At 40.6% G+C, this 117,500-nt stretch overlaps 8 protein-coding genes and 1 long non-coding RNA gene across 16 annotated transcripts in view; 5 read left to right on the top strand and 4 right to left on the bottom strand.

Moving 5' to 3' along the window:
- The window catches only part of hgh1 (HGH1 homolog (S. cerevisiae)), a 7,245-nt gene extending 4,785 nt beyond the window's left edge, over positions 1-2,460 (bottom strand). Inside the window, exons 1-3 of one of the 2 annotated variants that reach the window (XM_027166421.2) lie at positions 2,360-2,460; positions 520-1,122; positions 302-402 (exon numbers count right to left, since the gene is read on the bottom strand). In XM_027166421.2, the coding sequence (XP_027022222.1) occupies positions 302-402; positions 520-1,061 (643 nt within the window). In that variant the 5' untranslated portion in view covers positions 1,062-1,122; positions 2,360-2,460. Of the gene's footprint in view, positions 1-301; positions 403-519; positions 1,123-2,164; positions 2,323-2,359 lie in introns of those variants that run through there. The other variant, XM_047808269.1, reaches the window with a different exon arrangement.
- A 6,453-nt stretch (positions 2,461-8,913) lies between these two features.
- exosc7 (exosome component 7) lies at positions 8,914-16,597 on the top strand. The gene is made up of 8 exons (XM_027166535.2): positions 8,914-9,067; positions 9,516-9,617; positions 13,168-13,262; positions 13,529-13,694; positions 14,672-14,742; positions 15,227-15,350; positions 16,098-16,253; positions 16,436-16,597. Exons 1-8 carry the CDS (start codon positions 9,011-9,013, stop codon positions 16,538-16,540), a joined length of 876 nt encoding a protein of 291 aa, XP_027022336.2. The 5' UTR covers positions 8,914-9,010; the 3' UTR covers positions 16,541-16,597.
- Positions 16,598-16,775: 178 nt separating this feature from the next.
- cdcp1b (CUB domain containing protein 1b) lies at positions 16,776-31,105 on the bottom strand. The gene is made up of 9 exons (XM_047808111.1): positions 30,878-31,105; positions 28,738-28,938; positions 23,771-24,115; positions 21,604-21,960; positions 21,222-21,419; positions 19,061-19,441; positions 18,635-18,988; positions 18,419-18,506; positions 16,776-17,862 (listed from the first exon to the last, which is right to left on the bottom strand). The coding sequence occupies exons 1-9, from the start codon at positions 30,927-30,929 to the stop codon at positions 17,325-17,327; spliced, it is 2,514 nt and encodes an 837-aa protein (XP_047664067.1). The 5' UTR covers positions 30,930-31,105; the 3' UTR covers positions 16,776-17,324.
- A 15,587-nt stretch (positions 31,106-46,692) lies between these two features.
- LOC113655708 (cell adhesion molecule 4-like) lies at positions 46,693-50,785 on the top strand. 3 transcript variants are annotated; one of them, XM_047808201.1, is made up of 6 exons: positions 46,693-46,847; positions 47,694-47,954; positions 48,177-48,491; positions 49,074-49,304; positions 49,579-49,731; positions 50,368-50,785. In XM_047808201.1, exons 1-6 carry the CDS (start codon positions 46,787-46,789, stop codon positions 50,385-50,387), a joined length of 1,041 nt encoding a protein of 346 aa, XP_047664157.1. In that variant the 5' UTR covers positions 46,693-46,786; the 3' UTR covers positions 50,388-50,785. The 3 variants fall into 3 exon arrangements, with proteins under 3 accessions (XP_047664157.1, XP_047664156.1, XP_027022206.1); XM_047808200.1 differs by having other exon boundaries at positions 46,694-46,847; positions 49,579-50,785; XM_027166405.2 differs by lacking the exon at positions 46,693-46,847 and adding an exon at positions 46,868-47,344 and having other exon boundaries at positions 49,579-50,785.
- Positions 50,786-55,810: 5,025 nt separating this feature from the next.
- On the bottom strand, positions 55,811-58,824 carry LOC113655758 (cell adhesion molecule 4-like). Of its 2 annotated transcripts, XM_047807841.1 has the most exons (6): positions 58,444-58,736; positions 57,567-57,759; positions 57,054-57,320; positions 56,629-56,961; positions 56,289-56,534; positions 55,811-56,153 (listed from the first exon to the last, which is right to left on the bottom strand). In XM_047807841.1, the coding sequence occupies exons 3-6, from the start codon at positions 57,238-57,240 to the stop codon at positions 56,146-56,148; spliced, it is 774 nt and encodes a 257-aa protein (XP_047663797.1). In that variant the 5' UTR covers positions 57,241-57,320; positions 57,567-57,759; positions 58,444-58,736; the 3' UTR covers positions 55,811-56,145. The 2 variants fall into 2 exon arrangements, with proteins under 2 accessions (XP_047663797.1, XP_027022279.1); XM_027166478.2 differs by lacking the exon at positions 57,567-57,759 and having other exon boundaries at positions 58,444-58,824.
- Positions 58,825-61,406: 2,582 nt separating this feature from the next.
- On the bottom strand, positions 61,407-68,786 carry LOC113655759. 2 transcript variants are annotated; one of them, XR_003443793.2, is made up of 4 exons: positions 67,944-68,786; positions 67,788-67,859; positions 62,466-62,603; positions 61,407-61,574 (listed from the first exon to the last, which is right to left on the bottom strand). It is a non-coding gene; the product is annotated as an uncharacterized LOC113655759 (long non-coding RNA). The 2 variants fall into 2 exon arrangements; XR_003443794.2 differs by lacking the exon at positions 62,466-62,603.
- A 2,300-nt stretch (positions 68,787-71,086) lies between these two features.
- Positions 71,087-93,225, top strand: tyk2 (tyrosine kinase 2). The gene is made up of 24 exons (XM_027166477.2): positions 71,087-71,229; positions 82,815-83,017; positions 83,103-83,226; positions 83,312-83,444; positions 83,544-83,707; positions 83,844-84,222; positions 84,293-84,478; positions 84,831-84,988; positions 85,077-85,194; positions 86,039-86,222; positions 87,098-87,216; positions 87,314-87,481; positions 87,573-87,660; positions 87,890-88,017; positions 88,106-88,241; positions 88,576-88,727; positions 88,810-88,960; positions 89,102-89,196; positions 89,280-89,472; positions 89,587-89,705; positions 89,814-89,986; positions 91,967-92,084; positions 92,212-92,322; positions 92,411-93,225. Exons 2-24 carry the CDS (start codon positions 82,834-82,836, stop codon positions 92,543-92,545), a joined length of 3,516 nt encoding a protein of 1,171 aa, XP_027022278.2. The 5' UTR covers positions 71,087-71,229; positions 82,815-82,833; the 3' UTR covers positions 92,546-93,225.
- Positions 93,226-94,386: 1,161 nt separating this feature from the next.
- raver1 (ribonucleoprotein, PTB-binding 1) lies at positions 94,387-106,471 on the top strand. 3 transcript variants are annotated; one of them, XM_027166572.2, is made up of 15 exons: positions 94,387-94,687; positions 96,358-96,424; positions 96,732-97,201; positions 98,353-98,544; positions 98,661-98,781; positions 98,868-98,962; positions 99,088-99,159; positions 100,231-100,309; positions 100,438-100,628; positions 100,980-101,064; positions 101,152-101,273; positions 101,713-101,787; positions 104,266-104,388; positions 104,633-104,698; positions 104,800-106,471. In XM_027166572.2, the coding sequence occupies exons 1-15, from the start codon at positions 94,502-94,504 to the stop codon at positions 104,944-104,946; spliced, it is 2,091 nt and encodes a 696-aa protein (XP_027022373.2). In that variant the 5' UTR covers positions 94,387-94,501; the 3' UTR covers positions 104,947-106,471. The 3 variants fall into 3 exon arrangements, with proteins under 3 accessions (XP_027022373.2, XP_027022374.2, XP_027022375.2); XM_027166573.2 differs by lacking the exon at positions 99,088-99,159 and having other exon boundaries at positions 94,389-94,687; positions 100,228-100,309; XM_027166574.2 differs by lacking the exon at positions 99,088-99,159 and having other exon boundaries at positions 94,390-94,687.
- A 6,220-nt stretch (positions 106,472-112,691) lies between these two features.
- pde4a (phosphodiesterase 4A, cAMP-specific) overlaps positions 112,692-117,500 on the top strand; it is a 69,292-nt gene continuing 64,483 nt past the window's right edge. Inside the window, exon 1 of the mRNA XM_047807886.1 lies at positions 112,692-114,042. Coding sequence (XP_047663842.1) covers positions 113,756-114,042 — 287 coding nt within the window. The 5' untranslated portion in view covers positions 112,692-113,755. The remainder of the gene's footprint in view (positions 114,043-117,500) is intronic.

The raw sequence follows: 117,500 nt of genomic DNA, 5'->3' as shown, positions 1-117,500 counted from the left end.
CTGTTACAGGAACCCAGTCATATCATTACTGATTTTACATCTTCTTTTCTTTCATTTACTTATTTTGTTATATTTCCTTATTAAAGTGTTTGTAGAAGTTATTACTGAACATCTTTAACTAAACATGTTGAAATGTTGAGTGATGAGAAACATCTGAATGGCAGCGTTTATATTTTTATAGTTTTAGAGGAACTCTTTATCCATCATAAAAAAAAGCACTCGGAAAACACAGTAGATTTGCACAAACTCACTTACTCTGTAACTCAGACAATTACACAATATTTCAACAGCTCAACCTTACAGTGGTCAAAGCAGCAGTTCCTCAGCGTGCCCACGACTCCACCACGTCTGCTGACCGATGCCTCGTACTGCGTGTAGGGAAGAAGCCTCTGTATCACACACCTGCAGCAAGAAGACAAACACAAGGCTGGTGTTCGATTGTATCACAGTTCAGACAGTGTTCATCTTTGGAAAAAAATCTTCTGCTAAATTTGACCTGTTTCCCTGAACGAGACTGACCTGTCCCTGTCCAGGATGAAGTGCCTTGCCTCAGGTAACTGTGTGAGATTAGACAGCAACGGCCCGAGGTAATGAAGCGATGCTTTCTTATTAAAGCCCTCAGTGCAGAAGATTTCCACTATTTTGGCCATGCCGATATTCTGCTCCTGCAGCTCATGTAACACGTCCACACATGTCCTTTCATGCCTGGACAGGTTGGTGAGGATGGAGCAGATGCGGTCAGAGAATTCGTACTCTGGGTCGAGGAGGTGGTTCAGCAGCACAGGTAAGATACCTGCCTCCTTCACCAAGGGCTTGTGCAGTGTCTCGTCAGCCGACAGGTTGACCAGGGAATGGTAACAGTCCTTCGCAATGGCAATAGAGATATCTGCTGTGAGCTTGACCAGAGCCTTGAGGAAGTCAGGCTTGGTTTGCAGGTAGCGGCAGCCGTCTCGTGTTCCCGTCAGACCGAGGATGTACTCTGTAGCCTGGCCCTTAACGTCTGCCCTCGTGTCCAGTCGTAGGAAAGAGAGCAGCTCCTGCGCCTCACTGTCACTTAGCATTGTGTGGGCCAAAACTGTTGGTGGCTACAAGACCTTCAGTAAGCACTCTGAGTCTACAAACCTAAAGACACACAGATGATAACATTGGAACATCTAACTGACAGAGGAACAGCAGGAACTGTGGAGTCAGGGTGCAGTTTGGGGCAACATCATGTTTGCAACATACTACTCACTGCACCCAGTATTACATAGCTAGTGTAGACCCCTTTTATTTTATTTTATTACTTTATTAAAATAAAAAAAATATTAAAAATAACGGATGGAGTTTTTAGCAGATATTATTGATTTGTTAAATCTCTGAGAGAGGGATGACTGTGGTGTACTTGTGTGAACCAATACACAATGTCCAATCACTGATCAGTACTGAACCCAACATCCAATCACTGATCAGTACTGAACCCAACATCCAATCACTGATCAGTACTGAACCCAACATCCAATCACTGATCAGTACTGAACCCAACATCCAATCACTGATCTCTGTTGTTTTTTTCCCCTGCACACTTTTTTATTCTGTCAATTCTTTTACTTTTATTATTCGTTATTTCCTTTATCATTAATTATGTTTACCTTCTGTTTATGTTCTGTAAAGCTGCTTTGAGACAAAGTCTATTGTAAAAAGCGCTATACAAATAAACTTGTATTGAATTGAATTGTTGTACTTTAGTGTAAATTCTCGTCTCAGTGATATTCACAGCTAAATAAAAGAATGTTACTGCATCTGTACATCTTTTCATATTTCACTGGAGATTCACGGTCACTGCTTTAACCTCCTGTTAATGATAATATATGGGCTCATTTGTGCTGCCATGATCAAAGACTTCTTTTTTCTATAAGAATGTTTTTAGCTCCTATTTTCTACTCTGATAAAAAATTCTCTTCTGTTCCAAATGTCTTCAGAAAATCTTCCTTCGTCTAATGTTTTTATATTCAGATGATGATGATGATGATGATGACAACCAACTAATATGCAAATGACGTGTGACGTCATCTGACAACTAGCAGTAGATGTAGTAATGGTAACAGATCTTAGACACACAGCTCCCATAATGCACCGCGGTTATACAGTTTTATACTAGACTATATAAAAATATTAAACAAACCTCATTCTCATATAACCAGAATTATCAGCTTTGTTGTTGTTGAAGAAGAGATCAATGTCATACAGTAACGTTACCATCACACCAGAAGGTGGATCATATGATATATAACTAAAAGTAAGAGTGAGTAAAGAACAGGGAATGATCTGTGACCTGAAAACTGTCAACACAACTAACTAGTTTAACTAACACACTTACCTAGTGCAGGACCACGAAACACATGGCACTGTAGAGAAACACTTCTTTCCCTGATTTAGAGCTGAAGGTGTTTCACTGCCACCTACAGGACTGGAGTAAGGACTGAGGAGCTGAGTGTACAATAACAGCACCGTAACTATATTATAGTAACAACAATAATAAGGGATTTTATTCACATACACATTTTTATAATGTTCTCGTTCTGCTCCTGGAACTCTGGACCTCAGACAATTGGGTTTTTGTGATTTCTGGAGACAAAAAAATCAGAATAAAATCCAGTTCACTTGGAATAATAAAAAATGATCAAGCAGATTCAGTATAGACTTTTGTATTTTATCGAATGATTTAGCCAATTAAGTTGAAGAAACAAAAATAACCCCTAAATTAAATATAAGTCAAACTATTGGAAGCTTAATAATAAACATTTGAATGATAAATTGTACAAAAAGAAGCCATTAAAATAATTAATGAAAATTGGTAAATACTGAGAATACACTAAATGTCAGATGTATAATATGAAAATTAATTAGACTGATATTAAACTCTAAGAAAGATAGCTTACTATTAGAATTGGAGATCCATAACTTTAATCAATAATGATGCTAAGTTATTGGCTTATATATTTGCAGAAAGAATGAAGTTATGCTTGGACACAATTACAGATGATTTTCAGTCTGTTTTTATTCAGGAGAGACATATTGGTATTCATATCAGATTAATACTATTAATAGTAACATTTTATTCATAGATATATATAAAGCATTCAATGCTGTAGAAAACAATTTTTTATTTGATTTTTTGGCTTTGGTACATGTTTTTAAAGGGTGATAAAAATGTATACAATGACTGTAATAGTACCACTGAGAACTTTGAGAACATTGAGAACATTAAGAGTTTGCATCTCTAGAGGTATAAAACAGGGGGATCCTGTTGCTCCATTGTTGTTTCTGTTAGTAATGCAAGTGATGGCATTGCACATATACAGTATAAGGACCTCTTTGAGTGTATTCTGATTTTGGAACAAGAGATCACGTGTTATCAGCCTGCCAATGATACGTCTTTGTCCTTAACCCTTGTGCAGACCTGGGGTTTATTTGACTCATCTGGAAAGTTTAATGTGTCATAACTTGGGTTTTCTTCCACATATTTGCCTGAAATTGATCAGGATTGTTTCAAATTATGAACTTTAATTTTGTCTATTTTCGTTGAACTATGTGTTTGTAAAATAAATACTTTCCTCCTCAAGTCCTCCCGAGTCATTTAGTGGGGCAATAGGTCACACTTTTGCCCTTTTCAGCACAATGAACTTACATACAGACTCAAAAATGCACACATAAAATGTCCACTAACACACGCACCCAAGAAACACACTCGCACACCACACACACACATGCACACACACACACACACACACACACACACACACACACACACACACACACACACACACACACACACACACACACACACACACACACACAAATTGGGTAATGCATTTGTACATATGTACATACTTACCTGTTCACTTACCTCTTGTGTTAATGTTGGTCTTAACCAAAAGGGGCGGGGCTTGGCCTATAAGAAGGCGCCCCAGAGAATGATCTGGGTCAGTTTACCTGGCTAGCGAGCGTGTAAGTGTGTGCTGTGAGCAATTTAGATTTTTGTCTGTCTTAAAGTAGAGGACTTATATATATAAATACATTTATATATTTCTTTTCTTTTGTTTTTTCACAGTTTTGCTCCTTTATTACTTTTGTATATAGTGTTGGTTGGTATTCACCTCTTGGGCACTGTAAAATAAACAGCACTTTTACACTTACATCTTTGCGAGTATTGCCATCATTTTGGTTTTTTTAAAATATTTCACACCTTTGATATGCCTTTGCCTATAGCAGAGGACAGAATATGATCTACCGAAATGATGCTACACACACACACACACACACACACACACACACACACACACACACACACACACACACACACACACACACACACACACACACACACACACACACACACACACATACACACACAAGCATTGCAATTCATTAAGCCTCCAGAAAAAACAAAAGCTTCTCATTTATAAATATTTCTCACTTGTTATATGTATTTGTCCCGCTGGGTATATACTGTATATACTTCATTTTTTATAAGCAGTCAAAACAGACAAGGTCAAGTTGACTCGGTGCTCCTGTTTGCATAGGAATTCAGGAGGGCTAAAAAATGAAATGCAGGTAAAAAAGATTATAGACTGTCTAGATGCTTTTTCTAGAGTTTCATGACTATATCTCAATATTAAAAATATATACTTTTTCCTATTAAAGATGATGTCCATTTAACAGAATATCAAGGTGTTCTTATTACACATGAAGTCACATATTTGTGAATTAGAATTTGTAAAAACCATTCAGATAGAGTACGATCTAACTTCCAAACTATTATATCAAAAATGTAAAATACATTTGATATGTGACTCATGAGAGATTTATCACTCAAAGGAAGGGTCCTTCTTTCTAAGACTGAAGGTTTATCTCGATTAGTTTATCTTGCAATGCTATTGGATGTCTCCAAAATATTTACCAAAAAATAGATTATATCATGTTAAATTTTCTATGGAAATTTCTATTTTTTATTTACTATTTAAACAAAAATATTTTATGTAACTCTTATAATCAAGGGGAATTGAATGTACTTGATTTTCAGGCCTCTAATATAATGTTCAAATTGAACTGGATTAAACATTTCATAAAATATAGATATAAGATAAGATATGGTTTATAATTCCTAACCTTATTTTTGAAAAAAAAAAATCATTTCTTCTAAAATGTGACTTTAATGTAAATAAACTCCTTTTTCAGTTATTTTCATAAGCATGCTCTCTCATGGCTTCTTATCTACAAACATCATTGTTCTCCCACAGGCACTTCATTTGGAATAATCAATACGTTAAATAAAAAATAAATCAATATTTTACAATAAATGGGTTAAAAATAATATATTGTTTATTTCACAACTGCTAAATGATAAAGTTATTTTCTTACATATTCTGAGCTTCTTAAAAAATTAATAATCCAATTTCTCCATGAGAACATAGCATTTAATACAATTCCTGCTGGTTTTCTGAAATTATTGCAAATTAATGTGGACTCATAAGAAACCAACTTAAAAAAGGAAATCCTTTTGAATGATGTTAATATTAAAGACAGTAAATGTACTAATAAATCTCTTAGGGAGTTTCTTCACTGTCCTGCAGTGTTGGGAAGCAAACAATACTGGGACAGTGTTTTTGAGAATACTAACTGGAAATTGGTTTGGAAAATAATAAGTATTGCATTAACAATTAAATTATATATAAAAAAATAAAAATAAGTATATTTTAAAATTATACACCTAATTTATCACACAAATCAATTTCTACAGAGATTTAAAAATGATGTGTCAGATTCTTGTACATTCTGTAATATAAATGCAGAATCTGCACCTTGTTTTTGGCTGTATGTACACTTGGGTTTTTTATTGATGTTTTTGAATCATTATGTGGGACAAAAATGAATATACAGAAAAAAGATATGGTGAAATAAAATGGTGAAATGTTTATTTAATCAATCAATTTTATTTGGAAATTTCAATACCCATAAATGTAAGTGGTCTGAAAAGAAACCAAACATTTTACATTTTAAGATGGAAATGAAAATTTATTTTGAAAATATGAATATAAGACTGAAAATAAATCAAAACTATGGACTTTTACAATGCTGTTAAATCCTCTTTTTAAATTTTAATTGTATTGTTTCATATCCCTTCTTCCTATTTTTCTTTGTCATTGTATAATGTCATGTTATCATTTGTTATTGAAACAATCGTGAAAAAAAACGGTAGCACAGTGCATATGAACGAGTGTGTACACATTCGTTCAGCACTTGTTGATGACGAAATTAGTATTAGTTGCATTTTAATTGAGTGCACTACAATACTGTGGAATAACAGCTTGTGTTCACTACATAGTGCACTACAATACTGTAGAATAACAGCTTGTGTTCACTACATAGTGCACTACAATACTGTAGAATAACAGCTTGTGTTCACTACATAGTGCACTACAATACTGTAGAATAACAGAATAACAGCTTGTGTTCACTACATAGTGCACTACAATACTGTAGAATAACAGCTTGTGTTCACTACATAGTGCACTACAATACTGTAGAATAACAGCTTGTGTTCACTACATAGTGCACTACAATACTGTGGAATAACAGCTTGTGTTCACTACATAGTGCACTACAATACAGTAGAATAACAGCTTGTGTTCACTACATAGTGCACTACAATACTGTGGAATAACAGCTTGTGTTCACTACATAGTGCACTACAATACTGTGGAATAACAGCTTGTGTTCACTACATAGTGCACTACAATACTGTGGAATAACAGCTTGTGTTCACTACATAGTGCACTACAATACTGCGGAATAACAGCTTGTGTTCACTACATAGTGCACTACAATACTGCGGAATAACACCTTGTGTTCACTACATAGTGCACTACAATACTGTAGAATAACAGCTTGTGTTCACTACATAGTGCACTACAATACTGTAGAATAACAGCTTGTGTTCACTACATAGTGCACTACAATACTGTGGAATAACAGCTTGTGTTCACTACATAGTGCACTACAATACTGTGGAATAACAGCTTGTGTTCACTACATAGTGCACTGCAATACTGTGGAATAACAGCTTGTGTTCACTACATAGTGCACTACAATACTGTAGAATAACAGCTTGTGTTCACTACATAGTGCACTACAATACTGTAGAATAACAGCTTGTGTTCACTACATAGTGCACTACAATACTGTAGAATAACAGAATAACAGCTTGTGTTCACTACATAGTGCACTACAATACTGTAGAATAACAGCTTGTGTTCACTACATAGTGCACTACAATACTGTAGAATAACAGCTTGTGTTCACTACATAGTGCACTACAATACTGTGGAATAACAGCTTGTGTTCACTACATAGTGCACTACAATACTGTAGAATAACAGCTTGTGTTCACTACATAGTGCACTACAATACTGTGGAATAACAGCTTGTGTTCACTACATAGTGCACTACAATACTGTGGAATAACAGCTTGTGTTCACTACATAGTGCACTACAATACTGTAGAATAACAGCTTGTGTTCACTACATAGTGCACTACAATACTGCGGAATAACAGCTTGTGTTCACTACATAGTGCACTACAATACTGTAGAATAACAGCTTGTGTTCACTACATAGTGCACTACAATACTGTGGAATAACAGCTTGTGTTCACTACATAGTGCACTACAATACTGTAGAATAACAGCTTGTGTTCACTACATAGTGCACTACAATACTGTGGAATAACAGCTTGTGTTCACTACATAGTGCACTACAATACTGTGGAATAACAGCTTGTGTTCACTACATAGTGCACTACAATACTGTGGAATAACAGCTTGTGTTCACTACATAGTGCACTACAATACTGTAGAATAACAGCTTGTGTTCACTACATAGTGCACTACAATACTGTAGAATAACAGCTTGTGTTCACTACATAGTGCACTACAATACTGTAGAATAACAGAATAACAGCTTGTGTTCACTACATAGTGCACTACAATACTGTAGAATAACAGCTTGTGTTCACTACATAGTGCACTACAATACTGTAGAATAACAGCTCGTGTTCACTACATAGTGCACTACAATACTGTGGAATAACAGCTTGTGTTCACTACATAGTGCACTACAATACTGTGGAATAACAGCTTGTGTTCACTACATAGTGCACTACAATACTGTGGAATAACAGCTTGTGTTCACTACATAGTGCACTACAATACTGTGGAATAACAGCTTGTGTTCACTACATAGTGCACTACAATACTGTAGAATAACAGCTTGTGTTCACTACATAGTGCACTACAATACTGTAGAATAACAGCTTGTGTTCACTACATAGTGCACTACAATACTGTAGAATAACAGAATAACAGCTTGTGTTCACTACATAGTGCACTACAATACTGTAGAATAACAGCTTGTGTTCACTACATAGTGCACTACAATACTGTAGAATAACAGCTCGTGTTCACTACATAGTGCACTACAATACTGTGGAATAACAGCTTGTGTTCACTACATAGTGCACTACAATACTGTGGAATAACAGCTTGTGTTCACTACATAGTGCACTACAATACTGTGGAATAACAGCTTGTGTTCACTACATAGTGCACTACAATACTGTGGAATAACAGCTTGTGTTCACTACATAGTGCACTACAATACTGTGGAATAACAGCTTGTGTTCACTACATAGTGCACTACAATACTGTGGAATAACAGCTTATGTTCACTACATAGTGCACTACAATACTGTGGAATAACAGCTTGTGTTCACTACATAGTGCACTACAATACTGTGGAATAACAGCTTGTGTTCACTACATAGTGCACTACAATACTGTAGAATAACAGCTTGTGTTCACTACATAGTGCACTACAATACTGTAGAATAACAGCTTGTGTTCACTACATAGTGCACTACATGTGTCGTAGGGAGTCGTTTCCGCCTCCGAGTCTGTAGCATGTTTGAATCATGGCGACTATACAAGTGAGTGAAGCAGAGAAAGTGTACATCATGCATGGAGTCCGGGTAAGTGAACATATAACGACTTAAATTCACATTTAGGATATTTTTATTTCTCCTCAACTAAATATAAATGCTATATCGTTAGCATCCATCCACTTTTCTTACCGTAATGATCAGTATATTCTGTTAGCTAACGGATGCTAATTAGGCTTCCAGTGTGTGTGTGTGTGTGTGTGTGTGTGTGTGTGTGTGTGTGTGTGTGTGTGTGTGTGTGTGTGTGTGTGTGTGTGTGTGTGTGTGTGTGTGTGCGCGCGTATATATTTATATATATATGTGTGTGTGTGTGTGTGTGTGTGTGTGTGTGTGTGTGTGTGTGTGTGCGCGCGCGCGTATATATTTATATATATGTGTGTGTGTGTGTGTGTGTGTGTGTGTGTGTGTGTGTGTGTATATATATATATTTATATATATGTGTTTGTGTGTGTGTGTGTGTATGTGTGTGTTGGGACAGGATGATTTAAGAGTAGATGGTCGTGGATGTGAGGACTACAGACACATGGAGATTGAAACAGACGTGGTGTCCAATACAGATGGATCTGCTAAAGTCAGACTGGTAAACTTCTCTCCTATGTTAAGATGTACATGTGTTAAGGTCCACACACACACACACACACACACACACACACACACACACACACACACACACACTTTACAAACATCATACCTGAGTCATACAGACTGTCCTGTTTGGATTGCAGGATTGATGACTTTATTAGTTATGCTGTGTTTTAGTCCGGGTGAGTTTGTGCCCTCCTCCTGACAGGGATGCAATCAGACGTCATTATTTGTTGTTCTAACCCGTTTGTGTGTTCTGAGAGACTTCTCCTCTCATCCTGGTTGTTGTGAGTGATTATTACTGTAGTCTCCCTGTCAGCTCAAACCAGTCTGATCATCTGCCTCTGTTTCTCTTCATAAACATGGTGTGCTTTATTGCATGTTTTTTGTTTTTCCCACCATCCTGTGTAGACTGTTGTGTGTGTGATCAGCAGTTTCTGAAACACTCACTCGTGGTAGCAACAAAGTCACAGAGATCAGACTTTAACTCCATTCTGATATTTGATGTGAACATTAACTGAAGTTCTTGTATGAATTTCCACAGGATTGGATAAACTGCAGGAATCTGCATGTATAAATGTGTTCCTAATAAAGTGGACAATGAGTTTATCTACTAAGTTGTAACCTGAAGTGTCAGTTACTGAACGGAGCCCATTTGTATTATGAACACTGTTTTAAGTGTCCGTGAGTGAAGACCAAACCTCCTGCACTGCCACTTCCTCAACTAATACACTTTTATAACCACAAAATCCACCAACATGTCCGTGTCCCTCCTGGACTCAGATGGACAGTCGGTCACTGGATCTCTAGACAGTTGGTTTAGTTACATGTTTGATTCCTGCTGGTTTTACTGTGTTCAGTTACACACTGCCCTGTTTAGATTTTTACACATGTTGAGGGACACACACTTCCTGCTTCGGTTCGTCACTTTCTGCCTTGGTTCCTGATTCAGTTCCCAGTATAGTTTCCACTTCACTTCCTCCTTCACTTCCCAATTCAGATCACCAGTTCCTGCTTCACTTCCTGGTCCAGAGCCCTGTTTTCTGGTTCAGATCCTCAGTTTCCAGTTCAGCTTCTGCTTCAGTTCATCTGCACTTCCCAGTTCACTTCCTGCATCAATTCCAGCTTTACAGTTCAGTTCCCCACTTCCTGCTTAGGTAATCCATAGTGCTGCACAATTAATCATATCGCAATCGCGATATCAAGCCTGTGCCATTATATGACGCAAAATGCTGCGATTTTATGAAATAAATAAATAATAAATAAATGCATGTGTGGACATGACAACCCATTCTCTCTGAAAGCTGTTTGCCTATCACACACACTACACCGCTATCCGCTAATTATAAAAAAAAGATCAGTGCGTTTCAGTTTAGGCAGTGACACGTGTGGCGCGTGTGGTCATGTCGTGACTGTTTCCGGTGTGTAGCGTGGAACGGGTGAAGATGGATGCCGAGCAGATGGACACTGAACTGAAATGCTACCTCTGTTATATATAGTGTTAATTTCGTCAGACGAGACGAAATATGTTCGTCAACAACCTTTTTTTTCATGACTAAGAGACGATGACAAGCCTGCATCTGTCAAAAATGCTGACTAAGTCTAAATTAACATGCATTATTGTTGACGAAAAAAGATGAGACGAAAATGTTTTGTATGAAATAAAAACTAAGATAAAATCTCACTTAATTTTCATCTACAATATGTAATATAATATAATATATATATACTGTACACCTACAGTTTTGATCTCAGGCTTTTCATTAATCAGCATTAATGTGTTATTTTATATTTTAATTTGAAAACGTTTTGCATTTGTTTGTTGTTGCTAGTTTGAGTTCAGAAATACAAATTTCAGCATTATCAGTACTGTGTGTGCATTTTCCTTGAAAACCAAGCAAGTTGACTCATGATACCATTTGTTTATTATATCGCTATCATTGTGCGGCTTTTTCCCCATGTGACTGGTGTACTGTATTATTTACTGGCTATCAGACATAGACTAAGGATAGCGGAGCTAACAATGAGCAGCGCCTACAAAAGGAATGGCTAATGTTCATTCAGAGGGAGTCACCGATGTTAAAGTAACTAACAACGAGGACATTCCTGAACACACATGGCCATATATGACGGAGATGTTTGTAATAATCGGCGTCAAAAAGGATTCCTGGCGAATGCGTTGTGAATTGTGTCACCCAGGGGGGGTTCTAGCCCTTTATTAGGGTGGCTTCAGCCCCCTGTCTGTAATCTCAGCCACCCTAAAACTATAAGGAGCATTTTTACTTTCATAAATAAACAATAAAAATGACGTTAAAATGCAGGACGTGTCGTCGATGGGAAAAAAATTATTTATCAGTTTGATCCAAGAGCGATTTTTTTTACTTTGCTTTTACACGCGTGTGTTGTAGTGTTTCACACGTGCGTCTTCAGCTGTCTGCTTTATTAGAACGGAGACGCACAGGTACGCGCAGCGTGCACGCGCAGTCAGAGCTGGAGGCGTTTATCTATAACGTTAATCGGCGGAAAGACGCAAAGACGGCAACCAAAAGCAGTGAAATGTCACTATTCTTATTACCAGAGTTGTCATATAATATATAATATAGAACTCTTCTTGTTTTAAATTCTCACTGAGGGCCAAAACCCCCTAAAGATGAAACCCTAGAACTGCCCCTGGGGTCAACCCAAAAAACACGAAGTGCTTAATTTAATTAACATTAATTTTGTCATTTGTAAAACATCACAATAATTTTGAGTTGTTTTGAAGCACAGAGCTGGAATCTCCCTACAGTTTGGGATATGGCCTTGGTGATACACTTGGTATACATTATATTTCCAAAAGTATTGGGTCACCTGACCTTCCCTGCTATATGTGGTTGTTTTCTGATCGCATCCCTACTGAACACCTTTGGGATGAATGTGAACGCTGACTCCACCCTACATCACCTACATCAGTGCCTGCCTTTCGTAATAATCTTGTGGCTGATGAACACAAATATCCATCAGCAAACTCCAAAATTATATATACATATAAAACATGACGTCCAGTTCCCAGCATGACACTAAACAGTAGTAACGGTGACTTTTTACTTAAGTACATGTCAGAGCCCAAACTTCTTTACTTTAACTTGAGTAAAAGTTCTTATGAAAAAACTTCTACTTTTACTGGAGTCTTTTAAAAAATGAGTATCTGTACTTTTACTTGAGTAAAGGATGTGTGTACTTTTGCCACCTCTGGCTATCGCAATCACAGTATTGACCTCAATAATCGCAATATGAGATTTTCCCTCAATCGTGCAGCCCTAGTAATCCGTTCCTGCTTCAGTTCCACACTGATAGTTTGTGTGAACACTGAGGAACTTGTTCCCTCTGAGGGAAAGGTGCATCTCTCAGGACAGAGTGAACTGACTGACACACAGGGTACAGGGACTGATTTTGTCTCAGAATGTTCTTTACCTGTCAGCATTTTGCTTGTTATAATGTATGTGTATGTAATAAAGTCTGTTCTGAATGTTTGAGGAAGAGTCACAGTGAGGTCTGTGTTGTTCCAGGGACAGACCGACATCCTTGTGGGAGTAAAAGCTGAGATCGGCAGGCCGAGGCCCATGGTGCCAGACGAGGGTTATCTGGAGTTCTTTGTTGACTGGTAAGTGTAAAAGTGTCTCGAATTGTAAACGTACTACGTTAATGTCTTAATAATGTTTAAAACAGAATAAAACATTACACCTGCTGCCTCCAGTCAGAGATTGTATGATTTTTTTAAAGCACAAGGACAGGAAGGAGGTCTCGTCTGCTCAGTAACATAAAGAGTGATGATATTATGTCGTTATTTTGCTCAGCATTAGTTTCTCTGATTAATTTGTTCGGCTGATGCTGCTTTCGTTAGTGCCCTGGTTTCCTGCTCTGTTTCAGCTCGGCGAACGCCACGCCGGAGTTTGAGGGCCGTGGGGGTGAGGAGCTGGGAGTGGAGTTGAGCAACACTCTGTATAAGGTCTTTAATAACAGACACAGTGTGGACCTGCGCAGTCTCTCCATCTGCCCCGGAGAACACTGCTGGGTTCTGTACGTCGACGTGCTGGTGAGCTCTTACACTCAGCACTTCAGTAATGTGACCCTACAGTGGACATTATCTGATCTCAACACTGATCTCAGCTGAACCACTGACTGTGAGGAAAATCAGACGAACCTGATCTGAGATCTGAGAGAAAAAGGAGTTCAACATTTATACAGATCTAATAAATATCTAACAGCACTGAAGAGGTGTAGAACTCTCACTGTAGTGAAAGTGACATACGGCTAAGGACGGTGACCCAGACTCAGAATTCCTTCTCTGCATTTGACCCATCCAAAGTGCACACACACAGCAGTGAAAACACACACCCGGAGCAGTGGGCAGCCATTTATGCTGTGGCGCCCGGGGAGCAGTTGGGGGGTTTGGTGCCTTGCTCAAGGGCACCTCAGTCGTGGCCGGCCCGAGATTCGAACCCAAAACCTTTTTACAAGTCAGACTCTATAACCATTAGGCCACGACTTGCCCCCTGTAGAGGAGTGAGAGACATTCCATCCATTCATCCATCTATTCATCCATGTATCCACACATTAATCATGCATCATTCAAGTCATTCATTTATGTTTAGCAGCCTGTCATCCATCCATTCATCAATTATTCAAGACTCTCTTCTGTTCTGGCACCAAGATTGTGTAATAAACTTCCCCCAGGGGTCCTGACAGCTGGGTCACTGGCTATTTTCTAAATACTTCAACTAACACTTGTGTGTGAATTAAAAAAACACCCATTTCATGGTATCTTAAGTCTGTAACCCAGTGAACTAGAGTTAATGTATTCAATGATAAGCACTTTTGTATCTCGCTCTGGATAAGAGAGTGTCACATGCTGTAAATGTAAATATTCATTTATTCTTTACCTGTGTGTATAAAAACCAGTGTGTGTGTGTATTAAATAAATCGTGTGTGTATATTTGTGTGTATTTAAAAATCTGTGTGTATTTGTGTGTGTTTATAATCCTGACTTTTTTTCACATTGATGTCTTTCAGCTCCTTCAGTGTGATGGAAACCTGTTTGACACCATGTCCATCGCCATAAAAGCAGCTCTCTTTAACACACGGTATAAAACACCAGGCCGTGTCCAACGGTCTCACTTTGTCTCGTCCTGCAGGATCAGTTACAGAGCCTCCCTGTTCTACCTGGATGTGACGTTTTCTGTAACGATGACACTTTAGACACACGACACGTCAGAGCCTCGAGAGTGACGATGCTGAGTCTCTTCACTTTTTTTTTTATACAGATTTTATTTAGAACACCTGCCCCATGTTCTGTAGCTCGTGTTGATGTGAACCATGTTCAAGGCAAATGTTCCTTCATGTCAAACACCATCAGAAATCTCAGGGACACTAACATTTTTAATCAGAGTGAAATGGACATGTTTATACAGTGACTCGAACCACGTAATATCTTTTTAATATCCCAAAATAACAGTTTGAAGTAGGAGATAATGCTGCGCTACACACCCAGCTGCACACGCTCAGAATGTTTGTGTGTCTTCATGGCATCAGATAACAAACCCTGTGACTTGACGTGTGTCTCAACAGCATTCCCAAAGTTCACATATCGGAGGGTGAGGAAGGAGGGAAGGAGATCGAGTTGTCTGATGACCCATATGACTGCATGCGTCTCAGCGTGGAACACGTCCCCTGCATTGTGACCTTGAGCAAGGTACAAGTGTGTATGCACAACACTGTACTACACACTGGACACACAACCACTTACTCCTGCTGGGTTTGTACTGGGCAGCCCCACACTTCAGTGTTGTACAGGTGTATCTGTGTGTCATTCAGTTTGCTTAAAGACTCTGAATCACAAACTGTGTACTGTAAACACACACACACACACACACACACACACACAACCTGTAATGCTCATCTTTGCTGATGGGTTTTTTGTCAACTATGTCAGCTGTTCCATCGCTGCTTGTTAACACATAATTAATTAAGATCAAATTCCATCACACACACACAAAAGGAAATGTTGCTGCCATGTTGTTCTGATGTCAGAGGACTCGAGCTAGCTGGATGTTGCACAAGTTCCTGAATTCAGAGTTGAATGATGGCTCCATTACACTTTCTGTATAAGTGGATTTGGAAAGTATTCAAACCCTCTGCAGTTTTTATCTTTCTACAATTATTTTCACTTTGACATTGGGGGGGGGGGGGACGGGGGGACGGAGGACGGGGGGACGGACAGAGTGTAGATTACTGAGAGAAAAAGAATGAAATGATTGTAGTATGAAACAGGAACATAACAAGACTGAAATAAGTGAAGAGGTCTGAACACTTAGGTCCTAATCCTGTAACACTCCCCAGGCCGGTGTAGTAGCTGGTGTAACTAATCAGGCAGATACAAAAAACTGAAAAGAGAAGAGCAGGAGGTTTTTGACTGGGTGTCTGTGTGTGTGTGAGACAGATCGGACACAGGCACGTAGTGGACGCGACCCTGCAGGAGAAAGCCTGCTCAGTAGCCAGTCTGTTGATTTCAGTCACACACACAGGAACAGTGACGTGTGTACGGAAGATTGGAGGAGGAAGTCTGGACCCAGACAGTATATTTGAGATGACAGAGGTGTGTAAATTCTACACACAGTGAGAGAGGAGCAGCTTACACACATTAAACTGCTCATTATGTTTCATTTGGGAATCTTTCATCCCAGAACAGAGATACAGTTTAAAGCATGAAGATAAAAAAAAGAGTTAATTAATTACGTGTGTGTGTGTGTGTGTGTGTGTGTGTGTGTGTGTGTGTAGACAGGAAAGCGAGTGGGGAAGACGCTTCATGTACCTCTGATGGAGCTGCTGCAAAAAGAAGAGAGTCTTGGAAAAGAGAGAACAAAAGTTGGTTTCCTGGCATAGCATCTCTAATCTAGATTTATTTCTATTTTCAATTCACCAATAAATAGTTTTTTTTTACATTTTGAGGTGTTTTTCCTTCTTTACGGCTATAGAACAGCTCTGTTCTGTGTGCTTTATCGTTTCTCTACGCTGCTCGTGAGACCTGGCTTTCAGACTGTTATTACAGAGATGCAATTAATACATCAAGTCTAATAGAGAGGAAAGAAGCGAGAGGAAAAATGTGCCATCTGATGCGTCTGCTTTTAGAATTAAAATTTATTATGTAAAAATGTGAAAAGTAATAAAACAAACATGACAAAATAAATCAACATTTGCAAACTTGAATCCACAATAATGGACATTCTTCAGATGAAGCCTAAAGTATCAGACAAACAACTAGAAAATAAAACACTTTCCCCAAAACAGCAAGAATAAAATCCTGGTGCATCTCGTGCAGTTACACAGAAGAGAAGTTAGAACAAGCAGATAAAGTATCAGTGGGAGTTTTAGTCAGAAGACTTAATTTGAGGGGAAAAAAATACAAATAAAAACAGAAGCAGAAAGTGAAACTCTCTTTAAAAGGGGCACAGAGAACTGTGTGTGTGTGTGTGTGTGTGTGTGTGTGTGTGTGTACTGTTAGTTCTGTTGCTGTTCAGTACATGCAGGTAAATGCTGCTTGCTTTTCTAACCTTCAGGAGCAGAAGGTCAGACTTCTTTTATATCTAACCATCAGAAATCAAATGTACTGTCGGCTCCTAGATCAGATCTTTCAGCCCTTGAGTCACCTGGTTTAATTTTCCCTGCACTACATGGCCTCGTCATACTCTTGATCAAACTGCTCAGGCTCAGAGAAGTCCTCGGGCTCGGGCTTGGGCAGAAGCTCTGGTTCTACAGCAGAGAGGCGGATCGGATTCGCTTCACCTGGGGCTTTGAACGTATAGAGAACTTTATCCACCATCCTGCGGTCCTCATAGTCCAGTGAGTCGAGATGCCGCAGCGGAGTGTGAGGCCTGGGGATAAAGGATTCGGATGGAGGCAGGAAAGCCCGGAACGAATCCTTATCAGGTCCTCGCTCCACATTCTGCTCAAATCCAGGATCCTTAATGGTCTTGTCCATGGGGCCGGTGAAGGCGTGATAACCGTCCACTTGATGTCCATTGAAGTGTCCGGGGCCGCTTCCGTCCTGCTGCAGAAGATGCCCGTACATCATGGTCTCGTCGATGGAGGTGTACACGTGAGACTCGTTGTCGGCTCGCGTTTTTGGGAAAGTGGCGTCACCAGGAAGAGAAGCGACCCCTTTGGGAATGCAGATGGAGGACCGGTTGGATTTCCGTTTCTTTTTCCTGTTGATAAAACAGACAGCAGATCTGATGAGTGGTGAATCTGTACAAACACGAGTCAGGTGATACTGGAGCACAGAGAAAAAACACTGAGTTTTATATCCTTAATGCACAACCGTTTACTAGGATTTATTTTGTAAAAGGTTCCCATTAACACGAGAAATGTAATTCATTAAAACTTCCAGCATGTACTCGTGCTCCCGAGTGTGTCGTGTCACTAATGTAAACATTTACAGATTTCATTTTCTGATGCCTGCCATCATCGGCTCCCTACAGGGAACTGGGAAGGACGCACTAGTGTGAGAGAATAACGTGTTTTTGTTGAGCCTTTTCATGGCGTTCTGGACGCCACCAAACTCGAATCAGATGCGTGTGCACACACCTGCTAATATGCAGGTGATTAAGCTTTCATTGGACACGTGTGTATGAAGCAAATGATGCTTCCAAAATCAGACAGGCAGTATTTTTATTTTAAGTCTGAGAAATAAAGCCCAATGTTGTCTTGTACATCAACATTGTAAAAGAATGTATAGGAGAATGAAGAGCAGCTGTGACCTACCTTACTAACAGACAGACTACAGTAAGAAGGATGACGAGGAGAACCAGCAGAGCTCCAACCACACCCAAAATGATGTTGATCAGGTTTCCTAGAAGATAAACAAACAAACAAACAAACAAAGTGTTGATATGTACTGATGCTCATCAGCGTCAACCTCCACCAGCTTCATTCAGTAAATCTCAGACAGACAGGAAGATCTCAATTATAAAATCTTACCAGGCTTCTTCTGCAACGAGATCTTACTGAGAATGGCAAATTTGCCTTCCTCAGGTTCACAGTTGGACATGTTAAGGCTGAAGCTTCTAAGCATGTTGTGTTCAAGAACCAACTGCTTGTCCTCCCTGAAGCCGGTCTCCACAGTTGAGCCTTGTTCCTGGATTTTAATTTCAGCATGATTATTACGACACACTGGTAAGCTGACGTTGCTGAAGTACAACTGAGCACCGTACTCCTCTGGAACATTTACGATCCATGACATGGTGGAGTCGGGCTTCATCGCCCCGGGCCAGTTGGGTGTCATGAGGAAGGCAGGGGTTGAGATAAGTGGAGAGACGGTGTAGATAAAAGTGTCTGAGGAAAGAGTGAGGCATTATAAAGAGAGTAAATCAGATCAAACCAGAAGATCAGTGAGCTCAAGCCTACCTGTGACCTCTGAACTAAAGGACACATTGAGGATGGGAGCTTTCTCTTGTCTGAGGTCCTTATCTCCATCTGCAGAGGCAGTAACTGTGATGTTGGAGGAGATCTGAACTTTCTGAATGATGCCTTTGCTAACAGAGCAGAAACGGCCAAGGTCGGCACCGTCGGCTGCAGAGACCAGCGCAGACAGCAGGCCGTCACACTCCTGCACTCCAGGCACTGACTGATACAGGCTGCCCTGCGGTGAGCTCAGCTCCACACTGCCCTGCTCAGGAACATTCAAAACCCACCTGACCTGGCTGAGGGACGGAGACAGGCACGAGTCTAACACAGGGATGGTGAGGAGAGTCCCGGCTATTGGACATGAAGACAAACTCATGCACCCTGAAGATGAAAGGGGACAAGAGACAGTGTGAGGCAGGATTTAAACCTACATCATATAAACACATCACTGCAACATTCTGGGCCTTAATAATAACTTCACTTTAGTTTGATTGAAGATTTACTACATCCTTAAAACTGCATCAGTTACAGAGTTTTACACTCAAGTCTCCATAGTTGATCATTTCAACACAACAGACTTTAAACTAAAACAAATTCACAAATGGCTCTGATGCTCAGAATTGAATAAGTTCCTGCTTTCACAGCTTACATGTATAAATAACACTCTCCACTTTCACCCACGTGAGGACGAGGTTCCCTTTTGTCTCAGGTTTTCTTCCTCATATCTAAAAATCGGAATTTATAAACTGGACTTTAAGGCAAATTTCAAGTCAATGGTCACAAAACATTCATTCATTTTCTACCGCTTTATCCGAGCTACCTCGGGTCACGGGGAGCCTGTGCCTATCTCAGGTGTCATCGGGCATCGAGGCAGGATACACCCTGGACGGAGTGCCAACCCATCGTAGGGCACACACACACTCTCATTCACACACACACTACGGACAATTAAAAAAAAAAAAAAAAACCTCTCGAACCAGATAGTAAGACTTCCAAACGTTAACTGTCCTTTTAGACGATTAGCTAACATGTATTGATTTTATCTGGGTTTTAATTGTCTATATAACCTGTATATAATTAGGCATTGTGTGATCTCATGTTTATTAATTCTTAATTCTTTATTTTTTAGCTCTTTATTTCTATTTAATTTATTCCGTTCATTGAGAGGATACTAGGACAATGGAGTATCTTTAGTAGATAACATGGTGCTATAAATTCGAGGAGTACCATAACCTGGACAAGGACTTCAAATTATACTAATATGAAGCTGCAGTCAGATACTTTAAGAACTCATTCATTCATTCATTTTCTACCGCTTATCCGAACTACTCGGGTCACGGCGAGCCTGTGCCTATCTGTGCCAACCCATCGCAGGGCACACACACACACTCTCATTCACTCACGCAATCACACACACTAGGGGCAAATTTCCAGAGATGCCAATCAACCTACCATGCATGTCTTTGGACCGGGGGAGGAAACCCCCGAGGCACGGGGAGAACATGCAAACTCCACACACACAAGGCGGAGGTGGGAATCGAACCCCCGACCCTGGAGGTGTGAGGCGAACGTGCTAACCACTAAGCCACCGTGACCCAATGGTCACAAAGCAGCTGTACAGAAATATGTAATGTACATTGTGTTGGTTTGCTTTCTTTGTTTCATGTTTAATATTAATGCCATATTTAGAACAACATTTATATGAACCAAACATACTTCCCAAACACTAGGCATACAGAAACATAAATAAGTGATTTAAACTCAAGTAAATCCTGGATATAAAAGTGCAGTAATACGTGTAAATGATATGATTTGGAGTCGATAAGTTTGGGTTCACATTAAAGTCTTTACACATAAAACATTAAAACAGTTTTTTTTCGTTATATACCACTTTTTAGAATATGGAAAATAAATTAGCTTTGTAGAAATAAACTAAATCCTTTTTTTCTTGCAGCTTTCTTTTGTTTGTGTGAGAATCCATACATCAGGCTACATGTCATTAAATATGGCCCAAAAAGCCACTTGTGCTGGAGAATCTCTCAACAGAGCAGATAAAGCCCAGAACACATTTAAACATCTCATTCATCTCCTCGCTCATCTGGCTTGATCTCCAGCATCACTCACGTCTGGTTCAGCCAGATAAGAGGAGATTAATAGTTACCGATGGTCTTAGTGGCTGTGAGAAGAAGATTGTCCTTAGGGCAGTCCAGGAAGGTCAGGTTAGCTTTGGAGCCTGCTGGCACTACAATCTTCTCCTGCACCACTGCATTCACACCCATCTCACAGAAGTTATCCTGATTCTTCTTCTCTATTTGAAGACTCAGCCCTTCAGCACTCTGAAGATCCACCATGCACAAATCTGAACAGGTCAAAATGATAAAGAGCATTAATCACACAAACCTCGCTCAGGAAATCAGTGCATTTATATAGTAACGTGTTACATGAGCTTTCCAGGCGATGAGATACACAACCACTGGGGCTGAGATTCACTCTGAATAATGAAGTCAATTTTGACAAGTTAATTGTGAGAAGTATTTTCCTACCTGGAAATCCACTCCTGAACACAGACACGCTAAAATGGAGAAAGAGCTTAAGGGTAGCTCCACTCTTGGCATCACAGTTTCTCAGAGACAAGCTGAAGTTTCCCTGATAATTAGTGGGCTGTGGATCCGTCACTGGCTTTTCCACTGCAGCCATGTTGGTCTGCTGGTAGATCACTTTAACTTGTTTGCTTTGGCATTCTGGCTGGATGTATTTCACAAAATCAACTGTGAAGTTATGCTTGAGAGGTAACACAAAGTTCCATTTCACTGTATAATCTTTAGGGATGCCGCTAGCGCTGAGGAAATCTGTGCTCGACAGACCACGAGGAAGGACGGCATCTATAGCCACCGCCGAGTCTACAGAAAAGGAGTGATCACATTTAAATACAACAGTGATTCATTTATCTATTCATTCACTAATCAACTGGTGTCTATGTTAAGTGTTGAGTAATTAGGCAAATGTCTATAAATATACAGTGTCACTTGAATATGACCAAAACATCATTTTTCACACAAGTCCCAAGAGCAGACAAAGTGAACCCAATCAAACAAATCAGACAAATATATTATACTTGGAACATGTTCAGATATTATATTTCTGTGAGTGACAAAAGTATGTGAACCTCTAGGATTAATATTTAATTTGAAGGTCAAATTAGAGTCCATCTGATTTCAGTCAATGAGGTGACGATCAGTTTTCCACGTGTGTCCTATTTTATATAAAGAAACGGAGATGTATTAAAGTCTGACGTTCATGACGTGTGTTTGTGGAAGTGGATCGTGGCACGAACAAGGGAGATTTCAGAAAAAAGGACTTCAGAAACAGAGTTATTGTTGCTCACCGAGCTGGAAAAGGTTATAACATCATCTCTTAAGAGTTTAGACTCAAAGTCATATAGACTCTGTACAAACAGAGGAAATTTAAGACTGTTGGTACATTCCCAGAAGTTCAACCAACAAAGATCACTCCAAAAGCAAGACATGTATCAGTCTGTTGGGTAAGAAAGGAATACAGGGGAACTTCTAATCAACTAAAGGCCTCTTTTACTTTGGCTTATGTTAATGATCATGAGTCTGCTATCAGGTGAACACTGAACACCCTCGGTGTGCCGAGTCACGAGGAGAAATAGTCACAACATTGCCGCCCATGATGTTTGCTAAAGATCATGTTGGCAAGCCAGAGGACTATTGGAAAAATAATTTGTGGAGGAATAAAACCAAAATAAAACCTTCTGTCTTAAAATAAGAAGCATTCTTTTTAGAGAATCATAAGAACCTTAGAAATTCTGTGTAACATGGTGGTGGTAGTATCATGCTTTGGGCCTGTATTTCTGTATCTGGGCCAGAACAGTTTGCCATCATTACAATGAATTCAGAATTATAGCAGTGATATCTAAATAAAAATAACAAGACATCTGTCCATGAACTGAATCTCAAGAAAAAATTAGTCATGCACAAAGACAACAATCACAAGCACCCGTCTTTCTACCAAATAATGATTAAAGGGGAACAAAGATAATGTTTTAGAATGGCCATGTCAAAGTCCTGACTTTAATCCAAAAGAAAAATTGTGGAAGGACCTGACGCAAACATTTCATGTGAGGACACCCAACAAAATCTAGTGTTGAAGCTGTTCTCTATACTGTGGTTAAAATTCTTTTAAGCTGTTGTGCAGGACTGATCAAAAGTTACCAGAAACTTTACTCACAGTTATTGCTGCACAAGGGCTCATAACAGATACTGAAAGCAAAGGTTCACATATTCAACAAAGGTTACAAGTCACAGATCTGTAATGCTGGATCATATTTCTCAATAATTAAATGAAGAGGTATAATATTGTTAATATGCTCATTTGTGTTATTGTGTTCACTTTGTGTGCTTGTAGGACTTGTGTGAACATCTGACGATGATTTGGGTAACATTTATGCAGAAATGTAGGAATTTTTAAAGGATTCACAAACTTTCAAGCGACACTGTATATTACAGATCGGATACACCAATAAAACAGTTACATATCTTATCATATACACCGATAAAGGAGCCACTGCACTGTGAATATTCAAATGTTATCTGTTTCCGCCGCACACACGATATTCCCAGTATAGGTTTAGATCAGACCAGATAAAATGTACCAAGTGTGAGTGAATGAGTGCACTGCTGTTCTTACCAACAGCCTCAGAGTATTTGATGGCAAATGAGCTCGGGGTTGTTCCTTTGCCAACCTCAAGAGTCAAGCGCCCTTTCCAAACAACCTGCATGCGAGTGATTGTGCCGTTTTGACAGAATTTGCCGAGGTTCACTGGTCCGTCCCTCGAATACATTAAGAGTGAGTAAACTTGTTTGTCTGCACATTCTTCTGATGACTGGATCTGTCTCATTCCTGAAGCTGGAAACTCTAGCTGAAATGACTTGGAAGCTTCCACTTTCATGTCCCATGTAAAGATTCTGTTGAAGTCTTGGAAGGTGGACCAGTCTGCTTGTATGGAATCATAGCTGCATGTCTTTGAGCAATCTAAGAAGAACAAGATACACTTGGTGTTAGTTAATGATATATATATATATATATATATATATATATATATATATATATATATATATATATATATATATATATATATATATATAGTCTTTGATGAATTCTACACATTCTGAATTTATCTGCTCATGTACAACTCATTCACATAAAGAAACAGCCCAATCACCATACATGCTAAACAGCCCTGCTTTCATTTCACAGTTCCTTTAGCCACTTCCTGTTACAGAAAGCATGCAGCATGTCTGGAGGTCTCAGACGATGAACATCACTGATCAGGAGATATAGATAATGTGGCAGGAAATACAGTAATAAATAGTTTATTTGGTCACTTTTATGAGTGGTCAACTTAAATATAATTCCACACATGACACCATGTAAATATTCAAATGTCCCAATTTTTTTTCCTTTGCCAGAAAAGATCATTTATTTTACTTTCCGACTGTGCTGTCTTTTATTTAGCTGATATGATTTACAAAAATAAACATAATCATATCGATTTACCTGCGATTACATTTGTCTACCACTAGGAGCTCCCACATGTGCGTATGCCCAAGAAATCACATTCTCTGTGTAAAAACGGCTTACAAATAAATCTATGCCTCACTACATATTCATTCATCAGCTGTATTTGCCAAACATGGTCTTTTCTGAATGGCCACATTCTCAACATCCGTCCTCCCTGACTGCTGATGACTTCATCTTCTTTCATAATGAAAAAAATTCCATTTTTATGCCCCGAGTACTGCTAAACTACACATCCAGCATTCCCTTTCTCCTTCACTGCCATTATCTGCTGACTGGATCCAATCCCTTCCACTGTGCTCCAGACCATATGTCGGCTCCTAATATCTGGTCATATACCAACAGCCTTCAAGAGAGTAATTCAAGAGGGTTATTCCAACTCTGAAGAGATCTGTATCCCTCAGACATCAGCATCTACAGATAACTACATAATCACTTCTCTCTTTTCTTTCTAAAATCCTTGAATGCACTGTTTTACAAATCAACTGTTTATTTGTCTCTCACAACTCTTTCAGGAAATTCAAAACAAAAAATGGACCACCCTCTTTCCTCACACCACTGATCACACCTTGCACAAGCTCTCTCAGATCCTCCAGCACTGCCTTACACGTCCCACCATCTCTCATGATCAAGGAAGACCTGCAGCAAGTCTCTTATCTGTGCTGGTTCCCTGTCTTCAAATAATGTCTAAAGACCGACCTCTTCCTGAAGTGCCTTATTAGCAAGTGTTGTTCCCATCAGAGTATATACTGTAGACTCTTCTATAGTACACTATAGGCTGTGCTCTAGTGACCCAGTGTCAGGATATATTTATTGAAAGGGCCTTCAAAGTACATTGCAAGTTGTTCTGGATGACGGCATCTGCCAAATGCCATAAATGTAAATGTAAATGCAAATAATGAATCTCTGTAAAGTGTGGTGAGCAGTAGTATTGAGTCATGCTGGGGTAGGTGTTTGACTCATAAGCCTTGGAAGGCAACAGGGTGTTGAATCATTTGACTGCCTCAGGGAATAGCACAGCTGTGGTACTGCTACAGATGATCCTGTTGGTTCATTTGTGGAGGTGCTGCTGGGTCTCCACGGCTCCATACGTCGATTATCTTATCAGAATTAAGAGACTTACTCTTGTCTCTGAATCGCTCTGCGAGCTGCTCAACGTCCTCTCTGTTTGCTGACTCACTGATATCTGATGAGATTCACAGCTCGAGTGTCATCAGCCAACTTTGATATGATGATGATTGTTTTGAATGCTGAACTGAAGTCGAAATACTTCACAGAAGCTCAGGTCGCATTTATTACCCATGTGTATACATATATATTTTGTCACGAGCATTTACTTATGCATGTGGAGGTGTGCATGTTTTTATAACTATATGCAAGAACAGGGCTAGAAAAGGATCAATAAAACTGATTATGAGGAGAAATGACAGAATAATTAGGGACTGAAGACAGGTGAAAGACAAAACTTAACAAAGCACTCAATATTCATCTATGAACTGATTGATTCTAAAACTGATACAGTGCCTTGCAAAAGTATTCATACCCAATGAACTTTTCCACATTTTGACACGTTACGACCACAAACAAAATTGTATTTTATTGGGAATTAAGTGGCACAAAATTGTGAAGCAGAAGGAAAATGATAAATGGTGTCCAAATCTTTGTTTACAAATAAATATCTGAAAAGTGTGGCGTGCATTTGTATTCAGCCCCACTGAGGGCAATTACAGCTGCAAGTCTTTTGGGGTTTGTCTCTACCAGCTTTGCACATCTAGAGAGTGAAATTTTTGCCCATTCTTCTCTGCACAATAGCTCAAGCTCAGTCAGATTGGATGGCAGCGTCTGTGAACAGCGATTTAAGTCTCGCCTCAAATCAGATTTTCAAGTCTCAATTGGATTTAGGTCTGGACTTTGACTGGGCAGTTTTAACACATGAATGTGCTTTGATCTAAACCACTCCATTGTAGCTCTGGCTGTATGTTTAGGGTCATTGTCTTGCTGGAAGGTGAACCGTCACCTCAGTCTCAAGTCTTTTGCAGACTCTAACAGGTTTTCATCTAAGATTGCCCTGTATTTGGCTCCATCCATCATCCTATCAACTCTGACCAGCTTCCCTGTAACTGCTGAAGAAAAGCACCCCCACAACACGATGCTGCCACCACCATGTTTCACGGTGGGGATGGTGTGTTCAGGGTGATGTTCGGTGTTAGGTTTCCACCACACATAACATTTTGAATTTTGGCCAAAGAGTTCAATTTTGGTCTCATCTGACCAGAGCACCTTCTTCCACATGCTTGCTGTGTTCCCCACACGGCTTGCTGTGTCCCCCACGCGGCTTGCTGTGTCCCCCACGCGGCTTGCTGTGTCCCCCACGCGGCTTGCTGTGTCCCCCACACGGCTTGCTGTGTCCCCCACACGGCTTGCTGTGTCCCCCACACGGCTTGCCGCAAACGGGATTTCTTATGGTTTTCTTTCAACAATGGCTTTCTTCTTGCTACCCTTCCATAAAGAGCAGATTTGTGGAGTGCACGACTAATAGTCCCACCTGAGCTGTGGGATCTCTGCAGAGTTTACCATGGGCCTCCTTGCTATATCTTGGTAGGCTTGCAGTTGTGCCAGTTCTCTGTAAGATGTTGAAGGTTTGGGATATTAATTTATAACCTAACCCGGCTTTAAACTTCTGCACTTTATCCCTGACCTGTCTGGTGTGTTCTTTGGTCTTTATGATGCTGCTTGTTCACTAATGTTCTCTAACACACTTCTGAGGGCTTCACAGAACAGCTGTATTTATACTGAGATTAAATTACACACAGCTGCACTCTATTTACTAATGAAGTGACTTCTGAAGGCAGTTGGTTTCACTGGATTTTAGTTAGGGGTATCAGAATGAAGGAAGCTGAATACAAATGCACACCACACTTTTCAGATATTTATTTGTAAAATAAAATAAATAAATTTGGACACCATTTATAATTTTCATTCCACTTCCTTTCGGTCCATTTCATAAAATCCCAATAAAATACATTTTTCTTTGTGGTTGTAACGTGGAAAAGTTCAGCAGGTATGAATACTTTTGCAAGACACAGTAAGTGGCTCGTTAGTTGATACCATTTGCCCAGTGCATTTCAACTTGAGCTTTAGTTTAAGGATTTTAGCCACAGACACAGACAGAGTGGAGCCAGATTTAGCATTTCCTAACCAGCTATGACAGATAATATCACAGACATTAATGACCATTATTAAATGACCATTAATAATACAGCAGCAGAAAAGACAACAATAATGAGGATTTTTTTCTAAATATAATTGTGTTAATAGAAGTCACAAGTGCCCATATTTCTCTTAAAAACAAATATTATGTAAATGAGTGTTGCCATGTATTTACATTTACAGCATTAGACACTAGCAGAACCAAATGCAGTAAACGCCGAGCAGAACATTTTATACTGTATGCGATTTCTCAGCGTCCATAACATACAGCTCTATTTTACTGGATATGGATAAACATCATACGCTGCAACAATACAACAATTCTGCTAAATATGCATTTAGATTATTTCTACATAGCTAGTTAGATATTAACTGCCATTGTAGCCAAGTGCAACTGGATCAACAAGTAGGCCTGTCTGTCTGTCTGTCTGCCTGTCTGTGTGTCTGCCTGTCTGTCTATCTGTCTGTCTGTCTGTCTGCCTGTCTGTCTGTGTGTCTGCCTGTCTGTCTATCTGTCTGTCTGTCTATCTGTCTGCCTGTCTGTCTGTCTGCCTGACTGCCTGCCTGTCTGTCTGCCTGTCTGCCTGCCTGTCTGCCTGCCTGTCTGTCTGCCTGTCTGTCTGCCTGTCTGTCTGCCTGTCTGTCTGCCTGTCTGTCTGCCTGTCTACATTTTAGTATAATTAGGCAATGGTAAGCTTAATTTAATTAGCTTCATTACTGGGTCTCCCACCATTCAGACATTTACAGAAACAAAATGATTGATTACATACAAGTCCCTGAAATTAGACTGAACTTGATTTAACTATTTAAAATTAAAAGACTAAAAGAACTAGTACCACCAAAGAAGCCCCTTTGTTGTCACTTACCAAAGTCCCTATTAATCTCAATAGTGAAGATGTCCTGAGGTCTGCTGCAGGTGAAGTTCACCTGAGTGGTCTGAGATAAAGCGATGACTTGCTTTGTAGCACAGGTCTGGGAGGAACACACAGTACAGTTAGGACCCTCTGCTGGTCTGCTTATGGTCACCTTAGTGTAACTGTTAGTGGTCACAGTTACTGGATTTCCCTCTGGAAGAAAGAAATGACACATTTTAAACTTTAGTCCATTAAATTCTCAGAAGAAAACATCATCTGGAGTTTCTGATTAGGTGACTGTATAATTTGTACATTAACATGAACCACCTATTCCCTACTGATAAATATGGCAGATACTCTTCTGTACACTGTACACAGATGGCAGATGGTTAATAATTCATTTACAAAAGCCTAAAAATGAATAACTAATAAAGAACTTTCACTATTCCAGGAAAATGAGTTATTACTGCTAATCTCCCACTCCAGAGAAACAAGTTTGTTCACAAGTCTGGGCTTGAGAAATATTGATTGAATGAAAGCTGCATATGTGCTGGTGCACAGGGTAATAAAAGGTATAGATAAATATATGCATGTGTAAAGGGGCTTGGACAAGGAAATTAAATCACCTGGTTTGATGAAATACCAATGACTCAGTGACTGTTTACACACTTGTCCAAACGTTACACACAAACACACACACACACACACATTTTCCCAGTGAATAAAACTACATATTAAAGTATAGATAAACATGTCCTGAAGCAGTACTTTAAAGCTTTTCAAATCACGAGAACATACAACAAACATACCAGTCCTCGACACAGACAAACTATAGTACAATAAGCCCTGATTGTAGAAAGCCATACGGAGCAGCATGACATTCAATAGCACAAACCGCACAGTTGTAGTCAGACATTCCGGTCTGACAACTTCATGACACCATAAAGATTATTACACAAAGCTTAAACACAACATCAGAAACATTTACGCATTTGAGGTATTATTGTATAAACAAAATGTTTAATTACTGTTCATGCATTTATTTTGATAACACTGTAGCTGTACATGTAGAGACTATAATACGACTTTTCCTATATGAAGATGTTTGTGGTCAGTAGACTGTTCTCACCCCATCATCATTACTGTACCTGAGACACCACTGCAAAACCCTCACCATCTCAGTGCAGTGTTATTAATGACCAGGTCTCAGTGCAGTGTTATTAATGACCAGGTCTCAGTGCAGTGTTATTAATGACCAGGTCTCAGTGCAGTGTTATTAATGCAGTGTTATTAATGACCAGGTCATTGTGTAGGGTTATTAATGACCAGGTCATTGTGCAGTGTTATTAATGACCAGGTCTCAGTGCAGTGTTATTAATGCAGTGTTATTAATGACCAGGTCTCAGTGCAGTGTTATTAATGACCAGGTCTCAGTGCAGTGTTATTAATGACCAGGTCTCAGTGCAGTGTTATTAATGACCAGGTCTCAGTGTAGGGTTATTAATGACCAGGTCTCAGTGTAGGGTTATTAATGACCAGGTCTCAGTGCAGTGTTATTAATGACCAGGTCTCAGTGCAGTGTTATTAATGCAGTGTTATTAATGACCAGGTCTCAGTGCAGTGTTATTAATGACCAGGTCTCAGTGCAGTGTTATTAATGACCAGGTCTCAGTGCAGTGTTATTAATGACCAGGTCTCAGTGCAGTGTTATTAATGACCAGGTCTCAGTGCAGTGTTATTAATGACCAGGTCTCAGTGCAGTGTTATTATTGCAGTGTTATTAATGCAGTGTTATTAATGACCAGGTCTCAGTGCAGTGTTATTAATGACTCAGTCTGAACATATTTACACACCAGGTCTACTGATGAAGTTGTATAAACACGTTTTGCTTGTTTTTGGTGTTTATTTCTCTGCTAATTCCACCATGAATCGCCATAAAGAGCTGAATCTATCTGACACACACATGTCTCTGACTCTTATATAACAATCTTTTGGCTCGATAATTAAAAGGTTTTGAGGAGAATAAAAACTTGTGACACTCCACAATATTAAAGTCTTTAAAATATTAGTTATTAAATGCGCTGAAAGCATGTTTACGGTAGCAGTAAAATCCTGTGTCACTAGGGTTCGTTGTGTTTGTGCTGTTTCTCACCTGCAGTGTGTGCAGTCAGCACCAGGAGCAGTCCGAAAGGTAGCCAACACATGATGTCTAATCCACCATCCGACGGAGCGGTACACACTAATCCCCGTGTCACCGACACCTCTCAGCTCTCATGGTGATAAAAGCGCATTATTGTGATTGTTCACCTGCCCTCGAAGCTGAGTTGCTCGGCCACTTCCGGGTTGACTCACCTAGATGGGCGTGTCCTAGTTACCTGCCCTTGAGCCTGAGTTGCTCGGCCACTTCCGGGTTGACTCACCTGGATGGGTGTGGCCTAGTTACCTGCCCAAACTTGACATGGACGAGCGAGTTGAAGCACAAAGGTGACAACGTGACAAACCAACTCCCATTTTTACTCTCTGGCGAAACGTCATGCCAAAATAAACACACTTTAATATTTAAAAGCCTTTTTAAATATTGATGAATGCCAAGGCTATAAAGATCAGTCACGCGCATCAGACTGATCAGAGGTGATTATTATGGGATGGCTATGAGGTGAACAGACTGAGATTCTTTCTTTGTCTCCACAAGCCCGACATTCCTGGTACCTCAGAAATGAACCCTGTGGGACTTTAACAAACAAAACCCATTCCTGTAAACCTCTGAACACACACTGTTTAACACACTGTCTCTAAACTGGGAATACATACTTTTTATTTAAAGAATGCTGAACGTACAAAAAGAAATGTACGTTAAATTATTTATTATATCTCTAGATTTTAAAAAGTAGTTGGGGTTCAAACCATTTTAATTCTTTCACATATTATATTATTTTAAATTGAACCTACAGTTTTCACAACATACACAAACTAGGATGTAAATCAATGTCAGTAAAAACAGTCATAAACTTATAAATTAATATATTTAATAATACATTACAAATAAATAAAGTAAATGTTTAATGAACTTTGGCTCGTTTACTTAGTAACCTACGGCTGAATTGTCACAGTAATCATCACAGGAAATGCAACTTGCACACAACTTATTATGTATATAAAGTCAGCATGAATAAGGGCACGAGGCTTTACTAAGTGTGAAGGATGTGATTTAATAGGTGGAAATATATGTGTCCCCAAACTGATAAGACAGCAGTGAATGCAGCCTGCAGCAAAAAAACAAATAGGATGTGAGACAGTTTCTGCAAACGTCTTATCATAGTTTTGTTATCATAGTTTTGTGTCCAATTATTTAGCTTCACACTAAAATGAGCACCACATCTGATCCAGCAGACAGAGCTGTGCCAGCTCCTTTTGTTCAGGAAAACGCTGCACTCCACTGTGGCTTCCTACTCTTATATTCTCCTGTTTTCTCAACCTTTGCAGACTGATGCATCAGACAGACATGGGGTCCATGTCCCTGGCATGTCCTGAATGGTGGAGGGGAAGAGTGTCACATGTTGTACATCAGCCATAAGCGGTCTGTGTGACAGAGTAAGTACTAGTGGAAGCCAGTGTAGGAGAGCAGCAGTGGGCTGGTGTGGAGAACTTAGGCAGGTTAAAAACAAGTCGTGCAACTGTATTTTGGATAATTTCCAGAGGACCGGTTGCATTCAGAGGTAGACTTGACAGCAGTGAGCTGCAGTAGTCCAGTCTTGAAATGTATTTGAAAAAAGAAACCGTGCAGCAAGTTGGACAAAAATTTCTGAATCCATCTTATGTTGTAGAGAAGAAACCAAAATGGGCATGTCACATCAGCAACATGCAAGGAATGTCACATCATGTCACATCAGCAACATGCAAGGAAAAAGAAAGATTATTATCCATGTTTACACCAAGGTTGCAAGCTGTGACCGAAGGGGAGATCAGATTGTAGTGCAGGGATATTGCAAGATCCTGACCTGGGGATGAACAGCAGTTCAGTTTTGCTGGGATTGAGTTTCAACTGATGAGCCGTCATCCATGATAATATGTCTGCCAGACATGCTGAGATCCGAACAAAAACCATGTGAGGAAATAACTTTACTAAGAGAGTAAGTATACAGAGCGAAAAGGAGAAGACCAAGTACTGAGCCCTGTGGGACACCAGTGGAGTCTGCATAGAGTAGATGTCACTCCCCTTTATGTTACCTGATATGAGCGTCCTTCCAGGTAGTAAGCAATCCATTCCCATGCTGATCCACCAATTTCAAAAGGGTGGAAAAGAGTGTCTTGTGGTTGGCCAGATCAAACACAGCTGAAAGTCGAGGAGGATGAGGACATCTGACAGCTTGGCTAATCTAGCAGCATGTAGTTTCTCAGAACAGCCAAAGGGCAGTCTCTGGTGTATGTCCTGCTTTGAAGCCAGACTGGTTGGGATCTTGGAGGTTGTTCTGTGAGAGTTTGGCAGAGAGATGATTACACAAAGTGCATTTAAGAATTTTTGAAAGAAAAGAGAGAAGTGATACCAGTCTGTAGTTACTGATGTCTGATGGATCCAAAGCAGATTTCTTCAGGATGGGAATAACCATTGCTCTCTTGAAGGTAGAGGAGGGGCAGAAAGTCATGTGAGATGTCTGGAGCATATTGGAAAGGATTAGGTCCAGTGGGAGGTAGTAGGATTAGTAGACTGGATGAGTTGCAAGATCTCTTCTGCTGCTGAAAATGTAGGTGCAGTTGGGGCAGAAGTGAAGGTCTGGCAGATTTTCTCGATCTTCTCGGTGTCAAAAGAATCAAAGTCTTCAGCAGTCAGGGAGGATGAAGCAGGTGCAGTGTGCAGAAGCTTCAAGCTTGTCCTTGTAGAAGAAGGTCTTGGCAGAAGTCACATCTGAAGAGAACTTGGCCAGTAGCATATGGTAGGAGGAAAGATCTGTATTGAGTTGTGATTTCTTCCACTTTCTCTCTGCTGATCTTAGTTGATCTCCCTTTGATTGCTTTGCAACACATGAAGAACAAGAAATCTTCTTGGGTTTCTGGGGTTCTGTAAGGGGGTGCTGTCATAAGGGAAAGCAGTGTGTCCATTAATTCCAAGAAGTCTCCTAGGGGACCAGGAGGACAGTAGATGACAATAATGACAAGGATGATTGGAGAGGTAACTGAAATTGCATGAAATTTAAAAGAAGAGATGGTTAAATAAGACAAGAGGAGTGGTGTGAAATGTAATCTTCTTGACAACAGTAAACCTGTCCCACCATCCCTGCAGAGTGTAGAGCAGCTGGTGTAGCAGTGTTCTGTGTGTACGTCCAGTCTCAGTTAGAGCAAGAACATCGAAGAAGAAGTGGGAGGTTAAAGCCGAGATGAAATCAGCTTTCCTCACGGCAGACTGGCAAATCCAGAGCCCACTGTTTAAACTCAGACAACAGAATAGGGTAGAGGAGGTTACTGTAAATGGATGAGAGATGACTACAGAGATGGGTTTGAGGCACATGACTGCGGTTGACCAAAAGTAAGATTAAAATATGATTTGGGAAATAGAATAAGAACTGTACTAGACACTTATAAATATGTTAAATGTCTTAGGGAATACTTACAATCCACAGAGAACCTATACTTAGAAAGTCTATAAGTAAGTCTATGAGTAAGCCCTACCCATCATTCTCACCTTAAGGGAGACTGAAACTATTCTTGATTAATTATCTGAGAGAACTAATAAGCATAAACCAACCTTTCTAAGTATATACCAACACTATAGGATTAACAATGCTATACAATATGACAAAATTCAAATAACACAACTCTAGAACAAACTGAGTTAAGCAGATAGTACACAAAGGTCAGAATCCTAGCTAACTTACCCTACCTTATATTCAAAATAGAGTTAATACTGCTGTGTTCTGGACTAAATGGAGTGTGTTTATGCTCCTACTGGAACATCCAGACAGTAAAGCATCACAATAATCCAACATAGAGGTAACAGAAGCGTGACATAGTGTTACCGAGTGGTATTATTTGTGTGAGCTTCACATGAGAGACAGGAGTGCTGCATGTCATCAGCATAACAGTGGAACTATGGTTTGATATTGGCCTATAGATGAACAGGTGACAGGGGCTAAGGTCAAGTATTTTAATTAGAGTTTCTGTAGCTACTGGTAATATCTGTTTAAAGAAACATGTGGGTAAGGGATCCAGTATGAAGTTTGATCATTTTGAAGAAGAAAGAAAGAAGTCATTAATCAGTTTCTCAAAGAGGAGTAAAACAAGTGCTGATTATAAACAGTAATATTATTACCTTGAGCAATATCAATCAAATTGTTTGTTATTAAATTAATGGTCTGAATTTTCTGCCTGATATTAATTTTTCCATTGAAATAATTTATGAAGCTTTTGCTGGTACAAATAGATGGTGTGCACTTTCCAACAGTTGTTCTACAGTATTAAATACAATGTAGGATTATTTTTGTTATCTTCAATTGGGTTGGAGAGATACACTGATCTAGCAGCAACATTTTATTCCTTTCCCAATAACCTGGATCCATTAATGACCCATCAATGACCCCTTAATGACTTTGAATGTAGCACGAAAATCTGACAAAGTGCCTATTTCCCTAATGGTCTCCTATAGGTGAAGATTGATAACGGCCGATCAAAAGGATTTGGCTTTGTGCTCTTTGTGTCTTCTATGGATGCCATGAAGGCCAAAATGGAGACAGGATATGAGACAGGAATCTGGTGCACGGATGTGGTTCAGCATAAAGAGGAACACTAAGTTTAACTTTTTTATCAGAGCAATGGAATCTTCGCACCATCAACCTGTCATTTATCTCATTTACCCATCACATGTTTCATTGTGTAGACAGAAAACATCTACAAACACCTGTAATGGTACATAGAAATAATCCATCACCTTGATTTATTAACTTTTTAATTGCTTTAATTTTATAAACTGTGGTTTATTTTTATTGAAGATCAAACATTAAATGTCTGCAAGTAATATTTTACTATTTTAAAGTAATGTTTACATTAATTGTTTATTTTTCATTAACTGTTTTTTTTCTTTCTAAGCCAGTGGGGTCCAGAGTCTGTTATCTGTTATCTGACATCTGTGAACATGTTGCAGCATCTCCTTTTACCTGATGGTGGCAGCACAGAGCTCCAATTCATAAGCTAATTAATAAGCAGAATAATATGCTGTCATGGCTAAAGATGATGAGCAGGGGAGAAAAAGAGATTTCACCAGAGCTGGAAACCACTGAGCATGCAAAAACTTGAATTCTGAACTACAGTGGATTTGCAACCGAGTATTAATTCAAATCTAATCAATTTATTTGTATAGCACTTTAAACAATTCACATCATCTCAAAGCAGCTTTACAGAAGGATAGAAACAGAATAAAAAAAGGAAAAGTTTAAAATTAAGTTAATATTTATCTGTAACATCTGTCTATCTGTCTAACATCATGGTATCTTAAGTCTGTAACCTAGTGATCCAGCATTAATGTATTCAATGATAGAGATTTAAGCACTTATGTACGTCGCTCTGGATAAGGGGTCTGTCACATGCTGTAAATGTAAATGTAAATGTAAATGTCTATAATGATTAAGTCTGAGGTGATGGTGGTGAGGAAAAACATCCTGAGATATGAGGAAGAAACCTTGAGAGGAACCAGATTCAGAAGTGAACCTGGGTAACTTGTGGGACATTTTAAGGGTCATGTTATGGATCATGTTGGGGGTCATGTTATGGGTCATGTTGGGGGTCATGTTATGGTTCATAAAACTCTAACCAGAGGAGAGAAATATTAAGTATGCCTTTGATTGTTTAAGACATTTACAGCATTTGGCAGACTTCCTTATCCAGAGCAACTTAGATAAAATCTCGTTTATACAACTGAGGGTTAAGTGGCAACGGTGGCAGCTTGGTAGACCTGGGATCGAACTCACAACCTTCCGATTGGTAGACCAACACCTTATCCACTAGGCTACCACACGTCCACCAAGCTGAATGTTAACAGAATTATTTTTTAAACTATTTTTTAAACCAAACAATGCAGAAAAAAGTTTTATCTCACACACTAGCAAACCCCCCACACACCGCCAGTCGGTGCTGCAAAAAACAACTCATACTATAATTTTAAAATGTCTAAAAACATAGATAACAGTGATGATAGTTTTCAAAGAAATATATTCAATACTTCATTTATAGCATTTATGCGAAACACCTGTCAGATACAGTATACAATAGCTTATTTGCAGTCAACATTTTCTGCAGCGAACTATGCATTTGATGAAAATGTATGACATCAGAAATTTATCACCTGTTATGAGCACATGCACTTTTTATTCAGTACAGATATGTCTTTAGTCGTAAAGGTCCTAAGCTTCCTAATAGGGCTGTAGTTTGCATCCCTTTTTGAATTTTGTTTGTTTTGCAGTAATCTCCACTGGAGGGTGTGACATTCCTTGTTGTAACATATCCACATCTGGGTTTGTGACGAATGAACAATTGTATGTGTTACAACCCAGTCGAGGGTTGAGGTGCACAGATAGGTGATTTGATGCCTAATTATTTATTATTATTTATTTTCAGAAAGGAAATAAATAATATAACAACTGTACACTGGGGTCTCTTCAGGGTGGGCTCAAGCAAAAATAACAAACAAAAAAGTCTAATAGTTAAAGCCATCCTTAAAAATATTCTTGTTTGCTGTAACCCGACTGACCCTGTCAATTTAGGACCGACTCAATTAAAAAAAAAAACAAAAAAACAAAACAGAGAAGTGGGACATTGAATGGACTGAAGGAAGTAGACAGGATTACAAGGAATCACAGCACAGAGTGAAGAGGAAAGGCCAAACAGAAAGCAGAAGAGTGTCAGGAGTGTTGTGTGTGTGTGTGTGACAGAAGAGTGTCAGGAGTGTTGTGTGTGTGTGTGACAGAAGAGTGTCAGGAGTGTTGTGTGTGTGTGTGTGACAGAAGAGTGTCAGGAGTGTTGTGTGTGTGTGACAGAAGAGTGTCAGGAGTGTTGTGTGTGTGTGTGTGACAGAAGAGTGTCAGGAGTGTTGTGTGTGTGTGTGTGACAGAAGAGTGTCAGGAGTGTTGTGTGTGTGTGTGTGTGAGACAGAAGAGTGTCAGGAGTGTTGTGTGTGTGTGTGTGACAGAAGAGTGTCAGGAGTGTTGTGTGTGTGTGTGTGACAGAAGAGTGTCAGGAGTGTTGTGTGTGTGTGTGTGTGACAGAAGAGTGTCAGGAGTGTTGTGTGTGTGTGTGTGACAGAAGAGTGTCAGGAGTGTTGTCTGTGTGTGTGTGTGACAGAAGAGTGTCAGGAGTGTTGTGTGTGTGTGTGTGTGTGTGACAGAAGAGTGTCAGGAGTGTTGTGTGTGTGTGTGTGACAGAAGAGTGTCAGGAGTGTTGTGTGTGTGTGTGTGACAGAAGAGTGTCAGGAGTGTTGTGTGTGTGTGTGTGTGTGACAGAAGAGTGTCAGGAGTGTTGTGTGTGTGTGTGTGACAGAAGAGTGTCAGGAGTGTTGTCTGTGTGTGTGTGTGACAGAAGAGTGTCAGGAGTGTTGTGTGTGTGTGTGTGTGACAGAAGAGTGTCAGGAGTGTTGTGTGTGTGTGTGTGTGTGACAGAAGAGTGTCAGGAGTGTTGTCTGTGTGTGTGTGACAGAAGAGTGTCAGGAGTGTTGTGTGTGTGTGTGTGTGTGACAGAAGAGTGTCAGGAGTGTTGTGTGTGTGTGACAGAAGAGTGTCAGGAGTGTTGTGTGTGTGTGTGACAGAAGAGTGTCAGGAGTGTTGTGTGTGTGTGTGTGACAGAAGAGTGTCAGGAGTGTTGTGTGTGTGTGTGTGACAGAAGAGTGTCAGGAGTGTTGTCTGTGTGTGTGTGTGACAGAAGAGTGTCAGGAGTGTTGTCTGTGTGTGTGTGACAGAAGAGTGTCAGGAGTGTTGTCTGTGTGTGTGTGACAGAAGAGTGTCAGGAGTGTTGTGTGTGTGTGACAGAAGAGTGTCAGGAGTGTTGTGTGTGTGTGACAGAAGAGTGTCAGGAGTGTTGTGTGTGTGTGTGACAGGAGTGTTGTGTGTGTGTGTGTGTGTGTGTGTGACAGAAGAGTGTCAGGAGTGTTGTGTGTGTGTGTGTGTGTGTGACAGAAGAGTGTCAGGAGTGTTGTGTGTGTGTGTGACAGAAGAGTGTCAGGAGTGTTGTGTGTGTGTGTGTGACAGAAGAGTGTCAGGAGTGTTGTGTGTGTGTGTGTGACAGAAGAGTGTCAGGAGTGTTGTGTGTGTGTGTGTGACAGAAGAGTGTCAGGAGTGTTGTGTGTGTGTGTGTGTGTGTGACAGAAGAGTGTCAGGAGTGTTGTCTGTGTGTGTGTGTGACAGAAGAGTGTCAGGAGTGTTGTGTGTGTGTGTGTGTGACAGAAGAGTGTCAGGAGTGTTGTGTGTGTGTGTGTGTGACAGAAGAGTGTCAGGAGTGTTGTCTGTGTGTGTGTGACAGAAGAGTGTCAGGAGTGTTGTGTGTGTGTGACAGAAGAGTGTCAGGAGTGTTGTGTGTGTGTGACAGAAGAGTGTCAGGAGTGTTGTGTGTGTGTGTGTGTGTGACAGAAGAGTGTCAGGAGTGTTGTGTGTGTGTGTGACAGAAGAGTGTCAGGAGTGTTGTGTGTGTGTGTGTGACAGAAGAGTGTCAGGAGTGTTGTGTGTGTGTGTGTGTGTGACAGAAGAGTGTCAGGAGTGTTGTGTGTGTGTGTGTGACAGAAGAGTGTCAGGAGTGTTGTGTGTGTGTGACAGAAGAGTGTCAGGAGTGTTGTGTGTGTGTGACAGAAGAGTGTCAGGAGTGTTGTCTGTGTGTGTGTGACAGAAGAGTGTCAGGAGTGTTGTGTGTGTGTGACAGAAGAGTGTCAGGAGTGTTGTCTGTGTGTGTGTGACAAAAGAGTGTCAGGAGTGTTGTGTGTGTGTGACAGAAGAGTGTCAGGAGTGTTGTGTGTGTGTGACAGAAGAGTGTCAGGAGTGTTGTGTGTGTGTGTGACAGGAGTGTTGTGTGTGTGTGTGTGTGACAGAAGAGTGTCAGGAGTGTTGTGTGTGTGTGTGTGTGTGACAGAAGAGTGTCAGGAGTGTTGTGTGTGTGTGTGTGACAGAAGAGTGTCAGGAGTGTTGTGTGTGTGTGACAGAAGAGTGTCAGGAGTGTTGTGTGTGTGTGTGTGACAGAAGAGTGTCAGGAGTGTTGTGTGTGTGTGACAGAAGAGTGTCAGGGGTGTTGTGTGTGTGTGTGTGACAGAAGAGTGTCAGGAGTGTTGTCTGTGTGTGTGTGACAAAAGAGTGTCAGGAGTGTTGTGTGTGTGTGACAGAAGAGTGTCAGGAGTGTTGTGTGTGTGTGTGTGTGACAGAAGAGTGTCAGGAGTGTTGTGTGTGTGTGTGTGTGACAGAAGAGTGTCAGGAGTGTTGTGTGTGTGTGTGTGACAGAAGAGTGTCAGGAGTGTTGTGTGTGTGTGACAGAAGAGTGTCAAAGGAGGTGTAGAGGACAGTACTGAGCCCAGCTCTGCTGTATGGGTTAGAGACTGTAGCAGTGAGGAAAAGACATGAGGCAGAGATGGAGGTAGCAGAACGAGCACATCAGAGGGACAGCTCAGGTTGGCTGTTTTGAGGACAATGTCAAAGAGGAGAGATTGAGATGGTTTGGACATGTACAGAGGAGGGAGATGGTTATATTGGTATGTTAGAGACAGAGCTGCCAGGACAGAGGTCAAGAGAAAGGACAAAGTGTGTGTTATATATGGGTGTGTTAAATGGGGAAATGGGGTTACTGGTGTGAGAGTAGAGGATGATGAGGATAGAGTTAGGTGGAAACTGATGATTATCTGTTGTGACTCCTAATGGGAAAAGACAAAAGTAGAAGAAGATGACAACTAGAAAAGAACAAAGTTAAACTAAAAGTCCTTAACAGCTCCTTATTTGTCCTGCTGGGTAAATCTTTAATGTTTCACTACTTATCCCAACATCAGTGAGTAAACCCCTGAACTTTATTTCTAAGACTGCTCTCACACAGCCATATGACCAGGGTTAAACATGTTGCAGGGCTCTCAGGTTTTGAAGACAGTTTTGACATATTTTAAATATGACTAGACCTAGACCGGTGGTTTTCGGCGTGCGGCCCCCCTTGTATACAGCGCATCCCTACTTGCCCCCCCACAAAAGAAAATTTATGACATAAAACATTCCAAAACTTAATATTTGAATTAAACAAAACATATTAAATTATAAAGCCTGAGATAGGCACAGGCTCCCTGTGACCCGAGAAGTTCGGAGTAGAGAATGAATAAATGAATGAATATTAAATTATACAATGTAGTCCTGTTGGTTAATCTAGCCATGGGGGTCACAATCCAGTGACTTCTGTGCCGGTCCCAAGCCGGGATAAATAGAGAGGGTTGCGTCAGGAAGGGCATCTGGCGTAAAACAATGCCAAATCTAACCATGCGAATCGTCAGTACGAATTTCATACCAGATCGGTCGAGGCCCGGGTTAACAACGACCGCCATCGGCGCCGTTGACCTACAGGGCGCCGTTGGAAATTGGGCTACTGTTGGTCGAAGGAGTAGAGGAGGGAGGAGAGTGCACAGACAGAGAGAGAAGAGGAAAGGTAGGTATAACAAGGAAAGGTAGAGAGCTGGCTGATATGATGGAGAGAAGGAAGGTGGATATACTGTGTGTACAGGAGACCGAGTGGAAGGGTAGCAAGGCTCGTAGTATAGAAGCAGGATTCAAGCTGTTTTATTATGGTGTGGATAGTAAGAGAAGTGGGGTAGGTGTGGTCCTGAAGGAGGAGTTTGTGAGGAATGTTCTGGAGGTGAAGAGAGTGTCAGACAGGGTCATGAGTCTGAAGTTAGAGATTGAAGGGGTGATGTTGAATGTTGTTAGTGGTTATGCCCCACAGGTAGGTTGTGAGTTAGAGGAGAAAGAGAGATTCTGGTGTGAATTAGATGAGGTGATGGAGAGAATTCCCACGGGTGAGAGAGTGGTGATAGGAGCGGATTTTAATGGACATGTTGGTGAGTGGAACACAGGTGAGGAGGAGGTGAATGGCAAGTTTGGAGTTAAGGAAAGGAACCTTGACGGACAGAAGGTAGTGTACTTTGCTAAGAGGATGGACATGGCTGTGGTTAACACTTATTTTCAGAAGAGGGAGGAACATAGAGTGACTTATACTTTGTGGAGCTGATGAATGAGGAAAATGAGAGGGAAAAAAGAGTAGAAGGGGTGAACTCTGTGGAACAGTGAGTAGATAAGATTAGAAAGGATGAAGTCAGGAAGGCTTTGAAGAGGATGAAAAGTGGAAAGGCAGTTGGTCCTGATGACATCCCGGTAGAGGTCTGGAAGTGTCTAGGAGAGGCAGCAGTGGAATTTTTATCTAGTTTGTTCAACAGGGTTTTAGAAAGTGAGAGGATGCCTGAGGAATGGAGGAGGAGTGTGTTAATGCTGATCTTTAAGTATAAGGGTGACGTGCAGAGTTACAATAACTATAGGGGGATAAAGTTGATGAGCCATACAATGAAGCTGTGGGAAAGAGTAGTGGAAGCTAGGTTAAGGAAGGTGGTGGACATTTGTGAGCAGCAGTATGGCTTCATGCTAAGAAAAAGCACAACAGATTCAATTTTTGCTCTGAGAATATTGATGAAGTATAGGGATAGTCAGAGGGAGTTGTACTGTGTGTTTGTAGACTTGGAGAAAGCGTATGACAGAGTGCCAAGAGAAGAGCTGTGGCTCTGTATGAGGAAGTCAGGAGTAGCAGAGAAGTATGTCAGAGTGCTGCAGGACATGTATGAGAAGAGCAGGACAGTGGTGATGTGTGCTGTAGGTCAGACAGAGGAGTACAAAGTGGAGGTGGGACTGCATCAGGGATCGGCTCTGAGCCCCTTCCTGTTTGCTATAGTGATGGACCAGTTGTCAGAGGAGGTCAGACAGGAGTCTCCTTGGACGATGATGTTTGCAGATGACATTGTGATCTGTAGTGACAGCAGGGAGCAGGTGGAGGAAAACCTATAGAGATGGAGGTTTGTGCTTGAGAGAAGAGGAATGAAAGTCGGTCGTAGTAAGACTGAGTACATGTGTGTGAATGAAAGGGAGGGAAGTGGAACAGTAAGGTTACAGGGTGAAGAGGTGAAGAAGGTACAGGAGTTTAAGTACTTGGGGTCAACAGTCCAGAGTAATGGAGAGAGTGGGAAAGAAGTAAAGAATCAAGGGGAAGGTGTACAGGACAGTGGTGAGACCGGCCATGCTGTACGGTTTAGAGACAGTGTCACTGAAGAAGAGACAGGAGTCAGAGCTAGAGGTAGCCGAACTGAAGATGTTGAGGTTCTCTTTGGGAGTGACAAGATTGGACAGGATTAGGAACGAGTACATCAGAGGGACAGCCCATGTTGGACATTTGGGAGACAAAGTTAGTTAGGCCAGATTAAGATGGTTTGGACATGTATATTACTAGGAGAATGTTGGACATGGAGCTGCCTGGCAGGAGGCAAAGAGGAAGGCCAAAGAGGAGGTATATGTATGTAATTAATGAAGATTTGAAGCTAGTGGGTGCAAGTGTTGGGAATGCAGAAGATAGGGATAGGTGGAGAGAGATGATTCGCTGTGGAGACCCCTGAAGGGAAAAGCCGAAAGAAGAAGAAGAAGTGCTGTTGGTTAGTAGTCTCATTTTTCTGAGATTTAATTACACAGAATTTCTGATAAATTCATTATTTTATAAAATGTCCCTGGCACCATCTCAGGGCCCCCAGTTTGAGAACCACTGACAGACACTCATGAAAAACTCCTGCTGATTATCTGGGAAACGTCTCTAACAGCAGTCACAATGTCATTGTGTCAAACAAGTTGTGACTTTGTTTTAACATTAAAACAGGAGATCATGACTTACTCTGTGCTCAAAGTGATGCTCGTAGCTCCAGTGCTTTTCTCTGTGGGTGAACAAGGAAGATGCTGAACAATTCCAGGATCTGCTTTTTTTCATTGGTTGTTGCGTTAAATCTTACCCAGAGGTGGGAAGTAACGGAGTAAAAATACTTCGTTACTTTACTTAAGTACATTTTTCTGGTATCAGTTTTTACTCCACTATTTATTTTTCGGACAACTTTTGACTTTTCCTCATTACATTTGTACACAAATATCTGTACTTTTTACTTCTTACATTTCCCAAACAGACTCGTTACTTTTAGTATTATTCCTTCTCATTGGACGCTGTTTCCAGCCTATCATCCTATCATTGTGCGGCTTTTTCCCCATGTGACTGGTGTACTGTATTATTTACTGGCTATCAGACATAGACTAAGGATAGCGGAGCTAACAATGAGCAGCGCCTACAAAAGGAATGGCTAATGTTCATTCAGAGGGAGTCACCGATGTTAAAGTAACTAACAACGAGGACATTCCTGAACACACATGGTCATATATGAGGGAGATGTTTGTAATAATCGGCGTCAAAAAGGATTCCTGGCGAATGCGTTGTGAATTGTGTCACCCAGGGGGGGTTCTAGCCCTTTATTAGGGTGGCTTCAGCCCCCTGTCTGTAATCTCAGCCACCCTAAAACTATAAGGAGCATTTTTACTTTCATAAATAAACAATAAAAATGACGTTAAAATGCAGGACGTGTCGTCGATGGGAAAGAAAATTATTTATCAGTTTGATCCAAGAGCGATTTTTTTACTTTGCTTTTACACGCGTGTGTTGTAGTGTTTCACACGTGCGTCTTCAGCTGTCTGCTTTATTAGAACGGAGAAGCACAGGTACGCGCAGCGTGCACGCGCAGTCAGAGCTGGAGGCGTTTATCTATAACGTTAATCGGCGGAAAGACGCAAAGACGGCAACCAAAAGCAGTGAAATGTCACTATTCTTATTACCAGAGTTGTCATATAATATATAATATAGAACTCTTCTTGTTTTAAATTCTCACTGAGGGCCAAAACCCCCTAAAGATGAAACCCTAGAACTGCCCCTGGGGTCAACCCAAAAAACACCAAGTGCTTAATTTAATTAACATAAATTTTGTCATTTGTAAAACATCACAATAATTTTGAGTTGTTTTGAAGCACAGAGCTGGAATCTCCCTACAGTTTGGGATATGGCCTTGGTGATACACTTGGTATACATTATATTTCCAAAAGTATTGGGTCACCTGACCTTCCCTGCTATATGTGGTTGTTTTCTGATCGCATCCCTACTGAACACCTTTGGGATGAATGTGAACGCTGACTCCACCCTACATCACCTACATCAGTGCCTGCCTTTCGTAACACTCTTGTGGCTGATGAACACAAATATCCATCAGCACACTCCAAAATTATATATTCATATACATACACACACACACACACACACACACACACACACACACACACACACACACACACACACACACACACATATATATATATATAAAACACACACATATATAAGCATGACGTCCAGTTACAAGCATGACACTAAACAGGTAGTAGTAATGACGACTTTTTACTTAAGTACATGTCAGAGCCCAAACTTCTTTACTTTACCTCTGATCTTACCCAGATACAATAGTGCTATTTTCTGATTGGCTGTTGTGTAGCCTCTTTTTTGATTGGCTGATAAGTGTCAGGCTCTACTAAGAACTGAGACTTTTTAAATATATGATAAAATAGTCAAAAAGTTTTTCTGTGTGAGAAATACAACGTGTGGCGGAGAGCGTGAGAAAAGACCGACATGAGCTCTGACTGTAAAAGACTGTAAAAGGGAGATTACAGGCGACATCTTGTGGAAATCTTTGAATTCCTGATAAAAATTCTTAAAACAAAAGTCATGCTTAATTTTTGATTCCATAAATAAAATCTGTTCTACCAGCACCAATTTCGATTATAGAAACATGTGTTTTTAAACGATTTTGTATGTTTAAATATAAAAAGTCACTTGAAACCAATGACTTCTGGACAGTCCGACATGGTTAACGTTTTATTATTGTGAAGAATTTTCAGACGGTCCCTTAAGCCGCCTTCACACTGCACACGACAAACGGACACGACTGTCGCATTTCGCCCCTAGTGGCAGTCGCAAGGAATGTGCAATATGATCGTGTAGACGTCAACATTCTCGTGACACCCGAAAATAACCACTCTCGCCGAGACCTTGTCTCCGAGTTAGGTAGTGTTTTATCCACACTGATTTGCAAGGGGGGGCTTAGTGGTTAGCACTAAGCCACGTTCACCTCACACCTCCTAGGCCGGGGTTCGATTCCCGCCTCCGCCTTGTGTGTGTGGAGTTTGCATGTTCTCCCCGTGCCTCGGGGGTTTCCTCCCCCGACATGCATGGTAGGTTGATTGGTATCTCTGGAAAATTGTCCGTAGTGTGTGTGAGTGTGTGTGAGTGTGTGTGAGTGTGTGTGAGTGTGTGTGAGTGTGTGTGAGTGTGTGTGAGTGTGTGTGAGTGCCCTGTGATGGGTTGGCACTCCGTCCAGGGTGTATCCTGCCTCGATGCCTGATGACGCCTGAGATAGGCACAGGCTCCCCGTGACCAGAGAAGTTCGGATAAGCGGTAGGAAATGAGTGAATGAATGAATGAGTGAGTGATTTGCAATATTTTCTTTTGCGTCTCCAGTAAAGGAGAGCAAAAGCAAGAGCCTGTATTCTCCCTCCATATATCATGGTGAATGAATGAATTAATTAATGAAGGTAAATACAAACAATCAATGCAACAATAAATCCAGAAAGACAGCGAATAATGTTTGAGGAAACATTGACAACATTAAAAATAATACAATATTAATATTAATAATTTATAACTTTATCAATAACAATGTATTTAAAACAAATATATTGTTTTTGATACAGTTTAAAAATGACTAAAGTTAATATTAACACTTTTTAATCATTCTTATCACCTCGCGCACACGAACCGGATTGGACAACATTGGAATACATCACATCCGGTCGGCATATCGGATGCGGTGTGTCGCACAAGTTCAATAAAAAAATGGATCCAACGCGCAAAACGGGTCGGAAAATGACGCATCCGCAGATGATCAGCGACTCTCCATAGGAAATGAATGACTTCCGGTTTATCGGCGGTCGTTTGGCGTGTGCAGTGTGAAGGCGGCTTTAAGCACAGTAATATAATATAGTATCTTTGGTCTGATTCTATAAATAAAATCTGTTCTACCAGCAGCAATAGAAAATAAAATCTGACCTTAAACACTATGTCTGACTCCTAGATAAACACTAAACCGTCTGGACAGTGAAACACACACCGTATTATTATAAAGGAAGGAAAATCACATCATGAGCTTAATGCAAACTTCCCATGGCAGAAACGTGTGTTTTTAAACGATTTTATAAGTTTAAATATAAAGAGTCAATTGAAACCAATGTCTTTTGGACAATCGGACATGTTTAACGTCTTCGGATTTGGAGTTTTCAGACGGTCCCTACAGAGGGATGTGTGTTCTCTTAGAGGAATATAGTTTCATTCGTTTGAACACTCGGTTCGGAGTCGTTTTGAGCTCTTATTCAGGGATTGTGTTTATAAACTATTACACTGTTGTTCATCATGGTAGCTGTCGGATTCTTTCGGATCGTGTGTCTGTTAGTGTGTTTTACTCTCACAGGTAAGATCTGAGAGCTTTTATTTCTCCTGAATGCTGTGTAAGGCATCTACTGTAACCTACACTGTAGCCTGCTGTATACTGTAGTGGGTTAGAGAGACTGAGATCGTTAATTAAACACTCTTATAATAAACAAACTTTGATTAAAGGTTTATGTCTCTCAGACCTTCAGTGTGAGATTAAACCAAATAACCACTAAGATTTTTTTTCTTACACAGGTTTTTACCCAAGGGTGCCAATAATTCTGGAGCTGATTCTATACAATTTTATTTTATGTTTATTCAGTTCTTGAAGAAACTTGTCCATAATGATCCAAACTATCATTCCACATCTGTTCTTCATTGTGTTCCAGCTGCTGATGGACCCTTGGTGATCACACCCTCAAAGCTGGTGGTGGAATATGGAGCTAAAGCCTCAGCTAACTGCTCCACTAACAACACCCATAATGGAATGGGCTGGGAAGCCACACAAGGAGTGATAGATATGAAAAAAGATGTCAGTTTTCTCACCTGGACAGTGGAGAGGCTTACAACGTGGGATATAAAGCCAATATGCTTCATTAACTTGATTGGAAATGAACAAAAAATGGAGTCACTCAGTGTTACTATTTACAGTAAGTTACTGTTTTTTCCCCAGTTGTATCTCTTTAGCATTGTTGCCTTTGAAATGCCTTTGCTCTAATTTGCATTGTATGTCACGGACTCCATGGAGCTCGTCTGCTCTGTCTAGTCTTTATAAAGGGGCTGTTCATTCAAATAATGGCTCAAAAGTGGCCACCAGTGAATGGACAGCTTTGTTTAATTGTTTTGTACTAAGATAAATTTCTACTCCACAGAGCTTCCAAATTCATTGTTGGTTAACGGTCCTCCAATGCCTGTAATGGAGGGGGGAACTTGTTCACTTCGTTGTGACGTTAAAGATGTTGCTCCAGTTCAAAACCTTACAGTCACGTGGTACAAACAACACATTATTGTGAACAGTACCACCTTTAAAGAATCCATCAACACTCCAGTGAACAAATCTATTGAACTCATTATCGAGCCCCGCAGAGAGGATGATGGAGTCATGTACTGGTGTGAGGCGAAGCTGGAACTGGGACCAGATGGACCACCTACTATGATGTCAATTCCTTTCCGTATTGAAGTACACTGTAAGATACTATATTCTGTAATCCAAACTGTACACACACACACACACACACACACACACACACACACACACACACACACACACACACAAAATAAATGATTAATTCTGAGTTTAGCACATGCAGTTTCAATGATGATTAAACATTGTTTTAAGTTACTTGAAGCCAGTAGAACCATTGTGACTATTAATGATTAATTTTTTGCTTCACCTGCCTTCTAAAAATATAGAATCGGTTAATTTTCATGAAGGTCACGTAGTAGCTAGTAATCACATGTGTAGTATTAGTCACAAGTGCTTCAGGCAACACAGATATATAAAAAGTTGACTTTCAGGAAACAGATAAAAGGTTTCTTTTCAGGAAGTCACCCAAAGTGTGAGAACCTTATTATAACCTCTCTAACTGCTCTTTCTCATGCTTATGCCTTAGATATTCACATTAAGTCTAACAGAGTTTAATGCATGCTGAGTCTGTAAGCCTTGTGACCTTTCACTTTCTCCTTAACTTCTATTTCCTTTTTCCATTTGTTGACTAGATCCTTATTGTAGAGTAACTCTGAAAAGCCTTATCTTTTTTTTTATTCAGACAAACCAATGTTCTCAGAAGACAAAGAAACTATAGAAGATGTAGATGAGAAAATTACGTTAAACTGTTCTAACTCAGCAAAACCTCCTTCTCAACACATCTGGGAGGGACCACATCTGGAAAAGAAAGAGGGATCATCCTCATTGTCTGTTTCTTCTCCTGGAAACTACATATGCACTGCCTCAAACAGATATGGCCAAGCAAAGAAACTGTTCATTGTCAGATTTAGAAGTGAGTATTAAAGATTTCTCATTTCAAAAAAATGTTCATTTAGTGCTCGATCCATTCGTTTATTAATTTATTTTATAAAATGTCTCAACAAAACAAAAGTCTCAACTGAAAACAAAAAGATCCATGTTGCAACATGGATCTTTTTGTTTTCAGTTGAGACTTTTGTTTGTGAATGACTGATTAGAACCTTCAATAACTCATAACATTAACAATTTCTAATTTTTTTTTCTCAGTTGGTGTAACACTGAGTTTGAACTTTCTTATTTTCTTACAGATCATGGCTACACCACTTTGGCTATTGTTGTGGGATCTGGATTACTTTTAGCTGTTGTTCTGATTATAACTTGTATTAAATTGAGGAAAAACCGCTCTGGAGCCTCTGCTAATCACAATATGACGCCCTCTTCATCAGCTCAGAAAGACGAAGGTGAAGAGTTGGTTTCAGTCACAAAATGAGTTCAAGGGCGGTGTTGCACTGTTTTAACACTTCTAATTCTGGTGCAGCAACCAGTGAAGAAGAGAATTCTTGTCTGTTATTAACATGATGTGACTGACAGAAGAGAGAAACACTGCTATTGACACTGTGGAGTTAATGTGAACATGAAGACTTCACTTTCATTTCTATTGTCTTTTATTTTTTAGCTATTTCCCTTGTTCAACTCTGTCATTGGATTTCAACAAAAAATGTATAATTTTACATTTCTAAGAAATTTTTAGACACAAACAGTATTGTCACATATATGAAAGAAAGCATGAACTGTTGCCATGGTATCACCCAACTTACTATGGGCTTGACAGAACTGACAGCCCATAATAAGTGTAGCGCTCCTATGCAGTAAGATGAACAAAGCGGTACCCTGGATGGTAGAAAATAGCCTTATGTTTTATATTTCTATGTCTTGTGTATTATTTTTTTATGCACAATATTCATTGCCACGCCCACTTCCTGTCCCATCATGTTTTCTCCAGCATGTTCTGTCTGACTTGGAAAATGAATGTTCAGTAAGTTTAACTGTCTAAACATTGACCTAAAACACATCTGTATTCTGTCTGTGTGCTTCAGAAATGTTAACGACTTGCTGAGGGCTGCTTTAAAAGGGAAGAGTTGGAGCTGGTACATCTGCATGTACATCTGAGTAGCTCTTGTATTACTCTGCTCTGTTTTTAGGGGAACTTGTGACAAAAATGTATGTGCATGGGATCATTATAAGGAATACCATGAATATATCACTTGTTTGCATTCAACACAGGGACTAAGTGACTACATAAGAAAAAACAAATGATTTCCGTAACACCTAAAAATGAACTCATTTTTTTTTCTTTCCAAAATATGTTTCAGGTTTAAAAAGATGCAAAAAAAGAGAGACAACGTTTATTTTTCACAGGCAACAGCTGAAAGTTTCTTACAATTTTACAATACAATAAAACTCTCTAATATCTCTCCTGAACAGTGGTGTAAATAAAGTATTTTGTGAATTTGATGTACTTTGCTTGACCACTTACATGATATTTCTATGCTGCACAGAAGGATTGTTATAAAGTGAACTACCAAGAAGTTAAGCTTTATCATAACAATAATAATGCAGTACTATAACAACACAACCATGTAGCGATTTTGGCTCGTGAAGCTACATAAATATTTATAAGTAACTATAATGTGTTATAGTGACTCCTAAATATTTTAACCTAAGTTGAAATTAACGGTAATGGAATTAACGTTACACTTATTTGGTCTGTTCGTCCGGCGAACAGGCCGTGTAACCTTTATTAATTCTATGAAGGCGGTATCTTCCCGGGAGAGAAAGATTCACTTCCCTTTTACTTTACTTTTACTTTACTTTTTCTTTAAAGAAATTAAAATTGGGGAAAGGGAGGAAGAGACTGGAAAGAAGAAAATAAAAAAGGAAGGAAAGGACTGGCAAGCTTAAACTTCAAAATTAATCACACCCTAACTGGGAAATCGTCACAGAAACTTGTGTTTGTCTCAAACTGTTGTGTTTGTCTCATTCATTAAATGCCATATTTTTGTGCCAAATAAGTGATTGTCTCTGAGTATCGCTCACAAATTAAGGTACCTGCAACATCTGGTCTGAACTACATGCTCTATTAAGTTAATTTAATTTAAATTACGGTATAAAGTAAAAGAAGTGAATCTTTCTCGGCCGGGAAGATACCGCCTTCATAGAATTAATAAAGGTTACACGGACTGTTCGCCAGACGAACAGACCAAATAAGTGTAACGTTAATTCCATTACTGTTAATTTTAACTTAGGTTAAAATATTTAGAAGTCACTATAACACATTATAATTACTCATAAATATTTACCTTGCTTCACGAGCCAAAATCGCTACATATAATGGTGGAGAATGCAGTCGTGTTGTTCAAACTTTGCTTTGTGAGCTAACTCAGTGTCAATTTACTGGTGTTGATAGCACATTTTAATATTATCAAGATCAGCCGTGGGGACGAAGAAATCTCCCCATAGTTCGATTAAAGATCGATTTGAGCGTGTTCCTCTTATCATGTTTTAAGGCCTTGTATTTGTATCGCTGTTGAAGTCATTGCGTGTTCCAAATTCGTTCAACTAGACGATAGCACTCCTTTAGGTTTATCCATCAGAGTAGCTAACTGATACGTGCCTAATGCAGATCCAATCATAAAGATACTGCTGACCAGTTGTTGAGTGATATGTAAAAGGAGGAAATCCTGTTCTTTTGTTTATCTATTTATTTGGGGGGCAGCGAAGGAAACCTGACCTACCCACTGTGTGCCGTTAAGTGGCACAAACTGTTGAATTTGTGGAAAGGAGAAACCTTTCCTCAGTTGTTAAACTGGGATTTGAGAAGTGTAACTCTTATCAGCAAACTCTTAAGACCTAATCTTACATATCAACAGTGAAGGAACCCTGTTGACTATATAAACTTCTATTTTACCTTTATTATTAAGTTTCGTCCTCTCAGTCTTACAATTTTATAGAGGTAGTGAATAAAGACTGCTTCCTTAATTTGAACCGGTCGAAATAAGGTCGCATGACACGTATATAACTTCAGGGTGTGTGAACTATCTCTCTCTCTCTCTCTCTCTCTCTCTCTCTCTCTCTCTCTCTTGCACCATCTCGCTCTCTCTCTCTCTCTCTCTCTCTCTCTCTCTCTCTCTCTCTCTCTCTCTCTCTCTCTTGCACCATCTCGCTCTCTCTCTCTCTCTCTCTCTCTCTCTCTCTCTCTCTCTCTCTCTCTCTCACCTGGCTTTTGTGGTTTGTCCCTTCAATGTTATTTCATTTTTATTTTTGTATCTTCGTTTATTATTGTTTTGTTATTCTTAATTTATTGTTTCCCTTTTTATTATGATCAATTTTGGTTGCTTTTTGTTGTTGTTTGGTCATGTTTTGTTTTATTATTATTAGTAATAATTTTTTTACTGAATTTCGATTTTGACATTTTGTTATCTGCTTTTATTTTTTTTATTATTATCAATATTTGCATCTCTCTCTTTTCTCCCTTCTCATTTATTTCCTTCCCACTTCCCCTCACTTATTTTTAATTAAACTTTAAACAGAGGGTGAAGCCAAATTTAAAATTCAGTTTCAGTTATTTGGTTTCAACTTTATAACTCTTCCCCGTCCAGGCCTCGTCCTGCTCTATCACTTTTGTGTTGTGAGTTACTTAATTTCCTGACAAGGGTGTATTTTATTCATGTGTCAGAAAACAACATTGTATTTAACATCAGTTATACTCTAATTACTGATGGCATGTTAATGTATACCTGTTCTAATGCTGTATGCCCCTTTAAGGTCTGATGTCAGAATGTATACGAAGCTATCGTTTTCTTTTTACTTCCCTAATGAAAGTGCATCTTGTTTTATGTTTCATTTTTGTTTCTTTGCCTTTATACTGTAAGAACACAATATCGTATTAACCTCAGTTACCCTTCGATTACTGATCTGTGTATGTAATGTACCGCTGCCTTTATACGATACCTCCTTCATAGAATTAATAAAGGTTACACGGCCTGTTCGCCGGACGAACAGACCAAATAATTGATATCCACATCCATGTGCCATTAATGTGGTATGGCCAAACTTAAGTATGACGTATTACTGTATAATTAATGGTGCTTGCAAAGCAACATTCTTGTTATCTTGCATACGGATTATTCTTCTTCCAGACACCTTTTCGGTGTGTAACTTGTCCCACAGCTTTTGTCGTAGACCCATGAATAAGGTGTCAAAACGACCGGCTCATTGAGGAGAGGTGTGCTATGACTTTTATAAGCAATTCAACCAACAATGTTCGCACAGTGGACGAAAAAATGACCAAAAAAGACTTGAATGGGAAATTCCTAAAATTCCTCTAATCTCTCTCACATACACACACACACTCACACACACACACACACACACACACACACACACACACACACACACACACACACACACACACACACAGCGTGCGCAGAGCTCAGGCACGGCTTCTCTCCTGTGTTCTCTGTAGATGTAAAGGAGACTCTCAATACATGTAACTATCAACTCCATATTAGCAATCCAATGATTCCAAAAGTATTGGCACCCTAGCTTTCTGTCCACCTGCCTCCGACAGTAACACCCAAAACACCCTAACAACCGAGTGCCGGGATTTGCCACGTGCAAGCACCATTCACATTTTCTTCAGGAAATGTATATTCTAGTTATATATTACTGTGCTAGTGCAAATCATATGGCTGAAAAAACAAAAGTATTTTGCTTGAAATCCCCCGTAACTCAGATTTCAACTCTAAAGCAGTGTGATCTCCTTCCCCAAGCTCACATACTGTCTGTACTGGTGTGTGGAAGCTTGTTATTCCACAATGAATAAGAGATAAATAAATAAATACCAGAGAACAGACCTGGAACGTGTCTAGAGTGAAAGTGTATTTAAACAGTGTATTCATGTATGCATTTATTTCTTTATTATTTAACAGCAGCTCTTATTTTTTTATTGTTCATGTTCATTTAAATGCAACAGATTTGTTCATGTCTTGCACCTTAAATCTGACCAGTGACAGGAAGATTTTAATTCTCCACGTCTTCCACTAAATCCCTCTGCAAAATTAAATTTGATCAAACACACAAAAGTACAAAAGTGTTTTATATCATTTGGACTTTTCAACCCGTCCATAAAGGGTGCCATTAAATTTACAAATGTGTATGTAAAGGTAAAGAGATAAACATAACAATCTATTCTTTTTTGGTGATATCATATGCTGAAGTTTTTATTCCTCATGTACCGACAGTTAAAACTTTAAAATTATTAATTATAATTTACTAACAAACATAACGTCACATTTTAAACCACTTACACGTTTCTGTTAGTGTGTCAGCCACATCCACAGTCTCCGAGCAGATCTGAGTCCTTTTATTGGTCTCTGGGAGCTTTGACTTTTATAGCAGTTTGTCAGCAATATTTGGAAGCTGCACTACAGTCAGAGCTGCAGTTACACCAAATTAATCCACACCTTCTGACAAAACAGTTTAGCACATGAGCTCATTTAATCTACACCTCATTCCACAATATTCATCCAACCACATAATCCAGCCACAGTATATCAAATCTGTATATTACATCTTTGTGATTTTTAGAGATGTCAATCAATCAATCAATCAATCAATCAATCAATCAATCAAATGTTATTTATAGAGCACCTTACAACAGCCAAATGGAGCACAAGGTGCTTTCTAGTAAAACAACAATAAAAAATAAATTCAATAAAATCAATAAGAACACAATGACACAAAATAGCAGTTGAAACCGGGTCTACGTGTTAAAAGCTTGTATGAATAAATGCGTTTTCAACTGCAATTTAAAAACACTCAGCACAGTGATGGATCGTATGTGTGCCTGAAGTGCGTTCCACAGCTTTGGTCCCTTGATGGCAAATGTCCGGCCTCCAAACATCTCATATTTGTATTTGGGAATGACCAGAGAGGTTTGTCCAGAGGAGCGGAGAGATCTGGCTGGTTGCTAGACCTTTATTAATTCTGTGAGGTAGGCCGGGGCCAGACCATTGATGGCCTTGAACACACAGAGAAGGACCTTATACTCCACCCTAGACCGCACAAAAATACTTTATGTCCAAAAGTTTGTGCACCCCTGTCCACGACACCCAAATCTTCTACTTCTTAAATTGAAACACAGAGTTCTCTAGAAAATCTCTGTACGCTGTAGCTTTACAGTTTCCCTTCACTGGATCTCAGGGACTCGACCCCTGTCCCATCATAACAATGTCCCCGTACACAAAGCACAGAGCTCCATGAAGACATGGTGTGTGAAGGTTGGAGTAGAAGATCTCGAGTGTCCTGCACTGAGCCCTGACTCTGACTCAACCCCACTGAACACCGACTGAACCCCAGACCTCCTCACTCTTACACCATCAGTGTCTGATCTCACTAATGCTCTTGTAGCGGAATGAAACGTTTGTTCTTAGTGTATAAACTTTTAGCCAGCTCCTACCAGATAAAATACACAAAGACTGGTGGTCATGTGCTCATTTTATTTTAAAAATAGGTTTTAAAATGTTAAAAATAGAGACATTAAATCATCTATCATAGACACCATGTTAGAGATATTCAGGGATGTGATCATCACAGGGGAAACTGGAAGATTTATATGTGGGAAAATAATTACAGGCTCTGGGAGGTTTGGACGTCAGACGTCTTCACACCCGAAAGGACGGAGTGTCAGTAGAGCAGCTCAGACACACTGCAGTGTCAATCTTCTACTGGAAAAGTGTAATGCTTTTAAAAGGCAGAGACACACATACCATCTGTAACTCCATCCAGTTTAAAGACGATGAAGACGAGTGAAACTAAACACCTGCAGAAAGGAAAAGACACGTCAATATATTAATGTACTTATGTATTAAAAACACACAAATCTTTTTTATCGTTGCATGTAAAGGTGAATAGTCTCGTCTGTTGTACCATATTGTGTGTGTCCTGAGCCTCGTACCTTTGGATTTGAGTTTGATGATGAACTCCTTGCTGGATTTGCCCAGTAAATTGTACGCAGTACAGGTGTAAGAGCCTGAGGAGGAAGCCGTGAAGAGCGCCTGATTATCGTCAGTCTCCTGCAGGTGAAGTGAGCTCCAGCTGTACAGAGGTGGTGGATTTCCTCCTACTGAGCAATTCAGAGTGATCTTATCGCCGTCCTCAAGCTCGACAAACTCCTGCTGTGGTTCGAACGAGTCCGGAGGGTCTGAGGAGAAATAATCATGATCATTCTCACCTAATCTTCTCACAGAACAACGATACTGACAGTGTTGTAAACACTGCTGCTGTGGGGCTCTTACAGTGAACGTTAATGTTGAGAGGCTCTGATTTCACTCTGGGAGATGGTTGAGGTCCTTCCAGTCCCAGTTCCAGTGCCGCCTCACAGCTGTATGGAGCTCCATCCTCTGCTTTGCTTGGTGTGATCAGTAGGGTAGAAGACACTTGGACTGGGGTGGCAGGTGACAGCTCAGAGAAGGTGTTATTATAAACTTCAGTCTGTCCTCTGTACCATCTGAGCGTGAGGTACTGAACTGGTGCGATGTTCTGTATCTCACACAGCAGCTGATACTCTCTGCCTTCCACCATGGCTCCGGTGTGGTTCACTAAGCTGATGGAGATGCTGTCTGGAGTTTCTGGTGAATCAAAACGTAACATGGTCACTTATATGTATAGATAAAGTCAAGTGATCAAAGCAATAATACATGTTTGTGGTGTTTGATCATACTGTATAGAACAAGGTTGAGCTTCTCTTCACACTGTCTGGGTGCAGTGAAGAAAACCCCGTAGCAGATCGGCTCCTCGATCCAGTCGATCAAGCTGTCCACCTGCCACTGGACTGAAAGGTCACGCTGAGTGTACGACGCTCCGATGGCTGATTCCCATCCTAACACACGCACAGGCCGGGACGCCATACAGATGACCGACACCGCTTCTCCAAACCTCACCACCGCTCTCGAGGGGGTAATCTCCAGAGAGCAGTCATCACCTGATACTGAGGACGGTGTGAGATTGTCACAGACATCTACTGCAATGAACCAGTTTTCATGTACTGTATATACTAACTACTGTATGAGCAGACTTTCTCTTCTGATAGAGACTGACTGAAATTGACTGTTTTTTTTTAGAGCTATTTCTCATCAGGAAATCATGTTCTAAACATGCTCTGATATCGTGATCAACCTCCATGAAAGAAGGTGAATCTTCACTTAGGTAAACCCAAAACAAAAGTGTTTCTCACAGATAAAACAGTTCCCGTGGTGATGAGGAACTCAGCCCGTAGTGTATGTAGTCAGAGGTTTCACGCTGCTCCTACGTTCCTCAGGGTTAACACTGAATCCTGGCTCTTTATCATCTGACCTTGTTTCACATTGCACGTTCCTGCCCCCTGCTGCAACCTTCTTTTCATTTGCATTTTTGCAGCATCAACAGCCCTGAGTGAATAAATCCAGTGTCCCATATATGTTGTTGTTGTTCAGTGTCGCCTCAGCAGTTCATTTGATCCGTATATATGAATTTGTCACAGTTTTTACGTCAGATTCGTAAAAAAGCACATTGGTCAGTGCAAAAAAAGTATTTGTCCTGCACTGTTTACACCAGGTTACACAGATGCACTTTATGTATCCAGGACTAACTTACTAAGTCCTTAAGCTCTGTCTTTGTTTTATGTAACACCATGATCCGTGTACTTCTTGACTTGACTTATCTGGGATTGGGACTGGTACTGATAGTTAACCCCTCAGCCACAATAACTCAGGATTAATGCAGTATGAAACACTATAATAACTCCATCTGAATTCTACAGTAACTTTAGTACATATACACTATCTAAGAGTAAACCACCATTTCACTGAATTACTGGTTAAGCGAGATGCCAGGAGCCTCGTTTTTTTTGGTTCCTTTACTTCCCTTTTACATACAGTAAGGCTATATAATATTTTATTTTGTAATGTTGTTTGTTTGATGACTTGTTTATGTATTCAGTTTGATTACTTGCCACATATAACATTATAAATAAATCTTTTAAGAAATTCTTGTTCTAATATAAAGAATGTTCATGTTCATTCTAAACTAAACATCATTTCTCCTTCACTTTACTGCCGTCTGTGTTAACATACCTGTTTGGAGGATGAAGAGGACGAAACATTTCAGCATAATCTGCAGCATGTTTGAGATTTAGTTGAAATCAACACAGTCCTGATGCAGAGGTGAAAGGAATTGCGACTCGATCCTCCCTGGCAACCCAAAAACTGAGCTGTGACTTCTAACAAAAGCTCTGCTTTGCATCGCTGCTCTTGTCCATGCCATAGTTCGACTGAAGGGGGACCAGAAGGGACTGGGGCCCCAGTAAAGCCTTCTTTATACTGAAAACAATCATTGTAAGCACCCCCTCCTCGCTTCTAATGACGTCGCAGTGGGTTCCAGGGAAGTGTGCAATCCTTGAATTCAAATCAGGGGAAGTAGTTAAAGAGGAAGTTCTGATTAATGTTCTTAGTTTCTTATTTCGTTTTCAATCGAGAACCCAGTGATCTGCTTAAATATACATACATACAGTACATACATACACACATACATTCACACATACATACATACATACATACATACATACATACATACACACACACATTCACACATACAATACATACATACATACACACATACATACATACACACATTCACACATACAGTACATACATACCGTCATACATACATACATACATACATACATACAGTACATACATACATACATACATACATACATACATACATACATACATACATACATACATACATACAGAACAGACATACAGTACATACATACATACACACATACATACACACATACAGTACATACATACACACATACATACATACACACATACAGTACATACATACACACATACATACATACAGTACATACATACATACATTCACACATACAGTACATACATACCGTCATACATACATACATACATACATACATACATACATACATACATACATACACACATACATACATACATACATACAGAACAGACATACAGTACATACATACAGTACATACATACATACACACATACATACACACATAGACATACAGTACATACATACACACATACACACATACATACACACATACATACATACAGTACATACATACATACACACATACACACATACATACATACATACACACATACACACATACATACAGCTAAATGAGCGGTGCTGTAATTTAATGGCTCTTATGTAGAGAGAGAAATGATCTACCTCTTTGCTTTGTTAGAGTTTTGGGGCAGAACAACACACTCAGAGCATTTCAGCAGCAGTGCCTCTGGACTTTCAGTACAGTGAATTTGATGCATTGCAGCTGTAGGAAACTCACTGGACTGACTGTCTAAATAAACAGAACAGGAAATACCTCATTCTGTGAGACTGAGAACCAAATAAAGCCAATACTAATATTTTCTACAGCATCTATATAATGATACCTGATTCTTTGTGACGTGATGTTGTCTTTATTAACTGGGATAATGTGATTTGGCATGGAGTTTCCAAATGGCACCAGCACAGCCAAGTCGCTATGGCAACACACTCTACACAAACACTCCAACACAAATGGATTTTGGCAGGAACAACTTTAAACAGAGGCCTTTTTTATGGAAGCTACCAGAGGGACGGACTTGTTTCTGCCACACACTGAAGTTACATGGGTGTGAATATGAGATGATGGATCAGAATTTCATCTTGCATGTACTGATATTTACATCTAGGCGTGTTTAACTACATAGAACATGGCACCTTTTTATTTGAACAGTATTGGAACATGTGACTAACAGGTGTTTCTTGTTGCCTGGATGTGTTCTGTTGGATCTCTGAATGTCTACTCTTGGTTTGATTCCTGGGATTCACCTGTTGAAAGAAAAAGGATAAACCAACATGAAGAGCAGAGAGATGTCTACAAAAGAAATGCAAACTATTTTGAAGCTGATGGAACAATCTGTACCAACACCTTACATGAAACAGGTCAAGCAGCTGACAACAGGAACCTTTGTTAGAACTGTGTAGAAAAACCTCAAAATAAAAGTCAGTGACATCACATTCTTGTCCCAAGCTGACCATGAAAAAGCTATACATACCTTCATCAGCTCGATGACTGACTACTCTAATGCTCTCTACACTGGACTTAATCAATCACTTCTCAATCGGCTCCAAATGGTACAAAACCTGGCAGCACGTCTTCTCTCTAACACCTCCAAATGCTCACCTCGCCTAATTAATAAAGGTCTAGCAACCAGCCAGATCTCTCCGCTCCTCTGGACAAACCTCTCTGGTCACTCCCAAGTACAATATAGAAAGTTTGGAGGCTGGTCATTTGCCGTTCAGGGACCAAAGCTGTGGAACGCACTTTAGGCACACATACGATGCATCACTGTGCCGAGTGTTTTTAAATCGCAGTTGAAAACGCATTTAATCGTACAAGCTTTTAACATGAAGCCCCTGATTCAACTGCTATTTCATGTTCATTGTGTTCTTATATTTTATTGTCTATTGTTGTTTTACTGGAAAGCACCTTGTGCTCATTTTGGTTGTTGTAAGGTGCTCTATAAATAAAATTTGATTGATTGATTGATTGACATCACCACCAACCTCCAAAGGACAGTGGTGAAGGTCTCCTAATCCACCTTTTGTAGAAGACTTGAACAGCAAAAATCTAGACACAGCAGGACTGATTTTATAAACAGAAACTTCTCAGATAGCTCTCATTTTCTTTTTGCAGAACTCCTTGCTGTGGTTCTATTGCCCCTCGCTCTGGTTTTGATCATTGCAAATGATCCAAAAAGCAGATGCGTGACTTGTTTTATCTGCCCAATGTCCACTCCATGCCATTGCTGCACTTCCACAACTGGCTTCTGTCAGCTGCACACATCAGATTCAAAACTCTGACATCTGATGTGGTTAAAAATAATAATAAAAGAGACATTTTTAATCTTTTAAAAAGGAATCTTTCTGACTCCAATCACCAGATTAATAAGCGCACTAAACTAAAAGAAATTAAAAGTCCATTCTTTAGACTGGATGAAAGCAGAGATGAGGTTTATTGTAGTCAGCACTGTGTACATGTTAATAAATGCTCACAAAGAACATTCTATCAACTCCACAAACTACTGCTAACAAACACCGTCCTTCTGTTTCTTTTCCTTATCTTACATGAAGACTTCATCCTGATTTCCCCGACGCTCTCCACCTGCACATACAATTACATTCATTCATTTATTTATTCACTCACTCATTTCCTACCGCTTATCCGAACTTCTCGGGTCACGGGGAGCCTGTGCGTCTCAGGCATCATCGGGCATTGAGGCAGGATACACCCTGGATGGAGTGCCAACCCATCACAGGGCACACACACACTCTCATTCACTCACTCACACACACACACACACACACACACACACACTATGGACAATTTTCCAGAGATGCCAATCAACCTACCATGCATGTCTTTGGACCGGGGGAGGAAACCGGAGTACCCGGAGGAAACCCCCGAGGCACGGGGAGAACATGCACACAAGGCGGAGGCGGGAATCGAACCCCTGACCCTGGAGGTGTGAGGCGAACGTGCTAACGTTCTCCCTACTATGCCAACGTGCCCCCTACATACAATTTAAAATTTTAAACTTTTAAATTTTACATTTTCTATTATTATTATACTTTAATATAATCTTATATAAAATTGTCTTATCCCCATCATTATGAGTTTTTATTTGCACTGTGAAATATCCTATACAACATGGGTCACCATCCCTCCTCCATGTGAATTATTCTAAACTCAGCTAATTTATGACAGTTTAGATTGGACCTGGGGTGAACCTTATGTTCTGTAAACCTTTAGCAATGAGTGGATTCTCTCAGATTTCAGCTGCTTTTTTACTACAAACTGTGTCGTATGAATGGTATATATGGTTGAAATGCCAAAAAAATTAAGCTTCTTGACGTCTTGACTCTTTTAATCCTTTGTGTGTCTTTGTAAGAATTGAGCAGGAGTCAGTCCAAGGCTTCATTTATTCAGCTGTGTTTCTTTTCTTCAGTGATGCTGTGTGTTTCATTTATGGACATGTCTTTTGTGGATAATTACCTCATAAAGTTCCTGTTTTTTCCACCAGTGTGTGTTTTCTGGACCCAGGTGTATGTTTTGTGCCTTCACTGTTCTCAGATCTGTCTTGTGACATAACATGATGACATCACTCACAGCTCAGCTGCTCCACGGTTTCTGCTGTAGAAATGTGTTATAGAGATTACTCATAGTCTCTCTTTATGTGTGTGTGTGTGTGTGTGTGTGTGTCTGCGTGTGTGTGTGTGTATGTGTGTATGCGCGCGTGTGTGTGTATGCGCGTGTGTGTGTCTGTGTGTCTCTCTGTGTGTATGTGTGTGTGTGTCTGTGTCTCTGTGTGTGTGCGTGTGTGTCTGTGTGTGTGTGAGTGTGCGTGTGTGTATGTACGTGTGTGTGTGTGTGTGTATGTACGTGTGTGTCTGTGTGTGTGTGTGTGTCTGTGTGTGTGTGTGTGTGTGTGTCTTATTTATTTATTTATTTGGAACCCCATTAGCTTCCACGAGTGGTCGCTAATCTTCCTGGGGTCCATTTTACAATATCAACATATTATACACAATCACACATATACACAATCACATTACACTTTTTACAATGTTATCAAAAGAATAAATACACTTCAATTTGAGTCATTACACTTAGTTTTCATTACAGATCAGACATTTTTTTACCATCTTTTTAAAACAAGATATATTGCTTATTTGTCTTATACACACATCTAAATAGTACAGTTCTCCTCATACAATTTGACCTTGCAAAAGGAACAACTACATCACCAGAGCTGACCTGCCGAGTAATATGTAGGTGGCAATACCCTCTGTAAACCAATTTATCCACAAAAAATCTGGGGTTGTTTTTACAGATGGCATCATGCATGTAGGACAGAAGACTTATCTTTAATTTATCCTGTACCTTCAACCATACTAATATAGTGTGTATCTCATTCACACCGGTCCTGTACGAACAGCCAAGAGCAACTCTGACAGCTCTATTCTGTGCAAGTTGAAGTTTTTTAAGTGCTCCTGTGTAGCACTGGACCACATAACTGAGCAGTACTCCAGATGTGACAAGACCAAAGACTGGACTACTGTTCTCATGACTGAAGGTGGACAAAACGGCACACACTTCCTAGCTAAAGCAATGCCTCTACCCATCCTAGACACAATATGATTTATCTGGTCAGTCCATGAGAGCTGATTATCCAGCTTGACACCCAATAGTTTAGTTGTAGTAACCTGCTCAACCAAAGTTGTATCAATAGTCAAATTTAGGTTACAAGGTTTTTTTAACAAATGTTTAGTATCAAAAACAATACATTTGGTTTTGGAAATATTTAGTACTAATTTGTTCAAATTAACCCATTTGATAATCAAATTTAATTGGTTTTGAAGGTTCATACTTAGATCGGTTATTGAAGGAGATGCACAAAATAAACTTGCATCATCTGCATACAGTACAACTTCTGCATTTCTAACAACATGGGGCAAATCATTCACAAAAATGTAAAATAAGAGTGGACCCAGACAGCTGCCCTGTGGAATACCGCATGATATACATTTACTATCAGAAAAACTACCATTAAAAAATACTTGCTGAGTTCTGCCATAGAGATAACTCCTTATCAGTGAAGCAGACAATTGTGAGAATCCATAATACTTGAGCTTTGACAACAGAATATCAACTGATCGACCATATGCACTAATGCAGTGTTAGTTGAGTGGCCTGGTCTATAGGCATGCTGTGAACTCGTTAGCAATTCATTTAATGTAAAGTACTCTAGCATTTGATTAAAAAGTAACCTTTCAAATACTTTGCTTAATACAGGAAGAATATGAATTAGTCTGCAATTAGAAGGAGTAAACCCTGCCTTTTCATCTTTAAGTAAAGGCACAATTTTAGACTGTTTGCATAGCTTAGTGGGTAGCACGTTTGCCTCACACCTCCGGGGTCGGGGTTCGATTCCCGCCTCCGCCTTGTGTGTGCGGAGTTTGAATGTTCTCCCCGTGCCTCGGGGGTTTCCTCCGGGTACTCAGGTTTCCTCCCCCGGTCCAAAGACATGCATGGTAGGTTGATTGGCATCTCTGGAAAATTGTCTGTAGTGTGTGTGAGTGTATGTGTGAATGAGTGTGTGTGTGTGTGCCCTGTGATGGGTTGGCACTCCGTCCAGGGTGTATCCTGCCTCGATGCCCGATGACGCCTGAGATAGACACAGGCTCCCCGTGACCCGAGAAGTTCGGATAAGCGGTAGAAAATGAGTGAGTGAGTGACATATTGGTTTGCACAAAATATTTGCAACAATTTAAAAAATTTTGCCATCAAGATGATCATTACCAGGTGTTTTCTCATCAGATAAGGAGAGAAGCAACTTCTTAACGTTGTCCTCACTACAAGTATTAAATGACAGGGAGCAAGTTTTCCCTCTCAAAATAAATCTAACATTGTCACAAGGAGATTCAATATCTTGCATTGTCATACATGATCTTAATTGTTCTACTTTGCATATAAAAAAATCAATCAAATGATTGGCAATATGACAAGGTTTACCAATAATGTCACCATCGTTGGTCTCCATGTACATATTCAAATTATTTGACTTTTTACACATCAATTCCTTTAATACTTTCCACAATTGTTTGCTATCACTCATAGAATTGGAGATTTTTTGTCCATAATATGCTTTCTTTTTTATGTTATTTAATTTTGTAGCTTTGTTTCTCAACTTGCGATAATGTACTCTGTCTTCATCACATCACATTTTGATTTGAAGGCCATATCTTTGGCATTGTCCCTTTGCTTCATGAGGGACATTAGCTATTCATCTAACCATGGAGCACTTGATTTTTATAGATCTTTTCCGGAGAGGTGAATATTTATCAACTCTTTTACTAAAAGTGTCCATAAAAATGTTAACATAAATGTTAAAATGTTTACATCCCACTCCTGAAGAACTGCAGACCTTGAGTTATTGACCTCATCAACAAACAATCTGGGATTAAAGTTTTTATATGATCTACGATACATGATCCTTCCACCAGATTTAGGAATTTATCATTATTGAAATTGCTATCAGGTTATAATAATAATAATAATAATAATAATAATAATAATAATAATAATAATAATAATAATAATAAATTTTCTTTAAAGGCACCTTTCTGAACACTCAAGGTCACCGTACAAAAGAAGAAGAAAAACAACAAAAAATAGTTATAAAATACTTACATAGAAATACAAATTGGACCAACATTACAAATCATGATGTAGAATATGCTAAACTAAACAGATGAGTTTTAAGCTGAGATTTAAATGATGAAAGAGAATCAATATTACGGAGCTCAGATGGAAGTGAGTTCCAGAGCTGAGGTGCAGAGTAACTGAAAGCTCTGTTCCCCATCGTTACAAGACGGACAGAGGGAACAATGAAATGAGTGGAAGAAGAAGACCTAAGAGTGCGAGTAGGTTTTGGAGTATGAAGAAGATCAAGAAGATATGAAGGTGCAAGATTGTGGATAGCTTTAAATGTTAGAAGAAGAATTTTATACTTGATACGAAAATTAATGGGAAGCCAGTGTAGCTGTTCCAGAAGAGGTGTAATATGATGGATGGAGGGAGTACGAGTGATAATACGGGCAGAAGAGTTTTGAACGAGTTGCAGCTTATGAAGGGTTTTGTGAGGAAGCCCAATAAGAAGAGAATTACAGTCGTCAAGCCGGGAGGTTACTAGACTGTGAATAAGAGTGGTGGTAGATTGAGTGGTGAGAAAGGAACGAAGCCTAGTGATATTTCGAAGGTGAAAGTTTGCAGCCCGAGTAACATTATTTACATGTGAGGTAAAAGAAAGGGTACTATCAAAGATGACACCAAGACTCTTAACCTGAGATGAGGGAGCTGTGAGAGATTCATCAATGGAAATAAGAAAATTCGAAAATTTGTTAAGCACAGTTTTTGTGCCTATAATGAGAAATTCTGTTTTATTGCTATTTAGTTTAAGAAAATTTGCTGAAAACCATGATTTTATGTCAATGAGACAATCAGAAAAAGCAGATGGAGGGAGTTTGGAATGTGGTTTTGTGGAAAGGTAGAGCTGGGTGTCATCCGCATAGCAATGAAACTTAACCTGATGTTTATGAAAAATATGACCAAGGGGTAAAAGGTAAGTAATAAATAACAAAGGGCCAAGAACAGAGCCCTGGGGAACACCAGAGGTAACGGAAACTACAGAAGAGGTGAATGATTTTAGTTGAACAATCTGTGTGCGATCAGAGAGATATGAATGAAACCATTTCAGAGGCGTGTTGGTGATGCCAATAGTGGAAAGCCTGTCTAAAAGAATATCGTGGGAAATTGTATCAAAAGCTGCACTCAGATCAAGGAGAAGGAGGATGGATAGTAAACCAGAATCAGCTGCTATAAGCAAATCATTTGTAACTTTTAATAGAGCTGTTTCAGTGCTATGAAATGGGCGAAAACCAGATTGGAATTGTTCATATAGATTATTGCCAGACAAGTGGATATGAAGTTGAGCAGAAACAACTTTTTCCAAAATTTTAGAAATAAAAGGAAGATTAGAAATAGGATGAAAATGATTAAGGTTGTGATCACTGCATCCTACCCCCACAGAAACAGCTTGTGAACATAAATCAGGAACATTAGTATAAATATGATCTATGCATGTTGATTTAGATGTATTATCCATAGCAATTCTCGTGGGTTGTGTCACCACTTGTTTGAGATTACATACAGTAGCCATTGTAAACAACTTTTTGTGCAATGAGCACTTTTTTGAAAACCAATCAATATTAAAATCCCCAAGCAGAAAGATATCCTTATTTTGATCTGAAACCATGTCCATATTTTCACATATTTTTTGTACATACTCTACATTTGAGTTTGGACGTCTATAACAGCAACCAACCAAAAATGGCTTATTGAATGGAAGATTAATCTGTAACCATATTATTTCAATATCTTTGCACATTAAATCTGATTTAATTGTAGCAACAATATTCTCCTTTATATAAAACGCAACTCCCCCACCATTTTGATTTCTATCTCTTCTATATAATTTGTACTTATCAACAGTAAGCTGTCGTCTAGATGTGTTTCAGATAAAGCTAAAACATGAATCTTTTCTGTTGAACAGATTCTTGCGATTTCATGAATCTTGTGTCTAAGACTGCATATGTTTAAATGAGCTAAAAGTAATCCTTTCTTTGCCAAGTTTACAAATAAAGATGAGATGTTTACAAAAGATTGAAAACATCAATGAAACACACTTTGAGTTGGATAGTAAACAAAGTCAGTTATTCTCTTTGTCCAATGGCAGGCCAAATAATAAGTGTGCCATACCTTAGACTGGCTCTTTCACCTTCGTCTCTGGCTGCAATTCCCTTCTCCTTTGCTGCACCACATCTGAAAAGTCTTCATTGATGTAAATATTTGTGCCCTTTAATTTCTTCACAGAAAAAATGATGCGCTGGCGAACTTTAAATCTCAGAAACTAACCAACAATTTTCCTCTGCTTTCTTCCTTCCTGGAACTGACCCATCCGATGTGCTCGCTCAATCTCAATGTTTGTACCATCGAGACCCAAATTCTCAGATAGCACTTGTTGAATCTTGATTTCTAGACCACTTGCAGTTTCTCCTTTTTCTTCTGCAATCCCATCAATTAGAAGATTGGATCTCCTGGACTGATTATCAATGTAGTCCAACTTATTAAATAACTCATCCATTTCCTGCCTTGACTTTGCAATACTGATTTCAAATGATTTGATTTTTACATCAATGTCTATATATCCTTTTTTCATATCTTCCATGATGCCTTGAGTGAATTGTAGACTTGTTTTCAACTCCTGGACATCTCTGATAACACCATCCAACCTTTTTGTGTTTCCATCCATGATTATTTGAATGAAACTCTTAAAGTTTTCTTGTTGCTGTTGTAGCATGTCCTTGTAGAATTCTTTCTGCTGATCCAGTAACTGGGTCAGTTTACTCATGGTCACAACAGCATCATCATCAGACATTGCTTTAGATTCAGAAGGCATGATTACTCACTCTTACCACGATGTACCAAGTTAGATGTTAATGTGAGGATAACTCTTCAGGCCTAACAAGGCCTCCAAAGCGTGGTACAAACTGTTGCAAATTACAAAGTTCTATACAACTCGATGCTCTCAAAATCCACTGTATGTGATCAAAGTACATATATTAAGCAAATCTCAAACTTTATTTAATAGTCCTTAATGCGATTAAGTAGATTTTTAATAGATTGTAAGCAGCCAAGAACTCAGAGAAAAGGCATGGCAGCCATCTTGCGACTTCACAAGCATGAAATTGTGTGTGTGTGTGTGTGTGTGTGTGTGTGTGTGTGTGTGTGTGTGTGTGTGTGTGTGTGTGTGTGTGTGTGTGTGTGTGTGTGTGTGTGTGTGTGTGTGTGTGTGAAGTCTTAGTACTTGGTTTGGATTGTTGGACCAGTTACTAACATTTTTTTCATTTAATATATGTAATTTAATTGACATATTTCCAGATTCATAATAATGTTATTTTCACTTTATCTTGTATTTAAAAACCGTTTGACATTTTGGATTGAAACTGTGCTGGAATATATGAATAAAGAATGTTATTGTTTAGAGACAAGAGACAGCAGATTTATAATAATGAGATTAATATAGATTATAGAGATTAATTCATTATATTCTCCATGGTTAAGGACAATGACACCTGACATATATTCAGCTCTCTAAACACGTTTGTGTGACATTTTCATGTAGTGTGGACTTTCATGTTGGCTTTGTGGAAGCCAACATTCTGTTATGCTACTGGAGTTATTTTTCTCAGCCAACTTCTTATTAATTGCTACTCCTCCTAGAGCTTTCCAGCCACATTCCACCTTTTCTGACTTTTCAAAGTGGCCTTATTTCCCATAGACTCCCATTATAAACTCTGGAGGTTTATAACTCAGCAAGCTTTCGAATTATCTACACCAAACTCGGCCAGCTCCTTTAGGGTCATACCCTGATCAAACTTTTAAATGAGTGTACCGACTGGCCTTCCGGTTGTGCCGCAGATTGTGACATATCCCTCAGAACAATGGGGAACTTCCTCACGGGTATTCTGGTCACATCATGTGATGTCATGTGAAAATACAATATTAGCACAACATGGACATGTGACATATCAAAACACTCAGCCCAATGTGGGGAACTTCCTCAGGAGTATTTGGATGACATCACATGCTCGTCTCCACTTACCTCTAAATGTTTTGTCACCCTACCTTTCTGTCCACTTGCCTCCAAAAGTAACACTAACCCTTATGTCCATTTGCCTCCAAAAAGCACCAGCCTTTGCGAATACTTCGTCAAAGCCAACATCAAAGTTTGTCGTGACGAACTTTACAAATCTTGTTAATATTATTATTAAATTTATCAAGAGTAACTCCTCCTAGGGCTTTTAAGCCACATGCAACAAATTCAGATATGTTGTAGAGCCTGGTCTGAAGTCTGTTGATGAAGGAAACTTCCTCAATGGTATTCTGATGATGTCACGTGACGTCACATGAAAACAAAAAAATTAGCACAACATGGATATGTGGCATATCAAAACACTCAGCCCAAGGAGGGGAATTGCGTCACAGGTTTTCGGATGACGTCACATGCTCATCTCCACTTGCCTTTAAATGTTTTGGCACCCTAGTGCTCCACTAGATTTCACACGTTTTATGTCCACTTGCCTGACCCTTATGTCCACTTGCCTCCAAAAGTAACACTGACCCTTATGTCCACTTGCCTCCAAAAGTAACACTGACCCTTATGTCCACTTGCCTCCAAAAGTAACACTGACCCTTATGTCCACTTGCCTCCAAAAGTAACACTGACCCTTATGTCCACTTGCCTCCAAAAAGCAACGGCCTTTGCGAATACTTGGCTTATCAAAGCCAACATCAAAGTTTGTGGCGACGAACTTTACAAATCTGGTTTCTGTTTGTTTTCCTACAGTTTAGACCCATTTTAAAGTGGAGTGAATAAAATGCGTAAAATCAGGACACTACGCTTTGGAGACGTTACCAACATATATCGTATAATGTGACTGTAACATTGCATTATATTTTACTACAGACTCAATGTCTGACCTTGTCTTTGTGGATTGGACAGAACAGTTTTAATAAATCAATAAAACTAAAAATTAAAACTTGCCTCTTGAAACTCGAGGAATTTCATTAATAGTGAAAAAGACTCACTGGCGCCACCTGCTGGTGTCAGTAAATAAACCTTTTTGGTGAACAGAATCAAAAGAGTCGAGACACTGAATGAATTTCTCATGAATGTTTTTTCTTGGCTGGAATTACAGGAAGTCCAGGGTGTCTAAGGGGTAGGTGATGTGTTTCATTCCAACCAAAGAAGAAGTCTACTGCAATTTTTTAGATGATCAATATTTTAACATCTCTCTCTCTTTCTCTCTGTAATTAAAATATAAAATAATTATTATATTAAATATAAACACTCTACATAAAAGACTTTTATTCTGAAGACCACAGTCGATACTTTTTTTTATCAGATTTCCAAGTGAACGTGCTGAGACAGCGAGGGTGGTGAGTGGTATAGAAGTCAGATAAGCAGAGTAAAAGTCTTTCCCTTTCCGACTCAGGACCCTCCCCGTGTCTCCACTTCGGCACGCAGGAAGCGAGAGAGATTCCGTGTCTGAATAAAGAGAATGTGACCTGAGGACGTCAAAACCCCCCAAAACCCCCCAAAACACACCACACGTTTCTGCACTCAGCGGTGTAAATGGTAAGTGTGTGTTTATTTACCTTGTTGTTTATTTTACACCCCCTGAACCAGAGAGTTTGTTTTTTAATCAAGATCGTTGTAAACCAGGAAGTGACCTGATAGTTACTGTGTGTGTGTGTGTTACAGTGTGTTACAGTGTGTTACTGTGTGTTACAGTGTGTTACTGTGTGTTACAGTGTGTTACTGTGTGTTACAGTGTGTTACTCTGATAGACTGTGTGTGTGTGTTACAGTGTGTTACTGTTATAGACTGTGTGTGTGTGTGTGTGTGTGTGTGTTACAATGTGTTACTGTGATAGACTATGTGTGTGTGTGTGTGTGTGTGTGTGTGTGTGTGTGTGTGTGTTATAGTGTGTTACTGTGATAGACTGCGTGTGTGCTACAGTGTGTTACTGTTATAGACTGTGTGTGTGTGTTTGTGTTACAGTGTGTGTGTGTGTGTGTGTGTGTGTGTGTGTGTTACAGTGTGTTACTGTTATGTGACACGGGGACTGTGTATGTGCTATAGTGTGTTACTGTTATAGACTGTGTGTGTGTGTGTGTGTGTGTGTGTGTGTGTGTGTGTTACTGTGATAGACTGTGTGTGTGATAGACTGTGTGTGCTACAGTGTGTTATTGTTATAGACTGTGTGTGTGTTACAGTGTGTTACAGTGTGTTACTGTGATAGACTGTGTGTGTGATAGACTGTGTGTGTGCTACAGTGTGTTACTGTTATAGAGTGTGTGTGTGTGTTACAGTGTGTTACTGTGTGTTACTGTGATAGACTGTGTGTGATAGACTGTGTGTGCTACAGTGTGTTACTGTTATAGACTGTGTGTGTGTGTGTTACAGTGTGTTACTGTGTGTTACTGTGATAGACTGTGTGTGTGATAGACTGTGTGTGTGCTACAGTGTGTTACTGTTATAGAGTGTGTGTGTGTGTGTGTGTATGTGTGTTACAGTGTGTGTGTGTTACAGTGTGTTACTGTGTGTTACTGTGATAGACTGTGTGTGATAGACTGTGTGTGCTACAGTGTGTTACTGTTATAGACTGTGTGTGTGTGTGTTACAGTGTGTTACTGTGTGTTACTGTGATAGACTGTGTGTGTGATAGACTGTGTGTGCTACAGTGTGTTACTGTTATAGACTGTGTGTGTGTGTGTGTGTGTGTGTGTGTGTTACTGTGATAGACTGTGTGTGTGCTACAGTGTGTTACTGTTATAGACTGTGTGTGTGTGTGTTACAGTGTGTGTTACAGTGTGTTACTGTTATAGACTGTGTGTGTGTGTGTGTGTGTGTGTGTGTGTGTGTGTGTGTGTGTGTGTGTTAGTGTGTTACAGTGTGTTTCAGTGTGTTACTGTGATAGACTGTGTGTGTGATAGACTGTGTGTGCGCTACAGTGTGTTACTGTTATAGACTGTGTGTGTGCTACAGTGTGTTACTGTTATAGACTGTGTGTGTGTGTGTGTGTGTGTGTGTGTGTTACAGTGTGTTTCAGTGTGTTACTGTGATAGACTGTGTGTGTGATAGACTGTGTGTGTGCTACAGTGTGTTACTGTTATAGACTGTGTGTGTGTGTTAGTGTGTTAGTGTGTTACAGTGTGTTAGTGTGTTACTGTGATAGACTGTGTGTGTGATAGACTGTGTGTGTGCTACAGTGTGTTACTGTTATAGACTGTGTGTGTGTTACAGTGTGTTAGTGTGTTACAGTGTGTTACAGTGTGTTACTGTGATAGACTGTGTGTGATAGACAGTGTGTGTGCTACAGTGTTACTGTTATAGACTGTGTGTGTGTGTGTTACTGTTATAGACTGTGTGTGTGTGTGTTACAGTGTGTTACTGTTATAGACTGTGTGTGTGTGTGTGTGTGTTACTGTTATAGACTGTGTGTGTGTGTGTTACAGTGTGTTACTGTTATAGACTGTGTGTGCGTGTGTGTTACAGTGTGTTACTGTTATAGACTGTGTGTGTTAGTGTGTTACTGTTATAGACTGTGTGTGTGTGTGTGTGTGTGTGTGTTAGTGTGTTACTGTTATAGACTGTGTGTGTTACAGTGTGTTACTGTTATAGACTGTGTGTGTGTGTTACAGTGTGTTACAGTGTGTTACTGTTATAGACTGTGTGTGTTACTGTGATAGACTGTGTGTGTGTTACAGTGTGTTACTGTTATAGACTGTGTGTGTGATAGACTGTGTGTGTGTTACAGTGGGTTACAGTGTGTTACTGTTATAGACTGTGTGTGTTACTGTGATAGACTGTGTGTGTGTTAGTGTGTTATTGTGATAGACTGTGTGTGTTACAGTGTGTTACTGTGATAGACTGTGTGTGTGTTACTGTGATAGACTGTGTGTGCGTTACAGTGTGTTACTGTGATACTGTGTGTGTGTTACAGTGTGTGTGTTACAGTGTGTTACTGTTATAGACTGTGTGTGTGTTACTGTTGTAGACTGTGTGTGTGTGTTACAGTGTGTTACTGTTATAGACTGTGTGTGTGTTACAGTGTGTTACTGTTGTAGACTGTGTGTGTTAGTGTGTTACTGTTAGACTGTGTGTGTGTTACTGTTATAGACTGTGTGTGTTACTGTTGTAGACTGTGTGTGTGTGTTACTGTTGTAGACTGTGTGTGTTACAGTGTGTTACTGTTATAGACTGTGTGTGTGTGTGTGTGTTACTGTTATAGACTGTGTGTGTGTTACTGTTATAGACTCTGTGTGTGTGTGTGTTACTGTTATAGACTGTGTGTGTGTTAGTGTGTTACTGTTATAGACTGTGTGTGTGTTAGTGTGTGTTACAGTGTGTTACTGTTATAGACTGTGTGTGTTACAGTGTGTTACTGTTAAAGACTGTGTGTGTGTGTTACTGTGTGTTACTGTTATAGATTGTGTGTGTTACAGTGTGTTACTGTTATAGACTGTGTGTGTGTTACAGTGTGTTACTCTTATAGACTGTGTGTGTGTTACTGTTATAGACTGTGTGTGTTACAGTGTGTTACTGTTATAGATTGTGTGTGTTACAGTGTGTTACTGTTATAGACTGTGTGTGTGTTACAGTGTGTTACTCTTATAGACTGTGTGTGTGTTACTGTTATAGACTGTGTGTGTGTTACTGTTATAGACTGTGTGTGTGTTACTGTGATAGACTGTGTGTGTGTTACAGTGTGTGTGTTACTGTGATAGACTGTGTGTGTGTTACAGTGTGTTACTGTGATAGACTGTGTGTGTTACAGTGTGTGTGTTACTGTTGTAGACTGTGTGTGTGTTACTGTTATAGACTGTGTGTCTGTTAGTGTGTTACTGTTGTAGACTGTGTGTGTGTTACTGTTGTAGACTGTGTGTGTGTTACTGTTGTAGACTGTGTGTGTTACTGTTATAGACTGTGTGTCTGTTAGTGTGTTACTGTTGTAGACTGTGTGTGTGTTACTGTTATAGACTGTGTGTGTGTTACTGTTGTAGACTGTGTGTGTGTTACTGTTATAGACTGTGTGTCTGTTAGTGTGTTACTGTTGTAGACTGTGTGTGTGTTACTGTTGTAGACTGTGTGTGTGTTACTGTTGTAGACTGTGTGTGTGTTACTGTTGTAGACTGTGTGTGTGTTACTGTTGTAGACTGTGTGTGTGTTACTGTTGTAGACTGTGTGTGTGTTACTGTTATAGACTGTGTGTCTGTTAGTGTGTTACTGTTGTAGACTGTGTGTGTGTTACTGTTATAGACTGTGTGTGTGTTACTGTTGTAGACTGTGTGTGTGTTACTGTTGTAGACTGTGTGTGTGTTACTGTTGTAGACTGTGTGTGTGTTACTGTTGTAGACTGTTAGTATGTTACTGTGATAGACTGTGTGTGTGTTACTGTTAGACTGTGTGTGTGTTAGTGTGTTACTGTTGTAGACTGTGTGTGTGTGTTAGTGTGTTACTGTTATAGACTGTGTGTGTTTTACAGTGTGTTACTGTTATAGACTCTGTGTGTGTGTGTGTTACTGTTATAGACTGTGTGTGTGTTACTGTTATAGACTGTGTGTGTGTGTGTGTGTGTTACAGTGTGTTACTGTTATAGACTGTGTGTGTTACAGTGTGTTACTGTGATAGACTGTGTGTGTGTGTGTGTGTTACTGTTATAGACTGTGTGTGTTAGTGTGTGTGTTACTGTGATACTGTGTGTGTGTGTTACTGTTATAGACTGTGTGTGTGTTAGTGTGTGTGTTACTGTTATAGACTGTGTGTGTGTTACAGTGTGTGTGTTACTGTGATAGACTGTGTGTGTGTTACAGTGTGTTACTGTGATAGACTGTGTGTGTGTGTTAGTGTGTTACTGTGATAGACTGTGTGTTACAGTGTGTTACTGTGATAGACTGTGTGTGTGTTAGTGTGTTACTGTGATAGACTGTGTGTGTGTTACAGTGTGTTACTGTGATAGACTGTGTGTGTGTTACAGTGTGTGTGTTACTGTGATAGACTGTGTGTGTGTTACAGTGTGTGTGTTACTGTGATAGACTGTGTGTGTGTTACTGTGATAGACTGTGTGTGTTACTGTGATAGACTGTGTGTGTGTTACTGTGATAGACTGTGTGTGTGTTACTGTGATAGACTGTGTGTGTTACTGTGATAGACTGTGTGTGTGTTACTGTGATAGACTGTGTGTGTGTTACTGTGATAGACTGTGTGTGTGTTACTGTGATAGACTGTGTGTGTGTTACTGTGATAGACTGTGTGTGTGTTACTGTTATAGAATGTGTGTGTTAGTTATAGACTGTGTGTGTGTGTTACATTGATAGACTGTGTGTGTTACTGTGATAGTCTATCACAGTAACACACACAGTCTATCACAGTAACACACACAGTCTGTGTGTGTTACTGTGATAGACTGTGTGTGTGTTACTGTGATAGACTGTGTGTGTTACTGTGATAGACTGTGTGTGTGTTACTGTGATAGACTGTGTGTGTGTTACTGTGATAGACTGTGTGTGTGTTACTGTGATAGACTGTGTGTGTGTTACTGTGATAGACTGTGTGTGTGTTACTGTGATAGACTGTGTGTGTTACTGTGATAGACTGTGTGTGTGTTACTGTTATAGAATGTGTGTGTTAGTTATAGACTGTGTGTGTTACTGTGATAGACTGTGTGTGTGTTACTGTTATAGACTGTGTGTTTGTTACTGTTATAGACTGTGTGTGTGTTACTGTTATAGACTGTGTGTTTGTTACTGTTATAGACTGTGTGTGTGTTACTGTTATAGAATGTGTGTGTTAGTTATAGACTGTGTGTGTGTTACTCTTATAGACTGTGTGTGTGTTACTGTTATAGACTGTGTGTGTGTTACTGTTATAGACTGTGTGTGTGTTACTGTTATAGAATGTGTGTGTTAGTTATAGACTGTGTGTGTGTGTTACATTGATAGACTGTGTGTGTTACATTGATAGAATGTGTGTGTTACTGTGATAGAATGTGTGTGTTACTGTGATAGAATGTGTGTGTTACTGTGATAGACTGTGTGTGTGTTACTGTGATAGACTGTGTGTGTGTTACTGTGATAGACTGTGTGTGTTACTGTGATAGAATGTGTGTGTTACTGTGATAGACTGTGTGTGTTACTGTGATAGACTGTGTGTGTGTTACTGTGATAGACTGTGTGTGTGTTACTGTGATAGACTGTGTGTGTGTTACTGTGATAGACTGTGTGTGTGTTACTGTTATAGACTGTGTGTGTGTTACTGTTATAGACTGTGTGTGTTACTGTGATAGACTGTGTGTGTGTTACTGTGATAGACTGTGTGTGTGTTACTGTTATAGACTGTGTGTGTGTTACTGTTATAGAATGTGTGTGTTAGTTATAGACTGTGTGTGTGTTACATTGATAGACTGTGTGTGTGTTACATTGATAGACTGTGTGTGTTACTGTGATAGACTGTGTGTGTTACTGTGATAGACTGTGTGTGTTACTGTGATAGTGTGTGTTAGTGTTAATGATCATACTGTAGTACTGTTTATATTACGTACTTCGTAAATGGTTAGAAATTAAAGGATTTTGTCTCTGATATACTGACACACACACTGTATGTAGGCTCCTGACCATCATAACCTTCACTGTTATAATCAGCTCCACCCTTCTGTTCTGTTCTGTGTAGATGTTGGAGTGAGTCTGTGTGGGTTTGTGTTCATTCAGCTACAAGAGCATTAGTGAGATCAGACACTGATGGTGTAAGAGTGAGGAGGTCTGGGGTTCAGTCGGTGTTCAGTGGGGTTGAGTCAGAGTCAGGGCTCAGTGCAGGACACTCGAGATCTTCTACTCCAACCTTCACATTTCCCTGAAGTCTCTTGAAGCGTGCACATGGTTTGATGTGTTTTACTTGAACAAGAAGTCAGAAATCGTCTTAATTTTGATTAAAGGTTATTTATTAATTGTCACACTTAATACTTAAAACACTTAATACATAAAATTGTGTTGGTTAAGATCTTAGTGTCCAGCTGCACGTGTTCGAAAGACACTTTAGTGATTTGTCTCACTCAATATGGGGAGCTACAGCAAGATGATTTTATAAAGTTGAAGGCAGAAGAGCATTTGATTGATTCTATTAAGGCCCTGAAGTGTAGAATGATGTCATCAGTATTGCTGATCTGTATTTGTTGTAAATAGAGACTCTTCTAAATGTGAGATTGTGTCATGGTTTTGGAGAGCACAAGTTTATAACCTTAAGGCTAATGTATTGATAGTAAAAGCCACAGAAGTTATATTTAACACAGCTGTGGCTGTGGCTGTGACTAAGCACATGTGCAGACATCGAATCACAAGTCACTAGTGTTGAAGCTGGGGTTAGTGTCAGAGTTGATTTTAGTTTTGGAGTCTTATTTTAGAGTTGAGGTTAATGTTGGACTTGGGGTTTGCATCGGAGTTGTGGTTAATGTTTGTAACGCTGCGGTTAATGTCGTAATCTGGGGTTAGTGTTGGTGTTGGAGCTGGAGTTAGTGTTGGCTTTAGGGTTTGTATTGGAGCTGGTGTTGGAGCTGGTGTTGGAGCTGTAGATGTAGTTGCTAGCACTGCTCGACTGGTCCCACCATCTCTCAGGGTAAGAGGCAAGTATACTACAAGACTCTTCTCTGTTCTGCACCGAGGTGGTGGGATGAACTTCCCCTAGAGGTCCGGACAGCTGAGTCACTGGCTATTTTCAAGCGGCGGGTGAAGACCTAATCATTCAGGAAACACTTCAACTAGCACTTCTTTCCTTATCTTTTGCATTAAAAAAAATAAACCTTTGACACTTTTTCATTGTAACTTTGAACAAATGTTTTAAACTCATGGTATCTTAAGTCTGTAACCTAGTGAGCAGCATTAATGTGTTCAGTGTTAGAGATTTAACCACTTGTGTAGTTTCTCTGTATCGCTCTGGATAAGGGGTCTGTCACATGCTGTTAATGTTAATGTAATTAATGTTAGAGTCATGATTAGTCATGGAGCTGGGGTTAGTGTTGGAGTTACTGTCTGAGTCTGGGTTTGAATCGGTGTCAAGATTAGTAGTTGGTGTTAGTAGTTGGTGTTGGAGCTGTGATTAGTGTTAGTGGTTGGTGTTGGAGCTGTGATTAGTGTTGTGGTTGGTGTTAGTGGTTGGTGTTAGTGGTTGGTGTTAGTGGTTGGTTTCCATCTTAAAAAGCTTCGAATCAGGGTGTTATTTTATTTATTTATTTATTTTGTAGTGTGAGGCTTAGAGGCTAATTTTTTAATTGATTTGCTGTTGCAGAAGTAATTGTGTTATTATTTTATCTACTTGAGATGAAATATAATAATAAATCAATAAAGATAAAAAATAAACAGGCTGTATATTAATCTGTAATGTGATGTATGGAGTGTGTTTCTCCTGGTAGTGGTGGGGTGGTGTGGGGTGAGGTGAGGTGTTGTACCGCCTGCTTCCTTCCACTGGCCCTCTGAAGGAGGTGTAGCTTTGTTGGTGATTCTGTTCTCTGTAATAAACGTGTGTTACCATCTCTGGATCTGCAGAAGAAGATAATATCCCTATTTAGATTAGATTAGTTTATCTGCAGGTCTGTAAAATGTTTTACATGTTTCATTAATCGTAAAAACTCTGTTAATCCCGTCAGCAATTCACCACAGGATGAGGGAGGCTGGCAGATGCATGACGTACGCTCACATGATCAGTCTCCACTCACAACGTGTCGTTCAAACGTGGCAATTTTTTCCAGAAACAATATGAAAATACAATTAAATAATCCAATAATCAAAAAGGATATGAGATGCATTCATTTTTCATTGTGCGACTCAGGGAGGGGTTCATATCTAATGGATGTTCAGTGATACACAAGTCACAAGACTGAATGTGGCAGCAGTCAAATGTTTTTGGTTTTTTCCCAACACGAACATGGACATCTGCAGCCGAACTGAAACTGGCACTAGTTTTGGTGAACAGTGGATAATTCAGGCTACATGTTTCTCAAAGGAGGATGGAGGAAAATTATATCACTGTCTGGCAAAATAAAGTAATCAGTGACCCCAGGACCCCATGTTAATTTTCCCTGTTTGAAATATTTAGTTCACTTTATTTGTATATCGCTTTTAACAGTTCACACTGTCTCAGAGACAGTGTAAAGGTTTAAAATGAACATTTGTGAACTTCTTATTTAGCTCTAACATTTGTTAATAATGATCAAGCCTGAGGTGATGATGGTGAGGAAAAACTCCCTGAGATGATACGAGGAAGAAACCTTGAGAGGAACCAGACACAGAAGTGAACCTCATCCTCATTTGGTGACACTGAACAGGACATAATGTCCATGTAAATAATGTCAATGTAAATAACGTCCATGTAAACAATGTCCTTTCTACAACAGTTTACAGTTTAGTGGAATTTTGTAACCAAGAGCTCCTGAGGAACTAACAGGTATAATGATGAGTAACTGTTGGTGATCTAGATGTTTTTATCGTTGGGCAAATTTCATGAATCAGCTTTATTCAGGTTAATAACACGTCTGACATCGGCACTCTGTGTCATTTGTTCATCATGTACCATGTTCAGTGGTGGACTACATGCTCACAGACTCGATCTGCGTCTCTGCTGGCTGTCTCGTGTAGAACAGATTACAAACAAAGACTACGATTTCTAGCTTGTTTTATTCCAGTTAAAGGTGCATAAAGAGACCGGGTCTATAACGGTTACATAATAGATTTGTATAACTTTTTTTTTTTTACTCCTTGAGCACAAAGCGTACAAACCCTCAGAACTTACAGTGATTCATCCAGCGTTAACATTAGCATGGAGCGTCATGTCACGGCTTTCATCTCTCAAACACACTTGGATATTCATCTGCTTAGACATGCAAAACTGGCTCATAACACTTTATGAGGATGTTCACAAGGGTCCTTTTTTATTTGTAATACGATCGTATGAGTGCTAAGCTTCACTCTAAGGAGGTTTTATCTCTAAAATGACAGGCGTTCCTGACTGTACATATAATACGTTATCGGGTTATTTGTAATGGAAAGAAATAATAACAGTGACATTGTTGGAATCGTGTAAATTATTGGATAAGGACAGTGTGGACGAGCAAAGCTGTACTGAGGTATAATTAGTGTATAGATACAGCAGACTGCACTGGAGTGTTGTCTTCATCCACTGGGTGTGTTTCTCCTGCAGCCATGATACTGGTTTCCTGACCTCACTGTGAGAATCTGACACCACAGTGGATGTCTTCCTTCCATTAAGCTCTCAGGATATATGTGTGTGTGTGTGTGTGTGTGTGTGTGTGTGTGTGTGTGTGTGTGTGTGTGTGTGTGTGTGTGTGAAATAGAGAGTGAGAGAGTGCTCTTCTTCATTGTTGGTTTAAATCTCTCCAGCAGCTCAACACAACAGCACTCATCACCAATTAGCCAGTAGAAATCTGACACACAAATCCAATCAAATAAACCACAAGCCCTTAAACACTGTATTGATCTGAGCGTCCTTCGCATTAATACAATCAGGGCCATGATTTAAAATACCCTTACAAAATCATGTAGAATAATAAATGATTAGTTATGTTCTTATATACAGTACTGTGCAAAAGTTTAAGGCAGGTGTGAAAAACTGCTGTAAACAAAGAATGCTTTCAGAAATCAAAGTGTTAAACATTTCTTATCATAAATGAACAAAATTCAGTGAATGAACAAAAGAGAAATATAAATAAAATCAGTATTTAGTGTGACCACCGTTTGCCTTCAAAACAGCAGCAGTTCATCTAGCTACACTCGCACACAGACTTTTGAAGGAACTCGGCCGGTAGGTCGTTCCAAACATCTTGGAGAACTGAGCACAGATCTTCTGTGGATGTCGGCTTTCTCACAGCCTTCTGTCTCTTCACGTAATCCCAGACACACTGGATGATGTTGAGATCAGGGCTGTGTGGGGGACGTGCCAGCGCTTCATGCTAGTTTGAAGGCAAAAGTTAGTAACACCGAATTGCTCACTTTGCATTTTGTAAATTGACAGAAATAAACACTCTTTATTTATATTTCTGAAAGCTTTCTTTGTTTACAGCATTTTTTTTCACACCTGCCTAAAACTTTTGCACAGTACTGTATATAGAAACCATACTAAAATCAGCGAGGATCGTATCTCCGCATGTTCCTCCTGTTCCTCTCGCTATAAAATGTGCTTCTGAATGTCTAAACAATTAACAGACAACTAAAAAGTTTTATTGCTAAAGATTGTGTCATAGTACAGACGTTAACGCTCGCACTCGTGTGACGAATCGCTTAAAAAGTGCAAAATGGTGAACTTCTAATCCAATCAGTGTAACTGCACCTAAAAAGGCCACAGTCGAGTGGCAATTTACTGAAAAGGTGAATCAGGTGTGAATCCAGTGAGGGGAAAAGCGAAAGGTTCAGAAAGAAATCAGAGAATGAAAGAAATCTAAATTTTAGTGTCTCAGTGTCTGTTGGTATCTACGGTGTTAAAAGAAGACACCATGGGAGCGTATTGAGGGCAGGTGGAGGCTCTGGGTTGTCTGGGAGGATCGCAGGTCCAAGCCCAAGCACTGCCAAGCTGCCCTTGAGCAATGCCCCCAACCCTCACTCCAGGGGTGCTGTATTATATCTGACCCTGTGCTTTCAGCTCAAACTCTAAACGTTAGGATTCTGTATGTAAAGAAAGACTTTTTCTGTGCTGTATTGTATGTGTGGACAAAAATAAAGGCATCTATCTGGCATCTACCCTGTGAGACAGGACCGATTAATCATTCTGCTTTTCATCCTCCTAAATATATCATACACTTCTGTCATAAGATCTGTGAGTGCCTGTAAGTCTACATTCAGAGCTGTGCTACTCTTTTGTCTCAGGTTTTTGTTGGCTTGTCTTTTTATTTGTACATTCTTTAATTAACCTCAGTAATATAAATGACTGGTTTTATCTACATATTCTCACTAAGTGAACTCAGGTGATGATGTGTGGCTCTGGATAAAGACGTATGCTAAAGGTTACGAACGTGAATTATCCTCCACCATATAGAAAAGTTAGCTAGCTTAGCACACAGGCAGTCCTGTCATCTTTAAGTGTTTATTTTATAAGAGAAATTTTTTTAATGTTTCAGCAAGACGTTACCTGTAAAACTGATAAACTCATTTGGTTCACAGGTGTAAAAGCGAATGGAGGATGTCTAGACGTGGATGTTTCAAGAGTTCAAAGAAAGGGGCGTCCACAGAGCAATGTGAGGCGCCTCAGGGGTCAGGGATTCACGTCTACCTCTTCTGGACTAAAACTGGAGATCGTTATCTGACTCACCAGGACGGTGAAGTGACGGCAGAGGACCTGCTGATCCGGGCAGCTGATATTATTGGTAAGAGCTTTAAGCAGCTTAGACTGGTGTGTGATGAGATTAAGGGGATGTGAGAGATTTATAAAAAGTATGTTGTTTTGTGCAGGGATCACACCGGCATGCTATGTTCTGTTTGCGCTGTATGACCCGTTCTGCTCCTGTTGGTACAGTCCAAACCACAGGTTCGAGCCGAAAAATCAGCCAAGCCTGATACTTCACTTCCGTATGAGGTCAGTGTGAGTTAGAGTAAGTGTGATGATATGTTTTATAACTACACTGTTTGGGCTGAGGCAGTAGGGCTTTTATAATGTGCAGGTTCTACTTTCGGAACTGGCACGGACTGAACCAGACCGAGCCAATGGTGTCACGGTATTCCATTCAGACAGGGAGTGAGCACGGAGCTGCACCTCTGCTGGAGATCACCTCTCTGGAGTACCTGTTTGCTCAGGTGAGGTTAAGGATAGTGCGGCCTGGGAAAAGTTTTGTCTTTACCAATCCCAAAGCCAAGCCATTTTCTTTTAATGATTGTGTGTTTTGGCTTGCACAGGCAAAATGTGATTTTGTGAACGATGTGACGTCACTGGAGGATGTGACGGGAGAGGCAGCGATCAGTGGTTTTAAAAATGAGAGCTTGGGCATGGCTGTGCTGCACTTATCTCACAAGGCTCTGCAGACTGAAGCCTCACTACAGGAAGTGGCCAAACAGACTAGGTGTGAGCTTCATGCAGATTTCCATGCATTCATTTCAGAAGCCATGTTATTCACTGACGGTTAAAGGGACATGAGATAAACTCTGAATTTTTTGTGTTTGTTGGTCTGTTACTGATTTGTGTTTGTACTTTTCCAGCTTCCTGCGCTGCATCCCCCGCTCATTCTCTCGCCACATCGCCAAAGACAACTTCCTAACCAAGTTACGTATCCGCCGTGTGTTTGCTGACTTTGTGCGTAGCTTCCAGCAGCATACTGTGGGGCAGGGCAGACTCGGCCCCCAGGAAGTCATGTACAAGTACCTGTCCACGCTGGAGCGTCTGGCTCCCCGCTTTGGCACTGAGACATTCTCCATCTTCCACCTCGACTTGAGGCCAGATGGCGATGGCAGCGGCTCGTATCTGAATGCCTCGCGAGCACGCGAGCCCCTGGAGGAGATTACCTGTAGTCAGCCCACACACGAGGTCATGGTGTCTGGCACCACTGGCATCCAGTGGAGGAAGATCTCGGCTCAGAGGGTATGGTCTCTTTCTCTTATATGTTTCAGAATATGGGCCCTTCTGAGTCTGACCACCGTTTATGTTGCAGGCTCAGGAAAATAACTATATGGGGAATGAGTACTTGAACAAGAAGAAGCGAGAGAAGCATGAAGTCACTCAACAGGAAAGCAACATGCCCGAAAGCTGGAATGTGTTCTGTGACTTTCCTGAAATCTCACACATCGCCATAACAGGGGCGAATGTCTGCATCAGCCGGCAAGACAACTTTGCAATGGTGAGACCCCGGACCTGACGCTGGCGGTGTACTGGTAGAGTAGAGTAGAGAGGACAAAGTGTCTTCTGTGTAAGATCTGTTAAAAATAAAACAAGAGTTTTTAAGATGTTCAGAATCTTATACACAACTATATACACAACTATACACACAACTATATACACGTACTATATACACAACTATATACACAACTATACACACAACTATATACACAACTATATACACAACTATATACATTCGGAAGGTTTTAGGTTTTTACTTCCTCTTTAAATTCACACTTCTTATTTTTCTTTAAAAGCGATGTGGTCATCTTTCTTGTGAAATGACGCATGTTATTGTCTATTCTGTACTACAGGACTTGCGTTTGATGTCCGTTCTTGAGGCACGCTCTCTGGTGTCTCTACTCGATGGGTATTTCCGCCTGACCGCAGACGCTCACCACTACCTCTGCCATGAGGTGGCACCGCCCCGAGTGGTCATGAGTGAGGCCAACGGTCTGCACGGCCCAATAAAGTAGGTATCTGTTTTACGGTGTGCTGTACCCGAGGTGGACAGGTCTCTTACGTGGTCCTGAGGTGTTCTTTATTTCCTTTGCTTTCAGTGATGACTTTGTGCTGCAGAAGCTGAAGAAGGAGAGTGCTGATGACGGTGTGTTCTTACTGCGCTGGAGTGTTCTGGACTACCAGCGTATCATATTAGCGGTTCTGAACAGGACTGAGGTAACGTTCATGTTTGTGTTTTTTGGGAAATTCATCTTCATGCAAAAAAACAGGCAGAATGTTTCTTCTCCTTAAGAATCTCTAGATTCAGCTCAGTGAATAATTCATGACCCCAGTATCGTAAGGCTGGATGTGGAATCTTGGTCCACAGTGAGTTAAAGTTGACAGCCGGAGGAGACTTTATTCTCCTGTGGTGCTACTTTGTGTTGTGCAAAGTTCACAAAAAAACCTGCTTTTAAAAGCTTGGGTTTAAAGTGCAAATGCAGATCTTCTCTTCTGACTAGTGTTCATTTATATATGTTGTAGTACATCAGTGTGTGTTTAGTTGTGGCTAAAGTCAGCTAACATTACCCTTATAATAGCCATTAGCTAGCGATGTGCAGCATGCTGTAATGAGCAGTGCGCTGCAGTGGGACCTGTTTCTGTGGATCGATTTTAGGTGCTAATGTATGTTCACACTGTTAAATGGTTTAAAAAGAAATGTCAAGTAAAAGAATTTCTTTAGGAACAAATTCCAATTTTAAGATGTGAAATATCTTACAGAATGCTTTCACACTCAGAACGTCTTTCAGATAAAGAGAGAACCTGATAAAACAAGGCAGTATTTAATCTTACAGAATAATATGGTTTTATCTGCTTGGACTCGTCACTGTTTATTTTTTCTTAATAATGTAAATTTGAAGTAAACCGTAGATCTGCAAGTAGAAATGTCGATACTGTGGACTTTTGGGGTATCAAAATTCAGACCTTTATAGAATTAAAGCTGAGGCTATGAGTTAGTGTATGATTAGTATAGGATGAGTGAATGAAAGGATCAATGATGTAATGCTGTCTGTTTCTAAAGGATGGACAGAATCCAACACATAAGCAGTTCAGAATCATGCAGAAGGGCTCGATGTTTACGCTCGAGGGCTGGGACCGAGATTTCTCAAACGTGAAGGAGCTCACAGAAAGCCTGAAGACCTTTGTGCTCAAGTCTGGTCAGGACTGCTTCACCGTGAAGAAGTGCTGTCTGCCCCGACCTGCAGGTGTGTGTTTATGCTGTTAATGATCTGGAAATCTGAACTATGTCATGGGAAATCTAGATGAACCAGAGCACTGAAGGTTGTGTGTTTACAGATACATTCTCAGGTGTGTATATGAGCAGTACATCCAGTTACACTCATGCTGTCCTCTCTGGTGTCAGTTTCACTCGGAGGATAGGAGAGCGTGCAGGAAACTGCTACTGATTTGAATTTGCTTTATTGTTTGTACTGTACTTCCTGTTAATGCATTTCTTGAACACACAGTATTCAAATTGATTAAAAGGTAAAAGAGGATAGTCTTTGTTTATCGTATCTCGTCAGTAGATCTTCCAGGTTCTTGTTTCGAAGCAGCGTCACTTTGTTATCATCATTACAGAAAGTGACACAGCACTAATATTAGCAGTTCCTCTGACAAACTGTAGCTGTACCATGAACTGACACCAGATAACCGTACAGCTGTTGACTTCTTTACAATTGGATGTTACTAGGTAGCAGTGAAGCCCACAGGGTAATGAAGCATTAACAGAAAAGGATGTTTTCCCAGCTTTGTCACAGCTCTATTGTATGTCTCTCTGCTCCCCATCTGGGCTTTCTGCCCCTGCCCCTGCCCCTGCCCCTGATCTGTGTTCATATCACTTCCTAATTAGAAACAACTTCTGTTGAATTCTTAAAAACAGTTTCATAAATAAAATGCATGGGACAAAATATACTTGGCTGAGCATCAGTGTACCTGGGCATCACACCAGGCATGTGTGGGAAGCACGACAGTAGGATTCAGATAAAGCAAACGGTGCCAACAAGAATGGAGCCAAATTTTTTCCTTCAAGGACAGTCATGCTTCTTCTTCCTGATCTCGCTCATCCTTGCATGTTTTACAGAGCTGTCAAATCTCCTAGTAATGAGACAGGGCATGAACGACAATACCAAGCCTCTCTCTGAAACCCTCAACCTGTGCCAACTGAGATTCCATCAGATTAAAGACAAAGAGATCGTCCAGGTTAGTTTCAGCTGTCGTTACTCTAACACGTTTCATTCATCTCCTTCATGCACGTTGCTGTTTATTTAGTCATCGTATGTGATTTTTTTATCATCAGGAGCAGCACTTGGGCCGTGGCACTAGGACCAACATCTACTCGGGTCGCTTGATGATGCGCAAAGAAACGGAAGATGACGAGGACGAATGGAACAATAATCACACCAACGGAAAAGGCATCCGTGTGGTGCTGAAGATCCTGGATCAGAGCCACAAGGACATAGCACTGGTGAGAGAAGCCGTTTCATCAGATAAGGCAGGAAAGCATGGTTCTTTAACTCATTATCCAACATTAACAGGATACATATCTTGTGTTGCAGGCTTTCTTCGAGACCGCTAGCTTCATGAGTCAGGTGTCTCACTCTCACCTGGTTTTTGTGCATGGAGTTTCAGTCAAGGGATCTGAGAGTAAGTTGTGTGCTGTTCGGGTTTCCTCTTTTGCCCTAACGATCTCCAGAGTGCGCCTAAAGCTCAGTGCGCCTGCACGTCTTTCTCACTTGGCTCAGCAGATGCCTTTTAGTCTGTTATACCTTTTAATGTTAGTACTTTATTAAAGCTAGATAGAGCCGTTTGCACCATTTATATGCATTAGTTTATTTCACTTGACTTACACCTGGAGGGTTTTTTGTGTAAACAGACATCATGGTAGAAGAGTTTGTGGAGTTTGGCCCCCTGGACGTCTTCCTGCACAAAGAGAAGGCTTGCGTTACGCCTCAGTGGAAGTTTACGGTGGCAAAACAGCTGGCCAGCGCTCTCTGTTATCTTGTAAGTGAATTTGATATACAAAAGGATCAGTTGACACTAAACCGTAAAATTCCAAATAAATAAATAAATAAATTGTTTTTGTCTCTAGGAAACAAAACGCTTGGTTCATGGGAATGTCTGTGCAAAGAATATTCTGGTTGCTCGCAAAGGACTGGAGGAGGGCACGTTTCCGTTTGTGAAGCTGAGTGACCCGGGGATTTCTCTTACTGCACTCTCACGTGGAGGTACAGGACGTCACACTGCTGCCGTAATCAAAACCACTGTGATGCTCAAACTGAACATCATCTCAGCAATTAATGTGTTAATCAGTCTGGTGCACAGTGAAATCGGTGTTAGCATGCTGACCACACAGTTTCTGTCTAAGTACTCTGACTGTCTCTCAGATGTGCATTTCGTCTGAGTTGTTGTTCATAGTCAATGGTGGAACAGGAAGCCTAATGCTAACCACTTCCTGGTGGTTTTGTTCACTTCCTCTTGTCTTTTCCCTTTAATAAGGTCACAGTGACAGTGCTGCAGCTTATGATTGTTTTTATTTCTGCTGCGTGTTGCTCTTTGCAGAACGAGTGGAGCGAATTCCATGGATCGCTCCAGAGTGTGTGCTCTGTGGATCTGTAATAGGCAGCGCTGCAGATAAGTGGAGCTTTGGCGCCACACTGCTAGAAATCTGCAACAACGGAGATCTGGCCATGAGCGGCGGTACTTTACCAGAGGTACACCATCAGCACACATTCTGAGTCCATCCACTAACAGTGTCACAAATATCGCTGACAATAAACTATCCTTTAATGACAGAAAGAGCGGTTCTATGAGACCCAGAGCCGCCTGGCAGTCCCCTCGTCTCAGGAGCTGGCCAGCTTCATCAGCATGTGTCTGACCTATGACCCAGCAGCCAGGCCATCGTTCAGGACCATTCTACGGGAGCTAACAGAAATCCAGATAAAGAGTGAGCTCTCTTTCTCTTGTCTCTATTTTCTTTAGCATGATGTGACTTTTTCCAGTGGTTAGCTTTGTGCTTAATCCTCATGACATTATGGCCTGCTATTCTTCACATGAAATCAGTGATGGTTTTTCTTATTTAAAACAGACCCAGACATTTCTTCTGACTGCGAAGCACTTCCAGACAAAGATCCCAGTATTTTCCTAAAGCGGCACCTGAGGAAGATCAGAGATCTGGGAGAGGTTAGTTTGGTCCGGTTTGAAGTGGTATTAAAGATGTCCTGGTTTTTCTATTCAGCATTTTCTCTCTCCTGCTCTTTCTTCAGGGGCATTTTGGGAAAGTGATGCTGTACGTGTACGACCCTGCTAACGATGGCACTGGAGAGTATGTGGCAGTGAAGACCCTTAAACAGGATGGGGGAAATCACCTCCATGACTCATGGATGAAGGAGATCAAAATCCTTAAGTCTCTCTACCATAACAACATTGTCAAGTATAAAGGCTGTTGCACTGAACTGGGTGAGTTCATTGAAGAGGTTTCACTGAACTGGAACACTTTTCATTGAACAAGACGCGTGAAAGTATCTGATAGCCGGTTGTTGTTTTGTGTAACCATGAGTGATGATATTTCAGGTGGCCAGGTGGTCCAGCTAATCATGGAGTACCTTCCACTGGGCAGCCTTCGGGAGTACCTGCCCAAAAACCGTGTGGGATTCACACAGAATCTGCTCTTCGCCCAACAGATCTGCCAGGTAAACACAGCCATGCACATTCACTGCTTCACTGAGAAAAAGGATCATTTCAGGTCCCCACATTATAGTGAGTTATGATCATAATGCATGGTGCTTCTCCCTCAACAGGGAATGGATTACCTGCACTCGAAAAGATATATCCATCGGGATTTAGCTGCTCGTAATGTTCTGGTGGAGAACGAGGGAGTGGTGAAAATCGGTGACTTTGGCTTGACCAAGTACATTCCTGAGGGAGAGGTGTATTACCGGGTCCGGGAGGATGGAGACAGTCCTGTTTTCTGGCAAGTTTGAGTGGCAGGTGGAGGGTCATGGATTATGTGTGTCTTGATGGGAAAACTCTGAGGCACATTAAATATTTTTTCAGTTAAATATTTGCGACGTTTATCTTTACTCGTAGTGTTTGGTTTAGCCGGGTCTTGTATTTTTGTTATTCCTGTAAAGTGTGTATCTGCAACAGTGCTGACATCACAGGGGGGCAGTTACAGTGGGATTTAATATAATGAAAAACTGTAAATTACATCAAACATTATGGGTAACCACCTGGTTATGCTATTAGTGCCCAAAAGCAAAATAATTTATTTTTTTAATCGCCATTTTGGAACGACACAGTGAAGCTGCAGGACGCAGTCGTGCCGAGTCACGGCATATAATCAGCTCTGCATTAGTCTTAGCACGTTTGATCAGAGCACAGGTGAGGAGGTGACCAGTAGGTTGTGGAGGAATCGATCACCAACAGAGAGCTCTTAAGCTCTTAAGCCCTCACTAAACCACTAATGACCACTTCTCACTCACTCATTTCCTACCGCTTATCCGAACTACCTCGGGTCACGGGGAGCCTGTGCCTATCTCAGGCGTCATCGGGCATCGAGGCAGGATACACCCTGGACGGAGTGCCAACCCATCACAGGGCACACACACACACTCTCTCATTCACTCACACACACACACACTACGGACAATTTTCCAGAGATGCCAATCAACCTACCATGCATGTCTTTGGACCGGGGGAGGAAACCTGAGTACCCGGAGGAAAACCCCGAGGCACGGGGAGAACATGCAAACTCCACACACACAAGGTGGAGGCGGGAATCGAACCCCGACCCTGGAGGTGTGAGGCGAACGTGCTAACTACTAAGCCACCGTGACCCCCCACTAATGACCACTTCCACTATAAAAACTTCTCACCAATCTACAAAAACAAAATAACAACAAATAAAATACTTCTTTATTATTACCTTGGCCTCTACTAATCTTGCCCCTCTAGCACTCAATTAAAAATCTTGCACTTATAATATCCTCTGCTTGATATATCACTTTGCTCGTCTTTCCTAATTTTAATTTGCTTTGGATAAAAGCATCTTCTAACGAAACAAATGTAAATGAAAATCTGTGATTTTGGCAGCTGAAGTGAGAATCGTGTGCCACACAACTGGTTTTCCTTGGAAACCTTATGGATAGGGAGGCAGGCTGTGTATTATGGAAGCTCAGTGTTTAAAGCATTGTGAAGCTTCTGGGCTACTGATCCAAAGGACATGAGTCCAAATCCCCGCTCTGCACCCAGCACCAGGTCCCTGATCCTGACCCCTTAACTTTCCATTCCTCAGCTGTATCCTCTTTCAGTGGCTTTGGATAAATTTATCAGCCATATGAGGCGAATGCATTCTCCAAACCCAACAATAACTCTTTGGAGTGATGAGATGAGATGCAGGGTGTTTACACAAGCTTGTTTCAGAAATGTGTACAAAGCAGAGCCATAAACTGTATAGCATGGGTTTTGGGAGGGATTTTGCAGATCCCAGATTTTTACCAAATTATTCACAACATTCAGAGGCTAGAAAATCTAATTAAGAGAATCTAATCTAATTAAAGAATCTGTGGCATCAAATCATCAACTTAAGAATCTAAACCGGATCATTTCCTGTGCAGGTCTGTGTGAGGTTTACAGTTGGCATTTTAGGGAATATTAGAAACCAGGAGCCAAAGTGAAAACTGGCCACAGAGAACTTAAAATGGCACCGAAGAGCATTAAGATTAATAACCAGGTTCAGGGAATCAACTGGATCAACAGGAAATCTTCTGAAAAGGGAGTAATATCCAGCAGATCCGACACTGAGCATCTCTACCAGGTTCTGTCTAGAACGCTAAATAAATGAAAGAGCAGAGTAAATAAACTGTGGAGATAATTCGTAGGTCTTAGAAAGACGTGAACAACCACATTGTTGATTATCCTGATTATGGTTCTACTTTTGTTTACTTTACAGGTATGCCATAGAATGTCTGAAAGAAAGCAAGTTTTCCTTTTCTTCAGATGTCTGGTCTTTTGGTGTCACACTGTATGAGATTCTGACACGCTGTGACCATCGTCAAAGTCCACCTGCGGTCAGAAACCATTCCTACCTCAGCCTCTGTTTTTTTTATTATAACAAGAAATGTTTTTACAGAATGTTGCATTTACTAGTTATCGAATTGCGTAATAATTGTACACAAATGTCTGTACTTGCTATAGAAATATGTGGATATGATGGGGGTGGTACAAGGGCAGATGACTGTGATGAAACTGATTGGCCTCTTGGAGAAACACAGGCGGCTGCCACGTCCTCGAGACTGTCCACATGAGGTAGTATGAAACATTCAAAACACAAAGCCAAATCTACTAATAATCTCCAGCAGCACTGTTCTATTCTAATGATTTGCCCTAAATGTAGGTGTACATGCTGATGGAGCAGTGCTGGGACTTCACACCAGCCCAGCGTCCGACATTCAATTCCCTGGCAGAGTCTTTGGAGGAAATCCGTCGTAGGTACGAGGAACCTGCTGTGCGGCTTGCTCAGATTAACTGACCACGTTTACAACATGTAGCACTTCTCGATGATTTTACCACATTGGATATAAAACAAGTGTTGCTTTGTTGTCATGGTAACAAATCGATCCATTCTGCTCCTCAAGTGCTCTTTGTCTGTATCTTTTTTTAAAGACTAATTAACTGAAGTACGTACAGTGATGAGACTTTATTTCCCGAGTGACTAAGTGTACTGTGAATAGATGTTTTACTGGTATTTTACATGTTTTTCTTTTTCCACTCTTCTGCCTTAAACCTATACAGTATATGTTATGAATGCATTTTTCTGTATTCGTTATTTTGTTGTCCCTCCTTTACTTTTTATTAGAACTTAAATGTCTGGCAAATGTAAACCAAAGTCAGTAACCTGTTCTGAAAGGGCTTAATAGTTTAGTCTATTTTGCCAATATGCACCTTATTAGTTAGCAACTTTTAAGATATGCCGACCATCCCTGAATATTTTTTATTGTATTTATTGTCATGTTTTATAAAACAAATACTCAACATACTCCAGCATATAGAATGCTCAGAGGTTCATTTAATGAAAGAGAATCTAATGGATGGATGACTGAATGGATGGATGATTGGATGACTGAATGGATGGATGATTGGATGATACAGGACTCAGGTGTACACACCAACAATGGCTTTAATAAAACTGTGTGTTTCAAACCATTGAAAGGTTGTTTAAGGTCATGTATCTTATTAAACTCCTCTACATCCTATCTGAACTATATTTAAATACCATTTCAGGTTACTTTGACCTGCACGTTGTTTTGACTGAAATTCCTTATTTTGTAGTAAATTGTTAGCTACACATAAAACACATCAATACAAACAGTTAAAGTTAAGAAATTACCGAATGTTTTCTAAGCACATATTTTGTTGTTGAAAGTAAAAGGTGACAATGGAAAAGGAGATGACTCAATAAATGAGTCTAGACACAGGCACAAGAACACATTAGTAAGGTTTGGCCAGGATGTACAACCTCAAGCTCCACACTGACGTCTGGATGATACGTCTGCCTTCACACACACACACACACACACCCACACACACGTACACACTCACTCTCTCACACACTAACACACAGACACACTCACTCTCTCATTCACCCACACCCACATACACACTCACTCTCACACACCCACTCACTCTCACACACCCACTCACTAACTCACATTCACCCACACACACACTCTCTCTCACACACTAACACACACACACACACCCTAACACACAGACACACTCACTCTCTCATTCACCCACACCCACATACACACTCACTCTCACACACCCACTCACTAACTCACATTCACCCACACACATACACTCTCTCTCTCTCACTCACACACACACACTCACACACACACACTAACACACACCTGTAGTGTTTATGTCTTCGTGTAGGTCACAGCACATTTTATCATTTATCACAGTGATTTTATCATTTATTCTACATTAATTAAGTTTTGGTGCTAAATTGAGATGATTAGATAATAAACTGGGCCCATTGTACTGCTGTGTAGTGACCTGTAGAGGAACTTTGTGATTTGTTGTAGTTTTTAAGGTTTAAATCAAACATGAGGAGCAAAATAGTTTTTTTTTCTATTTAATTTCAGTAAAACGCAAAAATCTATGATATCTAAAATAAGACAAAATCGTACTTAAGTAAACGTTTTGATCAATAATAAACTTTACGAACAGTAACATTAATCATTATAACCGGTCTGCTGATCACAGCATCCGGTCTGAGCGGAAGTTTACCACAGAATCCTCACAGCAACGCTTGTTAGCGATTTAAACGGACCACGTGACCAGATAAGCTCCGCCCCGGACGCTGTAGTGTAACGCGTTCTCCTGTCAGCCAATCAGAGCCCGAGTTTGTCCCACGCGTGTATTGTTTAAACTGCTCAGAGACGCAACAGCAGCCTGAGGTAAAGTTGTACAGGACGCTATGGCGGCTGTGGGAGAGGAGCAGCGCTGCACTGCTGTACAGGAGTGTACAGGGCTCCGGGCTGAGGACGAGCTGTCAGCACTCAGTCCGGACGACATCACCAGCAGGACGGAACGGACACGCAGAGAGTTTTATAACCGCCGCAAAATCATCATTAAAAACCTCCCCGCTGACGTCAACAACCAGGTCAGTAACCTGACTTTACCAGTGCGTTAGCGTGGTGACGCCTCTGCCGGGTCTAACACGTTAAAGCGGTCACACGTCAGTGAGGTTTACACAACGTATCTGGATGCTAACGTGGCTAACCGCCTCGTCCACGACGCTCGTAACCCTGTACGTGCGCGCGCACTGTCCCTGACACGGAGCGCGTGCACGACGCTCATAAAGCTGTAAGTGCGCGTTTATCTGATGTTCGTCATCATTACGGCGGATTTGCGTGTAAAGTTTTTGTGAGTTTCTGACACGTTACGCAGTCTCACGTGTTTCAGGCGTTCAACATCAATCAGGAGGAAATTTTTATTCCAATTTTAATTTGAAATTATAATTTTGTTTCTTTTGTGTAAACGCTTCCAGAACCATTAACATAACATTCACGTCAACTTTCTATAAAAGTCTGGGACCAAAAAAAGTGTGAATGTTTAAAACAATGTCCGTGTTATTACAGGAGGCGACGTTAATGGACTAGTGAGCGCGTGCGTGCGTGAACGCGCCTCGTGAACGTGCCGTTTTGGGGTTGACAAAAGGCCAAAAGCGCTTTAACATCATGTTTGAGCTGCAGTTAAAGAAAGTGCTCGAGTCAAGCGTTTTTACCCTCAAACGTTTTTACACAAAGGCTTTACATACAGGCGAAATCAGGTTTTATTTGTGTTCTATTTATTTTACATTCCGACATTAAACACCAATTTAACCGCTTTTACTTTGTTTCCTCTCAATTCAACATTCACTTGTATTATTATTATTATTATTATTATTATTATTATTATTATTATTATCATAGTGAGCCGCTTATATGCTTTTTAATGGTTAGATTCATTCAGTTTAATCCATCAGTCACTGTGAGTAAGGGAACAGTGAGATTCAGGATTTATTGTGCATTTATTTTATGTATGTATTAGTCTGTATGCTTTATCTGTTGTGTACACTGTAATAGGTGACATATCCCAGCTAAAGCACCAAATTAAATGAGGTCAGAGGCAGTTCAGTCCTGCATCTTTCCATCTTGTACCAAATGAAAACCTAAAAGTTTAAATAAAAAAACTTTAAGATTCTGTCATGTTGATTTTTGTGCTTTGGACAAAATATAGGAATATGCTGATGAAGCTTGAAGTGCAGAACCATTGAAATGACCAGACAAAAGAATGATTAGTTTTGGTGTTCGCTCGGCTTCGTGATTATATAAACATAATTATTTATGTTTATATACATAAATTAGAATTAAAATGAAAAATGGGTTTTTAAAAAGAAAAATGTGTTAATTCAACTTGGCCATGAAACAAACCTCGATTGATTTACTCGTTATATACATGAGTGGGATACAAAGGTTTAAGATATATATATATATATATATATCTCAAATTTTATTTAGTTCTTGTGTAAAAGCTCCTACAAATGAGGAGTAATGAAAGAATTAATTTATATCCAGCCTGATAAATGAGGCTCATTGAGGTTTGTATACAATGATAGTTTGATGGTTTGAGTTTGTTGCTGTGGGTTAATAATCTGGACAGTGACATTTGCTAATAGATTATTAAATGTTTAGAAAATTTACTTTTAAATCTGATGCAAGAAAGTTTCATTTCAGCACAAGCTATTTAAAGCTGTGTTTTTTAATTGTTTTCTCTCTTTCCTTCTTTCAGGAGGTTCATGAGTTGTTAAAAAACTATGACCTGAAGTACTGCTTTGTGGACAAATACAAAGGAACTGGTAAGTCCTTTATTAATGAGTGGCTGTTGGAACAGTTTCTGCTTCTTATTAACCCAGAACTGTCTCTTAAACCAGGAGCCAAAGGTTTATTCTTTAACTTCTACAGTATTTATTTATTTACTGTTTTTATTGGAAGGAGTCATTATAGAATGGAAATTGGGGGAAAAACATTTTAGATGAAATGATGAATTTTACTGTTGTAATTAGATTAAACGGAGTCTCTTAGCTCATCAGTTAGCATAAAGCTTTAGTCATTAGCATGCAGTAACTCCTAATGTTCGTTTGCATCGCTCTTGTTTTCTCGCAGCTTTTGTGACTCTGCTGAATGGCGAACAGGCCCAGTGCGCCATCAAGGAGTTCCACCAGCAAGTGCTGCGTGATCGTGAGATCTCCGTGCAGCTGCAGCCCACAGATGCCCTGCTGTGTATCGCCAACCTCCCACGGGCCTTTACGCAGCAGCAGTTTGAGGAGCTGGTGCGGCCCTTTGGAAACCTGGAGCGTTGCTTCTTGGTGCACAGCGCATGCACGGGTCACTCCAAGGGCTACGGTTTTGTGGAGTACATGAAGAAGGATTCGGCCGCCCGGGCCAAATCGGAGCTGTTGGGTAAACAGCTTGGCTCCCGCATGTTGTATGTGCACTGGACTGAAGTGGGATCATTGACATTCGCCACGCTTCATTCGCGCTGCCTCTGTGTGGACCGCCTGCCTGCCAGCCTTGTGACTGCTCAGGATTTGCTGAACACATTGGCTGACATGCCGGAGCCCATCTTCTGCCAGGTGAGTTAAAATTAATCACCCATATGGATTATTGTACTTGTGTCTGCATGTTCGCTGAAAACAGACCTCTATTACCCAGCTAGCTGTGATGAGACGGAGTCCTCGGGGAGGAATTCTGAGTTGAGCAGGCGTTCACGTTACTTCCCTCTAGGAAAGAGATCAGAAATTGAGTTATGGCCTTTAGATGAATGCAGGGTTTTCTTTGTGTAGAACACCTGATGGCATAGATTTGATTTGTGACTGGTTGAGGACACGGTGGAGGTGAGGGTAGAGTCTGTGAGGTTGAACTTCATGCATGTTATTTATTATTATTTTTATTATAACTCTGGTTTACACACCTCATGGCACGAAACATTGTCACTATATTTGATGCCCCCTTGCCTGGGTGTCAGATGGTCTGCAACCTTTGCCCTGCTTTTCCTGTCTTCAGTTGCTATGGTAATGAGCCTCCCTGGTTTGTATGGCGGTGACCACCTGACCGGGCCGAGTGCTGTCCGTCAGCAGGCCCTCTGACCCGTGGCTCTTTCTGGAATGAGAGAGAGCAGCTTGTCTTTTCATGTGTCACAACACACACTGCACTAATGCATGGCTTCATGCCTGCTGTAATTGTTCTTTGTCACCAGAAAATTGGAGTTGTTAAATATATAAAGTGGCCTGATCTGTGAGCACGAGGGCATGTTATTAGTCATGTTACACTAATCATGTGTTTATTAAGGTTCAGCAGTGATTCACATTCTACTTTAGCGTTTAATCTGAAAGTCTGTCAGCACACACAGGGAAAACTGAGCTCTGATGTTTCTCTAACAGCTAACAGTTTTCTTCAATTATTATAAGAGTCAAAACATCTTGAAATATCTGGTATTTCCTACCGTATTTATATAATAATAAACTATATAATAAACATTTATTTACATTTATTTAAGTTCTATTTTCAGATTCAGCAATTTTCTAGAAATAAATGTTTCAAGACAAAGACTGAAACATGGGTTTAATTCTTATTAACGCTTTTAAAATTTAATATGGAATATTCATATTAAATATAAATTAAAACATTTATTTTATTCAGCATTGATGAACAATTGCAGCCAATATACACTGTGCACACATGCTTACAGGTGAATGTGTGTGTGTGTGTGTGTGTGCGCGCTCAGCTCGCTCAGGGACAAGATGGAAGTTTCCGGCGCTTTGCCATTCTGGAGTACTCCACAGCAGAGATGGCTGAAGAGGTGCAGCGATTAACTGATGGAAGCCCTGCAGGTGGTGGCCATATCCGTGTGTCCTTCTGCGCTCCAGGACCTCCAGGCAGGAGCATGCTGGCAGCACTCATTGCTGCTCAGACTTTGGTATTGTTCCTTTATTGGACTAATTTTAATATTTTGGTTTTATTCTTTTTATCTTTTTGGTACATTTATTTTTAATGACATTTGAGTAAATCTGTCATTTTCCCCCTTTATTGCAGGCTATAAACAGGGGAAAGGGTCTCCTTCCTGAACCTAGTGCCATGCAAATACTTTCTAGTTTGAGCAACCCGGCAACCCTGAAACTGCTGCTGGCTTCACTTAATCAAGGACACAAACAAGGTGCTGCTCCCAATGTGTTCTTGAGCTGAACATCATCTCAACATGCGTCTGAACAACCTGTAATGGAGTGTGTGTGTGTGTTAAAGGTCTGCTCGGTGCAGCCCCGGTCCTGCCGCTGCTCGCTAACCCTGCCCTCTCAGCTGCGCTGGTGCAGCTGCTGCTTCAGAACCAAGTCCAGCAGGTACTGAATAATGTTACTCACATCTGTCCATTTTTTGATTTATTTATTGTGTAATTAAATTGGTTGCATCTTGTGATCTGTTGCTCTGTTGGCTGCATTAGTCTGTACTCTCCCATTCTCCCTAGCAAACACTTCCAGGAACCCCTCCTGTTTGGGCACAGGTTCTGTACAGTACAGAAAGCCTTCTGCCCCCCTGTGTGAGTGCTGCTGTGTGACGTGGTGGTGTGGCACACTAGTTAGAGACAGGGACAGCTTGTACACAGCAAGACCTGAAGGCTACAATATGTCTTCAAATTTTAGCAGCTAGACATCTGTATGCCTTAATGAGTTCAGCTGGATGTAGTCAGCTTCTTCAGCCCAAAGTGACCGGAGTGTTACTCGTGTCTTTATGTACATGAAGTGTGATCAGGATAAAGTCTTGTAAGCCATGGATATAAACATAATCCCTTAAACCACTTCAGGAAGAAAATCTAAACTGTATACAAAACCTGGTCAATACGTCAAGCTCACTAAGCTTCACCTTTAACTAAGTGGTGAAGTAAACAAAAAAACAAAGCTAATGTGAAACAGCCAACATGTTGAATTATTACATTTATGATTCCAACCTGCCTAAAAGGACAAACATCAGCTCTTCTCCAAAACATGAATTGCCTTAATCCCAGATTGGATCATCTTCATTTAATGTGTTCACGTTTGGACTTAATTGGTTTTCGACAAACGTCCCCACAATAATTCATGAGAACGAGTGTTCATTCGATCATTTGTGTGGATGTCCACGCTGTTCTAGAGACACCCTGCACACCCCCTGCCCCACCAGACATGTACGCACAACCTATTTATTTTTTTTGTAAAGATTTCATTCATTTAAATACTGCAGTGATGGAAGTTTTTGGTCAAGTATAATAAGCGCTAGTGCTCATCGTGTGCAACGCTGCCGTGGGCTTTTATTTCTTTCTCTCGCAGGAGTTTTTGTGTGGGGTGAGTTTGTTTTGTTCTGAGCGTCTGATACAGGATGTACGATGGGGGGGTGAACAGAACATCTGAATCATAACTTGTGCTTCAGGACCAGAAATAACACTCAAAAAGCTCATGATTTTAAATGACCCGAAACTCTTGCAGCTGAATCCAATGTTCAGGTTTGGTTTGATCTTGAGTGTCTGCGTTTAATCAGATCTGAAGTGTGTGTTCTGCTTATTGCAGTGTGGTTTTGGTCTCGTGTACCAACATCTCTGTACAGACGTGAGCTTATGTGATTTTCTGTTCAGCAGACTGGACTGCTAGGTGAAAACCTCCTGGCGTCTGCGCCTTTTCAGCATGGTGTTAATATGCTGGGAGATCTACCTCATGGTATGGCACATGGATAAACTACCACTTTATTTATTTATGCCTTATCTAGTTATTCTTTCTTTTTTCTCCTCCAGTATTCTGTTCCCTGATCCAGTGGTGTTTAATTATCTCTGTTCTGTGTGCTTCAGGTGCCCTGGGTGTGCAAACTGAGCCTTTAGGCCCCATAAAGCCTCCACATCCGGGCCGGACACTAGGGAGGGAGCCAGAGTCTGTGTCCACACCCAACACTTTCCCCACAAACCCTTCTCCTGCGCTACAGGGCATGAGCGTTCCACTTCTGGGCAGCATGCTAGGAGGTGATGGATCCACTCTGCCAACGGTGAGGGATTTCTTTCTGCCGTGGGCTTTACAGAAAAGTAGAGATCTCTCCTTTAAATAGTCCTGATTTAAGATATCCTCTATCCGTAACCTTTGATAGCTCTGCTGCTAACACGTTATATCAGAGGAGGTTCACTTCTAGTTTTTAGTGGCTGTGGATTAACGGTCTCAATATTAATCTGAGTTCTAACTTCTGCGCTTAATTAATATTCAAGCTGAATTTCAGTGCTTTATTTACCTGAAGACTGCATTAGACTGTCAGCTTTTTAATGATTACATGTGAATCAATGTGATTTTAATATACTTTAGAGTTTGAATAAAGGCGTGTCCATTTTCTGCCTTTTCTGTAAAGACATCTTTATTAGGAGAGCCACCCAAAGAGATCGGCGTGTCCCCAAACCCCTTTCTGAACGCACCCAGTATATTCCCATCCTCTGGTAAGATGTCTGCAGTGAAATGTTTTCATTTTTCTCCTCCTGTGCTCATTTTCATATTATTTAAAGTGTGTGTGTGTGTGTGTGTAGCTGCCAACTCCAGGCCCCACCCGTACAGGAAGAGACCCGTGCTAGGTGGCATGGCTAACCAGCGGCCCCTCCACAGTAACCTGCGCTGCCAAGACTCGTACCAGTTCCCAGGGGTGTACCAGGTTAGTGTAACTTCTAAAGCACTGCTACATACTGTTGGTTGGTGAGGAAGTTATTTCTATTTAAATTCATGTCTGTAGTTCCAGCTGGTTGTATGAACACTAGCCCTAACCCCTTCTGTCATTCTGACACGGTATTGTTTCTATGGTAACACCCCGTACGCAGGGATCAAAGAGAATAAACAGTTTGCTGATTAAAAAAAGAGCAGTTATAAAGTACATTAACAAATCTGTCCGCTCCGTAAACCATTAAAATGTCTCGTTCATTGGTGTAAACAGAGCAAGACATAACCATAGAGTTATCACAATAATCCACATGGAGGTGTTTCTACTAACTCCACTTCATATCCTGTCACATCACTGCACCCTGGTGTGAAATATTTTTGTCTGCCTTTATAAGCCGCCTCCTTATGTTTCCGCGTGGTCTCGTTTCCTTCTACAGGATGCTTTTGCTCCTCTCTATGAGCATCTGGAGACTCTGGACAGCACAGGAGCACATCTGGCCTATGGGGCACAGGTATGATTCTGTGTGATGAGGAAGAAAATTACAAATGACAAAGTGCTGCAGAGAACAACTGGTCCCTCACTGGCCTTTATGCTTTGTTGCCAATATTGAGGCAGCAGTTTTGTCTGAGTAAAGTGTAAATAAGGTATAATTAATCTGAGTATGTTTATTTGTCCTGGGTGCATGTGTTTTGCCTCTATAACTGACACAACTGATACATGATGCTAATGTTGCTAACGAGTCAGTGTAGCATTGTGTAAACTGCTGAACCAAATCACCTGCTTTTTTCTGCAAGTAGGATTAGAGACGCTTACATAAGAGCAGAAAAGTCTGTGAAAGCCTTTTTTTTTAATTTTATAGTATAAATCTTAAGACAAGGAAAAATATTAAATAATATTCACATATTGAATATAAAGGGCGCACGGTGGCTTAGTGGTTAGCACGCTCGCCTCACACCTCCAGGGTCGGGGTTAGATTCCTGCCTCCACCTTGTGTATGTGGAGTTTGCATGTTCTCCCCGTGCCTCGGGGGTTTCCTCCGGGTACTCCGGTTTCCTCCCCCGGTCCAAAGACATGCATGGTAGATTGATTGGCAGCTCTGGAAAATTGTCCGTAGTGTGTGTGTGCCCGCCCTGTGATGGGTTGGCACTCCGTCCAGGGTGTATCCTGCCTTGATGCCCGATGACGCCTGAGATAGGCACAGGCTCCCCGTGACCCGAGAAGTTTGGATAAGCGGTAGGAAATGAATGAATGAAATATAAAGTATATATTAAGTAAATATTCATGCTTTGTACTGGTGCATCATAACCAGGTTGTAAGAACTTCGAAATGAAACAAGAGCAAGAGACCTAAGTTACAATCTGTTTTGGGACACAAACCCAAAACAATTTCCTCTACACTGAGCCAGAGGATCCGACGGGCTGTCAGTGAAGACACAGGCTGGTCCTCCACCCAAATCATGGCCATAACCATAATACAGGATCTGCAAGAGAAGTGCTTAAAGAACAACAAACCTCTTTGACAGCCACGTCTCCTCCCACACCACAAACCTGCACGTTTGGAATTTGCAAGGGAGCAAAAAACATGAGATGTTGAAAGATGGTGTTTTGTTCTCAAACAAGAAATCTAACCTGTGAGGTCCTGGTGGCTTCCAACGATCTTGGCATGACGAGGAGATCCCACTGGAGATGTTTTCTCCCTGGCGCACTGTGGAGGAGGTTCCATCGTGATCTGGGGTGCTTTTCACTTCAGTGGGAAAACGGAGCTTCAGGTCGTGCAGGGCGTCAAACAGCGGCTGGTTATGTGGAGATGTTGCAGCAGGCATCGCTTTTGACTGGTGGCCCTCGTCTGTGTGGTGATGACGGTCTTTCAACAGGACAATGCTGCAGTTCACCACATGGAGCAACGTTCCCACCAGCCTCTTGGAAACAGTCGCATCGAGCTGAAATTAGTGTTTGATGTGAGCCACAAGAGCGGTGGGGCCACAAGAGCGGTGGGGCCACAAGAGCGGTGGGGCCACAAGAGCGGTGGGGCCACAAGAGCGGTGGGGCCACAAGTGCGGTGGGGCCACTCACTACTGAGACCTTTTCTGACTCTCTTAGTTCTGTTGTGGGGTTTTTTGGGCTGTGGTCTTAAACTTTTGATCAGCTGATGAACAGCCCATTTGAGTTTAAATTCAGTTTTCAATAAATTGCCTCCCCTGTTTTTTGTTCCTTTTGACATTTAAGTAGTTCTTACAACCTGGTTATGATCCTCCAGAGCGAAATGCAAATGTTTCTGCCGGTCTTAAGATTGTGTTCTGGAGTTTATAAGCAACCGAAGTGCTTTATTGTGAATTACACCACAGCTGTGGCTTGTATATAATTCCTATGTTTTTGATGAGCCTATAAAGTGGCAGCTGCTGTGTAAGGTTCATTAGCCATCTCCTCCACAGAAGCAACACAATGCCCATGCTAGCTGTTATACTGAGATGTTCCTTGTATCAAGTGAGGACATTTATCCTGTGAACTGCTGTTTGTAATGTACTTGCAAACTAAATGAAAGTGTGTGTTAATAGAAGGTGGAAAGTGACTATTGATGGCTCATTGGTCTCACGGGACCGACCTGTCAGCTGCAAGCCTCTGGGCCAAAAACCTGACAGATCTCTGAGCAGATTTCCTGTGTCCAGAGTTCAGAAATGTGTGAAGGCAAAAATGTATAAAGGTTCTGATGGGTTCAGCAAGAGTTGTGTAGTCTGTTAAGGACCGATCAGGTCTGTTCACACAGACGTGTCTTGCATCGGCTCTGCTCTGGGAAAGTGGCTGTCCTGATCATCTGGCAACGCTGTGACGGCTCTGTAGCTTTATAAAGGGTTGTACGGTCAGCTCTCCTCTCCCGTACTGTGCTTTATAGCCACCACAGTAGCTCCAGTGCTTGTGGAACATGTGCTCATGGTTTATCAATTTCAAGAGTAAACTAAACCAAAGTTTTAATGTCTGGTAATTGTTTGCAGCACATGAAACGTGGATCCATCAGTGAGCGAGTGTCTCCGTTCTCTTACCCGTCTAGCCCTCCCGGCTCCTCCTACTTTGGCTTTGGTGCCCCCGGGACTGCGCCCACCACTCAGCTCGATAAGGTAAGCTCCATCCACAAACCACCTTCAGAGCTGTGGATGTTAAAGCATGAGGAGAAACTGACAGATTTCCATGCAGCAACCACTGACTCCATGTCTATTGATTTTTATATTGCTGCCAGTACCTTCAACCTTGTTGAAGCAGCATGCAAATCAATAAAATCCTTTTTGAGCGAGGAGGAGGATGATGATAGCTGCACAAGTAATGTTTGTTTGTTTGTTTGTTTGTTTGTCGTCCCCCGCCCAGGCTGTGGCAAAGCCTCCCATGACACCCTCGAGTGTTTTCCCTGCTGTACCTGGAAGTGGAGTTAAGGTAGGTTAGCTTTTAGAGACTCAGGGATCGCACACACTAACTGTTAATCCCTCAGATAAAGGCTTTCCCTGCACTCACAGACTGCTCTGTTTCTGCTGTAGACTCCTGTCGGGGGACAGAAGCGTCTCTTCTCGTGGCTGATTCCGTCTCCAGAGCCCAGTCCAGAGGGCGGCTATGTGGGTCAGCATTCTCAGGGCCTCGGGGGTCACTACGCCGACTCCTACCTGAAAAGGAAGCGCATCTTTTAACCCTTTGCTCATTGTGGCTGTTGTTGACCCCTGCTGGCTGTGTGGTGTTTGGGAGCCCAGCATCCCAGAAACTTCCTGTTAATGCGGCCCAAACCGATCAGTGAATGTGATTTGTGAATGATGCGGCCCAAACTGATCAGTGAATCATTTGTGAATGATTTCAGTGTGCATGTAAATTTAATTTTATTTCCCCATTTTTAATTTGCCTTTTTAAGTTTTTGTTTGTTAATGCTAAGACCACAGGTACCTCATGACACCCCCCCCCCCCCTTTAAGATTAGACTCCTGTTGATTTGTCTGTGTATATAGTTAAGCAGCATTCATGAATCCTCAGTCCTTCCTTTAGTCATTGGAAACCCCAATGCTGTGTGCCTGCGCATGTGTGAGTGGTCTTTGGGTCTGTGTGTGTGGGATTGTGCTTGTGTGTGAGTGGTCTCTGGTCTGTGTATTTGGGATGGTGTGTGTGTGTGTGTTAGATGGTCTGTGGTCCGTGTGTGTGTGTGTTAGATGGTCTGTGGTCCGTGTGTGTGTGTGTGAGATGGTCTGCCTGTGTGTGTTCGATTCTCTCTGGTCTGTGCGTGCTCGTCGTCTGTCCCAGCTGCTCTGTTTGTCAGTGTTCGTTGCTTCACCATGTTTGATCCGTGTTTGTTAAACCTGCCCGGTTCCTTCCACATGTCCCCTTCCTACTTCCTGTCACATGTCCAGGTTTCCTGCACTAAGTGTTGTGTGTTGCACTTGGAGGACGCGAGTCACCGTTTTGTCTTCCTTCTTGTCTCCCTGTTTACTCCGTGTTCAGACTCTAGTTTTGCCGTAACCGTCCCTGATCTTCACGCTGACTCAGACTGCTTTCCAAACCCCCCAGCAGGGGGAGCTGGTGAGCTTTGATAACATCGTTTTCATAATGAGTACTAGAACAAGTGACAGTCTGGAGCAGGCTGGACCTGTGCTCAAACATATCGGTTCAATTATATTATTTTATTTTATTTTCTTCATCTGCCCCTGTGCCAGCTCCACATTGACTCCTGTAGGTGGAGTTGTCATTGACTTTACTCCATGGCTGGATTCGGAGCACCAGATCTGTGACTTGCTTGCTGACCTTTTCCATTGTAGTAACTGAATATCTTTTAGTGTGCTGGAATTTCTGATGGACTCTACAGATGACTGGTGTTTAAACTCCTACGTGTCCAGTCTAATCTCTCACCTGCTTATTTGCTGTGTTCATACCTGAGCTTGTATATTTCTTTGCAATTTTTGGCTCATGTATATTTTTCTTTTTCCCCCTAATCTAGTCGACTGGAAATGGAAGTGCTACTGTATATTTTTTTTTCTTGTACATTTTTTTAATTATTTTGATTGTGTGATCTTGTAGCATCTTTCTGAAGGAGTTTGTACGCTGTACTGCTATAATGTAAAGAACCAAACGGACTTCATCTGTAAACTGACTGCTTAGCAAGTGCACCATCATTTGTACAGAGCTGCCATGTGTTTGACTGCAGATTTCAGCAAGTAAATGTTATTTAAGTTTATACCTTGTGGTGTTTATTTACAGTACACAGCTCTACACAGACGTACTGTTACATTCGCCTTTTGTTTTCATGGAAAATTGCTGTAATATTAGAAGTCTGTGCTTTTGGACTAATGGACATTTTATAAAAATCAGTTCTACAGATTCTGTTGTAGATTCTGTCATAACACAAGTTGTAATTGGAGTTAGAAAACAAAATGTTTAATTGAAGATCAGCACAAACCCATCTTTCACACTAAGCAGCTCTCCATCACACTGGATAGTGTTTTACTGTCCATGGGTTTCATTCCGTTTCCACACATGACCCCATCGTGTGTGTGTGTGTGTGTCTAGCCATTCACAAAGAATGGAAAGAGAAGTCTGAGTAGTGAATAAATCACTAGAGGGAGCAGAACTGCAGGAAAATAATCAACATAACATTGAATCGACTCAAACAGAAAGAAGGAGAGGAAAGGCTTTGTCTCAAAGCACTGGAAACATTAGTGAATATATAAAGAAGGAAGACTTCAAACACTTCCTTTAAAGTAAACCATGAGTGTGACCGCAAAAAAACGGTTTGATCCGGTGTTTGTTTTTTTTAAATCTGAACCCTCACTAGCTAACCACCCTGTTGTTGCTATAGAAACAAAAAGCAAATCAGAGCATTAATATGAACCTGTGATTTACCTGTATGTCTGTGGTGTAGTACAGCATGTTTGGCTGATGTGGTTGGCCCGAGCGCTTCCTGAACAGCAGGGAAATAGATTTGGCTGGTGAGAAAAGGCCATCGTACAGAGATCTAACTGCCTGGTAAAAGTCAGCGTGCACCCTGCTGTCAGCTCCAACGCCGGAGATGTCGATGTGATAGTGTCTCTGTGCAGAGAGCAAAAAATGATGATGCGAGCAGGGCAACTGTGCCATGTGGAAGGAATTTAAATGACCCTTTCTACCAGGCCCTTTATTCTAAATGGCAATATGGGAGATTATCAGAAACGTTAAAAGCAATAAAAATACTTTACAGCAGATTTCATCTCTAAGTGACGCAGACATTCGGAGCAGGTGGTCTACATCGGCTAGCTTTAATGCCTCTGTTAACTTCCCCATCTCTTGACTTTTCCAGTGACTCGGTCCATGTCTGCTGTCTTTCCGACGCCTTTTCTGCAGTTTAATTGGGGACGAGGACCACTTCAGGAAACTGCTGCTCCTTGGCTCTAATTAGGTTAATGTGCCACGCTGATTGCTGAACCCTCCGATGATGCAGATGCGGTGGACATGTGACACAAACACATGAGAAATAAAGTGGCGTGACATCAATAATGACCTCAAGCCAAAGATAATGAGACGACTTTGTTTTACTTTATTGTAAAATGACAACAACCCAAATTAGTCTTAAACTTATTTATTTATTATTATTTTTTTACTTAAGTGTTTTAAACATTTTCTATGATTAAAATACCTCTAGACATTTTTACACATTTAAGCTTTAGGTTGTTTATGATGTCATTTGATGTCTCTTTTTTGCGGTGACAGGAAGGTGTTTCTGTATGTAGATAGAGAGCGATCGATCAACCAGACAGAAAGAAAGAAAAACTCTTCTCTGCCTGGCTGCACAAAGACCAACAATAAAATAATAAACCAGAGCTTGAAAAGCATGTCTGTGCCTGTTATTGTGTGTCATGCTCTTAGCTCACATCCCCATTGCTATAAATATGCCGGAGATTGTTCTTAGATCCTGGAGCGTTGTGCCTGTATCCCCTATTCTCCCCGAGGGGAACCAAGGCAACACAGTGGACAAATTTGTCACACACATTTTAGATTTCTGCCTTTTATTTTCCCCATCCCTCCCTCCCTCCCTCCCTCCCTCCCTCTAGTCACCCACATAGTCCCTGCACACCACCCCTGTTGACTCTGCTGCAGAAACCTGTAATTTTCCAAAATACCCACTGGCAGAAAGCTGCTGTAACGTTTAAAAGGTGCTCGTGGTGACATTAAGGCTCTGCTCACTAGACACGTCAGCATGGAGGAATGCACGGTTATTCTCTAAAATAACGTCTGCATTGTATGAATCATCATCAGAGCTTTGGTTATTCCACACTCCAAGGACTTGATGGTTAACAGTGAAAAGCTGAAACACTGATAATGCACTAAAAGCCAATAAGATTAGATGTGTAATGGTGTCGAGTGAACGGCAGCATGGCTCGGCCCGGCCGTGCGGACACGCTGACACTCGACCCTGTCTCCAGCTCCATCAAGTACCATCTGAAATCCAGACTCCAGTCAAGTTCTCCAATCCAATTAAAGTGCAATTAGGCCACTTAGCTTGTTCCTACTGAAAACCGCAGATGGCCTGATGTTTCCTCTCCTCCAGAAACCGCTCTTTACGTCTTCACACACGCAGACGCTGTCTAAGATTAGTTTGGGAGCAGGGAGGGGGTTGAACGAGCAGCTAATGGACTGGCAACTGAGATGAACTAAATGTTTCAGCTCGACTGCAGCCTTGTGACTTAAGTAACAGAACACACGCTTCTCCATTACAGGCTATATTTGGTTTATTTTTATTTTTTCTTCCAAGCCCAGCGTTTAAAGCATGGAACATTTCCTACTAGGCACCAATTCATTTGTCCTATTCAGTAGCATTCAGCTGTCAGTATCATCAGTTTATTTAGAGAAATGAGCACAGAGAAACACACAGACTTACATCAACACTCATCTCACCACTTTGTGCACTGCCTCATTCTTCAATGTCAGCAGAAAGGTAAAGAATTAATCTTTAATTCCTCCGCCTTCCCCGGGGAAAGAGGGAGGTTCTAGTTCCCGTCATTTCCTGACGTTGGGTCTGGAGTGTTGGAATGGGAGGAGCTGACATTAACAACCTTTCTTGGCACGGCACGGGTGTTTGTGCATTTCAGAGAGTAGTAAAGTGCACTCAGTTATGTTTGGTGATGGCAGAACTGAAAACAATCCTGATAAAGCATCTCGTGTGACCTTCTGGCAAAGCAAACTCATCAGCCTTGATACTTTAATGATGCTATTTATCTGCCAGACAGACGTGAGGAATCCCTTAGGCCTCTTCTCTTAAAAAGAGAGCTTAAGAGTCTGAGAATCTCTTGATCAACTAAGTGGCATGAATACAATATTTATTGTCTAGCAGTGAACTCTAGTTGGAAAAAAGACCCCTGAGAAAAATCCCATAATTCCAGGGTGAATGGAGTGACTTCTGAGACGGTCAACTTTGACAAGATGCAGCAGTGTTTGTTCACCAACCACTTGCCTGCTTGTTCCTCATTAGCTCCAGCAGCACATAAATGTTGCTGTGGTGTTTGAGGTCAACTCTGATTAAATTAAATTAAAGGTAACTTCTTGTAGATACTGAGGCTGGGGCTCACTGTTACGCTGAACTAGTAATGGCTTATTAAAATGGATCAATGATCCTTCGCAGTGCCATCACCCTCTTTCTGTTTTCTTATAGAATTCAGCTTTAGAGGATTATCATCAGGAGATAAATTGAGGAGCAAAATCCCCCCCCCCCTTTAGTTCAAGTGAGTGTTAAACAGCAAGTTTAAAAAAATACTATCATTTCATGGAAATGTAAATTACAGCATGACCTGTATTGCATGGATTTACATCATTTGGCAGATGCCCAGAGTGACATACTGTACATTATCTCAGTTTTATTAATACAGCTGAGCAATTGAGGCTTAAGGGCCTTGCTCAGGGGCCCAACAGAGGCAGCTTTGTGAACCTGGGATTGAACTCACAACCTTCCTATTGGTAACCCAACACCTTAACCACTAGGCTACCACATGCCTCATGGATGATGATGATGATGATGATGATGATGATGATACAATATAATGTACTGCAATAGAAATCTACATTATACTCTATGCTACAGGCACAGAATATTCTATATAGAGAATAGAGTATAATAGAGAAATCCTGGTGGCCTGACTAGAATTGTGGTGGTCACATACTGTCCACTTTATTAGGAACACTTGTACACCTGTTGCTTTAAAGTTATTCAATCATGTGGCAGGAGGAATGTGTATAAAACCATAAACACACATTACAAGAGCTTCAGTTACATCAGGATGGGGTACAATCTCTGTGACTTTAACCATGGCATAGCTGCTGGTATGAGATGAGCTAGTTTGTGTTTTAATCTGCTGACTGAAACACTGTGTTAATTAAAGAGATCAGAAAAAAGACTGGGAAAAAAACACCAGCTGGTTTTTGTTTCTAATCTTCAGCAACGTAGTTTCTGAGATTTTTTATGCCACTTGATTGGCTGATCAAGTGTACAGGTGTTCCTATTAAAGTGGACAGAAAGTGTGAATGAAACAGTAAATAATGTAGACGCAATAAAAACCAACAGGATCTGGAGAAGAGAGAAACATGGCACAAAAATAAAGACCTACAGGATTATGTTCCAAAAAAGCACAACCATGTAAATAATTACTATAAGTGCAGTATCACTGTGTCATGTAACTATTACAGTATTTCACAATTGCTAAAACACTAAACCCCATTCTTTAGTGACCTAAACCCATTTGTCAGATCAGTCACTTTGTAGGCAAAACCTTAAACAAGTTCAGGTATTTAAGGCACTGTTTGCAAATCTCATCCACTCTTTTTACAAAACTCTAAACACATTCTTACTCACTAAAACACATTTTGCACTGTGTTGCAAAATAGTAAATACATGTGGCAAAAGTTAAACACAGCTACAACACAGTTGTTATTGTTTACACACAACAACTCAAACTGTTCACACTTGATTCTAATAATGTGATCAAATCAGTTGTCCAGAATATAAGCCAGTTTAGAGTATACACTTCCTATACATACATCTATTGTTCATATACATACAATTTTGCAGAAGTATGTCTTACTGTAACACTTACAAAACTATTTATTTATCTCCTTTATATATAGAGGGTGTTTGAAACTGATTGAAACAGTTTGAAACAGTTTGGGGGGTGTCGGTTGTTCTCCACCATCATGCAACTCTGGGGCCATATAACACTGACCATCTTCTTACATTTCTGGGTGGTCTTCGGCATGTTTTGTTTGAACGTGAGCAGCAGGATCATCAGCAGGCAGTGCATCCTGTCTATGTTGTGGTTTGGTACAATGTCAGCTTTCACTGTGGTGTCAGAATACATGAGTGGTTCATCATCAACCAGCGATTCGTGAATGTTTGCCTTCCACCATACAGCCCTTTCCTCAACACAATAGAAGAGTTTTTCTCTGCGTGGCGATGGAAGGTCTATGACTATAACCCATATACAAGGGTAAATCTTTTACAGGCAATGGAATTGGCCTGTGATGACATAGGTGGGGAGTGTTGTCAAGCCTGGATCCGGCACACGAGAGGATTCTTCCCCCATTGCCTAGGAAGGGACAACATTGCATGTGATGTAGACGAAGTCCTCTGGCCGGACCGAGCACGAAGACGGGATGCTGAGGCAGAAAGAGTCTCTCATTGACTTTGATTTTTCAATTGCACAATCATTTTTGTAATGTCTTTTATTTATGGCAAACTACCATAAAGTAACTGCCAGTCCTGGATGCTGTGTTCTGAATTTTTTGATGTAGTGTCTAATGAATGCTGATGAGTGTTTATAGAGTGACTCGCTGTGTTTATGGTTTTGAAAGCGTTGTTTGATTTTGAGCACAGATCAAATGGTATTGAGGCAAGTGTTTGATTTTGCCAGAAGAGTCCAGGGTTTTGTGAATGTAGTTTAAAGACTGTGTTTAAAGTTTTGAGAATATGGGTGAAGGTTTCAAGAAATGTGTTTTAGCAATTGTGAAATACTGTAATGCTGCATTCGATTATTGATAAATTGAATAAATTGTTGAAATAGTTTTAAACCCTAATCATTTTAACTGTGAAATGTGGATATGGTGTGATATCGAATCGCTCCAGTGCTGATTTATAAATAAATAATAGATAATAAATACAGGCTGTTCATTGTGGTGAACCATTAAGAGGCGACAAACCAAACCAACAACATTGCAGTAAACTGGGCTTGACTTCTGACCTTCAGCTCCTTTTAGATCATTTTATTATCAGTGCGTCTTTGAGGCTTAAAGTGCTGAATGAATCACTAATAAACCAGTTAAACACACGGGGGGGGGGGAGATGAGAAGAGAGGAGGGGGGAGGGAGAGAGAGAGAGAGAGAGAGAGAGAGAGAGAGAGAGAGAGAGAGAGAGAGAGAGAGAGAGAGAGAGACGCATACACACGCACACACACACAGAGGGAGATCCTGAGCCACATTAGACATTAGTAAGAATACAGTGAGTAACTCGCTCAGGAACTCGCATCATGATTCATTTCCAGAAGGCTTTAGCGAAAGAGATGTTTATTTAAAGCTTAAAATAAAGAAGAAAACCCAGAAAAAGACCTTGATGGATTTCGGTCACATCCCACGCGCGTTGCGCTCCGGGCAAAACATCTCGCGCTCATGACATGAACCTGCGCGCGCGGAGCTTTCACATGGAGGTGGACGGAGAACCGGCGGAAGGCGATCGCCAGGTTTAATCTGCGCTTTGTCCTGGTTTCAGCACAGACTTCTTTTGCTTATTACTTTCTTTTTAATAAAATACTTCTTATTATTTTTATGGCTCCCTTTGGAGTGATTTGGAGCGTCTCTTTTCTGAAAGCAGCAGCAATAAAGGACCGGCGCGCAGCACACGGAGCCGCTCGGGCTCTCTGACGGCGACTCTGACGGCAATAACCACAAGACCGACAGGACAAAAAAGCAATAAAAAAACTGCGCCGTAAATGATCGAGTCGTCGCGCCTGGAGACCAGCAGAAATATCGTGTGTGTGTGTGGGCGTGTGTGTGTGTGTGTGTGTGTGTGTGTGTGTGTGTGTGTGTGTGTGTGTGTGTGTGTGTGTGTGCGTGTGCGTAATGAACGTGGCCGCCGCCGCTTCTTCTCGCTCGGATGCGGATAGAAAAATTTTCACGAACCGCAACTTCTGAATTTCCCTCCGTATGTTCAGGAGTCTGGAGTCAGAGCGCCTTCACCTGTTGTCCGCACACTGTGATCTGTTTCAGCAGCTGTTTCATTGTGTCGATGTGTCTAGGTTTAGAAGATTTATCGTTAAAAGCCTCTAATCTCATTCTAACTGCCTTGGACTTTAGTTACTTCAGATTTCACTGCCGCACATGGAGAAGAGCCAGACATGGACCGAAACCGGTCTTATTTTTTGACTTAGAAGAAAATATTGTCATAAGGGATTGATTTCCTCAGACACCACATTATCTGTTCTTACAGTTATTTTTGATTTGCACTATAATGGAAGTGCCACCGTGCTCTAAGAAGAGCCTGTCCCTCTCGCTGCCGGTGCCTCGGGAAGGACAGGCGACCCTCAAGCCTCCTCAGCACCTTTGGCGACAACCGCGGACTCCGATCCGGATCAAACACCGCGGGTACTCCGATACTGACCGCCATCATCACCCGCACATAGAGCGCGCGGACGCCATGGATACGAGCGACCGGCCCGGTCTGAAAAAATCCCGAATGTCCTGGCCATCCTCCTTCCAGGGTACCTCAAGCACCGGGAACTGTTCTGGGAGCAAACGGTAAGAAAACACACTGGTCACGTTTGTATTTTAAGGGTTAATATTGAGTGCTTTAGATTGATCAAGCAGGGCGCGTGGGCTCTCCAGTGATGCGCTATGCGTAACGGGCCGGAACACTTCTGCCGAGTGACGCGCTCCGAGCGCAACGAGTGACTGGCACAAAAGATTCAGCTTGAGATATTCGACTCTTTCGAAGTGTCAATTTAAGTGAATCGATTTGTATGATTCACCATTTATCTGTAAATACGTGCATACACTAAAGATCTCACGTGTTTATCATCACGGGATTTAATGCTGCCCTATGCAATGTGGAGCACAGTTAGAGAAAGCTAGAGAAGAAGCTTTATCTGAACAAGATCAGGGTTGTTTCACATGTAGATGAAAGAAGCTGAGATTCTTTCATGCTTATGAATCGTTTTCATCGACTCGATTTACGATTAAAATAGAATCGATTCTTTGATGAATCGTCTGTCACTGACCTCCCTAAACGAGAGTCTAAATGCAGTGGTGCGAATCTCTGCGCAAACAAAAAATAACTTTTATCACCAGTCCTTTTAATGGTTTTCTGTATATAATCCATGCTAGAGATCATTTTCAACCCAAATCCATGTTTACACTGTCTGATACATAAAGCTTTCTTCTGTATAGCTAACAGTATAATAGCTTAATCTTTGACCCTAACAATTGTGAGAAACTGCTTGATGCTAATCTATGGTTTGATAAATGAGATCAAAGTGATGGATTTGCTGTAATTTATCCAAAATATCATCATTCATCATGCCTCTGTGTGTATTACCAGTGGACCAAATTTTGTACTGCCAACAAATTCAGATGTCACTCCTTTGCATATTCTATTGGCGTGTGATTAGCCAGACGTCCCTGTAGATTTCTATGCCACACTTATGTAAGTATCACCTTTATATAGCGTTTATGTATAATCCCTTGTTCTCTTTAAGGAATGAGTGTGGGTGTAGTGTCCTGCATTCATGTGTCTCGGTTGTGTGGTCCTATCTCCACAGACAGACACACCCGCTGTAGGCAAAGTGGGGGAGTAATACAGTAATACAGTAATACAGTAATACAGTAATACAGTACAGCAGGAATAGAGCAGCACTGTGAGAGGCCAGGGGAGGCAAAGTGCATAGAGCTTGGCTTTTTTCCTACCAGGTTGTGCCCATGCACAGACGGCAAACACAGCCGGCTCATGGGAGTGTGTCCAACTCCGGCTCACTGGAATCAGGATACTAATATGGATTCCAGGCTGCAGGCCACAGTTGCAGCCATTTCTGGCATTAGTGTAGCCGTGGTGACTCTACCTGCCCTGCTGTTACTGTGGGCGGCCCAACAATGGAAAAGTGTGTGTGTACAGTATGTGTGCCAGCGTGCATGTGTGCGTTTGTGCATGCATGCATGTGTGTGTGTGTGTGTGTGTGTGTGTGTGTGTGTGTGTGTGTGTGTGTGTGTGTGTGTGTGTGAGTGTGTGTGTGTGCTCATTTCAATTTAGAATTCCTACTTATTAGCTTAGGACAGTCTTCTCAACACTGAGTTCAGCAGGGTATACAGACCAACTACAGACCAGTTATAGACTGACTACAGACCAAGTATATGTTATAGACCAGTTATAGACCAGCAACAATCCAGTTATACACCAGCTGTATATCAACTACAGACCAGTTATAGACCAGTTATAGACCAACTACAGACCAGTTATAGACCAGTTATAGACCAACTACAGACCAGTTATAGACCAACTACAGACCAGTTATAGACCAGTTATAGACCAGTTATAGACCAACTACAGACCAGTTATAGACCAGTTATAGACCAGTTATAGACCAACTACAGACCAGTTATAGACCAACTACAGACCAGTTATAGACCAACTACAGACCAGTTATAGACCAACTACAGACCAGTTATAGACCAGTTATAGACCAACTACAGACCAGTTATAGACCAACTACAGACCAGTTATAGACCAACTACAGACCAGTTATAGACCAGTTATAGACCAACTACAGACCAGTTATAGACCAACTACAGACCAGTTATAGACCAACTACAGACCAGTTATAGACCAGTTATAGACCAACAACAGACCAGTTATAGACCAGTTATAGACCAACTACAGACCAGTTATAGACCAACTACAGACCAGCTATATACAACTACAACTAAAAAACAGACCAGTTATAGATTAGCAAAAAAACCTACAGACCAACTATAGAAAATCTACAGACCAGTTGTAGACCAGCTACAGACCAGTTGTAGACCAGCTACAGACCAACTAGAGACCTGCACACTTTGTAGCTTATACATTTTGTTCTTTTTAGGTACAAACTAAAAAATCTAGTTATTTAGGAATTGTGATCGTCTTTTTACTTAACAGCTTAACAGTAATAAATGAAACTTGTCTACAAAACCAGAATCTCTCCACATCAGTGTCACTACAAATGACATTTTTTACATTTTTATTTATTTATTTGTTTGTTTGTTTGTTTGTTTTTATTTCATTAAAGAAACATGTTTATAATTTATGGATTTAATTGGATGATTTTTTTTTTGTACAAAAGACTGTTTTAGTTTAGCTAAAAATCATGCAATATCCCCAAATATGACACATAATAATAAATAATAAACACTTGCACCTCTGGGTGAAAGATATTATAGACTTGATCCTACAGGTTAAACAGTGTTTCACTAATGACTGATGTATATATCACATTTGAGGTCCCATATTTCCTTTACATGTCTGTCATATTTCTGTAAATTATAAAGGGGATACATTTCCTATCCTATTATGACCTGTTCTAACATACTATTGAGAAATTCAAAATAAGAAGTTTTTTTTGAGAAGAATTTTTGCCCCCAGTGCTGATAACTTTGTTCTGCTCATGCTGCGCAACTGCACTATGTGTGTGTGTGTGTGTGTGTGTGTGTGTGTGTTGCACCTTCATTTACATGTAACGTGTACTTAGCATTAGAGTTTGAGTGCACATGTGTGGGTGTGTGACTGGAGGGTGCTGCATAGCAGAGGATGCAAATCAGCAGCGTCACCTTGATGCTCACGTACAGGGTGGGTGGAGGCAGATCTTCTATTGTGCATTTTCATATTTTTTGTATTTTTGTCCATCTTCTTTATTTCTAATGACATCTTACTAAAGAGGCATTAAGATGGATGTATAGCTGGATGTAGTAGAAGGCCGAGCCACATGCAGGTGGAGCTCCTCATGCTCATGATTCCCCAATGCTCCTCGCATGCCATCTGCTGCTTAAAGCCCGAGGCCACTCAGACTGCTCGAGAGTGATGCTGCCTCTCACACATCTGCTGACCACATCAGTGTCCACATCTGCGGTTCATGTCCTGCTCTGTAAGACAAGATATCAGAAAATGTTTTCATTTCTTACAATAACAGGATTATCATAGGAGCCTTGAACAAAGGTGTTTTCTGAACCTG

This window comes from Tachysurus fulvidraco, chromosome 24, assembly GCF_022655615.1.
Source record: "Tachysurus fulvidraco isolate hzauxx_2018 chromosome 24, HZAU_PFXX_2.0, whole genome shotgun sequence".
Lineage (NCBI taxonomy): Eukaryota > Metazoa > Chordata > Actinopteri > Siluriformes > Bagridae > Tachysurus > Tachysurus fulvidraco.
The sequence above is the reverse complement of the archived record's forward strand: the minus strand, read 5'-3'. Positions and strand labels throughout refer to the sequence as shown.

What these genes read in the sequence shown, in the direction of transcription:
- raver1 (XM_027166572.2), top strand. Translation starts at nt 94,502, where the DNA reads ATGGCGGCTGTGGGAGAGGAGCAGCGCTGCACTGCTGTACAGGAGTGT. An exon ending in CGGAGCCCATCTTCTGCCAG is followed by an intron (nt 97,202 to 98,352) that starts GTGAGTTAAAAT and finishes GTGCGCGCTCAG; the next exon opens with CTCGCTCAGGGACAAGATGG. An exon ending in TACCTGGAAGTGGAGTTAAG is followed by an intron (nt 104,699 to 104,799) that starts GTAGGTTAGCTT and finishes TTTCTGCTGTAG; the next exon opens with ACTCCTGTCGGGGGACAGAA.
- LOC113655708 (XM_047808200.1), top strand. Translation starts at nt 46,787, where the DNA reads ATGACTTCCGGTTTATCGGCGGTCGTTTGGCGTGTGCAGTGTGAAGGC. An exon ending in TGAAGGCGGCTTTAAGCACA is followed by an intron (nt 46,848 to 47,693) that starts GTAATATAATAT and finishes ATTGTGTTCCAG; the next exon opens with CTGCTGATGGACCCTTGGTG. An exon ending in ACTCAGTGTTACTATTTACA is followed by an intron (nt 47,955 to 48,176) that starts GTAAGTTACTGT and finishes TCTACTCCACAG; the next exon opens with AGCTTCCAAATTCATTGTTG.
- tyk2 (XM_027166477.2), top strand. Translation starts at nt 82,834, where the DNA reads ATGTCTAGACGTGGATGTTTCAAGAGTTCAAAGAAAGGGGCGTCCACA. An exon ending in CCGGGCAGCTGATATTATTG is followed by an intron (nt 83,018 to 83,102) that starts GTAAGAGCTTTA and finishes TGTTTTGTGCAG; the next exon opens with GGATCACACCGGCATGCTAT. An exon ending in AGGCTGTTGCACTGAACTGG is followed by an intron (nt 89,473 to 89,586) that starts GTGAGTTCATTG and finishes ATGATATTTCAG; the next exon opens with GTGGCCAGGTGGTCCAGCTA.
- LOC113655758 (XM_027166478.2), bottom strand. Translation starts at nt 58,492, where the DNA reads ATGCTGCAGATTATGCTGAAATGTTTCGTCCTCTTCATCCTCCAAACA. An exon ending in GCTCAACCTTGTTCTATACA is followed by an intron (nt 56,962 to 57,053) that starts GTATGATCAAAC and finishes TTGATTCACCAG; the next exon opens with AAACTCCAGACAGCATCTCC. An exon ending in TCTCAACATTAACGTTCACT is followed by an intron (nt 56,535 to 56,628) that starts GTAAGAGCCCCA and finishes ATTTCTCCTCAG; the next exon opens with ACCCTCCGGACTCGTTCGAA.
- exosc7 (XM_027166535.2), top strand. Translation starts at nt 9,011, where the DNA reads ATGGCGACTATACAAGTGAGTGAAGCAGAGAAAGTGTACATCATGCAT. An exon ending in GCAGCTCTCTTTAACACACG is followed by an intron (nt 14,743 to 15,226) that starts GTATAAAACACC and finishes GTGTCTCAACAG; the next exon opens with CATTCCCAAAGTTCACATAT. An exon ending in GTATATTTGAGATGACAGAG is followed by an intron (nt 16,254 to 16,435) that starts GTGTGTAAATTC and finishes GTGTGTGTGTAG; the next exon opens with ACAGGAAAGCGAGTGGGGAA.
- cdcp1b (XM_047808111.1), bottom strand. Translation starts at nt 30,929, where the DNA reads ATGTGTTGGCTACCTTTCGGACTGCTCCTGGTGCTGACTGCACACACT. An exon ending in TGAGATTAATAGGGACTTTG is followed by an intron (nt 24,116 to 28,737) that starts GTAAGTGACAAC and finishes TGTTCTTCTTAG; the next exon opens with ATTGCTCAAAGACATGCAGC. An exon ending in CAAATACTCTGAGGCTGTTG is followed by an intron (nt 21,961 to 23,770) that starts GTAAGAACAGCA and finishes CCTTTTCTGTAG; the next exon opens with ACTCGGCGGTGGCTATAGAT.